Source organism: Scleropages formosus, chromosome 21 (genome assembly GCF_900964775.1).
Source record: "Scleropages formosus chromosome 21, fSclFor1.1, whole genome shotgun sequence".
Lineage (NCBI taxonomy): Eukaryota > Metazoa > Chordata > Actinopteri > Osteoglossiformes > Osteoglossidae > Scleropages > Scleropages formosus.
The window spans coordinates 20,754,112-20,898,290 of NC_041826.1; the positions used below are offsets into that span (position 1 = coordinate 20,754,112).

Consider the following 144,179-nt stretch of genomic DNA (forward strand, 5'->3'; position numbering starts at 1 on the left):
TTACAAAGTGCACTCTGTGTTTTGTGTGGCCAAAGAGAAACGGAATTTCGTTCTCCTAAATGTGCAACTCGCCTATAGAGTGAGTGACAATAAAGTTGACATTTTTGGACTATAAAGTCAAATATAAAGTGCGTCATTCTGAAAACCGACCGGAGCTGCTATTTTACTGCTCGGCTCCTGGACCTGCTCCGTGCAGCAATGGGTACCGCTGGTACGAGTCTAGAAGTAGGGTAGTTCCGGTCGAGTACGAGACACCTGCCGATAAGCGGCGAGGGCATCACGGTGACCACAGTCCAGGCAGCACACGGGTGTTTCCCTGACCGCGGTGTGTGTAGTCCTTAAGGCTCCGCTGCGCTCGCTTACGTTCGACCCCACGTGAAAAGCCACGCGCCGTGAGCGGGGCCGGGGTACCGGTGGGTAGAATGGCCCCACGCCTCAGTTCTCATGGCCAAAATTCTGGCATCAAGCAGCTTTTTGGAAATCGATAAAACATTATCCCTATAAACTGAATGTATCAGGAAGGGGATCTGTTTGAAAAGCGGCGTCCCGGCTGCGAAACGAGAACAATAAATGTGCAGGGATATTTATTCAGCGCAGCTTCCACAAATACCTTTTTTTTCCACCACAATCCTGGCCAGCTGTTTTATGGACTTGCACTTGGTAGCTCCTCCTGCTCCTCACAAACCTTCACCGTTATTTACAGATTACTTGCTCGGAAATGCAACAAACTAATAAGGCAACATGGTTGAGCAGGACGGCGTTCATTGGTGTGCCCACGATTTTCAAAAACGCTGTTTTGGACTTTGACAGATGCTAACATCTCCAGAACCCCAGAGCAGATCAGATGGACGAGGTTTAGCAGCCGGTATGAAACAGCCTCATCGGGCGCTTGTCCCAGCCTTGAGCAGGTGGTTCAACGCGCTGTTGTGTCTGAGCTCCTGGAGGTCGGACACGTCCTCGGCGATCACCGGCACCCCTCTGCACCTCTCGGCCTCCTCCATTTCGCTGTCGCTGTCAGACAGGGCGCAGAGCAGTGCATCGTTCTCGTAAGTGGGGAAATAATATCTAGGAGCGACACAGGAAAAACTGGGTTAGGTGATGAAAGCATTATTATGTCATATCGCCACACATCTTGTGCGTTTAACCAAGGAAGGAAAACAAAGCTCACTGGGGCTGGTCCCACGTAGAAGGTTCTGGTATTTTCATTGCATGGGTGGTGTCCACAATGTGCCGCAGCACTTCCTCCCTGGAGACAAACTTCTCCTGGCATCCATAGCAGCGACACTGGTGGAGCTCTCGCCTGATGTAGTTCACCAGTTTAACTTGCTGATAAAACTTCAGGTCTGTCGACAGATGGACCGGTGGACGGGTTGAAATGTGGTTCAACTGAATTACTTTACATCCAGAATTTAAAATAAACTCATCACCCATCTTAAAAATAAAACACAGTAACCAGAGCTGTACTCACTGAAATCAGCCTTTATCTTATGAAGGTCAAATCCATGGGTTTCCTGAAAAGACCAGTTTCATGCTACGCTTTTAATCAAGTCCAAAAGTCGGCGCAAAATCAAGTTAGTGGAGAATCGCACCTCCATATGAGCGTAGATCTGCTCCATGGTGTCCGACTGGTGCTCGCAGAAGAGACAGACGACGCGCAAGGGGTGGGCCTGCCAGTCTGACCAGTCGCTGGGTAGAAAACAACCGCAGCGTTAGCGCCGCACACCCTGATGTTACTCTCGTGCCAAAGAAAGGCTCAGACAAGTAAGGCCCTCCTTACTCATCTTGGTCTTCGGCCAGCTCACGATCATCCTCCGACTGCACTTCTTCCCACGTCTTTCCCAGTTCCTGTTGAGAAAAAGGACAATTCTAGTCAAGATACAAACACTACAAAGGTATCGAAACCCATTATTTTAATGCAAGACTTCAGAGCCGTAGGAAAGTATCTCCACGTGTCCCGGTCAGCGACTACACTGATTGTTGGGACAATTTAGGAAAGAGAAGTGTAATAAAACGTCACTATAAGACAAGTTTAGGGCTGTTTAGGCACTAAAATGAAAAGCAGCCGCATCTCGGTTTGCTGACAGTGAGCGCACCAGTTGGGTAAGAGCCGCACGGCTACCGCGGTAACGGGCGGCACCTCAATCGCTACGGTGCTGAGCCGTGCATCCAGGAGCATAAATGATGCTTAAAGCCAAATTCAAAGGAGAAAGGAGGTACCCGTGGGACACAATATGTGGGGTGTTCAAGAAACAGAACCGCAGCACAAGAACACAACTGGCTCAGGTCCTCATGACTTAAAGGACACCAGTCAGATGTGAAACTGCTCAGACTTTTTAATTTTCCACACAGTTTTCTTTAAAAAAACCTCGTGGCACAAATTGCTTCCGTAGCCTCAAACGCGACAAGTACCAGGTAGTTGATGACATAGAAGCGGTCGTACTCCTTGTTCTTGGAGCTGATTTTGCGATGCTGCTTCTTCCTCATGTGGTCCTTCAGGGTAGTCTTGTCCCTGAAAACCTTCTCGCAGTACAGACACTGTAAACTAAAGAGGGAACGGAGGAGAACGTTAACCGAGCGGCGGGAGGCGGCGACAGCAGGGGGCGCCGTTGACAAATACTGAGAGAGACGCTGACATGCAGAGCGGCGGGTTCGCTTCACACCGCCGACACATCCAAGAACAGAAGTGATATGAATGTATAAAATGTACTCCCAGCAGTACCAGCTGGAAATTAATTTAATTTCTTCCGAACTGTATTTTATACGATGAGCAGCTCGACGGCAGCGCAGTTACTTTCGATGTGCCGGGGATGGGCAGCTGGTTGCCATCGGTGTGCCGCTCACGTTGAAGAGGAGCTGGAGGGGAAGCACGGGCCGCTCGCTCCATGTGACGGGAATACTGAGGGGGTGCGTTCATTAGACACGAGAAGCTGTTTTGGGCTGTTTTTGCGGGAGAAGTACTGAAGGATCACACTGGGGGGGGGTGTGTGTGAGACGGCTCCCGCAAGCACTCTCACTCACGGGCATGTTTACCGAAAGTCGGGGGCACCTTCACGCTCAGACAGGGATACGAGCAAGCAGCACTCTTCTACCTCCGGGTCGATTCGAGTTTTTACCCTGGAGTAAAAACTATACATGACGTCTATGGGAATAATTGATACATCCACTGTCGTCATGTCCTGTAGTAATTAATCTGCCAGTTATGTCTGTATATGTTATTTCCACGTACTGTCATTACATTTTTTTTCCATTGCCAGTAGGCTCATCTGTCATTTACATTTATTCATTCATCTGATACCTTCCTGCAAAGTGACTTATTTCCCCATTTATACAGCTGGGTAATTTTACTGGAGCAATTTAGGGTAAGTACCTTGCTCAAGGGTACTACAGCTGGAGGTGGGACCGGTATTTACAGACGAGGGGCACCGTACAGACGTCACGTACCTATCGAGCTTCTTCTCCAGCGTGTCCAGGAACTCGTCGCAGTACACGATGTTGTCCGGCAGGCCCACGTTGCAGGCGTGCTCCTTCGCCATGTGGTTCAGCAGTAAGGACCTAGAGAGAGAAATGCACGTCACGTTTTTACCTGAACGGTGCTCTTTGTGATGCGCCACGACATTCAAACTCATAACCTACAGGTAGGGGATCTACAGGATTCGGAGTCGCAGAAATGGCTCCCCGTGGCCCGCTGGTGCTCATAAGCACCATCTACGTACCAGTTGTCCTCCGGAACCCGTCTCCTGTCAACTCCTCCCCAATTTTCAATCGCTGTTAACTTCTCATCTTTTTCCGTGGAAACTTCACCTGTTTCCTCCGAGTTCTTTACCTGTTTCCTTTGAACTCTTCGTTGCAGAACATGCAGGCGCGCTGGAAGGTGATGTCTTCCCTCTCTCGCTGCTGCTGCTCCAGGACCTCCTCCTGCAGACAGATGGAGGGCCGTCACTGGGGACTGACTGCTTTCACACGTAGAGAACTGATAGTCACACATGCATGAACTTGTACAGATCTGAGTTCCATACTGGTAGTCCTCCACTCTCGATCACTTGGACTTACAACGGATTAACCTTATTACACCTGAACATCAGTCAGTCTGTAACTCGGAATTGTTTGTACATCAATTCACTATGTCGCAATTAAAACAAAAAATTTAACAGCACAGCTTAATCCTATAATTTATTCTTGGTTTAGGTACTGTTAAAAAAAATGTGATAAAGCTAAAATGAATTAAAAATCAACTAAATCCATCAACACCTTGTACAGTGCAGGGTCATGATTCTCAACAGTTTTTTCCTTAAATTACTTAACATGAAGCAACATTAAAGCTACATTTCATTTTTAAAAAAAAAAAAAAAAAAAAAATTAATGCATCCTCTCCATAAGCTCCTGTTCAAGGTGCTGTGGTGTGCGAGATGTTCCTTCGTCAGGTGCTGCAGGAGAATCGAACAGTGCAGTAAAAGGAAGGTGACTTGCAGCATAACGGAGGATTATATGCGGAACAGCTATTAAAAAAGCATTTAATTTTAGACACGAATCAAGTGTCTCACGGTCAACTTCACAAAACTGGCCATGCAGAAGTGAGAGATGCATTACGTAAACGTGATTGTCAGCATCTGGTTAAATTGGCTGTCAAAATAACGTAATAACGTATTTTGGTTTATTCGCTGGGTATTTTCCATATTTGGAGATAAATATAGACTGACTGCTCTGGGAAGCTGCCTGTACCTCCTCTCCCCTCCTCAGCTTAACGTTCTAGTCTGTGCATTTTGCTGCCCCTATTGGCAGAAAGTAGAACTGCAGGCAAACAGACCTGCTAAGAATATCCAGTGAAAAATAAAGAAAATTGTAATGTTCATATCTTTAGAAATATGTAAGATAGACGTTTGTAACAGGTACAAATGTGTATTACTTTCGAGTCCTGATGTTTGGCCAAGAGGTTAACGACAACCGCTCCATCTGCTGTATAGCATTGGCTGGCCGTGCTGCCATGCCTGTTACTGTCCGCGTCTCGGTCAGCGTTTAGGTGTCTAGCAGCGATTGTGTTTCATGTACAAAACTGTTTGTTTGTGATTCAAGTTACTTTTTATTCAAAAAGGTGAGCAAGTGAAAAATTCGTGGTCTGGCAGATGTCTGAGTTTTCCGAAGAGAGCCCCAACATAAGCTGAGGACCACTCGAATTCTCTTCTTCCCCAGATTTCGACCACGAAGTTACGTATGTTGGCAACGATGAGTCACTTGCATGCAAAGGAAATGAAGTCGCTACAGGAGCTCTATAGAGAATCTTCAGACACAAGTAATTTCTCAGAAGTGAAACTACGTGCCTCCTATTATTAGACATGCAATTTGTAACTGTGCTTAACAATCACATTTAACCACACACTACCACATGACTAAAGAGCAGCATTCTTTGTGGCTGCTTAAAGAAATGTTTATTTTTTAACTTTTTTCTTTTTTTTTTATTACCTTTGTCGAGAAAGATAAATCTATAGATGAGAAAACCGGGGAGTTTCCAAGACTAATAGCGACGTGAACTTTCTTGCACTTCTCTACTGACACACAATATGTGTCTCTGACTGGCTGTTCAGAATAGATTTGAAAAGGTGTTTTAACCTTTGTTCTCTTAACAGTAAATAGGGAAAGATTTATATATTAAAAAAAAAAAAAAAAAAAAAAAAAAAAAAAAAAAAAAATCAAATATAAATAAAGCCATTTGAAGGTGCCTATATTATGTAATATCTGCTCTGTTAGATTGTAAATGTAGGTTGCCTTTACAAGTTGCCTAGCAACACATTTTGCCTTAAAGATTTTCTTCCAGATATGTCAAATGACGTCAGTCACAGCCAGGATAGTCTGGATGGTCGTGCAATGCACTGAATGTGTTGCAAAATGGCATTTCCCACTTCCTTTTCTCAAGAACATAGTTCTGAAAAACCCACTGCCTTTCTTCACATGAAACTGTACTAGAAATAAACAGTAAAAGACGAATAAGAGAAAATCCAGACGTATCGAATTACACTCTTACAAAACTGATGATAAAATCAGCATTTTGGGCATGAGAGCTGTTGGCAGCTCACATGCACATCATACACAGATTTTTACCTGCTCTATTAGCTTATGTAATCGAGCAAATTGCAAAGGCAGTGTATACACAGCTCGCTTGTCACGTGTGTTTAAACAATGACTGCAAAGGTGATGACCAGGTGAACAGCAGATCCTCTGCTCCCGGTCTCTGTTTTAGGACATGTGCAGCATGATAAGAGACCAGGCTGTGTCTGCACCCTCTGCAGATGCAGTGGTGTGTGTGTGTGTGTGTGTGTGTGTGTGTGTGTGTGTGTGTCTCTCTCAGGAGAAGTGTCTGCTTTACCGAGGTGCATGAGTGATGCAAACTTTCGTACCTGGGCTGCTATCAAATATGTTTCAGCAGATTCAGCGCTCATTTCTCCAGTGAACATCATGCATTTCACGATTGACAACAAAAATCTGATGCTGGTTCAGCATTTTCCCCGCACTTTTCTTCTGCCGTCTCCCCAACTGTAGTTTTGATCCTTTCCGATGCCACATTTTGACACGGCAATAAGTGCCCTCATTTGCGGTCATCAGGTGTGTCCCCTCAGGGTTTCGCTGAGGACATGAGTTCCTCAGTCTCTGCGCTGCCCAAGGCAATGCACGTACACCGTATCTGGGTTTAAACGCACTGAACTTACATTTATTTATTTAGCAGACACCTTTCTCCACAATGAACTCTATGTAGTGTTATCAGCCCACACACCTTATTAACCGCGGTGACTTACACTGCTAGATACACTACTTATACTGGCTCACTCACCCATACATCAGTGGAACACACACACACACACACAATGGGTGAACCTGAACAGCATGTCTTTGGAGTGTGGGAGGAAACCAGAGCACTCGGAGAAAACCCACACAGACACAGGTAGAACATGAAACTCTACACAGACCGAGTGGGGATCGAACCCGTGTCCTCTTGCACCGCCTAGCGCTACTCGCTGTACTGCCCGCGGGAAGGAGATATGAGACAAAAGAAAAGAGCAGGAAGGAGAACAATGACTTTGACCACTGTTTACACAAAGGTGGCAGTCAAACATCTAGCAGCAGCTGAACCTGTACCATGGTGTTCCTGACAGACAATTTACAGATGAACCTAACGGGAACACTGAGCTCTTTGCGGTCAGCCGCGACAAAACGCACATGGGGGGGGGATGCGGCACTTCCTCTTCCAGCCTGCTTCGCCTCCTGACCGGTGCTGTTCCACCAGGTTTTCCGTCCACCAAGAGGTGGAATTGTGAGCACGTGCAGCCGCCACTCCGTCCAGCTTTCGGGCCATTTCTCCTCGTCTCACACGGTAGACGCCGAGAGGTTTGACGAAACAAGCAACCGTCTCTGGACACGTCCCTCGGGGACACGACCGGTCAAGTTCTCGGTCTGCTGAGCGTATCACCTGGTTTCTCACTTGATGGCTTTTAGGAACTGCGAGCGGGGATTAGCAGCAGGGAAATTTCATCACGAGACGGAGGAAAATGTGTCACGCCAGGCCTCGACTTCTCTGCAAAGCTGAAAGACTCCGAAGTATCGAACGTAAAGTTGGTCTTTCGTAGGCGTCGTTGTTCTTCCAGATGTGGACCCAACTCTGGTTATCAATTATGAACCAAAGGACACGCGTGTGTAGGATAAGACTGATCAGAGTACACACTGCCTTACCTTGCCACAAAATTTTTACACCCCACTCGAATGTAAATCTCAGCAAGATTACCGCGCTCCTCCTCTACGCTCGTTTCCGACACTGGCCCCGGTGCGCTGGGATGACCTTCCCCTCTCTCTCAGAACTCTGGTATCCTTCGCACTTTTCAGTGAGTGTTTTAAAGGACATCTGTGTCAACTAGACTTCAGCCCAGATCTTGTGACATCACCAGGCTACTCTACATGTGGTTAAGGAAGTCAGTTTGAGCAGCTACTACACTGGTGACGTCTGTATGGGAATCTTTTTGTCCGTTATCGAATCCATCTTTGAGTCGAGGGAAATTAAAATATCTTTGGAGAAAGTCGAGATGAATAAATCTAGATATAAATCGCACTTTCAGTTATAAACTGGTATTTTTCTCACAAAGGGCTCTTAGGAACCTCAATACAGGAAGCCTCCCCCTCCACCTCCACCAGCCTGTGGCCAGTAATAGACACTAATGAACAAGGAAATGTAGTTCGTCTGCATTTTCAATACTTGTTTACTATTTCAAGACTATTGCTGCTGACAAAAAAAAAAAAAAAAAAAAAATCTGTATGTGGGGTAGAAGTCTTTGTTTCCACCCGGCTGCGGTAGGAAATTAACGCGAAGAATTAGCTCCCCGTCGACGGGCTTTTCTTACGAAACGTCACTGCCTGCTTCCTTGTCTCGTCTATTCTTTTTCGACGTGTAGAGAGTGTCAGAGTGGCCTTCCTGTACCGACGCTGGCTTCGTTTCCTTCGCGTGACTCGCCACACGTTCTGTCCCAATACGCGAATATTCCACTCTGTATTCAGCTCCTTTCCTGCTGATCCCTTCATCTGCGCGGGCATCCTGAAGGACGGCGATGGATGACGGGAAATCGCGATGCAGAAGGTAGCTCTTCGCTGGGATTGACTCGAGCTTCCCTGGGCAGAACATCGAGAATAGCAGTACAGGTCGATTCCAAACGTCCTTCAATTGCCATGGAGTTAAGTTTGTTCAGAAGCAGATGCTCTGCACTTACATCGAGCTCTTTAAAATTGTGTTCCTCTACATGAGCCGTTGGCGTTGATCTGTACAGGAGAGCACATGCAACCAACCCCACTGGGTTCCGCTGGAACTAATTAGATGTTTCTCCTACCAGCGTAAACTTGAGTGCATGAATCTTTACATCCATCCACTGCCTCTCAGCTGGAAGATGACCCAACCAGACATCCATGTCATCTCCGTTTTTAATACGGCAAAGCTCCGAATTTTCCACGCGGAAGGTCACATTTCTGTAAACGTTTGATCGGAGTGCAGACAAATTAAAGGCTCCCTTGTTGTGTTTCTCCAAGCTTGTTGAGAACATTCTAATTCATTCTAGCTCCAGGCAAACAAGCATCCTCAGCTTAGGTGTTGCACGCATTTCCAGATCTATGGTCAATAAAACGACCAAGCGATTTGAAAAGTGATTTTTGGGGTGGCACGGTGAGTAGCTCTTGTCTCACAGCGGCTGGGTGGTACGAGAGGATGTGGTTTCGATCCCCGCTCAGTCTGTGTGGAGTGCATGTTCTCCAGGTGCCCTGGTTTCCTCCCACACTCCAAAGACGTGCTGCTCAGGTTCACCCAGAGTGTGTGTGTTGTACTGATGTATGGATGACTGACCCAGTGTAAGTTACCGTGGTGAATAAGGTGTGTGGGCTAATAACACTACATAGAGTTCATTGGAAGTCGCTTTGGAGGAAAGCGTCTGCTAAATAAATAAATGTAAATGAAAACATCATATGAAACAAGAAAGAAGCAACATTCGTAAGCTGGTTACATGACAACGTTAGAGTAGATTTACACGTAGCCTCTCCAGCAGTTACCTATTTCCACTGGAATCAGAAATACTGTATACCCTGTACAGAAGCACCTTCAGGCCTCTTGAAGCTGCATATGCACCTTGTGTCCGTGACACGACGTGTGCGTGTGTGTGTGTGTGCGAGAACTCACCAGCCTCCTCTGCTGCAGCTGCTCTCTCAGGATCCTGTCCTCAGGCAAAGCGTCACACAGGAGGAAGTACTGCTCCTGTTTCTCTGAAACACCAGTTGTCTCGTCACTATATGTGCATTATGACAGCGAAGGCTGAAAACACGTTCATTCCTCTTTGGTGTATGTGTGTAGTCATTGACCAAATGTGGAACTGATGCCTCTTCAGGTTCATCTCAGCGGCCAGTAAAAACCACAGAAATTCTCGCTTCCATTTAATCGCAAACACCTTCATTCCCTCCCTGCCCTCTTGTTTCTGCGGTGACATCAGACAATAATAAGGCTGCATTTCTCCTCCTGGTGCTTCACACTGCTCGTTCACGTACCCGACGTCCGCTCGGGATCCCGCAGGACACACGGTGCGGATGCTGAACTGTAAAGCTGGACACTTAACCAGAAAGCACCCGGTGACCTTCTCGGAGGAGCCGAAACATCCTATTACAATCAACACCTCCTGGCGCTATTTACCCTCTACTTGGCATTAATGACGGCATAAAAGAATAAGTTTGCACTTATATTTACTCATTTGGCACTCTTTTCTCAAGAGAGACGTACAACTCGGGGTATACAAGTGTACATAAATGTACATGACAACAAAGTTACATTCTCATATTTATCTGACACTTTCCTCCAAAGCAACTTACAGTTATTTACCCACTCACACAGCTGGGAAATTCTACTGGAGCAATTTAGGGTAAGTACTAGAGCTGGGGGTGGGATTCGAACCTGTGACCTTGGGGTCCAAAGACAGCAGCTCTAATCACTACACTACCAGCTATCCCATTATGCTTATTCATAATGAGATGAGTACTTGTGATATGCGGAGTGTAACAGTATTTCTGAGCTCTGCAGACCTTGAAAAATTATATCGATCGGCATATTTGTTAAAATGTTGCTCCCATCAACAAAAGGAAATCGAGACTCGGTAATCAGCATCCGAAGCAGAGAACCGGTCCTGGGCCCCCTGCGAAGGTGTGTCTCTGCTAGACGCTCGGCAAACGCACACGAATATTAACGTCTCCTCTGCCCATCAAAGTCCACATTAAGCAAAACCTGTAAACCACAGACAGAAGTCTGTACTGTCTGATGTGGTCTTACTCATTCTTACTCCTTTTGGCTCGGCGTTTTTCTCCCTACATCAAATCAGGGTAACTTTTATACGCAACCAGTGCTTTACTTCAAAATAAACGGTTGTCGGCGCACACGCATTTATTTCTTATCCATCGTCTCAGAGCCGGTTAATTTTCAGACATCTATGAACACGCTTAAGGGAATTAAGGGGAATACTGGATGGGGCAGCATGGCGGCACAGCGAGTGGGTGGTGCGAGAGGACGCGAGTTCCATTCCCTCTCGGTCTGTGTGGAGTTTGCATGTTCTCCTCGTGTCTGTGTTGGCTTCCTCCGGGTGCTCTGGTTTCCTCCCACACTCCAAAGACATGCTGTTCAGGTTCCCCCATAGTGTGTGCGTTCCACTGATGTATGGATGATCGACCCAGTGTAAGTAGTGTATCTAGCAGTGTAAGTCACCGCGGTGAATAAGGTGTGTGGGCTGATTACACTACGTAGAGTTCATTGGAAGTCACTTTGGAGAAAAGCATTTGCTAAATAAATAAATGGAAATTCAACAGGGACTGCGTCTGTCTCCCTGTTGCTGTCAACCACAGCGGGCAGAAGCGGCCGAGGTGTCGGAGAACGGCGTGCGGCTCGACGGCGATGCAGGCAAAAGCCGAGTTCAACGGAAAGGCGGTAAAGCGCACGACGTGGAGATCAAACATCTCGATGCTACAGGAGCTCTGGACCTGCTGACCGCAGCACTTTGCGCCACCCTTTCAACAACGAACTGCCCGTTTTATCGCCAGGAAAAGGTGCCGCTGTGAAGCGTGAACGCTTTACTTGGCTGAAATCCGACTTACCGACAGGGCCCTCCGAGTTCGTCTGGATCACGCTGCAGAAATCCGTGAGAGGTTGTTCCGCAAATCTCCTTCTCCAGTACATCATGTATCTGTGTCAAAAGTTTAAAAAAGTAGAACCGACTTTCAGACGTTACTCAAAACGTGCGCATGCCCTCCATGTTTGACACCTGGGGGGGGGGAGTGAGCGGAGGCAAAGCAGGCCATCAGCGCTGGGCAAGGAATCGCCCCAAAGGAGCTCCTTAAAGCAGCGCATTGGCCCTCCGTTCTTCAGCCTCAACCCGACACGGGAGCAGCGCCATTCTCCACATGCTCTCTTTGTTTCTTCAACATTTCGCGACCATCAGTCTGCGCGAACGCCTGCGAACTTCAGGTTTTTTTCAGAATAGCGGAGAGATGCTGCAAAACGAGAGTCTTGGGCTAATAATTATTTCCGAAGGAGCGGGTCCGTTCTTTAAGTAGTCAAACTGAGCTGAAACATCTGGACACGCAGCAGCAGGTACCGTCACTGATGCTTGTAGCCTTCTGTCCTCTACCTTCTGCCTCTGTCCCCAAACACTCCACACACACACAAGCAAAGTGGCGATTCTTCCGATGACCACCCTGCACAGATCGTGCAATTAATTTCGAAACGTGTCTTCAAATCAAAAATCAACAGTATGTGGTTATATTTTTTATAATGCGATAATTTTCTTATTAATCATATAGAGAGGAAAAGAAATACCAATGACTGTTACTTTTATGCAAATTGGGCAAGATTCAGCATCATTCCTCAGGTCCTGATTCCCTGCCACAATAATTGGGACAGTAAAGTGGGGTATTCACAGGCGTGGATGTTGTCACGGCGCCCACCCACCCCCTGCTTTGCACCATGTGGCCCAGCTGCGTGACCTTTCTAATAGCAAGACGACTACTCACAATGCTACCGAGCTCACCATTAGTCTGGAAACATCTGGAAAGATCTGCAGCACTAGTTCTATTTCGTCATTTTCTGGAGGGAGGCTGCCTGCCTCACGTATGTATGGAACCATGTTCCTCCAACCACTGGTTTCCCTGCTGTGACCCTCCTCACCCTCCCCCTCCCCCCCCCCCCAACTCAAACTCTTTAATTTTCACCTTAACAATATAACCCGACGATACAACAGCATGACAACATTTCGGAATGCACCAAATTAAAATTAACTTCCATCTTACAAAAAGTAAATGCAAGTCTATGACAAAATATCCCCTTTACTGAGGCTAAGCTGAACTTCAAAGCAGAATCATGTCTTGGGCTGGAGGGCTTTTAAAAGTAGGCCAGTGGACGGCTGGTACACCTCCATTCCTCAGAATGCTGCAGAAGTGAAAATCCCAACTAAGAAGAAGTCCACCGGCCATCCTCTGCGTCGACCGGGAACGAAGGACGGCACGCGGCGTACCTCGGGAAATCGGCCACCAGCCGGACGTCGGCGATGACAAGCTTGTGCTCCAGGAGCAGGTGCTTCAGGAGAGGGTCCTTTTCCCAAAGGGGCTGGAGATCCGGGCAGAGAGCACAGGGCGCAGCCTTGGTGCTGGACAGGGAAGCGCTGCTGCCTGGGTCCTCCGGGAAGGACAGTGGCTCCAGTATGGAGTCCCGGCCAGCTGGGGACAGAAGAACAAGCCGGCAACGAGTACGGTGGTTAGGGTCATAAATCAGGAGGGTATCAATTTAAATCCCAAAAATGGACCTGCTTGAGTCCATATCACACCCTCAGCCGCACCATTACGAACTGACTTTCCGTATATAGTGCCTTATATTTACATGTACTCACTTTTCACCAATGCAAATTACTATAGTAAGATGCCTACAATTACTTACACATTTATAGAGCTGGGTAGTTTTGCTAGAGAAGCTTTTAGGGCAAGTACCTTGCTCGAGGGTACGAAAGCAGCGGGAGATCTTGTCACGGCGCCCACCCACCCCCTGCTTTGCACCATGTGGCCCAGCTGCGTGACCTTTCTAATAGCAAGACGACTACTCACAATGCTACCGAGCTCACCATTAGTCTGGAAACATCTGGAAAGATCTGCAACGTTCAGATCTGCAGGAATCAGCTGTAACCACCATGCCATGAGCTGCCCATAATGCATCTGTGTTTTATTTATTGTCTATTTACTGGGGTTGTATTTTAGCATCACACACACACACACACACACCCGAATGGATGGGCCTTAGCCCGATGACTCATTTCACCAAGGCTGTCACGTCACACATTCGCTACCACAGCCACCGCTGCGAACACATGACCCTTTGAAAGATCTCACGGCTTCTTAGGTGCGGAGCTGCTACTACTTCACAAGCACATCCGACCCCCCGGTTAACCGTTACAGGGAATGCAGCAGCTTTCAATCAACAAGTCAACCTGAAATCCTGTAACCACGGGGAACGAGCCTTCAGGAAATATTTTACAGATGTGTGGAACAGAGGAGTTGAGCAATGAAGGCCTGAGAAATCTGTGGACTTTAGCAAGAAAGAACTAATATTTTTTTTTGGACCATAACAATAACGATGTCTCACAGAGCTTGGGTGGTGCGAGAGGACGTGGGTTCGATCCCCGCTCAGTCTGTGTTGAGCTTGCATGTTCTCCCTGTGTCTGTGTGGGTTTCCTCTGGGTGCTCTGGTTTCCTCCCACACTCCAAAAACACACTGTTCAGGTTGGTGAGTGACACAGAGAGAGTGTGTGTGTTCCACTGATGTATGGATGAGTGACCCAGTGTAAGTAGGGTATCTAGCAGTGTAAGTCACCGCGGTGAATAAGGTGTGTGGGCTCATAACACTACACGAGTTCACTGGAAGTTGCTTTGGAGAAAAGCGTCTGCTAAGTGAGTAAATGTACCTTTACTACTACTAATAATAATAATAATAATGTGTTGCTTAGGTGGAAGTTCTGTGCAAAGCAGCCTATGTAAACCACCACATTCGAACCTTGCTTAACTTAAGTTAAGGAAGTTCTTACTCACTGTATGAGACCTGGAAAAACATAAATGCAAAAATATTCGTGTTCACTATATATATAAAATATTAATTTGACAAAAACACATTAATTAATCGGTCATCTTTTACTTGACACCAAGCTGGTTGGTGCAGTCGAATGGGTAGATTTCTTGTTTGTTCCCAATAGCTAGCAGCCGGTTTGTTGTCACTCGGATTATATATAATTTATGGTCGATACTCACACTGTGCTCGACATTCATTGCATTTAGATACGTTGGAGTAAAGAAGTGTAAATAACTAGCCTAGGTGACCTAAGTTATTCGCTACGAGGCTAACTTGCAGAGGACATCGACATCGTGCTAAACCAGTCAAGACATGATAATAAACTTTCCGTAAGTAAGTTTAAATCGAAGACGAGTCAGTCGATCTCTCGGTTTAGTTAAAATCGTACTCAATAAAAGCGTTCTTCTAGGCTATACAGAAGAACGAACTGTACGCACGTCTTCCGAAATACGCCACAAATGACAAAATGTGAAGAGCAGCCTGGCGAAAAAGCACGCCGGTTCCGTACACACCTGGTACTTCGCCATCGCTGCAGGCCGCCATGCTGTCGCCCCGTCGTCACGTGGTACAATGCCAAGCCGCACTGACCAATCCGAATGCTGCACACATCCGCGGAGCAGCAGAGCTCCTTGGGACTTCGAGTTCTTCCGTCATTTGTTGACGTAATGCTGGTTTGACTACAGGTCCCAGAGTGCAGCGCGGGTTAGTGTGTGGCGATGCGCTGTAGTTCGCCGCTGTTGCCGCCGCCGCTGCTGCTGCTGCATCCAGAACAATGAGTCCGTGGCGGAGACTCGGCAGTCGGTAGAATGCGCTGCACCGCACGCACTTTCTGATGTTACGGTGCTCTTTCTGCCTTTCTTTTCAATGCACAAACCACACAAACCATGAATATGTGGATGCCCACAGAACTTGAGAAATACGGCGTCGGTAAGTCAGTCAGTGTGTTGCGTACGTTTATGGAATTTTATTATTATGGAACGAGTTTCCAAATGGGAGGTAGAATTAAGTAATAATTATGTGTGTGTAATTGCGCCTCATTTGGGTACCTGCTTCCCAAGTGATGTGAAGGGTGAGAAATGTGGTGAAATGTGTGATGAAGCTGTTGAATCAATCCGGGGGCTCAATTGAAGCATCTTTAACTTTTCCGCTGGCGGATCTTTAATAAAATGTCACATTTTGGACTGTTTGTTTTCGCAGCGCTGCTTTGTTTACACCGATTGCAACGTGTCCCCTACTTGTGTCAGAATGATTGGGTTCGAAACCAATGAAAGTGGGCAAACGCACGAAAGACGGTCGAAGCGCGTCGACTCGCTGGAGGAGCGATAGGAGCGACTGGATCATGTGCAACAAGGACACTGATTGAACACATTGTTACTTTTTTCATCCTTTGATCGCATTGCCTTTGTATCCATCCGTGTCAGCGGGACAGCAGCGCTTCACCCTGTTTTGTTGCGGTGAAACGTCTTTCCTTAGGTCCCCAAAAATGGGGACACGTTCATTTATTTAAAAAAAAAAATCCGTCATCACAGCCGTGCGCGTTTTTTTTTTTTTTTTTTTTAATACCGACAGTTTTTTTTTTTTCTTTCTTTCTTTAAAAGACGTGAGGCGAACAATTTAAAGGAGAAAAGGAGTGAGTCGGAAATGTATTCACGTGCGAGGACCGCATCCGCTGAGGTTTGGACCCGCAAAGGTGTAGTGGAGACAGGCTTTTTACCTGGAGCTGCGCTGGATTCTGCCACTGTGTCCAGCTGTGTGCCATATTATTGTCCAACTTTGTCCCATTTTGTCCAGCTGTGTCCCATTCTGTCCGATTGTGTTAGGTGTCTCCAAGTCTGTCCCATTCTGTCCAGCTGTGTGCCATTCTGTCCAACTTTCTCCCATTTTGTCCAGCCGTGTCCTGTCATGTCCCGTTGGGTCCGGTCGTGTCCCATTGTGCGCAGCTGTGTCCCATCCTGTGGCATTGTGTTCTGTCGTGTCCCATTGTGACCACTTGTCTCCAGCTCTGTCCTGTTGTCCTTAGTTGTGTCCTGTTGTTTCCAACTGTGTCCCATTGTGTGTGTCATAGTGGAGTTCAGGAGTTCCTCAACTACACCATGTCCCCGTACACAAGTCTCCGTGTGTCCTTCCACACGTCCTTCCCTGCCTGTTTGCCCTTCCTCACACACCGTCAGACACCCCTTTGTTGACTCTTATTTTGCGGACACCTCTGTCCAAGGCCCCTGAGACGTTAGGTGGACTAACGATGGGGACACGAGGGACACCACGCTGGAGCAGCAAACGTAGAGGACAGCAGGACGACAGAGACGCGTAAGAAAAGAAAGAGAAAGGAAGTGAAAGTAGTGCTGAGAGCTCAGCAACACAGTGACGACTCGCAGCAATGGAGCCCGTTATTTCTCCCCCCCCCCCCCCCCCCCCCCCCCCCAAAGTACCTCGCAATGTTAATGTACCTACAGTTATTTACCCATTTATACAGCTGGGTCATTTCACTGGAGCAATTCTATAGTACACACCTTGCTCAATGGTGAGATTCACACCAGCAACCTTCAGATCCACTATGCTATCAGCCGCCCTGGGAGTGACCTTGTGCAGGGCTCCTGGACCATAAATTACAATGAATCGCCACAGATTTACCCCTCCGCGTAGTAGGGTGTTCTTACTCTTATTAACTCATTAAGTAACTCTTCATAGTACTGCAGCAGGTGGGGATTTGAACCGAGGACCTTCGCGTTGTCAGGCAGCAGGTCTGGACACACCATCGGTGTTCCCACCGTTAAGACGGTGGGGCCACTGTGCGAACGACCGGAATAGAGGTTCTCTCACCGTGTCCAGCTGCCCTCACTCCTCTTGTGGTGTTGAGTTGTTGTTATTTACATTAATTCATTGATCTGACACTTTTCTCCAAAGCGACTTCCAGTGTTACTTTACGGTAAGTACCTTGCTCAAGGGTACTCTAGCTGGAGGTGGGAATCGAACCTGTGACCTTTTGGGTCCAAGGCAGCAGCTGTAACCACTATGGCACCAGCTGTCCCAATAAGGGTTTTAATTTACCATTTAATGAACACAGAGTTGCTTATTTTAGTTACCCTGTTTTTTTGTGTAATTTTTTCTTTAATTAATTACTGGTTAATGTCAGGGTCCTGTGTTGAAGTTTTTTTTTTTTTTTTTTTTTTGAAAACCGGTTGGTTTTTAGTTCCCCGATTTGTTGTCTATGTGCAGGGTGTCGGATGTGCTGTCGCTGAGCGAATAGCCCTGCTGCTCTGTGCCACGTGGGGGGTCTCCCTGCCTCACCGACAGCCCACTTGTTGACTTGTTTGTGTTCTGTTCCACATGAGAATTTGTTTGCAGTTTGCTGCTAGAGTGGGTTTAGGGACGTTGCCGTCAGCTGGAAGCGTAGCGGTTAGAGCTGCTGGCTGTGGACCCAAAGGTCGCAGGTTTGATCCCCGCCTCCAGCTGTAATACCCTTGAGGAAGGTACTTACCCTCTGTTGCTCCAGTAAAATTACCCAGCTGTATAAATGGATGAATAACTGAGTTGCTTTGGAGAAAAGAATCAACTAAATGAATAAATGTTAATAAATCACTTTTCTTCAAAATATCGCCACCTTGATCTTCCTTTTGTTCCCTTTTTTTTTTTTGTTTTGACAGGAATGCCCCCCCCCCCCCCCCCCCCCACTCTGCACTTCCAGTTTATTCACATGCCCTGATGCTGCGAAGCTCTATGAGTCCAGGTTCGTGACTCGGTACCTTTTCTGGGGTAGAAACGGGTAGTTCGGCCCGATCTGTGGTGGTCGGCGAGGAACTGGGGGACGTTCCCAAAACAGTTGGTGGCTCTCGCTCGGTACGGCGCTCGGCGGAATGTTTTCCTGGACTAGACGGAGCAGGGCGGCTCAGCGGGGGCTTTAGGTGACAAAGTGAAAGGTAGCAGGGGGTGGTGGATGTGGATGGGCTCATGGGCTCAGGCGCCGAGGTGTGGGTGTCGGGTGCGAGGTGAGGAGGTGGTGTTTTCGCAGGGACAAGATGAGTCAAACACCAGCAGGCTCTGGTTTTGAATCTCTCCGCTGCAGAGACGGGTTACTTACGCTGGAGAGCGACAACCTGTCAAGCTGGTGAGTGGGGTTAGTCAGAGGGGTCCGGTTGACATGGTAAGGTCCTCGGGGCTCGGGTGAAATTTCACCCTGAATAAGTGTTAACGCGATGTACTCTCCAGGGTGTTGAGAAGACGGCCGGCGTACAAGGGCTTGAACTCCTTAACCCCGAATCTCCAGCCGAGCACTAATTTGCATCCTCACGGCCCATTGCACCTGTGAACGGCTGTGGCCAACTGGAGCGCGTCTTTCTGTGTACCATGTCACGTCTCTTGGTGCAAAACGGTCACCATCAGGCATTTCGGAGTTCGGTGCCGAAGATACCGTGATGTGCGGTGCCTTAAAGTAATCGGAGCGAACGTAGTCACCCGTGCTTATGCTACACCTGACAGACAAGGGAAAGAGTGACTTCCGTACTCTGCTGCTTTTCAAGGAGGAAAGTGATTACTCGCTTTAAGGATTTTCATTATGGTCTATGCTTTCTATGTTGTCATTTTGTTTCGGTTTAGTCGATGTAGTAAAAGAACAGAGGGCTTTGATTTTCAGCTATCCCCCTCTCACTCAGAACTGCTGAATCCCTGTCTACATGTAAAAAGGGTCTTAAAACTCACCTCTTCCAGACTCGCTTTTCCCATGATCTCTTAAGTTCATATAAGGTGTAAGTGTTCATGCTCTATAACTTTGAGATCATAACTGTTAAATAACGGATAAACCTTCACATGGCTGCTTGTGTTATTTTTTTAAAAACACATTGTATATTAGGAATGTGATTAGGAATTGTCGGTTATTGCAATAAACCTTTATGCAGTTACACGTGTGATGAAAACTGGTTCATACGGTGGAAAGACACTAACTGCACTTAAAAATCACACGTCTGCATCTAAGTGTCTCTTCCTGCTAATGTAATGAACACATTGTATTTTCTACGAGATGTACGTCGCTTTGCGGAAAAGCATTTGGCAAATGAATACATGTAAATGTAACTAGTGTTTTGTTTCGGGGCTTATTTTCACTGATGAAATATAATATCATGGCACTTATGGAAGCTGACTTCACATTGGTGATTCACTAATTTGTTGTTCTGTTGCCTTTTATTAGTGTTTTGACTTAACAAACCGGTTAATGTCAATTAGTTTCAAAGTACATTGTGTATTTGCACAATAGACACAAATAAAAAGGCTAAAGGTCAAACTCTCTGTTTTTCTCTTTTTAACAGTGTGATTTTTCCACACTGCCATGAAAGGCTACTGGTAGAGGGATGTCAAGCAGTGTTTGATCCAGAAAAGTTAACTGCTTAGTGACTATTTATTATGTTTGGGACTGAAAAACACTGATTTAATGTTTTTACCAGTTCTTACTGTGTTGCTCTTGTTGTCCAGCACTGATGGTTTGTAGCAACAACTGAAGCATCAAAATCCACTATTTTCATGCACAATCATATGTCTTCAGAGATCCTTGTTGTGAAATTCGGAAGCAGGTATTGGTGGAGAGTTTAACAACTTTATTGAAACTGTAAAAATAGCTTTAAAGGGTTTTTAACCGTGTAATTGTTTGGCTTTGTAAACACCCCATTTTCAGCATATTAGTATACATGTTGAATTTATTTGGTGACATTTAAATGGGCGAATCTGCATACAAAGTGCATGGAGTGAAGGCAGACACGTGAATCTTAATCATTAATGAAATATGGATGGAGCCCAGCTGAGAGTCGGTCTTAACTCTCATTACACAGCCGTTTTGAGCGATTAGTTTGAACCCGAAGCAGGAGGAGGAGAACGATATTTCACATCCACATTACGATATTTAATAATAGGTCCTTCGGCGAGTGGAAGAAGAACTGCTTTGTATGGACCGAGTGTTGCAGTGTAATCGTGTGAATTACCATCATGTAATTGGAGCCAAATTTCCTTCTAGTCACGGCTCACAAAAGGGCCTTTGTTTTCAAAGTAACGATCAATAAATCACGTAACGGGAGCGATGCGATAATATCGAAGGACGGCTGCTTGAACACTCAGATTGGTGAAAGCTGGTTTGGTCCCCTCCGATAACCGCGGTAAATGGCTTTTGGAATGGTCCCTTTCTCAGTGTGCGTTGCCCAGTGGCCAGAGAGTCAGGATTTAAAAGTCATACTCAAATGATGTTTAATATTGATGTGAGCTCTGCCTTTGACGGTACCAAAGTTTTCATTATCGCTGCCGTCCTTCGCAGTGCTGCTGCTGCGTCATTTTCAGATATGATGTGTTGGCGTTTGGGAGAATTTGTGTTGGTCTTTTTTGGGTGACTCTTGAAGGCTGCTGTGCCTTAAGTGAATGAGATAGAGCAGGTGGCGGTTCAGATCTCAACCATGTCGTCTTGTAACCTGGAGGCTGTCAGTTCAAGTCCTACCACCAGTTGTAGTACAGTTGACTGAAGCACTTACCCTGAATTGGTCATGTAATAAAAAAAAAAAAAAAAAAAAAAAACCTTGGGGCAAAATATCTATGGTGCTTAGAATAAAGAACCCAAACATCACACATTAATTTATTTAGTGCTTTTCTTCAAAATATCTTGCAGTGTCATTCTGCTTACGCATGAATATATTATATACCTTCATACAGTTGGGTAATTCTTACTATATCAGTTCTTACTCTATCGAGGTACCTTGCTTAAGATAGTACAGCAGGTGGGATTCAAACCCAGGTCCTTTCGGTATAAGGGGTGACTGTAAGCATTATGCTACCTGAATCACCACTATTATTATAATTATTATTATTATGATGGCTGCAGAGAATGATTTGGTTGTAGTTGGTCAATCGCGGTATGATTTGCACTCATTTTTTTTAGATGTGCCACTTTAATGCAGGATGGAGATGTGAAGATGAATGAGCTGGAAACATGCTGTCACTGCGTTCGGGGAGAGAAGGACTTCACATGATGTGTTGGAAGCTCATTCTCATTGTCACAAGACCGATCGCAACCCGGAAAGGAGCTAAAATAGGGTCAACGATGGATAACCTGCTAGTTATGAAAAAAAAATGCTCTTTCGTAATCCTGGCGAAAACAAGTGTATTGAGCGTGTGTTTCGTTTCCGGCGCGCCGCCCCTCAGCCTCGATGATTAGACAAATACTTGGATGGAAGCCTCATCCTCCCTAATGCGGATATTAGAGAATCGAGCGTGATATTGCCCGACGTAATTAATTGAGCGATAATCCTGTTTGTTTGCTGTGAAGGGGGGGCGGGGGGAGGCCGTCTGTCTGGTAGGTCACTATGACTCACCTGTTTGAGGGAGGGGGACTTCTCTCATTTTACCGTGTATTGTCATTACTCTCATGCGTTCATGTAAGGTAAATGAGTACTTAACACAGCTTCGGGCTGATGGTCGCTGGAGTCCAGCTGTCCTCGCAGTGACGGCCACGGCTCGGTTAGCCTCCGTTTTCAGGATGTAGCTAGATTGTACTTATAGGAAAAAACAGAAAATGTAGTGTATCGTTAGTAACGTTTGGGCCCGCGCATACGGGTCGTTCCCGAGTTCTGATGGTCGGACTTACGATTTTTTTCAATTTTACCGTGGTGAGCTGGCGACAGACATTCAGTAGAAACCTACTTCGAATTTAGAATTTTGATTTTATTCCCGGGAAGGCGATACGCGGTGCGATGCCGTCTCGCGATGCTGGGCGGCGATCCGCATCTCCCGGTCTTTCGTGCCGAGTGTGTATCGTGTGCATTTTCGACAAAATATTTTCGATTTACGATGGGTTTCGCGGAACGTGACCCCATCGTAAGTGAGGGACCACCTGTACATACGTACTGTATATATACAGCCATTCCCAGACCTCACCGACCGGTCGGCTCTCGAAATGAACGTAAGTCGGGCGTATGTTAGCGGGGCACGTAGAAGTCGTATACCTGTACAACATCTTTTTATCCTGCTCGATTTTTATTAACCAGCTTTATTAATTGACATTTTATATGATTCTGTCATTTTTTCCTTTTATTTCAGATTCTTTATTTTATTCTTTGTCATTTTTTATTTTTAGTAAGTTTAGTGGTACACGCTTTCGAATTTGATCTTCCGTCCACAGCATCAACAATTTTTCCATTTCGTCGATGGGCCCTCGTCGTTGCTTCGTTATTATCGTAGACTTCATACTTGCTCAACCTTTCACTGCTTCTCAGTCGCATTTACTTTTTTCCTCCTTCATATCGATTGATTACCTTCGTTTTCAATTCCAAATCGAGCGTCTTCCTCGGCTTCGTTCCGGATCTGTCAGCGGGGAATGGGCTTTTCCTCTTGTTCGTCATCATCTTCGGGGTTTAATACGGTAATGGTTTAATCCACGAAAATTCGTTACATTTACTTGAACAACGCACCCTTACCAAATGGCAACTGAGGGAGATGCTGGATGCGCGCGATGCCGGGATATCGTCTGACGGTCACTATCGTACTCACGCAGCCGTCGGCACTGGCGGACATACGACCAAGAGTAATTTTTCCATATTCATAGATTTTTTTTTTTTTTTTAAAAAATCTACACAATTTTTTCTTCAGTCGTACATACGGATGGTTGTAAGTCACGTAGGTCGTAAGTAGGGGAGAGACTATATATACACACAGGCACAATGCATACATAGACACACGTGTGTATAGTTTACCCAGGTACGTGTGTGTATGTATGTATAAAATGTAATATTTTAACTGGGAATTACTATATTACTGCGTAGTCCATTCTCTGTGCGTTTGGATGTCACCGGGATGTGCTGCTGCTCTTATGGCCTCCACTCGACCCCTGTGCGGATGGAGCTGCAGCCGGGCAACGCGGATGGAGATGGACCCTGCGGTCACTCTGCTTTCCTCCTCACTGACCCGGGCTGCCTAGGCCGGTGCGCGTCGGGCGAGGTGTCCCCCCCCACCCCGACGGAGCGGACGTTTCTCGCCCTTGTTTCAGAAACACGTCTCCGTTGGAGCAGCCCTCTCCGCTCCGTGCCTCCGTGCCTCGGAGCCGGCGGGAGCCTGGATGCGACGGTCTGCTCGTTTTGGGGAACTTATCCAGCCTTCGAAATTTCCCCTTCTCACCACAGGTGTCCTTATGAAATGGCGCTGTGATGTAACTTCGATGATGTGCCGCTTCCTAAACCTAGCTGTTTAGCTGAGTTTGCAGAACGCATTGAGCTATAATTTAAAAAAAGAAGAAAAAAAAAAACGAGAACCGAAATGGGTTTTCAGAGAGAAAACAAAGGCAGCCTTTTGCACCTCGGCGAGGGCCCGAAACGCGGCACGGCTCGTAAACGCCGGAGAACCATAAATAATCCTCGGTCCCGGGTGCTCGACGGGACTGATGAAACGACAGCGCCAGGCAGGGAAGCGCGATGCCCGCGGCTCGAAGCGCTGCTTTTGGAGCTTGTGTTTTCTTTAGTTTTTTTTTTTTTTTTTTTTTTCCCCTTCCTTCCCCTTTCCTGCGGAGTTTAAAATAGTTTTGAGCTGCGAAGACGCAAGCTTCGTCGGCGGCCGTTCGTGGCAGCTGCGGTCGAACGACGGCGCCGGGCCCTTCGGATGGCCCGCGTAGCGTTGCACGTGACTTTGCAGTTAGACGCACTCCGTTGCACGATCATTTAAAGTATTTCGGCACGGAACACCGCTCTCGATTCCAGCAGATTCTCAGCTCGTCTTCCCCTTTGCGCCAAGACGCGTCTCCGCGCCACGGCTCATTCGGGGCCCTTTTAGGTGAGCGTGGAGAGGTGCGAAGAACTGGGGTTTTGCAAAACTGCTCATGGATCACGGTGATCAGAAACACAAGACAGGCTTTGTGCAAAAAATCACCTGTCGACTCTCTGCGCAACAGTTCGTGAAGGCATGGGGACGGATTCGGCCCACTGGGGGCGGAGGTCGGGTTCTGCACGACGACGTGTCTCCCCGGCCTCTGCTTTCTGCTCGCCGCCCAGCCGTGTTGAAGACCTGCTGTTGGTGCCAAGTGCTCGCACCCAGGGTACCACTGCGTTTGCCAGTCTGTGTGTGTGGGCTGCTGCCTCTGTCCTCTCTTCACAGCATCCACTTCTATGGCTTGTTGTTACATTTATCTAGCAGACACTTTTCTCCAAAGCGACTTATAGCGGATACTATGTAGTGTTATCAGCCCACACACCTTATTCACCGCGGTGACTTACACTGCTAGATACACTGCTTACACTGGGTCACTCATCCATACATCAGTGCAACACACACACACTCTCTCTCTCTCTGTCACTCACACTGTGGGGGAACCTGAACAGCATGGATTTGGAGTGTGGGAGGAAACCAGAGCACCCGGAGAAACCCACGCTGACACGGGGAGAACATGCAAACTCCATACAGGCCGAACAGGGATCGAACCCGTTTCCTCTCGCACCACCCAGGCGCTCCGTGCTGTCTGATTTTTGTAGTGATGGTGCAGAAGCGGGCGATTGAGTCGTTGCACCACCTCGCAAGCACAACTGGCGTTGAGTGAAATGATACTCGTGCAGCTGAAGGCCAGATTTCATCATAATTTTTTCCTCTGGGGTAGATTTCTGCGTACTGGGGGGTTGTTCTGTTTGACATCACACATATAATAGGTTTATTTCAGTGCACTTGCTTTGTTCATATCTTTGTTCACATCTTATGAGCTGGTAGCATAGGGGTTAATGCTGCTGCCTTTGGACCCGAAGGTTATAGGTTTAAATCCTACTATTTATTCATTTCTGAGATGCTTTTCTCCGAAGCAACGTACATCTCAGAAAATACTGCGTGTTCATAACATTAGGAGAAAGAGACACTTAGATGCAGACGCGTGATTCTTAAGTGGTTAGTTTGTTTCTCTCCACCATATAAACCAATGTTCATCACATGAGTAGCCGCATAAAACTTTATCAGAATATTGACTATTCCTTCTTAGTAATTAAAAATATATACACACACACACACACACACACACACACACACACACACACAGTCTGTGACTGCTTGTCCCGAGTGTGGATGCGACAAGCCGGAGCCAAACCCGGCAACACAGGGCGTAAGGCTGGCAGAGGAGGAGACGCAATCCAGGACTGGATGCCAGTCTGTTGCAAGGCACCCCAAGCAGGACCCGAACCCCAGACCCACCAGAGAGCAGGACCCTGCCAAACCTACTGCACCATCGCACCCACTAAAAATATATATATATATAAACATTTACGTTACATTACAGGAGTCGCTGTGTAAAGGTTTATCTGGACTTGATCTTAAAGTTATGATGCATGAACATTTACACCTTACATGAACTTAAGAGATGATGGGTGAAGTGAGTCTGGAAAAGGTGAGTTTTAAGACCCTTTTTAATTGTGGACAGAGATTCAGCAGTTCTGAGTGACAGGGGGAGGTCGTTCCCCCACAACGGAGCCAGAACCGAGAACCTTTGCGCTTTACCTTTCGTGCGGGACCACCAAGCGGGCAGATGAGAGTAGGAGTCTACCACCAGTTATAAGTACCCTTGAGTAAGGTCGCTCCCCCAAATTGTTCCAGTAAAATGATCCAACTGTAGAAATGGCCAAATCGTTATGAGTAACGTAACATTGTACGGCACTTTGGAGAAAAGTGCGAGCTAAATGAATAAATGTTATTGTACTGACTCACTTTTTGTTTTAACTGGTCTTTGGGGATGTTTCCGTTTCGGAGTGCACATCTCATCAAGAGCTTTTTGCGGAAATAGCTTGTGTGAAACTTCCTAAAACACTAAATCACTGTCTGAAGACATTTCAAGCTGTTTATCTAAGGAGGTGCCTTCCTTTTCTTATCACGCAGGGAACTGGTTCTTCTGCGGTCAGATGGTCAGGTCAGGGGTTAACCTGTGGTATTCACCATTCCGTATGGAATTTGTTTCTCATTCTTAAAAAGTAGACTCCGGTCTTTGGTTTTACAGAAATATTTATTCTTTTGCTCTGCCTAACTGAGGAAAAAAGCAACATTTACAGAATTAAATTCAATGAATGGCCATATGTTGATGTCTAAGTTGAAGAGCATCTCCATGTATCTGCTATGCTTTTCAGCCCTTCTCACGCAACCGAATGTGGAAGTAGAGCCGCCTCCTTTCTCATCCTTTCTGCGCTTCCCATGTACTGCTTGACATTTTTTGTGTTTTGTGTTGCACCGGGTGTCGGTTTCATGTTTTTTGTCGTCAACGCTGCTCAAGTTTGTTGGGCGATCCTCCTTTTTGAAATGTATAATTAATCGGCAATCTGCACGTGTAGTTGCAGGAGTCCACATGTTCCCGTGCTTCTTGGGGGAGCTCTGCTCTCCAGTCCTGTTTAGACCTTATTTATTAATTTTCCTTCACGCCCTTCTCCAAAGGGACTTAAAAAGTTAGGTTTGTGTGGTTCGAATTTTCGGCCCATTTGTACAACTCTGTAATTTGTGCTGTAGCACTTGTGGTTAAGTACCTTGCTCTAGGGTACTACAGCAGGAGTGGGTAGGAGTGAAGCGGTGAGCTCTTTGCTGACCCACATGCTGCATGTTTATTGAAAGAATGTGCTGTCGTTTTTTTGTCAGCACGTAGCGTGAAGATGGGTGAAGTGTGCTTATTGAGACCATAAGAGACACTTGAGAAAAGACTGAACTTCCAGCTGTATGAATGTGGGCTTCCCTCCTCCTTCAGGCCACATCTCCACAACTCATCCACAGGGAGGTCCACGTGTTCAGCTCGCCAGCATCCAGTGACACTGACACGTTCTCCCCCACCACTCAAGTAGCTGCACCTTTCCCGTATCTTCCTGAATACAGACGGTCCCCGATTTACGATGGGGTTACGTTCCGATAAACCCATCGTAAGTCGAAAATGCACTTAATGCACCTAACCTACTGAACATCGTCGCTTCTTATCCTTAAAGATGGTCGAGATGGTCGATTGCGAAAGTCCAAGTTCACGTGCGATGACCATTAGGGGTTTACTGCCTTCATGCTGGACGATTATCTTGAGTTTCTCCTCAACAGTAATTTCTTCCTCTTCTTCTTCTCACCAGTAGCAGGAGAGACAGATGGCGTTTCGTATACATTATGGATGCACAAAACACAACGTAGATACCGGGGGGTATCCAAAAAACACTGGCAACACAGAACACTGTAGAGTATCGGCTGTATACGCTAGCAACCGTGTGGCAGACTGGGAGATGCCCAGCATCATGAGAAAGTATCGCACTGCAAATTGCTTGCCGGGGGAAAAAAAAAAAAATCAAAATTCAAAGTACAGTTCTACCGAATGCATATCGCTATCGCACCACCAGAAAGTCGAAAAATTGGAAGTCGGACCATCGTAACTCGGACCGTCTGTACTAGCGTTTTTATACAGCTGGTCATTTATTTTGTCTAGTTCTGGCTACAGTAACACAAACCGTTGGACATACCATCAACTTTAACGGATGGCGATGTTTAATATGCTAAAATCTCTGGGGAGCAAACATTAGATGTGCGAGATAATATTTGCATGCAAAGGCAAGGGGAAGTTTTTTTAGGAATTATGCACTCATATAGAAACTGGTATCATGAACGATATGACTGTCCATCATCCCACTTATGGTTCATCATCCCAAACTAAGTAGATTTCGTCTAGAGTGTTTGTTTTGTTTTTTTTTTGCCACTGCGTGAATCCTTGGAGACTGTAGCTACATCCTGCATTAATGTAACAGATATTGATTTGTCCGCTGTGCTTTGTAAACTGGTGTTTTGTTAGGCTGGAATGGCTGTTATTGAATCAATTGGTGCTGAATGTGGAACCTGACCTCTCATTCCCATGTCAGAGAGCATCTCGTGTGTTCGCCTGACCGCGGTGCGGTCGCCCGGTTGGTTCCCCCCTGCTACTGCGTGGCTGTCGAAAGTCGAGGTCATTCAGCGGGGTTTCACATCAATGCCTAAGAAAATGTCAGATCTTTCTCTCGAGAGGTTTCTTCATCTCTTCTCCCCCGTTCCTACATTTCCACATTCTCATTACTAGATTTGAATAATAGGCACCTCTTCAAAAGCACTTCGGTACGACCTGTGGGTGTTTGATCAATGTCTTTTGCATGTGTGCATGTAAATAGAGTTTCACAATGCGTGTACTTTAAAAGAATGGGAAAACACACACAGGGGTTTATAGAAGAAGAGTTAAAAAGGTATGAGTAGAATAGACATGAAGGGTCTTTTTATGCTGTCGGTCAACAGCTCATAGGCACGTGTTGGGTCTGCGAGTCCATCTGCCGAGAGACTCTCATCAAGAAGACGATCTCTCCGTAAATCAGGTCCGATTTGTTCTGCTGCCAGGTGGTTCCTTGTCATTTAGCATGAATGGTGCGGTGCTGTCCACATCTGGAGCCTGATCTTACCTGTATAGCCCAACCAGTGTTTGGGAAGAGCAGCTTAACCCAATGAGCCATTCATGGGCAGCCTAGAGCTCACTGTGCCAAAGCGCCTTTTGTCCCTCTTGAATTACTTGTGAAAATGGTTTTGTATTTTTTCTATGTTAGCCATTGTGTGTCCCTGTTACTGATCTACTGACCATTTGTAATACAGACATGTCGCTTAATGATGGCGATATGTTCTGAGAAATGTGTCATTAGGCGATTTTGCACACCTAGATGGTAGAGCCTCAGTCATAGTGTACTTATACACACCTAGATGGTATAGCCTCGATCAGTGTACTTATACACATCTAGATGGTATAGCCTCGATCAGTGTACTTATACACATCTAGATGGTATAGCCTCGATCATACAGTGTACTTATACACACCTAGACGGTATAGCCTCGATCATAGTGTACTTATACACACCTAGATGGTATAGCCTCGATGTAGTCAAGAGACTCGGTAAACATGAGATTTATGACACTGCTGCCGGCATAACAAGGCATACTGTTTTACAGTAAACTTTTTTATAAGTAGAAAGAGTACACTGTAAAATAACAATTAAAAAGGACAATTTAGTAAATACATAAACCAGTAACAGGAGTTTATTATCATTATCAAGTATTATGTACTGTACATAATTGTAAGTGCTATAGTTTTATACGACTGACAGCGCAGTAGGTTTGTTTACAATAGCACCACCATGAACATGTGGAAAAAAATTCTTATCGACTAACGACGGCTACGATGTCGCCAGTCGATAAGAATTTTCAGATCCATTATCTTATGGGACCACCGTCGTATATGGGGTCGGTCGTTAAGCGAAACGTCATTAAGTGGTGCATGACCATATGTGTACGTGTTTACATTTTGTGTATGCAATTTTGAAGTGAATTTGGAAGCGAACTTCCTTCTCTATCGTAGACACTAGTCTTTGATCCATCGGTCCCCAGCCGGTGACACGTAATTTGTATGGAAGATTACGGAATGCTAATTTTTGCTCCAAGTAAACATAGCTGATGAGTTTCGCAGGCTCTGGATCAGTAAGCCTCGCTGTATGCTTTGCGCAGAACCAACGACGAGAAACAGCTTGATCATTTAAAGAAAGGCTGGCATTATACAGTCAGAGCGACAGTATTTCCCAAAAATTCAAGAACGTAATGAGATGGGGATTATGCAGCTCTTCAGGAACACTCTTGGTTTGCTTTGGTTTACAGTACTTCTTATGCCAGCAGTGCCGTGTGAAGTTAATTTTGATTCCGTTCGAGAAAGAGGTCTTCCGAAACCTCAGCCGTCGCTGATTTCCCGCGGGTCTTTCGTAAGATCCATTAGCTGCTGTCCAAAAACGCAGTTGATCTCCCAAATTCAAGCCATCTGACCTTTCAACATCACACCACACTCCCAAATTAGGATGGAGTAGGTCATCTGAGTCAATGACAGCCAGGGCCGTATCCTTCCGCTACGCAAGGACGCACACATTTCCCATGCCAACATTCATTGCGTTTTAATCTTTTGTCAGCATGAATTCTTTGTGCAGAAGAATACACACCTCTGCTGGGCAGTTTCAGCCCTTTACAATTGTCACTTGAAAGTTTATTTTCACTCTTGTATTCTAAAGAGGACTTGGTGGTTGGACTTACTGTCTGGGCAAAAGTTCAACCCGCCGGAGTGTGAGATGAAGGCCAGGGGAGCCCCCCCTGCAGGATGTCCTTGGTCCAGATAAAATCTCTCCTGTGGTTGAACGAGGATGAAAAGAGACAGTTTAACTCGGGTAAAGCGTCTCGGGTACAAAGAGACACTCAGAGCTGTAAATTCAATTTCACCTAAGGCAGTAAATAGACACCCATCGACTTACGCAAATAGACCCTTCTTCAACCCCTTACGTAAGTTAAAAGTTGCGTATGTCGGATTCCCCCTCCTTGCCCACCGTTCAGCGTAATAACATTAATAATTTTCCATCTCAGTTCTTGCACCTTGATGATTCTTCGTTATTGCTATTTTCATGCTAACTCTTCCTTTCACTGCTCCTTTATATGTTCAGCATCCTTCACTATCGTATTTATAGTCGATACGGCTAAACCTGGTTCCCGTGCCATAGACCGTAATCTTTGTCCGCCTTCATACTTCCTTATTATTTTCAATTTAATCTCCGAATCGATTGCTCTACGCTTCCGAGACGCTCCTTGTTTTCCTTCGAGTGCACGTTTACCACCAGGCATTGTGAATAATCAAAAGGGTAAAAAATATGGGAAAAAGGCGCTACACTAACGAGAGGAGATGCGTTCACATCTCAGAACATGCAAGAACCGGGAAGATGCATCTTCCTGCCTTGTCCAGCTACGCCAACTTGTGCTTAACGTACTTCAGATGTTTTGCGTAAGGTCTGTCCGCTATAATAATGTGTATACCGGGAATTTTTAACGTAAATTCGGATTCGCGTAAGTCGAGTTTACGTAAGTAGAGGGGTGTCTGTATCTGGAAAGGTTGACACTGGCATATTTTCCTACAATTACATTGCTTGGCTGAGAAGACTCTATCATTTACTGCAAGAGGTCAGGTTCGACATATATCGTCCCAGCGGCTGCGTGCGATTCGGCAAGGTGTAACGCTGAGGGTTTTTGTTTTTCTCCAGTAATGCTGCAGCTCATTAAGCCTTGTATTTCCAGTGCCCCCGGGGATCCGAGAAGTTAGAAGTTTCTCCCGTTTGTGTTCCGTTACCTTAATTTCTCCAGATGAAAGGAATGGGAAATGGTAACCAGATTAATCTCACTTAAATCCCCCCTGCATATTTCCTGCCGTATTTAGTGTTTTTCTCAACTGTGGCAAACGACAAACTCTGCACGTATAAACGTTGTGTAGGGTGGGCGATGACCCAGTTTGGGCGAAAGTGGGCCACATGCCGTGCTCTGCTATTGATTTGTCCTGTATGGACTCGGCAGGAGTAAATGAGCCACGTGGTCGCTTCGGTGCGGGAGCACTAATGGGCCACGCTGACATTAGCTTTGCTGTGCAGTTGTGCACTTTTTTGCTGTCACATGAGGCTAGACGGCAGCCACGGGGAGGTAAAGCCCTCCTAATGTGGACCGCAGCCAGCTCGCGAGAATGTCAACTGTATATTCGTTGGAAAACCTCCCAAAGAGTTACGCCGAAGACCCGGATCTCTTGCAATAAATACGATTGCATTTTGCGGCTTTTAGGTGTGTTCGGCAGCGGCCTCGGTTCATGTTTGTGTTTGGGCTGCTTTCTTGGGTGCTGTCAGGAAGACAGCTTGCGACGTTGGCGTTGGAGTCGAGCTGTAATATCCTTAATTTCCTTTTTTAAATTTCTCAGGGCTCTTTGTTCTTTGTTTTTACCACCGATGGGTTGCGTTGGGGTGCGTTTCGCTCGCCGCTTCCCAGAGCGCTCGCGCGCGTACCAAAGCTATCCGATTACGGTTGCGGGGGCTACCGTGGTACTGAGCTGGAGTCGAGCAGCAAGAAAAGTCACGCCGATCTGAAAGATCGGCAGAGTGCGAAGGCCACAGGAAAACACTCATACCGAACGTGGCTTGAAACGAGAAGGTGGTACGCGCATGGTGGACTTTCAGCCCGCTTTGCTGTACGTGGGCTGGTTAAACAAGAAGCACCCTGCACTCTCCTGAAATGGCCTGATACCTCACAGCACTGCCATATTATATAAACCATTATATAAAGTGTTGCTCCTTTTATAAGGTGCATGGGATTTTTTTTTTAGGACCACAAAGTTGCATGTATGTAGGTTGCCTGTTTGCCCCACCAGGAGGTTGTATGCATGGTTGCTCGATCCGGTTTTGAGAAGGACCGTTTTCCGTGCCCTGTCCAGTAGGACCTTTTCTGACGCCGAGTCTGCGAGATATTGCACTGAATCTAATAATAATAATTGTGATCGTACAACTTGCGATTTTTCACTTCGAAACTGATCGTCAGATGCACCGCGCTAAGAGTTTGGGATGGAGAATGTGAGAATATGTTTTGTCCAAACCTGGCCATCCATCAAACACCATTTAACACACTTGTGTGCGCACACTGTCTGGAACTGCATGTCCCAAGCGGGGGTCACAGCGAACCGGAGCCTAACCCGGCAACATAGAGCACAAGGCTGGAGGGGGAGGGGACACACCCAGGATGGGACGCCAATCCATCTCAAGACACTCCAAGCAGGACTCGAACCCCAGACCCACCAGAGAGCAGGACCCGGTCAAACCCGCTGCACCACCGCACCCCCCGACACACTTGCAACCCACTCAAATGTGTTATGTGCACAGCACACTTTGGAAACTAGAGGCTGGCGCTCAGAGGGGAGTGGGTTTCGTCCCCCTTCGCTGCAGACATTAGTTGAGACCTCTCAGTCGTGGCACCAGAAGTTAAATGAACCAAATGGGGCCAGAATGAACACATAATGTACATAACATTTACATGTGAAAGCACAATGGCTCGTAGTGATTTGCACTCGCTCGTCCGTTAGCCTTGTATGTACTTAGGCTATACCATAAAACACTTCATCGTTCCATATTTGCAGGGCAATGCAGAAGTAACAAAGTCATTTTTAAGCTGTTACAAAGCTAAAGTTGCCATATGGTCTCTATGCTCCAAAGTATTTTGGAAGAGGTTGGGTACCGCTCAACATCTGTTATGTCTCATAACATTCCGATTTCCAGCAGTGAGGGTTTCATTTCTGGGGAAAAAAAGCTTCCGGTATCAGTTCACTGAAGACCAGTAATGTGGCTGAATTACAGGATGCCACACACGCATACACACTGCACACCCCGTTTCGGTGTTTACGTCTAGGAGTGGAAGTCACCCGGGGGTCTTTGTGTACAGGAGACCCTGTTGGCTTCCTTGAATTGAGCAGATCCTGCGAATGGAGTCCAGGACTTCGGAAGTGTGTATCGCACCTTGTCGAGACGCTTCTCGCCTCGCCGCCCTCACCTCCGTCACGCACGCAGCTGCTCGCCTGCTGGCCTCCACACGCTCCCCGTTTGTCCCTCGGTGCGCTGAGCGCTCTAGGGCCAGATGTCTGCACTGGAGGTCATCTGCACGCAACCTGTGGCCAGACCAAGAGCTCTGTAGCGTGGAGGAAAACAGGGCGCCGTGCTTCTGAAGCCCACGTGCTGTCGGACGGTCTTCCGTTGGCGCAGGACACGCCAGCCTCTGGCCTTCGGCTAGCTGCCTTTCCTCCTTCCAGACTACGACGAATTCTAAGGCTTCATATCCCAAATTTCCTCGGGGGATATTTGGGATATGAAGCCTTGGAATTCCTCGTAGTCTGGAAGGAAAGGCAGTTCTGTAGAATATGTGGACATCAAATTCCCGCTTTCGGTTCTTGAAGAGCCTTGCAGTCATTAAGCCAGATTTATTTATTTTTTTTTTTACGTTTTAGAGGGATCACTTGAATTTGTTTGACAGATGTTGCACTCGGCAATGTTTAAAAACAGCCTTTGACCGCTTTTTTTGCCTTCTCAAATCTGCCTTCTGTCGGGACAAGTACTGATACTCTCAAGTGGTATTATCTACCGTGTCACCGTAGCCACTTATTCGTCTGGATGTTGCCCCCCCCCGAGGACATGGTAACATGTCTTGATTACCTCGAGTGGAGTTTTTCCCCCCTTCTGTTGGTTTGCTGGAAGACACCATTTGGGTTGGCACGTGCCCCGAGATTTGGACACGGGCTGCGTTTTGCCTCTTCTCATCATCATTTTAGGGTGAAGGGTGAGTTCCGAGGGGGAGCAAAGCGGGCAGTGAGTGGATCCGTCTCTCTGTACCTTTATCATGTAGCGTAAGAAGCGGCTGCTTTGTTTTTTCTCAGGAGAGAATGGTAGGAAATAAGTTCGGGAAACACGAAGCAGGTGGTATGGAGGAACAATGCAGAACCAGGTTCTCAGGGCTTTGTGTTGCCTTGACAGGAAGGAGGTGGGGGGAGAGAGAGCGAGAGAGAGAGAGCGAGAGAGAGAGAGAGAGAGCACAATACAGTCATGCACCTGCCGACGACGTTTCGTTTAGTAACTGACCCCATATACGACGGCAGTCCCATAATATAATGGATGTAATATTATAATCGAGTTGAAAAATTCTTATCGACTAGCGACATTGTCGCTGTTGTAACGTCGTAGCGCAATACGTTACTCATGTTCGTGGTGGTGCTGCGCTACCAGTCGTATAAAAGTACAGATGCTCCTCTACTTATGATGGTTCGACTTACGATTTTTCAAAGTTACAGTGGTACGATAGCAATACGCATTCGGTATTGAGCTTGCAATTTTGAATGTCAATCTGTTTCCGCGCTTGCGATATGCGGTACGATACTTTCTACCGATGCTGGGCGATGGCAGCGATACTTTGTTGAAAGCATTTTTTTGTGTTTTTGCATCCCATCATGTCTACTAAATGCCCATGTGTGTCTCCTGCTTAAATTTGCCCAGCTGTAGACTATGGTAAGTGTTCTGAGCACAGTTAAGGTAGGCTAGTCTAGGCTATGATCTTTGGTAGGTGCGCTACTGTTGTCTTATTCCACTCACGATTTTTCCATTTATGATGGGTTTATTGGAACAAAACTCCATCATTAGTCAAGGTGTATCTGTATAACACATACACTTATCTACAGTACACAATACTTGATAATGATAATAAACACCTATGCTACTGGTTTATGTATTTACTATACTGTACTTTTTATCATTGTTTTACAGTGTACTCTATACTTAGAAAAAATTTTACTGTAAAACAGTATGCTGTGTTACGCCGCAGCACCATCATAAATCTCATGTTTACCGCATCTCTTGACTCCATCGAGGCTATACCATCTAGGTGTGTATAAGTATGCTCTATGATCAAGGCTATACCATCTAGGTGTGTATAAGTACGCTCTATGATCAAGGCTATACCATCTAGGTGGGTATAAGCACACTCTATGATCGAGACTATACCATCTAGATATGTATAAGCACACTGTATGATCGAGGCTATACCATCTAGGTGGGTATAAGTACACTATATGACTGCGCCTAACGAAGCATTTCTCAGAACACATCCCCGTCGTTAAGCAACGCATGTCTGTATTGGTAGTCCCAGCGAGACTTTATTAATCCCAACGAGACTTCTCCCTCAACACGGCAGCATTTGACATTAATGTCTCTACTCGCACTTCATAACTGCTCCACCAGTAGAAAAAATTTTTTTTTTTTTTTTTTGTAATACCCATACTGCTCTTACCCACAATACTTAGGCATTCCTCTTCTGAATCAGCTTAGAGGTACAGTGAACTCTAGGACGTACTGAGATCAGATTTCTCAGTCAGCCCACACATGGCACTTCACTTCACGCCTGGCTGCGTCTCTGAGAACAGCCCATTAGGGGCACTGGCTAATCCGGTCTGACCTATATTCTTCATTAATCAGAGTCATAAATGATCTTTTAGCCTTATTGACAGTTTATCCCTCATTCCTGTTGTAGTTAAGTGTTTAAAACTGAACTCATTTACACTAGATGTACAGTATATGTGCTTCTGATCCTTGCTGTGTTTTGTGCTTGAGTCAATTTACGGGAGAGGATGTCCTAACAACGAATGTGTGAGCCATCAGTAGCTGAGAAGTTGTCATGCATTTTATGTTTTGTCCTAAAATTGAAATGCAGAGCTGACGCTTAAATGGGCGACACGGTGGCCCAGCAAGTAGCACTGGTGTCTCTCAGTGCCTGAGTGGTGCGAGAGGATGTGGGTTCGATCCCCCCTCACTCTGTGTGGAGTTTGCATGTTCTCCCTGTGTGTTTCTGGGTTTCCTCTGGGTGCTCTGGTTTCCTCCCACACTCCAAAGACATGCTGCTCAGGTTGACCCATTGTGTGTGTGTGTGTGTGTGTGTGTGTGTGTGTGTGTGTGTGTGTGTGTGTTCAACTGATGTATGGGTGATTGAGCCAGTGTAAGTAGTGTATCTAGCAGTGTAAGTCACTGCAGTGAATAAGGTGTGTGGGCTCATAACACTACATAGAGTTCATTGGAAGTTGCTTTGGAGGAAAGTGATAAATAAGTGGAAATTGCAAAACCAAAAGGGATAAACTGCCTGGCATGGAGTCCATGCTTGTGATCTGACTGCCTGCTGCGATGCTGACCGAGTGTAGTGGAGATGTTCAGGCTCAACCTGGTCAAGTACAGTACCTGTCCATAGCATCCTGCTCCTGGGAGAGGTAAATACTGAGCTTTCTCCGTCCACCACCCCAAGCCAGGGCCCTCCGAAACAGCCTTCTGTCCACCTGCTGTGACGCAGGACCAACTGTTTAAAGTAGGTGGGCGGTTGGTTGGTTTGAGTCCTCGCACGCAGTCTCTGCAGAAGGACTTGGGAGAGCTTTGGATTCTCTTTGAAGGAAATGAAAAGGAGAGACGAAAGCTTAGTCTGCGCTCAGGATTTGGCCGAAAATACCCAAGCTGATTGCGATGTTCTTTGTCACGGCGTATCGCGAACGTTTGATCGTCCCCGACCTGCCGCGGGAGCCTGCGACCTCATCTTGAGTTCCTCTCACGGATGTAGCCGGGTAAACATCTCGCGATGGTCCCAGCCCATTTTGAAAAGCGAACGTGGCCCGAACACTTATGAAGTGACACTTTGGTGGTCTTACCCTGTTTATTCCTGCGTTGTGTATTTCGCGGCGTGTCGAGGTAAACAGGTTTCAGCCCGTCTCCAAGATGTTTATCAACCGCTGCGGCCTGCGGGATGTATCGTGGCAGGTTTTCCGAGCTGACTTGGTGATGGCATTCCGGGAATCTTTGCCACCAACAGACTCTTAATGGACAGGGAACCAGTCGCCCCACGTGGGGCATTTACACTTGTCCGCAGTGCCGACACGGCAATAAAGCGACCCTCTTACGCTCCATTTAATGCCCCCGTTCCAGCGGAATTAATCCGATAGGTTTGTTCAGGTTGAATTGCACGGTAGGGGACTCGTTGCTTTTTCATGATCGGCATAGTTATTATTTTTAAATGACGCGGGAATATGTGGACTTGAAAAATGCAAATGCGCTCGTCTCCTTATTCGGTCTCCCAATATCCATTTTTTTAAACTATCCACTCCGAGATTATTAGTATAACTTATTAAATTGGTCCGGATTGTCATTTTCCCGCTCCGCAGAGCCCGGTCCAAGCCTGCGACATTTGGTCCGGCACGATACGCTAATTTTGAAATTTCTTCGCATGGCTGTGTGAGAGAGGCTGTGGGATCCATTAAATTTCCTTACTATTCATTTATTTAAATGTGACATATAGCCTTCGTCCTCCTCGGGCCGGTCTGCGCGTGTTATTACTGTAAGTTAACTGTGTGAAATCTCAGAAGAAGTGTGTGCATGTGTGCGAAACACGAGGCAGCAGGTAGTGTAGTGGTTTGTGTTGCTGCCTTCAGATCCGAAGGTTGTTGGTTTGAATCCCACCTGTATCTGTAGTGCCCTTAAGTACTTGCTCCAGTTTAAAAAAAAAAAAAAAAAGAAAAAAAACATCCAGCTGAGTAAATGGGTGAATCATTGTAAGCTGCTTCGGAGGAAAAACATCAAATAAATGTAATTATTTCTTCCAAAAAAAATTATGTAGACTAAAGCCCTCATGAAGGAAAGTTCTACGAATAGCTTACCCTGTAGACCCCCAATTTGTGGTTTATGGGGTATCCTGGCACCAGTATCGGCGGCAGCAGCGAGAGGGGCCGAGAAGAAAAAGAAATATAATACGTATTTAAATTCTGTACTCGTTAACAAAGTAGAAGAAAAAAGTCGAAACATGAAATATAAGGAAATAAAAAGAAAGTTTGTTGTTCTGACCTCTGTTCCAAGTGTAGAATGGTGAGGAAGCTTTGATCCTCATAATTCAGAAAAGCTTTGCAGATGCATTGGAGTAAAAAAAAAAAAAAAAAAAAAAGTTTTTAAATATTATTTTCTTGGAACAAACTGTGTAAAAATCGAAAAAAAAATATATTCACATATTATATTACCTTTTCCTTATGACATCAGGCATCATTTAGGGGTCACCTTGGGGTTGGGCTCGAATGATCTGGAATTTTTGCTTATGAAAATGATGAAATAAGTCGTTTCATCCAGTTTTTCTGGATTTACTTGGTTTTAGTAGGACTAGTTAATGGGGGGGGGGGGGGGGGGGGATGGCTGTATGGTCATTGAGCTAAATTGGTACTAATCTAGATAACTGATGTTTCATGGAGATTTTCCGAAAAAGACCAAGAAGACAAAGAAATGCACGCAGACGGCGAGGTCTGATCGCGTCTGACGTCGGGCTAAAGGCCGGGTCTCGACGCGAGGGTCTGCTCGCTAGCCACTTCCTGCGCGGGGCCCCGCGATTGGCAGCGTTTCCTCGGCAACGGTCAAAACAGTCCCTCGGAGTGGCAGGAAGCGTACAGAAAAAGGCGAGCGAAGGTCTGCCGCTGCCGAGAAACGCGTCTGCGCTTTGACGTGAGCCTTACCAGGACCGTACCTCTCCGAGTCACCTTCGCCGGGGACCGTCGCTGCCCTCAGATGAGCTGTCGAATGTTGTCATTTCCTCCGTCCTCCGCTTAGGGTTTACGTTACTTTTAGCGCACATCTAAGTGGGAAATATTCGATGCCCACGTCTCACCCTCTCCGAGTCCCGGACTTCCCTTCTTTTTTGTGAGGTTCGCTGCGGTAACGGGGCAGAGGATGCAAGTCATCCTTCGTGCGTCAGCTACAGATGGTTGGATGTACCAGCAACCCCCCCCCCCCCCCCGCTATGCATATGCGCGCACACACACACACTGTGAAGACATCAGATGATCAGTGAACATTTCACCCTGCAGTATAACTGTATAACTCTTCCCTTTTTCACATATTACAGTTTTCCCAGCTAAGTTTGTACGTATCTCCGAAAAAAAAATCACTAGGCAGGTGATCAGGAATCGTCGATATTCTGAGTTTTACGCAGCTAGTCGTGTGATGAACGTCGGTTCATATGGTGGAAAGAAACAAAGTAACTGCGCTTATTTTCTACGAGATGATCGTCGCTTTGGAGAAAAGCGTCTCGTAAGCGAATAAGTAGAAATGTAAGTCGAATAGCTGAGCCTAAATCTGTTTGGATGGATGTTGTTTGATATGCAAATGAGGAGGCCCTTTGTGGGTCGAATACTTCCGATATTGCTCACCTGTCATGGGACAAATGGCGTTTCACACACTTTTGTCTCTCATGGGTATCTGATTGGTGGATCTGGTGAAGTTATCTGACTCTTTCTTTTTGCTTGCTGGTTTCAGGAGTGTTTCTTATTTATTTTTCTTTTTGGTCTACATCTCCAAAAGTGGCTCACACTTTCCCAGATAAATAATTCATATTTGTTTTTGGCAGTAGGGTCAGCTATACCGCCCTCTTTGAAATGTGATGAATTTGCATATTAATGATGGCATGAATAATGTATGTTTCTGCCATAAAGTATTATGGGCACAATTGGTTGTCAGAACAAACAGGGGAGCCAAAGGGTGTCTCTTTAAAACAATAGTAAAAGTACTCTTGAGCTTCATTTGCATATTCTAACTTAAACTGCCCATTTGTACTGATTTGAGTTTCTTTCACTGGCATCTATAAAGAAAATCAATTTCACTTAGATTGTCCTCCTGAAACACCCACCTTAATTTATTATTTCTAGACCTTTCCGGGTTTTGCTGTGATACAGCCTTATGATGATTAAACTTTTCATAAAGCGGTTTGGTGGCTCAGAACTGCTCCCTAGGTTAGGTGGACAGACAGTCTACATCGAATCTAAACCTGGAGCGAAGCGCCGTACCTGTCCAAGGTTACTCAGTTTTTTTTCTAGAAAATAACATTTGGGAATGATGAAATGTTATGCATGTTATACGTGAAGGATGAAATGTTATACAGCGAGTAGCACTGCTGTCTCACTGCGCCTGGGTGGTGCGAGAGGACGTGGGTTCCATCTCCGCTCAGGCTGTGTAGAGTCTGCATGGGTTTCTTCCGGGTGCTCTGGTTTCCTCCCACAGTCCAAAGAAGTGTTCGTGATGTGGCGTTGAAGACGACCCGGTGGCACAGCAAGTAGCGCTGCTGTCTCACAGCGCCTGGGTGGTGCGAGAGGACGTGGGTTCGATCTCCACTCGGTCTTTGTGGAGTTTGCAGGTTCTCCCTGTGTCTGTGTGGGTTTCCTCCAGGTGCTCTGGTTTCCTCCCACACTTCAAGGGCATGCTGTTCAGATTCACCCATAATGTGTGAGTGAGTGTGTTCCACTGATGTATGGATGAGTGACCCAGAGTAAGTAGTGTATCTAGCAGTGTAAGTCACCACGGTGAAAAAGGTGTGTGGGCTGATAACACTACATAGAGTTCATTGGAAGTCGCTTTGGAGAAAAAAAGTGTCTGCTAAGTAAATTTAAATGTGAATTTACATGAGCAGATGACTAAGGAATGTACTTTGGCCAAGGAGGATGTCGGCTCTGCTTACTGTTTCAGGTCCGTCAGGATGTTTGCAGGAGTAGCGTACAGGACTTTTGCCCATGTCTTAAATGCTAAACCAAGATCACTTTCCCCATGTGGATTAATCCAGAACACTGTGCTCGCACAGAATCCGGAGACCTGGATCGAGGCTCCGTTTCTCACATTCTCTCTGAGAGAGAGCTGTGCGAGAGTCCCACCAGAGCCATGTCAGAAGAACCTGGCACATGGTGACACATGGTGCCCACAGATCGTTGGGTTTCAGGTCAAAAAACAGCTTCCTGACCGCAGTGGAAGCTAATGCTGTGCGCGCGTGTGTGTGTGTGTGTGTGTGTGTGTGTGTGTGTGTGTGTGTGTGTGTGTGTGTGTGTGTGTGTGTGTGTGAGTGTGAGAGAGTACACTCCTGCAGCCATATTTTGCAGAATCAGGGGGGAGGAATCAGCTTCCTACAGAGCGGACACCTTTCAAGAGCCAAGCACCAGCAGTTTTGGCATAGCAGATGCTGGCTGTACTGTGGATTACCAGGCAGGATCTGAGCACAGTGGGTGGTGCTGGAGGGGAACTGGGGAGGAAATGAATTCCTACCTCTGTTTCTCTATTGCTTTGAGCTCCTGCTTGTTTTTTTCCCCCCTTTCTGCACTCTACTTATAAGCTAGACCAGCGAAACTGTGAGGAGGAAAGCGGTAACTGTGCCCTCGTACACCGTGGAGAAAACGGGTTCTTCTGGATGAGGATCCACCGATGGACACTGCAAGGGGCCGGACAGCTCTTAATTTTATACTTATTACTACTGATGTCTTGCAGCCCTAGGTCTAGATCAGTGTCTTGGAGATGATCATAATACCATATTGAAGGTTGATCGCTGGGCCATAATTTTTGCATTGCGTGGAATCGATAACCTAGCGAGGAATGCGTTGTATCTCTGTCATAACAAAAATATTTACATTTTGTCCAGAGCATCTTACACCGTCAAGGTTACAATCATTTACTCATTTATACAGCTGGGTAATTCTACCAGAGCAATTTAGGGTAAGTACCTTGCTCAAGGGTACTCCAGCGGGAGGTAGGGATCGAACCCGTGACGTTCGGATCCAGAGGCGGCAGCGCTAACCATTACGCTACCAGCTGTCCCCTAAATATTTAATATATATATATTTAATATAATTTGCGCAAAATGATTTGTAATGAATCGATATTTTGTCCAGCAGTCAGACACATGCGCTTGGGACAAGTTATCAGCGGAAGCACAAGTAGATGTCCTGGTGCTTCTCCTATCCCTTCTGGAGCACAGAAGGTGTATATGAGCACACCACGACTTGGAGATCACTGTGAACATGTGAAAGCATGTTGTTACAACCTGCCGGTCATCATCCCAGAGTGATCCCTACGTTCTCCTTGCCTTTTGGCCATTCGGCCACACTTTCGCTTTGCTGCTGGTATTGTGCGGCGTCCCTCTTCGAGAGTTTCGTTTCGAGAGCCTCGGGCCATGCTGACGGATTCAGCAGAGCTTAAGCTAACATCCTGAGTAAGGCTTCCTCAAATTACCCCGCCCCCTCGCCACCCCACGGGCTCACGCCGGTTGAAACGGCTCACGGAAGCGTCGGCCTTCTCCCGATCTCCTTCCGTGAGCCTTGCGGTCAGCGCGCTTCTGAAGGTGCCGAGGGATCTTCTGGAGCTGATGCTCAATGCAGCAGCATGAGCCCCTTGGTCCAGCTGTCACACCAGCTGTTCAGCCTGAGTGCGAAACCAGAGTCACGACACGTGAGAGCACTCTTCAGAACGCAAGGAACTGCCCCTAGAGGTCTTACGCTCTTCTCTGACTGGTCAGGGCCTCATCACCTTCCACCTTTCATCTTCATACATTTCACGTACAGTGCGGTGGCTGAGATTGAATACGTTGCGGGAAGATGCTACCGTTCATGTGCTTTCGCCACGAATCGCTTTCCTAAACAGCCAAAAGCCCCTTTTGTCTTTGTCATCTGGGAGTGCCGTGTTTAATCCCTAAGGGGAACGTGCGAGGAGGAGATGTTCCGGAAGGGTGACGGACACCTCTGTACCTGTTGTGTTTCAGCGCTGGCTAGCTTCCGGGGGACTGTGCCGCATGGATTGCCGCTGGAGATCGGCGACACAGTTCAGATTCTGGAGCGATGTGAAGGTAACTCCTGTTTTTGTGGCCTACATTCAACGTCCGTCCCCCGTCCCCCCACCCCCATGTAGACTCAAAGTTGAGAACAAAGCACGCTGTCGACTACCGGAGCCTCAGCTATGTCATGCAGTTCCTGCATAGTTTCATACCCCCAGCACTGGGGTGCAGGGAAATGCTCAGTTATTGTGTTTTTGACATGGACCACACACACACACACACACACACACACACACACACACACACACAAAATTAGGATCTGCATTCCAGAAGGCACTTGACCTGTGTGCAGATTAACCGTGTCTCTTTCCAGCGCCGTGGAGCCTCACAACAAATTCGGAGCAGGTGTCTGCGGGATGGACCCCCTCCTCCAACTTTGTCATTTGCGTGACGTTTCTCAGCTTATTCTCTTTGAGAATCTTTCATTGATCTCAACTGCGGGGGGGCTTTTAAATAGTGGAAATACAATGGAGCTGCACCCATTTCGGTTTCGGTGGTCGAACTGTCTGAAACGAGCTGAAAGGACACAGACGGGTCATCGCACACGCGCGCACACGCCCGCACACGCAGAGTCTGAACCCGCTTGTCGCGGCGAACCGGAACCTAACCCGGCAACACAGGCCACAAGGCCGGAGGGAGAGGAGACACACCCAGGACAGGACGCCAGTCCATCACAAGGCACCCCAAGTGGGACTCGAACCCCAGACCCGCCACGCAGCAGGACACAGACAGGTTATTGCAGTGTTTGATTCTACTCTCGGGTCACGTCGACACTTCGTGCTGCCGTACACACTAAGACCATTTGGACCGTAGGGCTGTGCTGCGCACTTTGTTCCTTACGCTGTGTTCGATCAGTGGTTCCCAAAGTTTTACCGGAGGGGCCCTTTGTCCTGGCCTGGCAACCCAAACTACTGGTACATGCGGTGTTCATGACCAACCGTGTTGACGTGTTTTGTTTATTCATTTAGTATCTCTGATGTAAATACATAATGATTTTCAGAGAGTTCAACGTTAATTAAAAACAAATCTACATGGAGCTGAGGCTATGATACTGCTTAATTTTGTGGGTAAGCTCCTCTAAGTTTGGTTCAATTACAGCACACACACAAACACACACACACACACACACACACACACACACACACACACACACACAGCCTGTCCCAAGTGGGGTCGCAGCAAACCCGGCAACACAGGGCATAAGGCCGGAGGGGGGAGGGGAAACACCCAGGATGGGACGCCAGCCCATCACAAGGCACCCCAAGCAGGACTCGAACCCCAGACTCGCCAGAGAGCGGGACCCAGCCAAACCCGCTGCGCCACCGCACCCCCCTCAATTACAGCACCATCTATGATATTGCACTCAGATTAGGGTTCTCCTTAATGATGGGTTCCTCGCTTGCCCGCTTGACACGAATATTGGATGTGAATAAACTCAGACATTATCATATTAATTTTAGCACGCATGGATACTGGACTGCACATCTGGTTCACCGTGACCTTGCCAGGATAAGGGGTTATTGAAATTGGAGATGGGTGGTTGGTTTGATAGATGGATAGATCAATGCATGGATGGATGGATCAATGGAATGGACGGCTGGATGGGTGGATAGTTGGTTTGATAGATGGATGGATGGATCAGTGGTTGGTTTGATGGATGGATAGATGGATGGACACTACATTGTCTTCACCTCTCCTGTTCATATTGTTCCAGTAAGGTAATCCCCTTATGACAGTGATATATTCCTATTTTTGCAACTGTGTTGTGACCTTCAGGAACACTGGCTCACAACCATGGGTTGGGAAACAACTGAGTTAGATGGTACAGAGGAGTCAGGACCCCATAGACTGACCTTGTTATAAAAGGATTGAAGCAGCTTCAACACCGTGCTGAAGATTTTGAGTAGAAAAATCGAATTGTCACGTGTTTTAACACCAATTACCCCCCAGCAGAAACAACCACTTCAGCTATTTACCCAACAGATATTGTCTTCCAAAGTGAACACTGTAGGGTCCGGTTTGATTTTGCTGGGACTCGAACCCGCAACCTTTTCCCAAGAAGTACGGTTCTTTGAGCGCCGCTCCACCTGCTGCCGCACTGCACCGCGTTTGTTAGGATTTGAATCTTCGGTTTAAGATTTTTGTATGGCCGCGGCTTCGTAACTGGGTTAATCTGAGCTCCGGATCCAGAATATTCCTCCCATTGTGGGGCGTCTCCCGGCCAAGCGGATCACTTTTAGCAAAACGGTATGATTGTCATTATGGCATCATATTCCCAGGCAAAAAGAGTGCCCCCCACCCCACACCCCCAACCAGCCCCTCCAGTGGCCCTTCTGTTGTTCCTGTTTAGATTCCTGCTGTGTCACAGCACTGGGTGCGAGAGGAAATTAAAGGGTCCCGTCTGAAAGCGAGACGGAGGGAGCCGTGAAGGAACGAAAAGCAACCTTTGAAATGCTAATCTTGTCTTTCCTCAGGTTGGTACAGAGGGTTCGTTCTTAAGAATCCAAATGTCAAGGTGAGTCAACATGTTTTGAATATTTTATTAAGCATCCTTTTCTTTTTTGGGGGCTATTTTTGGAGTTCGCACGGGCGACCTCTTCTCTGCGACTCAGGCCCCGGCAGAGAACCGTTGCGTCGAAGGGTAACAGCCGCGCGCGTTAGGACGCGGGTTCAAATCCGGCTCACCTTCTCGCCGTGTTTGGAGCGTGGGCGGGAACCCACACAAACGTGTGTTGTGGTGAAGTGCGAGAACTAAAATTGCTCAAAGGGCCTGTTCGCGTTGTTTAGTCTGATGCTTTTCTCCAAAGCGACTTACAGTGTTAAGCTTCCAATTATTTACCCATTTATATCAGTGCTGTGGAGTCGGAAGCAATTATTGGGTTACTGGAGTCGGAGGTTTCGAGTACTGACTCCACAGCCCTGATTTGTACAACTAGGTGATTTTACTGGAGCAGGTTTAGGGTAAGTACCTTGCTCGAGGGTACTACAGCTGGAGGTGAGACTCGAACCTGCAACCTTTGGGACCAAAGGCAGCAGCTCTAACTGCTAGTTTACCAGCTGCCCCAGTTATACTGCTCTGCTTTATAGATGGGTTCAGGGTTCAGTGTAGTGTATCCAGCACTGTAAATCACCTTGGGTAAAGGTGTCTACTGAACGCTGGTTAATAATCATTGCAGTTCACTAAGGAGAAAAGCGTCTCAATAAATGTAAATGTAATTATATCTTACGGCCTTTAACGTGCACGCAGGCTACTCTTCGTCCAACCTTTCGTGTGCTTAATGCGTTATGTAAATGTTATGTTTGCACTGCTGAATAACGAAAGAATTGCGTAACAGTTTCCACGCGCTCTATTGTTATAACACTTCTGTGGTGTGTGTGTGTGTGTGTGTGTGTGTAACCAGCTCTTGTGTCTCTTGCTCTCAGGGAATTTTCCCGGCCTGTTACATTCACCTGAAAAATGCCCACATCAAGAATAAAGGGTAAGTAATGAGCGGCACCAAGAGCACTTGCTTATTATGTTCAATTGCAGACACAGTCAGGCAGAGGAAGAGTGAGTGTTGTGAACAGTGGAAAGAGAGTCATCTACCCCCTCCCCCCGTTACATCACTGACGCATAGGAGGTTGTGTCGGGCAGCATACTGGCCCAGCGAGCGACACTGCCGTCTCACAGCACCTGGGTGGTGCGAGAGGATGTGGGTTCGATCCCCGCTCAGTCTGTATGGAGTTTGCATGTTCTCCCCGTGTCTGTGTGGGTTTCCTCCGGGTGCTCTGGTTTCCTCCCACACTCCAAAGACATGCTGTTCAGTTTCCCCCATAGTGTGTGAGTGACAGAGAGAGTTTCACTAATATACTGGGTCACTAACCCATACAAGTAGTGTATCTAGCAGTGGAAGTCACCGCGGTGAAGAAGGTGTGTGGGCTCATAACACCGCATAGAGTTCATTGGAAGTTGCTTTGGAGAAAAGTGTCTGCGCTCGACCCACAGGCAGTTTGAGACAGTTATTCCCACCGAAGACTCGGTCATCACGGAGATGACGTCGACGCTGAGGGAGTGGGGTGCCATGTGGAAGCAGCTCTACGTGGTAAGTGGGGTGAGGCGCGGGGCTGGGGCTCGGTCATTGCAGACACGATGCCCTTGCTGAGCTACTGCATGGGGGATGGGTTTGGGGGTTGCGGGGTTTTTTTTACCTCTAGGCCAGGATAACGGGAGGATTTTCCTATCGGCATCTGTACTGTCTGGTATCAACCAAAGCCAGCAAGCAGCTGAGAGTTAAAGACTGATAGCATACTGAAGTCTTCATACTCATCATCAGCGCAGTCCCTTCACAGTACTGTACACAGCAGTACAGTACAGAGTGTGTTTAACAGTGTTTATCGAATCAGGTGCTATTATGCGAAAGAGATGACGCTGCTTATAATTTGACACTTTGATCGCAACAGGTCGATATTAATGGAAATAAATCAGTGTGGGCAGGTCTGACAGTTGCTTTTCTACGTAATTCATTCTGAGCTTCATTCCCTGAAACTTTAACCACCGTGCCACCCCAATAACCCCCGCCCCCCGGCTCAGTTTCTCGAAGCCCCACATGATGCAGTGCCGTCTCCCCCCCCCCCGTGTCCACAGAAGAACGAGGGAGACCTGTTCCACCGGCTGTGGCACGTGATGAACGAAGTGCTGGATCTTCGCAGGCAGGTGCTGGTGGGTCACCTGACGCAGGACCGCATGCGTGACGTCAAGCAGCACATCACAGCGCGACTCGACTGGGGCAACGAGTGAGTTATGGGGGGGGGGGGCACGGATGCCGACGGCGCCTGGCCAGCGATGTCCTGCAAAACGCAGCAAACGTGAAACTCCGAATCTGAGATGATGTGCTGATCGCTAGACGTGCGCAGAGTGAAATAAGGAGCGGACAGTGACACCGAGCCTCGTGTTCCTCTCCGCAGGCAGCTGGGTCTGGACTTAGTGCCCCGCAAGGAGTTTGCGATGGTCGACCCGGATGAGATCAGCGTCACGGAGCTGTACTCTCTGGTGGGTGGAGATGGCGCTGTCTGTGCTGCACCTCGCCGCTTCCAAACTCGGGGTTTCCATGGTAACTGTGGCTTGGCTGGAGGAGAAGGGTTCTTGCATATCTTGTGTATCATTTTTTCCATCTATGAAACCGAAGCCCTTCATCCTCTTCGGCGAACAAAGGGGTTCAAGTTGGCAGCACAGCGTACCAGATACTGTTAACGTACACAGCAAACCCCAGTCGTTGGAGTTGAGGGGAAAAGTAATCATTTACTATAGTCTACCACAGCTTACAGAACATCACAAGATTTTTGTAGTTAAGGTATTTGATTATGTTAAAGAAAGACCTCAGATAATCTGTAAGCCTAAGTTTTTGTAATATTGCAGGGAAGTTCCAACGAGTAAATCACAGTTGGTAACATCAGTAGTGTAACACTGCTGTTATTGCTGCTGGAAAAACACGGAAGTCAGATGTGAGCTGGACACAATGCTCTGTATGCTTTCAAAAATATATTTTAGGCATGACTATAATATCATTTTTCTAATGTTTGTAGCACAAATGATTTCTAGCTTCTCTTTTAAATTTCCATCCATCCATCTATCCATCCATCCATCCATCCCTACTTCTCCATTGCAGGGTTGTGAAGGCACAGAGTCTATCCAGGAAGCGTAGGGCATGAGGCAGCGTACACCAACATTTCGATAATTTGGCTCACGGATGTTTTTAAAGAAACGACGTCCACAAGAAGAGTCTTTGTAAAGCATATGAACACTGTGTAGTGTTATTAATCAACGTTTCGATTGTGAGTACAGGCTTTATAAAAGTAGTGTTTGAAAAAGGGCCCTGATAGGATCCCTCTAAAGCTGACATGGGGGGGTCCCACCGATCGCTGTCAACTTCCCACTGCCTCTTCACGATATCCCATATCAACTGGCTGCAACAGTCTTTAAATCTCAGTCACAAAATCTAAATCACAGCCTAAATAGTAGATTCTGCTCTTTTATATACAAGTTTAAACATGTTCATATTAATTCAGTTGACTCATGAAAAATCTTTAAAATGTGAATAGTGCTAGCGTTGTGTGGTTTATATACGTATGTTATATTTATCGCTGTCTAGTGCCACTATTAAACATGTATGCCGGTCGTCCTTTTTTCCAGGGTGAAGTAGAGGTGAATACATTCGATTTGGAGGGAAAATGGTCAAATTAACTATTTCCCACCGAAGAGGAAAAAAAATCTTTTGGGTTTAAGGCACCGAGTGTGTATTGTGTGTCCCAGAATGTGACACAAGGGGCAGTGCTGCTGTACACAGTACAATACCTGGCATGGAAGTGTAATGACAGTGTAATGACAGTGTAATGGGCGAAGACGCAGTTGTACCCAATAATACCCTGTTGCATAGAACAGCGGTATGTATTTTCACAAGCCGTTGAGTTGAGCGAGTTTGACTCAACGACGACTCGATGGAATCAGACTGTCTTTGTCCTGGGGAGGTGTGGGGGGCTCTTCAGCTAGAGCATTGCCCCCCCCTCCCCAGTTACTGTAGTCAACTGTAGTTCCTCATCCCTCATGGGAATCATCTCCCTGGGGTTTCTTAGCTGGGATCAGGGTATCGTCCTTGCTGCGGTGCCTCGTAGCGCCCTGCCGACACCAGCGCTCATCCGCCATGCGTCGGTAATCTCACGGAACCACGCAGCGACTGTTAAAGGAAGTCGAATCGATAGGATGTTATAGACCCTCGAGTTAAACGGTAAGACTCGACTCGGCTCACTGCTGTGAAGCCAAGGCTTCTGGAAGATGTGGCCCATTTCTTTGGAAAGATGCGCGCGGTAGTTTTCCCGAAGGCGGGTTTTAGGAGACAGCGGAAGAAGAGGCGTAGTTGTAGCAGCGTACATTTTAACTGCCGCTACCCTGCTTGCCTGTCCTGTTGCCCGCACGCCTTGCCGTCTTAAAAGTGTGTCGGTCGAAGGTCTCCGTGTCCCGCGTTCCGTTTCGGCCGGATCTGAGCGTCTGGCGTGTTCTGACCCGGTTAACAGATGGAACATCGGCACAGGAAGAAGGACGCCCCGGCCCCGGCGAGCACGCATCACCTGTTCGCCCAGGTCAAGAGCCTGATGAGCTCCAATCTGGGAGAGGATCTGGACGTCTTCTTCACCATCTACGACGGCAGGGAGAACCGCCCGCTCAGGTAAGCCGCCGCCGCCGCAAGCGTGAGGCTGGTCATCGCGGCAACTTCCGGAAGATATGTTGGGTTTAAATCTGGAAAAGCTCCTATCGTGGTTTTCACTAATTAAAGAAGGATGGCCGTGTTGTCCGGTACAGACGTCCCCGACTTAAAACGGGGTCACGTTCGGCGAAACCCATCGTCAGTCGAAAATATCGTAAGTTGAAAATTCATTTAATACACCTGACCTACCGAACATCATAGCCTAGCGCACGTGCGATGGCCATTACAGGCTTGCTGCCGCTGCCAGGCATCACAAGAGAGTATTGATCCCCATATCGTTTGCCCAGGGGGGGGGGGGTGGAAATCAAAATTCGAAGTATGGTTTCTACTGAATGTCCATCACCATCACAAAGTTGAAAAATCGTAAGTCGAGGAGCATCTGTATTTGAGACGGGGACTAAAATCACATCTTCGGTGGAGGGCAGACTTGCCAGGACCGTTAAGTCACTGACCCCGCATCCCGTGATGCGAACGCGCGAGTGTGAATGAATCGTCCGACTGCGAGCGACCTGAAGAGCGATGAAATTCAAACGGATGCCGAAACGCGGTACTTTTCGTAGAAACGTCCCGCTCGGCAGCTAACCAGCTTGGTCCTCGCGCGCTGCAGGTAACCACATAGCGTAGAGGGGATGTCTGGTCCTGAGGCCAGTTGCTTAGCAACCCTGCTCAGTGTAGCTAAAGTGGTTTCCTGCACTGGGTTCGCTGCGGTGGACCTTTGTGACTTTGCGTTCTGAGATCGTTCTCGGTTTACATCTCTTTTTGTCCCTGGTGCTTTATACTATCTGGACATACAGTACAACATTTTGTTAGTTATGTGGCTTTTTTTCTTCAAGTATTTTGACCATCACATTGTCACAGCCACTGTGGTTTTTATTTATTTATTTATTTATTTATTTATTTAAATGCTGGAACCTCATCCCTCGGGAATTGTCCCCCCTGGGGTTTCTCAGCCGGGATCAGGGTATTTTTTTTTTTTATGCAGAGGCTCAGGTTCTTGGGGAAACGATGATTTGAGGATGGCACTTCGATTGGGAGGTGGAGGTACAAATGGGTTTGATATGAAAAGGGGCTGAGCCCATTAATCGGAATTTAAGAGTTCATTTCATTCTGATCAGCCTTGTTTATGGACTTGCGGACCTGTTCCTTCCTCTCGCTGAGGTCCGACTTCCAATCGGAGGCACTTCTGTTATACTACGGTAACCCCTAAGTCATAAAAATCCACGAGGGTTCTGTTGAGGTCTTGAAATTTGCTTGAGGAGATTCAGACATCTCTAGATTACAAATCACACACACAGTCTGAAACCCCTTGTCCCAAGCGGGAGTCACGGGGAGCCGGAGCCCAACCCAGCAACACGGGGCGTAAGGCTAGAGGGGGAGGGGACACAACCAGGATGGGATGCCAGTCCATCGCAAGGTACCCCAAGCGGGACTCGAACCCCAGACCCACCACAGGGTAGGACCCGGGCAAACCCACTGCCCCACCGCGCCCCCCTAGATTATAAATGTGAAAGTTGATTTGGCACAGCTGGTAGTGTAGTGGTTACAGCTGCTGCCTTTGGACCCAACGGTTGCCGGTACAACCCCCACCTCTGGCTGTAGTACCTTTGAGCAAGGTACTTACCCTGAATTGCTCTGGTGAAATTACTCAGCTGTGTAAATAGGTAAATAATTGTAAATCGATTGACATTATAAATTGCTTTGGAGAAAAGCGTCAGCCGAATGAGTGTAATTTTGCTCCGAAAAGCTGAGTTCGGGGCTTTTAATCGCCGCCGAATCGGAGCACGGAGCTGTTCGCTGTGAATCCGAATGCAGGAGGCTTCAGAGCTTCATCTCAGCAGGTGTTGTTCCCCAGAGATGTTCGGGCTCCCTGTTTAAGGCCCTTTGTTGCTGACATTGCTCACTCTGCTACTTTTACCGTGCGGTGGAGGAAACGACTCTCGGTGCGTCTGAATGCGCCGCCGTGTCTCGCGCACGCGCGAAGCGGCGCGTCTGCAGTTTTCGTGCGTTTTTCGGGATAACGGCGCCCAAAGCGGACTTTCGTCACCCCGCGATTATGAAAAGCAAGCGTGTCACGCGAAAAGTTGAGGCGTGCGTAAACGCTCTCGCGTGCTTCGGTCCGGACTTTCGCCATTAAATCCCAGATTACCCGCTCGCGATGGAGTCGCCCCGGCTGCCCGGCCAAGGGGCCGTCGTTCAGGGAGCCGTTTGTTCCGGCAAATGTTCGTCGCAGAGTTTTCCTTTCAATCGTCGCCCTCTCTCTGTCCAAATGGCTCTTCGCTGCGGCCTCGGGAAGCTCCTATTGTCTCCCGGCGTTTCGCCGTCGCTCCTCCGATCCGTCCTCCTACCGGGTGTCCGCGGTTCTCATCTGTCATGAAGCTCGACTAATTCAAAGAGCGCGGCACGGTTCCAGCTCGAGCCGTCATCGGCCGTCGGCGGTAAAATCGTCTGAGTGTTTTTACTGTCGGCGTTTAACCGCTTCGCTGACTGCATTGTCATAAAAGTTAAGGCCCCCCCCAGCGGGTGATGGGAGCGAACCAGGCCTGTTGGGTGTGACTGGAGGAGCTTCTCAGTGATTAAGTCCTTGGACTTCTTGTACACGCTGCGGTCCGGTCCTTGGCTGCGGTGTCTCCTTCCCCCCTTGGGACGTCCTCAGAGCGGGGCAATGCGGTCGGCTCCCCGCCGACCGAGCCGTCTGCTGGAGGAGGGCCTCTCCGAGCCCCCGTTCCTCAAGCCCGACAAACGCGTCCAACACACCCGGAAACACCAACGGTGTCTCAGGTCTGTTGAGTTTTCTGGGGGCGGGGGATGAATTAAGAGTTATATAATGAATAATGAGGGACAGTAGTAAAAATGAAGCACGTTTTGGTCGTGTTGTTGGAAAGCCATTTGGTCACGTCATGAGCTGCGTATACTTTTGACACACACACACCCGCGCCGCAATTTTGCCAAGGGTCTGTCTGGTAGAGCCCTTCCTACCAGGTGTGTGATTGGATTCTGCATCACTGACAGTCAGCTGTCTGGGGACAGCAGGGTCTTTCTCTACACGCTGCCTGCTGACAAATCTGTCGTAACTCCCAGGGTCCCGCTCACGTCCTCGTCGCTGCTAGACGCGTCACAGTAGGAGTCATGGAGATCATTGTAGTTCGCTATACCACCGCCGCATCATCCATCACTGCTGTGCCCATGGGTACCGTGCCACCAATCTGTCACCAGGGCACGAGATTGACAAGCAGTAGTGGGGGTACGGGTTGCCCAAGTACGTGTCCCTCCCAAATGAGCCTCTCTGCGTAACCTTGACTCTTTATTCTTGTCCTTTCCTCGTTAACCTCTTGTATAACTGGAAGTTGGTACAACAGGGTTGCAGGTTTACATTTCCATTTATTTATGTAGCAGACGCTTTTTTCCAAAGCAACTTCCAATTAACTCTATGTAGTGTTATGGGCCCACACACCTTACTCACCGCGGTGATTTACACTGCTAGATACACTACTTACGCTGGGTGACTCATCCATACATCAGTGGAACACATACACACTCTCTCTCTGTCACTCACACACTATGGGTGAACCTGAACAGCATGTCTTTGGAATGTGAGAGGAAACCAGAGCACCCGGAAGAAAACCCACACAGACTGAGTGGGGATCAAACCCACGTCCTCTCACACCACCCAGACGCTGTGAAACAGCAGGGCTGCTTGCTGTGCCACTCAAAATGGAACTACATTTATATTTATTCATTTAGCCAATGCTTTTCTCCAAAGTGACTTAGGATTATTCCCCGTTTATTCTGCTGGGTAATTTTACTGGAGCAATTTAAGATAAGTACCTTGCTCAAGTGTACTATAAATAGGGATTTGAACCTGTGACCTTCAGGTCTAAAGGCAGCAGCTTTTATTACTGTGCTACCAGCTGCCCCGTTAGTTGCAGCATAAAGTCAATGTCAACTTTATTGTCATTCCCGCAATATGCTTAGGACATAGATAGGAGTGAAGTAGCATTTCCATTGGACCACGGTGTGAACCTAGAGAACAACATCTACCATTACTACTAATTTACAATATAACTACAAAACTAAAATCACTCTAGGGTGAAGTGCAGTGATACGTTCAGCGTGATAAGTAGAAATATAAAGAGACCGTACAGGAGTGCAAAAAAGTAAGTTTTCTTGTGCAATAATTGTTTATGTAAATGAGCGATAGTGCAACTTAATGTAGGTCGATACAGAATGTATTTAAGAAATACAGAAGCTGTACTTGGCATGGACATCGATTCCAATGAGGTTCCAGCAGAAACGGTCAGTGGCATGAAAAGGACATTGTGTACAGTCTGTATTAAAGTGGGTGGGGTCGGAGTTCAATACAGTTGTACCACTGAGCATTAAAGAGGGACATCCAGCTCCACAATGTACTGTATATAAATGACCGTTTCAAACAACGATGTTTGGAAGCTGTAATCGTGACCCGTGAGTAACACCTTTACTCTTAAGTGTCTCTGAAATGTCATCATGTCTCTAAGGAGCCTCTCCGGGTGAGGAGGAATGAGCGGAGCACGGCTGCGCGTCTTCGGTTTCGTCGGCCGGACCACGACCGATGGTCCAAGTGCTGCGCGCGCGGTCTCTCGTGAATGGAATAGGTCTTCGCTGCAAGCGGGACTTGTTCCGCACCGCCGCACGCTGTCGTAGATCGAGACGAGCAAAGCACCGCGTACGATGAGCGGCGGGGGGTCCGCGGCCTACTTCTGCGACGGGTCATCCTGCGGATGCATGAAGGCCTCTCCATGTTTGATTCTCTTATCTTTTTTCCAGCGAAAGGTTCTTTGTGAGGCTGAATAAACAAGGGGTGCCCAAATCGCCGGAAAAGACCGAGAAACAGTGCACCCTCTTTGTGGTGAGTCTATAGCTCTTATTCAACGTGGGAGAACTTGCCTACGGTGGCCACGCTTAATGAAGTTGAGCTCGATCGTTCGCGTATGTTATGCATTGTGTCGTGAGCGGCGGAGAACCCCGGTGTTTGCGTGACGCGGATGCGAACCTGTGAACTACGAACATTGCAGCTGTTGTCAATAAACCATCCGTCTGCGCTTTTCTTTTGCTCAGGACTTGGGGAGCAGCGACCTAAGGAAGGACGTCTACATTGTGGTTCACATCATACGAATCGGTAAGCCACGCGAGGTACATGACGCGCGGCGTGGTGCTTTTGTGACGGGGCGGAACGCGGTTACCGTTTGCGTGTCTTGGCTGCAGGCCGCATGGGGGCTGGGGAGAAGAAGAACGCGAACAGCACACAGTACCGCCGGCCCTTCGGCTGCGCGCTCGTCAGCGTGGCCGACCTGCTCACCGCCGACCACAAGGACGACCACCTCCTGAAGGTGTACACGTGAGTGGGCGGCTCCTCCTCTCCGTCACCCTCCCCGTTCTGGGCTGCGGTGCAGCTGCACGCCCACGGAATGGTTGGGAACATGAGGATCTGGACTTTAACTCGAACTTTAAATTGTGATTTGATCTCAGATTTGGGGCACGAACTGTGATTTGATCTCGGATTTGGTGTATGAATTGTGATTTGATCTCAGATTTGGTGAATGAATTGTGATTTGATCTCAGATTTGGAACACGAATTGTAATCTGACCTCAGATTTGGGGCACGAATTGTGATTTGATCTCGGTTTGCTGTATGAATTGTGATTTGATCTCAGATTTGGGGCACGAATTGTGATTTGATCTCGGGTTTGGTGTATGAATTGTGATTTGATCTCGGGTTTGGTGTATGAATTGTGATTTGATCTCAGGTTTGGAGCACGAATTGTGATTTGATCTCAGGTTTGGGGCACAGATTGTAATTTGACCTCAGATTTGGGGCACGAATTGTAATCTGACCTCAGATTTGGGGCACGAATTGTGATTTGATCTCAGATTTGGGGCACGAATTGTGATTTGATCTCGGGTTTGGTGTATGAATTGTGATTTGATCTCGGGTTTGGTGTATGAATTGTGATTTGATCTCAGGTTTGGAGCACGAATTGTGATTTGATCTCAGGTTTGGGGCACAGATTGTAATTTGACCTCAGATTTGGGGCACAAATTGTGATTTGATCTCGGGTTTGGTGTATGAATTGTGATTTGATCTCAGGTTTGGTGAATGAATTGTGATTTGATCTCAGATTTGGAACACGAATTGTAATCTGACCTCAGATTTGGGGCACGAATTGTGATTTGATCTCGGTTTGGTGTATGAATTGTGATTTGATCTCAGATTTGGGGCACAGATTGTAATTTGACCTCAGATTTGGGGCACGAATTGTGATTTGATCTCAGGTTTGGTGTATGAATTGTGATTTGATCTCAGATTTGGAGCACGAATTGTAATCTGACCTCAGATTTGGTGTATGAATTGTGATTTGATCTTGGTTTGGTGTATGAATTGTGATTTGATCTCAGATTTGGGGCACAGATTGTAATTTGATCTCGGTTTGGTGTATGAATTGTGATTTGATCTCAGATTTGAGGCACGAATTGTGATTTGATCGCCTGTGTGAATCCATATTTACCCTACAGATGCAACACAGAGAGCGAATGGTATCAAATCCACGAGAACATCATCCGCAAGGTGAACTCCAGATACAACCTCAGCGGCTCTAATGCTGGTAAGAAGTTCTGTACTGAGACATGGTTCTGTTATGGTCGGCCAAAACCAAGGCATAATGGAGTAAACGCAAGGAGGTTGTCCTTGGAATGAAATCAAACACACCAATGGGTCAAGGTTCTGGATATGTGAAACATGAAACTAAAGCTCTTTATATCGCCATTTAGAGAGGTGAAGATTATACTTATGATTTATGATATTGCTGTCATAGCTGGAGTTCTTTCTATGCCGATATTGCTGAAGAGATATTTCTGGCAGCGGTTTGTGAGTGAAATGTCAACATGTCTCCTAGCAACAGGCGCTGCGGTGAATGCACCTCCCTGGGCGTCGCTACCTACGAAAGCGGCGCGAGAAGCTCAAAGTATTAGGAATTAGAACTTGTCAAATCACATTATATAAGCGTGCGTACAGGCGGCTTTCTGCAGGGCCGAGAGCGCGGCTGTTGTGTGTCTTCTCGCTCGGGTTCGACGCTCAGGCTGACTGCGTATTGATAAAGTGTAACTACTGTACTCGAGATAAAGGGATTAGCGCGCTGAGTGGTGTAAGAGGAACCCCGAAGCTGCCAATCTTCTTCAGCACATCGCTGCGCTCCTGCATCGTGCTCGTTTTGGGCTTTTTGTCTCCTGCCTCATCTCGTCGACGGCATGTGCGTCTCAGCAGGGGGGAGGCCGAGCGAAAGGCATGTTCGCGTGTACCTGCTCGTTGTCTTCTGATCGGTCGTTTGCAGTGACCTCAAAGCCATTGTGGGTTTTAATGTAGATTGCTGCATCGGCGGCTTTCTGGGTCCAGTCCAGTGACCTTTTACATTTATTTATCAGACACTTTTCTCCAAAGCAACTTCCAGCGAACTCTATGTAGTGCTATCAGCCCACACACCTTATTCACCGTGGTAACTTACACTGGGTCACTCATCCATACATCAGTGGAACACACACACACTCCCTGTGTCACTCACACACTATGGGGAACCTGGACAGCATGTCTTTGGAGTGTGGGAGGAAACCAGAGCACCCAAAGACATACACTGCTAGATACACTACGTACACTGGGTCACTCATCCAGACATCAGTGGAACACACATACACTCTCTCTGTCACTCACACACTATGGGTGAACCGGAACAGTATGTCTTTGGAGTGTGGGAGGAAACCAGAGCACACAGAGGAAACTCACACAAACTGAGTGGGGGTCGAACTCACATCCTCTTGCACCACCCAGGCGCTGTGAGACAGCAGCGCTACTCACTGTGCTGCCGTTCCACCCGTTTTATTGGTCACGGTGGCAGAATCCAGTGCCGTCTGCTCCAACCACACGGTGACATCCGTTGTGCTGAATTCGGGAAATCTGTTTGGTCGGTCATTTCTGCGCTCAGACACATGACGAGAGATGGGTGTCAGCAATCGCGCATCAGAGTACCACCAGTCCTTTTCAGTGTAGTCACCTTTTTATTTCTTTAGTGTGGTAAAACCCATTCCCTCTTGATTTAGAAGTAATGATACAGCGAATGGACACATTTTTATTTCTGATCAATTTTTGCTTGTAGTTGGTTTTAAATTATGCATTAATTTTTAACTGTGTAGCTTACAAAATGCTCAGAAAATGACAGCTTTTTTTATGCAGGTAACATTACACAATGTAACAAATTTTATTGTAGTTTTTTTTTTTTTTTGCATTTTCCAGTCAATTTTGTTACAATAAACATACTTTTGACATTAGTTCATACTATATTTCAGTTTGTAGAAAAAATATTCCACATTCTTGAAATGAGCAATTTTTGGCAAATTTTGGCACCAAGTTCCACACACCGAGAATTCCAATACCTTTTAGGATCTGATACTTTCTAGAATGTTCTGGTCCCTTCTAGAATCATCCAACGTCTGTAAAGCACCAAACTGAACTGACACTCTAGAAGAACTACTGGTATTTCTGTAATCGGTAAACTTCAAGTAATCGTAATCAACGCAAAAATCGACATAACTAAGAACTTTGAAAAATTTCGTTGCGTTATTATCATCATCATTATTATTATTTACAAATATGGGAATTGAAACCTTGAAACGTCATCCAGATAAACGAAGGAGAAAAAAAAAAAAAATGCTTTCCTTAAAGTTCTCAAAAAATTTGACAGGTTCATTAATTCGGTACCATTCTTGTTCACGTCTTAATTTCATAAAAAGCAAATATACTTTACTTTGTTTCCACGCTTGCCGTCATCACCCAGCTTTGCCCCGGAAAAGAACGGCCTCCCACTACTTTCTCAGCTCGCTGCGGTTAATTTAAGCGACGCGCTGCCTCTGTGACAATGAGATGTTTGTGTAACGGCTCGCATAATTAAGCGGCTGGACTCCAGGCGCTTGTTGTCGGGGGAACAATTAGGATGCGAGGGGCCGTCCGCTTCGGAAGGAGAGGGGAGCGGGCCTCCTTTCAGACCGGCGCGTTCACCTGCCTCTCGCTCCTCCGTAATGAGGAAGAGGAAGGTCGGGGACTCTCGAAGACGCAATGCAGCCGGGATGATGGGACGGCGCTCCTAATTAGGCGCGGAACGAAACATACACACCGTGTTACCGCGCACCCCGCTTAGCAGGTGTGTGTTGTGGCTTCAGAGAGAGAGAGAGAGTGGGAGAGTCGCACCTTTGTTGTCCAAAGACGGGGAAAGAAAAGGGGCCTGTTTGCCTGCTACTGCTTCGGAAGTGTCCGGAATAGCAATGAAGTGCGGCTGGCAGGTTGCGCAGGAGCTCCGAGCTGCGGAGCGGTGTGTGTTTTACCGAATGAAAAGACAAAGCCGCACATTCGCAAGGAGGGAAAGGATTCCCAGGCCCAGCGAGACAGTTTCGCCCTCCAGTCATACAGAATGTTGATCACGTAACGAAAGCGGGAGCGCTCGGGCTGTCGGGGGAGCCGTCGCGCTCGCTGGCGTGATGCCGGGGGGGGGGGAGCTCGTCCTCGGCGCCGCGATCAGAGCGCCACGGTCGTTCCGTGGGGCCCGGCACCGAATCGTGTCGCGAACTGAAACCCAGGGAGTCCCGGGTTGCGGAAAACACACACGCACACACTCACGCTCTGCAGATGCACCCGTACGCCCAGGCGCCACAGCGAGGCGGAAGCGAAGCAGCGGAGAGGAGGTCTCAGAGCGGCACACTTTGGCAGAGCCATCCCTCATTTTCCAGGTCAACAGTCGGTGACACAGAAACACCGTGGTGCCTTTCCGATAACATCCTATTCTTACACTCCATAAATGACAAAATATTCCGTTTTTCCCACACGTTCCTTAATTTCGGAGCAGAGCTCGCTGTGGCGCGAGACCCGTGCTTTGTGATGTAATGTGCCGTTCCGACTGGTTTGGATGCTGCGCCGCGGTTCTGCGGTCCCACCGTCCCTCCCACCGTGGTCCTCTCTGCTGGCAGGCTTGGCGGTTTCCCTGCAGCTGCTCCACGGGGACATCGAGCAGATCCGCCGCGAGTACATGGCGCTCTTCACCCGCGGCATCGCCATCACCAAGAAGCTCGGCTTCTCCGACATCATCATGCCAGGTGAGCCCTCCAAATCCCACGGGGTGTAGGGTTATACCTTCAATGTGTTCGTAGTTGACTGCATGCGGGCGGGATTCCGTCCGTCGGTCCTCACCTAGTGGGGTCTGGAACGCAAGAGTGACCCGGCAACGCACCGGGCCAGACCTCGTGCCGCCCTTTTGCGGGGTGAACGCGCTGAGCCGAAGGACCTGGTCTCACTCCTAACGGACCCTCATAGCCAAGTGATCGCTTTTTACCTGGCTTTCCTTCCAATGTCACACTTTCGCCGTTGGTCTTTCGTCGCTCGCAGGTCGGTATGAACGAGGCATGGGTTCAACGCGGGGCTTTAATGGCACTTGCTGTCGTGGTTCCTCGGGGAGATGGGTGACAAATGGAGGACACCCAAGTGAGCGAGCAACCAGTAGCTTCCTCTTGGCTCTCTTTGCAGGTGAAATGAGAAATGACCTGTACGTCACCTTGGAGAGGGGCGAGTTTGAGAAAGGAGGCAAGAGCGTGGCCAGAAACGTGGAGGTTACCGTGTGCGTGCTGGATGCCGACGGGCTCGTGCTCAAGGTGAAGGCCTCTTCTTTTTCCTGAAACGATGTGGACCCCTCTGTTGATTTGACAGTCGCTTTTCTTTTTGCCTTTTGTGTTATTTAGCCATAAAGGGGAATTAACTGTACGCTTCGTAACCGCAGATCCGTTTTTCTATCGATGTTGAGAACTTTTTTTCCCCCTTTCAGTAAAGTGCTTTATGATTGCTTTTGAAAATGCACTCTTTGGAAATCTATTTTGATTGGCTGATTTACTATTTACTGATACAGTAGTCTCCCCTTATCTAAAGGGGATATGTTCCAAGACCCCCAATGGATGCCTGAAACCGCGGATAGTACTGACCCCTGTATATACTATGTTTTTTCCTATACGTACATAGCTATGATAAAGTTTAATTTATAAATTAAGCACAATAAGTATTTTTTAAATAATTTTTTTTCATTTAGAGTTTGAATTTTTAATTTCTTATTTATTTCTGAAATTTTTCATTTAATATTTTTGGGCTGCAGTTCACCACAGTTCACTGAAACTGCAGAAAGCGAACCCGCGGATAAGGGGGGATTGCTGTATAGTATTACCTTGACACTCTCATGTATTTTCATGCGAAAAAAGTAGTATTTACCAGTCTAGTGCCTGAGGCAATTTGCTTTCTAGGATTTGACACTGCAGCCTTCTGGTCACTGTTCCTCCAGGGCTCTGTGTGGGCTGGATCTGGGGAGTCAGGCGCTGATGAGTACCATTCCATAGTGTTGTATCACAACAACAGTCCGCGCTGGGCAGAGCAGATTAAACTACCCCTCCCCGTGGACAAGTTCAGGGGTTCACATATGCGCTTTGAGTTCCGCCACTGCTCCAGTAAGTGCCATGCCTTCACCTTCCTAATGGGATGTGTGTTGGGGCGGGACGGGGTGGGGATGGGCATTGGGCCGGGGCAGGTGGGGTTGGGCTTCCCTCGGAGATGGGTTTCTGATAACATTTCATTATTCATGGTTTGTGGCCCCGGGGATGTATAAGCCTAATAGAGGCTTAATTTGTGAGCGAGGCACTTCAAAGGTAGAGGTGGGATCTTCCCATTAGCCAGCAGGTGCATATGGCGCTCCAGCCTTGGCAGTTTTGCCTAGGCTCATGAAAGCTTCGCTGTGTCCTTTTAGCCGGAAAAGAGCCTTTTGGTGTGCGAAATGAGGATTAGCGGGGGTGGAGATTGAAAGTGACAGACAGTAACAGCCTCAAGCCCACAAGCAGCAGCATATGTTCGGCTTAGGAAGATGTTGAGAGTTTGGGAAGGCAGGGAACTGAGTACTACAGTGGACATGTGACCTCTAAAACTGGATTGCTGAAGAGTGGAAAAATGCTGACAAATCTTGATTGTCTTTATGACATACAAATCACGGGGTCACAGTTTGATGTGAATCCATGGACCCATCCTGCTTGGAGTCAATGGTGCAGATTTGTGGTGGTGTAATGCTCCGGGGAACTTTTTCTTGGCACACATGGTTTTTACTACCCACAAGATATCATTTGAATGCCACAAAGTACCAAAACTTTGTTGCTGACCATGTGTAGTATTTCTCAAATGCATAATTCCAGCAGGATGTGCCATGGCATATAAAGCACACATCTCAGGATGGTTCTACAAAGTCGGCAGTGCCTTTACTGCAGTGACCTGCACAGTTCTCACTTTTCAAGCCAGAAGGGCTCCTTTGGGTTGAGGTGGAACATGATGTTAGCAGAATGGCTGTGCTGCCAAGAAATCTGAAAAAACTGCATGAGGCTGTCAAGCCAGCATGGATCAGAACCATGGGGAATATCCTTTTTAGTGAATTCATGCTGTTCAGGAGGCAAAATAGGGTCCATCTGGTGCTAGCTTAGGTGTACCTTATAAAGTGGCCGGAGTGTACATACATACAGTACTATTCGAAAATCTGAAACTTGCTGGAAGCTTTTTTATTATTTTAAATTTATATGAAGCATTCAGTCACGTTTCAGCAAAGTGTCGTCCCAGCTCTTCTGCAGCAGTTCGCAGAGATGTGGGGCTCTAGTGTGTTGTTTTGCTTTCGCTCTTCCGTCCAGTTCGTTCCATCCAAGTAATTGCCCAGTTTGACCATATGTACTCAAAATTTTGACTAGTATTATGCATTACAATGCTGTTATGTGTTCGATGTTGTACAGCAAGATGGTTTTTTGGACAGGGAGCTAGGCAGTGCATGTGTATTTTCGGAAGTATGTGGTGAAGAGCGTACTCATACCGCGTGACTTACATCTTCTTCCCAGCAAAAGACAAAGGTGAGAAGAAGCTGTTTGGTTTCTCCTTCGTCCCCCTCATGCAGGAAGATGGGCGGACGCTGCCGGATGGAACTCACGAGCTCATTGTCCACAAAGTAAGCACTGCTGGGCACTCGCAAGCCTGCCAATCAAAGCGAGGCTCACCTGTCACATGATATGCAAATGACCTTAAGTACGAGACGTGATAAAAGCTCTTGGTGAAAACCGGCTCTGTGAGGGTGTTTCTTTTGAAGGACCCTCTTTGGTTTGGTTGGAGCTGCAATTAATGGTCCCATTTATTCAGGTGAGGGGATTTCGTTCAATCACAGCTTTTCACTCAGCGCTGACACTTCAGCTGCTCTTGGAGGAAAAAAATGTTTTAGACCACGTGATCCCGGTCAGCTAGGGACAAGCGCAATTCACCCAATGGCCAGAAAGGTATTTTTTGTAGCAGTCTGTTCCAAGAATAGGTTTGGGAAGACTGCTTTCAAACAAAGAACTAATAGACAAACCATTAGGGTTTATGCCTGTACTTACCTAGGGATCGTTTAAAATAATGATCATAAATTCTAAGTGCCTAATTAGTGTGTCTTGGAATATGTGCAGAAGAGTAAACCCCAACCACACTGACACGGGTGGCGGCACCGTACTCCGTAAACAAGTCCTCAGCTGGCAACAACCCAGTGGCATTCAGTGAATCCAGGCTTTAGTAGCGGTAAAAGCAAAGTAAAATCTGCCCTGGTAATTCATCTCCTGTCGGCTCTGTCGCTTGGCTCATTTCATCATCTGTGGAGCGGGAAGCAAAATAAAGTAGTTTATAGCATTACATTTACTGCTGGGAAAATACTTCACAGGTTTTGAAAGTTAATACGTTATTAACGTTGCTGTCGGTCGTCCACATGCTTGGTGGACAAGCCCAGCACCGGTGTTTGTTTTCCTGTAAATCTCGGCACACTCAGGACTGTCTCCAAACCCTTAATGTCCTGTGAGGGGCGGATGCATCATCTTTTTTTTCTCATTTTTTTTTTTTAAATATTTTTTTTAAAAAAAGCAGATTTAAAGGGATCCACTGAGGAATTAGTGCTTTACAGCACAACAACATTTTAAATTATGTTTGAAGTTCCCAGACATGTATTAAGTGTTTCCTTCTGGGTTTTTGCCTGCTTAAACCTCGAGACTGTTCCTAAGAGGCAGTGACGGTTCAGCAACTTGACATGATGAACATTTTCTTTTAACTCTTGTCAGAATGAATAAAGCGAAAGCAAATGTATGTGTATTTTTCCGGAAGCCGGAAAACATCCGTTTTATGATGATGGGGACCAAAAAAAAAGAAATGACTGAAATTGAAATGACCTGATTGTGCACTTTGATAACGGGGTTGGTTTGCAGAAGGGAAACACTTGTATACCTTGGCGCAAAGGATGTTTTCGCAGGAGCGCTCTGATGTTCCCTCTTAGAATTTCTCACCGCGAGGGGGAAAAAAAAAATGTTTATGGATCCGTTTGGCTCTCCAGCCTCTATTAGACATTTGGAAAACTTTTCATTTTGTGTCCGTTTTGGACAGGGTGAACTTTGTTGGGACTTTTCAAGGACACTTGAAGCCCTGTAGTGTTCAGATGGCTCGCAGAAAGGGTGGGGGTGGGTGAGCGCTTATGCGCCGCAGCTGTTCTCATAAATAATTGTTTGCCGAAATTCTCGGCCTGATGTTGTTTGCCTTCCGCAAGCCGTGCTCGCGTGTAGACGGAGGAAACGTCCGTGATGGAACCGGGACTTGTTGAAGATGCAATAACCTTGCTGTCTCCACCCCCCCCCACCCCCCAGTGCGAGGAGAACACCAGCCTCCAGGACTGCGCTCGGTACCTCAAGCTACCTTTCTCCAAGGGGAACCTTCCTGGGAACAACCAAGCGGCGAAAGGCAGCAAGGAGTCCTTCTGGATCACGTCTTTTCTCTGCTCCACCAAGCTCACGCAGAACGGTACGGTCCCGTCGCGAAGGCCGAAACGCCACGCCTTCCGCTCGGCGTCGCCCCAACGCTGGTTTTCACCGCGACCCCACCGCCACCACATATATGCGAGAAGTAGGTCTCTGTGAAACGAGACCGCAGCCCATGAATGCAGATAGAAACGGTTTGTTTGTTCTGGCCACTGGGAGGGACGTGTTGCTGAGGTACAATTTCAGCCTCGTTCTGTCGATTTCTACATTAGAGAGCAGACTTTGTAGGCAGGAAATACTAACAAATGAGTCCCATCCTGCTGTGTCATGATCACAGAGCTTATTTTTCCTCATCGTGTGCACGCAGGAAGTCGGGATAGAGGCTCTACGGCAGATCGAAGTATCCTCTCGTCGCAAGCGCGGACCTAAATTAATAAACGCGCTGAAGATGAAGAGTGCGGAGGGTTTCAGCTGTTATCACAGTGGCGTCGCTGGGGGGTGCGGGGGGTGCGGAGCGCACCGGGTGACACCAAAATGAGCGTCTATAAAATGTCGTGCAGTGTTTCGGCAGAAATGTATCATTTTTTATAAAAATATCCCTGTAGTTCGATATAAGGACAAAAACATTGTTTGTAATAAAGCCCAGTTTACATGTATCAATAAACCTACAAGGATGAAAATCTGCGCTCGTTGACTTTTTGAACCTTCCAATACGCTCCGCTCACAGCTCTCATTATTACCCAATTACAATTACAATTACAATTACAATTACAGTGACGCTTCCGGTCACGTGGTTTCGTCTCCACGCGCTACGATCACGCGCTCTCGTTTCCGTCGCTGCTGCTGTTTTAATAAATTATAGTCGCACATTTTGTCACATTTTCCGGTGTTTTAGCTACAATATTGTGGTAATTAGTATTTGTGAACCTATATCAATAACGTTAAAATAAACAAAATTTTGATGTACTTCTTAAATGTTTTTACTTCCAGTTCTATTGTTTTCTTACCAAATTTTCACTTTAACCACACGAAACTAAATGTAAATACATTGTGCATACGATATTGTAATTTAAAGGTGTAATTTTAGTTTTGCTATTTGTTTATGTCACTCCTACTGCCGTTACATTCAGTGATATAGGGGAATTACGATTTACGAGTAACGTTAGTACAAAAAACATTACTAAGGTACGGGAGGAGGTCCATGGGGGGGGGGGGGTGACACCATGAGTTACCACACTGAATGACACCAACCCTAGTGTTGCCACTGCGTTATCATTCCATCTTGGCAGATAACTCTCGTCATCTTACGCGTCGAAGATAACAGGATCGTTTTTCCGATCCGAAGATGTGATGCTGAGCGCCGAGATGTAGCTCCTCGCGCACAAAAGCGGGTTTTCCTTTCCGGAACCCGGGCTCAAGGCCTGTGGTGTCAGGGCTGACTCTGACCTTCTCTGTAGGGGACATGCTGGACCTGCTCAAATGGAGAGCCCACCCGGAGAAGATCAGCGACAGCCTCTCCAAGCTGAAGGAGATCGACGGCTCGGAAATAGTCAAGGTATCGTACGTAGGGTCCGCAGAAGCGAACATCTGGCATCGAAGGGCGGCTGGTAGCGCAGTGGTTACAGCTGCAGAGGAGTTGGGTTCAGATCCCACCTATTGCTGTAGTATTCTTGAGCAAAGTACTCATTCTAAATTGCTCAGCTGTTTAAGTGGGTAAATCACAGTAACAGCGTAACTGTGATGCTTGTCATGTGGGCATTATGTGAGGTAGCCGAGTGCTTGCAGGCGAGTGAGGAGATGTTCCATTTTCGGATTTTTCCCATCGATATTTGAAAGAACATCGAGGCCGTGAACTTCAAGGCTTCACAGCTACTTTATGGCGCGGCGCTTCTTACCTCTCCGTACCTCGAAGGGGGTTCTTTCTCACGCCTGTTTGCTTTCTGCAGTTCCTGCAGGACACGCTGGACACCCTCTTTGGCATTTTAGATGAAAGTTCACAGCGATACGGCTTGAAGGTTTTTGACTGCCTGGTAAGCAAGTTTTCTTTCTTTTTTTTTTTTTTTTTTTGGCTGCTTCCCATTCCGACACGCTGTCACGCCTGTCCGTCCGGGGCCCCAAGCGGATCAGCTCTCACTCCTCTCTTTCAGGTCCACATTATAAATTTGCTGCAGGACAGCAAATTCCAGCATTTCAAGCCGGTCATGGACACCTACATCGAGAGTCACTTTGCGGGAGCTCTTTCCTACAGGTGAGTCTCACACACAGACACACACAGACACACACCTGGTGGCTGGCAGCATGGTGGTTAGAGTTTCTGTCTTTAAACCCAGAGGTTGCAAGTTCAAATTCCACCGCCATCTGCAGAACTCTTAAGCAACATATTTACCCTACACCATCCCAGTAAAATAAGGTATCTTAGGTCCTGCTCTTTGGTGGGTCTGGGGTTCGAGTCCCGCTTGGGGTGCCTTGCGACGGACTGGCGTCCCGTCCTCGGTGCGTCCCCTCCCCCTCCGGCCTTATGCCCTGCGTGCCGGGTTAGGCTCCGGTTCACCGTGCCCTGTATGGGACGAGCGGTTCGGACGGAAGGTAGCTTAACGTGGTCAGTTGCTTCGGAGGAAAGCATCAACTGAATGTGTGAGCATCCGCTAACGTGTGTGTGGGCACTGCAATATCAGTATTCATAAAGCACAGTCCCTGGATGGTTATGTAACACTGGCTTCTGTCATGTCACGCAGTTATTTAGTTATTTTCCTTTTGCCAAATCAGTGCCATGTTACTTCACTCTCCCAGGAATCGGCATTTATGCCGGGTGGGGGCTGAATTCATCAGCTGTGAGCGGAGCCATCAGTTGAGAAGGAGAGCGTGGTGATGATGTCGATGATGGATCTGTGACAGGCCCGCCCTCCAGCCCACGCCACAGATTTAGACACGGGCGCAGTGTGCGCCATACCCTCTGTGCCACTCTGCGCTCCTTCTGCTTCCGAAGGGAAACGATGCTCTTCTGCTGCAGCGTTTCGGCACGGAGACGCATTGCATCACACGCAGGGTGGATCTCGCAGGGTTGGTTTAAGCCTGGTTTTCTCCCCACCCTCTCACCTCTCTTTGGAGTGTGGGAGGAAACCAGAGCACCCAGAGGAAACCCGTGGAGGCACGGGGAGAACATGCAAACTCCACACAGACTGAGTGGGAATCGAACCCACGTCCTCTCGCGCCACCAACTCGCTGTGCCGCCGTGCCGCCCCTTTTAATAAGTGCCGTTTGCTGTTGCCCTATTACTATTTTCCTATTACTAATTTAGCAAATGCTTCTTCCTGGAGGTGCGGAGTGTTAGGATGAGATGGTCACAAGGCCGTGGAGAGGCGATTGCAGGGGGCGTTCGCTCGAGTTAGTCCGCGCTGTCGGCTGAACGCGGAAGCAGCGCGTGGAGAGCGGCCGTGCGCTCGGGACGTGTCAGGGCGTCTGGGCGGTTTCATTTCCCATCAGCGGCTCTATTTTGGGAAGCGACGCTGCCAAGGAAAATGTGTCAGTGCTGGACTCGTGCCGGAACAAGTGAGTTTCTGGCCACGATCGATTTTTAGTCAGCGTTCGCTCTCGAGGTGGAGAAGAACTCGGGCGAATCCTTCGTTGTGGGATGTTTTCTGTGGACGGAACCTCGAGAGCAACGTTTGATGGTTGTGTTTTGTAGCGTTGATGTAACTTTGTACAGAAAGCCTCAAACTCGCATGTAGGAACACACACACACACACACACACACACACACACACACACACACACACACACTTCTTACCACTCTGCTTTAACCCTAGAGACCTTATCAAGGTACTCAAGTGGTATGTGGACCGCATCGTCGATGCTGAGCACCAGGACCACATCCAGCAGGTCCTCAAGGTGAGCGTGCCGGCTCTGCCGCTGCCCAACACCCCTCCTGCTCACGGTTTCCGTGACATGTTTCCGGAAACCTAAAATGGGGATGCAAGTTTTTCATCCCTCCGCACCTGCGACGGACCTGATGTCTCTCGTCCCTCCCGTCCAGGCCTCCGAGTACATCTTCAAGTACATCATCCAGTCGCGACGTCTGTACGCCCTGGCCACCGGGGGGCAGAACGAGGACGAGTTCCGCTGCTGCGTACGCGAGCTCTTCATGTCGCTGCGCTTCTTCCTGTCCCAGGAGAGCCGAGTGGGCAGCCCCATCGCCCAGACGCAGGTGAGAAAGGCCTGTTCTCAGTCTTTACGTTTATTTATTTAGCACTTTTCTCCCCAGTGACTTCCAGTGTACTCTATATAGTGTTATGAGCCCACACACCTTATTCACCGCGGTGACTTACACCGCTAGATACACTACTGACGCTGGGTCACTCATCCATACATCAGTGGAACACACACTCTCTCTCTCTCTCTCTCTCATTCACACAACATTGGTGAACCTGAGCAGCATGTCTTTGGAGTGTGGGAGGAAACCAGAGCACCCAAGGACATACACTGCTAGATACACTACTTACACTGGGTCACTCATCTACACATCAGTGGAACACACACACACTCTCGCTCTGTCAGTCACACACTATGGGTGAACCTGAGCAGCATGTCTTTGGAGTGTGGGAGGAAACCAGAGCACCCAGAGGACGCCCACACAGACACGGGGAGGACATGCAAACTCTACACACACTGAGAGGGGATCGAACCCACATCCTCCCACACCACCCAGGCGCTGTGAGACAGCAGCGCTACTCTCCGTGCCACCCTTTCTTCACACTGCTGCGATTCTCCATTTGCGTGTCCGTATTTATACACATGGGTTACACTTTTACAGGTTTGGCCGGTTTTATACAGCTGGAGCTCCAGCAGTTCAGCTTCACCCTCATGCTCGCGGTCAAGAACGCTTAAAGCGGTAGCCTTTCGGTCTCAGGGTCTGTTGTGGTACCACGTCGCCCCCTACTGTTCCGGTCCTACTCGCTCTGGTTTTCTGTCCTTGCTACTCGGCTGGGAGGACAAGGTCCCAGCAGGTACCTTCGTGGTTTGGAGACGCATCCATCGCTTGCTCGGTGGCACCCGGGATTGTTCTTGCAAGGAGATTTCTGCCTCCACCTCAACTCGGGGCCTCGAGGAGGAGACGGGTCAGATGCGGTGATCCCGCTGAGCTCGGACCGCCATCTGCAGGGAAGCAAACTCGCGACGGCCGCGCTCGGGATTCAACCGGGTCTCGTTTCCGCACGCGATTCTTCTGGGCCTGGGAAGCCCTGGAGACACTGGTGTTGCGGGAGTGAATCGGGGTACTTTGTCTGAACGGTGCAACAGGAGATGAGCGGTGCTCGAGGTCCCTGTGAACAATCCGTGTTAGGTGCGTGCGTGCGTGCGTGCGTGCGTGCGTGCGCGCATCTCATCTGCGTCCGTCTGGTTCTGCTGGTGCCGAGGGGCTCGCTCCCAGACTCTCTCCACCCCCTGCCCCCCTCCCGGATCCCGCCAACGGGGCAGCGCCGTCTCTCAGGGCTCCTGCGCGTCTCCCTACATCGTGTAAAACCGGCAGCTTGTTCTCCTTCCTTCGTAGCTGCCATTTATACTTCGTCCCGACTCGGAGACTCGAACCCCCAGAGCCGCCTGCGTTTGATGTGGAGCTTTCGGAATCGTGGGTTTAACGCCCGCGTTTCCCCCAGCGTCCGTCAACCCGACACGAGGCAGCTGGAATAAGGCAACGTGTTTGTTGCAGCCTTCCTTTTATGGGCTTCTTCCGCGTCTTCGTTAATTCCCCGGCCTCCTCGCCGCCGGGACTCGTGCGCCCCGGGCGGATTACCCAGCCTGCCCCTCTTCGCTGTGCAGGTACAGGTGTTTCCCACATACTGCGGCGCCATTTACTGCTTGCGGAGTTATGGCGCGGAGATGGTTCCTTATGATGATCATCGCAACACAAATGTGCACTGAGGCTCGTGGACCTGGCTCTGTCCCTCTTCTCATTTCTCTCGTGTCCCTGCCAATGTCTTTTTTTTTCTCCTCGTCGCTCGCTCCATGAGGCAGGGCGGCTCGCCAAGTGCCGTTGTTCTTTTTCTCTCGATTATGCTGGAACGATCGAGCTCAAGTACATCGAGAGCTTGAGCGTGCGTGCGTGCGTGCGTGCGTTGGGTCATCGACAGTTATCTGTTCGTTCTGGCCGTCTCTGCACGCGTGTGTGGGGATGGGGGGGGAGGGGGCGTGGTCTCGGTAACCGGAGGTGTGTCGGTGTGGTCCCGCAGGTGGTCTTCCTCAGGACGTTCCCGTCCGTGTACAGCGAGCTGCTGAAGATCTTCGCCGTGCGGGAGGTGGCGAGCTTCGTGCGCGAGACCCTGGGCAGCTTGTCGGCGGCCGCGCGGGCCGACTGCCCCTTGGAGCCCGTCAAGCTGCAGTGCATCGCCAGGACCGTGGAGAGCCCGTTGTACACCAACCCAGGTGCGCTGCCGTCACGAGGCGGCGGCTTGCGATGACTGCGCTGCGCATGCACTGCGCACACGCGCTGCAGCCCCCTTTCATAGTGATTGTCAGCATCATTACATGACATCTCCTGTGGACTGTGCATCATATCTTGCAGCACCAGTGAACCGCAGGCCAGAGTAAAAAAAAAAAAAAAAAAAGAAAAAAAATATATATTTTGTGTATATACTGTATTTATATAAATTCTATATATACAAAATGTGATCTTTTATCATGATTTTAAAAAAAAATTCTTATTGTGTATATATAAGAATTTTAAAATTTAATTTATTAAAAATATTTATTATTTAACTAAATAATTTAATTTATTTGTAAAAAAAATTATTTGTGAAATGTGTTCTTATATTATTATTATTTATTACTTTTATTATTTTAAATGTATTCATTTAGTTTATTGCATTAATTTTTAATTTTTGTATATAATTTAAAAAAAAACATGATCAAAGATCACATTTTTGGGGATAGAAATAATATGTAATAAAACAGTTTCTACTGGCGAATGACAGTATTTCAAATGCGTTCTAAAAATGTAACAGTATGTAGGTCTGTAAATCCAAAGCAAAAATGCGTTCTTATGAAATATTTAGAGTCGTGATTATTCTAAAGGGGCAAAATTAGTATTTATTCACAGCGCTTAATGATGTGTTCCCAACACGTAATCGTTTTCCAGCTCGGTCGGCTCGTGTCCTGCGCTCCAGGTGGCCCTCCGTGATTTTTCCACAATGACGCTTCGTAAAAGTCACCTCTTATACCGTGCTTTTTGGAGTTCGCGTGTAGCAGCCGCAGGAAAACTGATCGAATGAACTCGATCCAGGTACCGGCGACAGGAGAGCCATTGTTTAGAACCGCGTTGCTAAGGACCAAATGCGGCATCGTTTTTTTTTTTTTTTTGGCTCCATTTGCATTTCTGGCACTTTGCTAATTTTGCATTCTGTATGTAATTAATATTAACATGACTGATGGCCTGAATTTTAATTATGGTATTTTTTCCTTTTGTGTCTTTCCTCATTAATTTCTTCGCCCGCCGCAGCGAGACAGATGTTTAGTGAGGTGTAATTCGCCTCGGGCACGTGTGTTATTTCTGGCCCTGATTCATCTGTACGATGGGAAGTCTGCAGTGGAGCAAAAGAGAAAAAGGACAAAATACAGAAATTTTCTTTATTTATTTATTTATTTAAACATTTGGAGGACCATATTTGTTTTTTTGCACAGTTTGGCAACCCCGTTATGTGTTTCCCTCACCTTGATGGCAGAGAAGCGGCTGTTGAACTTTATTGCCACAATGTGATTATCAGTGTTGTTATTAATTAAGTATAATTAAGCAATAATTTTCGCACCTCCCCAATGTGCCTGGAAAGAATCCCAAGTGTTCTGTGTTTATAGACAGCTGGTTGTGTACTGGTTGGACCTGCTGCCTTCGAACCTGAAGGTTAGAGGTTCGAATCCCACCTCCCGCTGTAGTTCCGTTGAGCGCAGGTACCACGGTACTTACCCTGGTTTCCCTTGATCGCACCTGGGATGTACAACAAATGACTTCCGTCCTCAGTGCTGTTCTCAGTTGGGTGTTGCAAGCTGCTGTGCCACAGCTGTGCATCCGTGTAACGTGACGTCCCCGTCCCGCTGTGACCCAGAGTCGCGATGTATCCTGCTCCCAGTGGTGCTGCATCTCCTCCAGGCCCACCTACAGGAGCAGAGGGACCTGGTCATGTGCTCCCGCATCCTTTCCAGCATGTTCTCCCTCATCAAGAAGGAGGAGGTGGTGAGTTGGTCTGCCCCATGACCAGAGTATGTGGGTGGGTGGGTGGTCGGGTCCCCAGCCCCTAGTACAGCTGGTATTTATTATTCAAATCCTGTTTGGCCTTTTGTGTGAAGAATGAGGGATAAAACCGTGACAGATGAAACATCTGAAAACTGTATGTACTCTCTGTGTGTGTGTGTCTGTACCCAGGGGTCCCCGGTGAGCGAGGAGGTGGACGTGATTGTGAGGAGTCTGCTGGGGGTGCTCTTGCGGACCATCCTAGAGATCACCAACCGCCCGCAGCCCACGGGGAACGGAAACGCCCCGCGACTGCAGTTCCAGGACGTCACGGTAAGGGTGTCGTCGTCCCCCCCCCCCACCCTTGGGGGCCTGTTTTTTTTTTTCTTGTGTTCTCTGTCTGAGGAACACGGTCGTGGTGGGTATTGTTTAACACGAACGCTAAGGGTCTGGTGTTTTCGTTGCTCTAGGGGGAGTTTGTGGCCTGTCTGCTGGCTCTCCTTCGACAGATGACTGAGAAGCACTATCAGCAGCTCCTGGACAGTCTGTCCAACAAGGAGGACTTGAGGGTAAGAAGTATTCATGGGGGGGGGGCAGCGAACCACGAATCCCCCACTCATGACTGCTGCCCAGTTTCATTTGCATATCAACACTGAAATGGAGAGCATGGACTTCTGGGTGGTTTGGGCTGGAGCACCAGGTTGCCAATGGCAACCACACCATATCATTGGCCAGCTGGTGATGTAGTGGTTAGAACTGCTGCCTTGGGACTTGAAAGTCGGGGGTTCGAGTCTCACCTCTGGCTGTAGTACCCTTGAGCAAGGTACTTACCCTGAATTGCTCCGGTAAATGTTACCCAGCTGTATAAACGGGTGAGTAATTGTTGGTACCTTAACGTTGTAAGTTGCGTTTAAATAAGTAAATGTCCAGCCTCGTCGTAGAGGAGGTAAGTGGCCTCCATCTGTCTGAAGCGTCATTATTCCGGCTCTGTTGACGCTCGCTCGGCCATGGATAACGGGATTGGCTGGTTGGGCGTGGAACCCAACGGAGGGACTCGAAATCTCACTGACCGCTCGTCATTAATGTGACAGATGCACAAACGTACGCGAATACGGCTTAAAGGTTTCGAAAACACCCTCTCTTCATCGTGTCTTTTCTCCGTTTCCCTCTGAAGGACTTCCTTCTGCAGATCTTCACCGTCTTTCGAATTCTTATCCGACCTGAAATGTTCCCCAAGGACTGGACAGTCATGCGGTTGGTCACCAACAAGTACGTTCCCTGGCTTTTCTTATTAAAATCTTTGTAAGGGGTTTCTTGCAATCGCTAGTCGATCGGCACCTGGAGACCGAGAATAGACCGGGTTTGGACCCGATGCACACCGCTGCCAAGTCAGCTGCGCTCTTCTCAGACCACATTTTGTCTATGTAAATTTGGGTACTGGCCAATCGCAGATGTCAAGAGAGCTGAAAACAAGTCCCGACCAACTTAATCACCCCCCGCCCCAAGCCGTCCACCGTTTGTGTTAAACCGCCCGCTTTTGTTCTTCTGTAGCAGAACTCCTGGTCTTAATCAGCTCTCGCAAACCCCTAATCTCCAGGATTATCGTCTAAGAAGTGGTCTTTGTGGCTCTAGGATTTTCATACGGTCATTTAACAACTGGAACGCGTTAAAAATTGAGGGTAATTCTTTTGTTCTTAGGAGGAAAAAAACGGTCACGTTATAACTTGTCGCCTTTTCTTCAGCGTCATCATCACCACGGTCCTATACCTGTCGGACGCCCTGAGGAAGAACTTCCTGAACGAGAAGTTCGATTACAAGGTGAGAGAAGGTGACCGCACCTGCGGCCGAGCGCTGACTTCGAGAACCGGACCGTGACGGACGATGATCGTAAACGTGTTTCAGCCCCACGTTGGCAGCATCGATGATCGGCTCTTTTGGGGTTGCCCCAACGAGTGGTTAAGGGTTACGCTCCAAGTCTTGAGGGATGAGGTCTTATTACGGCTTGAAGATGATCGCCTGAAGGTGGTGATCACAGATGTTCTCCTCTGTCTCTTAGGTGTGGGACTCCTACTTCTACCTCTCTGTGATCTTCATCAACCAGCCCTGCTTGCAGCTGGAGATGTTCTCTCCCTCCAAGAGGAAGAAGATTCTGGAGAAGTGGGTGGTCTCCGTGCACGGAGATGACTAACGCGAATCCAACTCCAAGTTCTCGTTTTACTTAACGGTTTTCAACGATGCCGTTTCACTCTTTTTGTCGTGAAGGTACGGAGACATGAGAGTGATGATGGGCTGCGAGATCTTCAGCATGTGGCAGAATTTAGGTGAGAAAAGGCGGTGGGTCGGACGCCTTAGACAAGTCAAGGGGGTGGCTAACGGGAGCCCTGGCTGAGACGTAACAAGGTGGCGTCAATCCTCCCAGGAGAGCACAAGCTCAACTTCATCCCAGCCATGATCGGCCCCTTCCTGGAGGTGACCCTCGTTCCCCAACCGGACCTCCGCAACGTCATGATCCCCATCTTCCACGACATGATGGACTGGGAGCACAGGAGAAGCGGCAACTTCAAACAGGTGAGGGGACCTTTCGCCTGCTCTGAGCGTAACCCCCCCGGAGAAGGGGCTGAGGTGTTGCACCGTGGAATACCGTGGTCTGCCAACAGCTCCGGTCTCGACTCCAGGCCCTCTGGTTTTTGATTCCAGTGACTGTGCTGTACACTTGTGTGTGTGCGTGTGTGTGTGTGCGTGCGTGCGCTGACCAGCGATCGGCGCCCATCTCTCCAGGTGGAGGCGAAACTCATCGACAAACTGGACAGCCTGATGTCCGAGGGCAAGGGGGACGAGACGTACAGAGAGCTCTTCAACAGCATGTGAGTCACCGTGGCCTTTACCGCGCTCCACACGGCGTGTCCCTTCACTGCCTGGTATATGTGCCTCTTCCACACGGTACCTACAGTACATATTTACATACGAGGTATATATTTCGAGGATTAATGATATCGTGCGCAAGTCAAAAGTTTGAGCGCGCCTGCTCTACGTCTGTTGACTCATGGCTGCCGAGTTCCATTGAGGCGAACGGGTGGCTGCCTTCCGAGATTTAAATACAACTTTTTCAAGTATTTATACAAACATATTTGATGCAAAACAGTGTCGGTTATCGAAGAAGAATTTTTCAGAACGCGTAGCTGTCTTTCGATCGGTGCCTCGTGTACAAGGTGTATGTTCCTGCTCTATGCTGTGTACGTTCCTGCGCTACGCGGTACATTTACCTGCTGCATGTGGTATGTATCTGTTTTCTGTGTGGTTTGTATTCCTGCTATACGGGGTACATATACCTGCTTTTTGTGTATGCGCTCTAAAAAGTCTCAAACGCTCCAGAAATACACCATCTGTATGTGAACACGCATGCATACACGCGCTGCGCTCCTTGAAGGTGCATTACCCCCTTGTGTCCCTTCGTTTTACCACGAAATGGTTATTGAATGAGAATCAGTGTTTCTCATGTGACGTAACAGGTGTGTAAAGACCAATTCCATGTTTCTTTAGAGGAAATCGTGTGTGTGGTAGAAACACACAAGTAGTGCAGGTGTGAAAATAAGTGAACCCTAAGTTGAACTGGTTAAACCAGGTAGGTGAGTAGAATCAAGGGTGTAAATCATAGTCATTTACGAATTTTTTAAGATTGTTTTAGGATTTAAGATTTAGATTTTCTAAGATTATTTTAATATTCTAAAGAAGAATAATGACCATCCCTGTAGGATTCACATACTTTCAAGTAGCACTGTGCGTGTGTGTGTGTGTGTGTGTGTGTGTGTGTGTGTGTGTGTGTGTGTGTGTGTGCGCGTGCGCATATACCTTCTCTGCATGGTCAAAGTATTGTTGCTCAGTGTATTTTATATTTCTGCTCTATGTGGTATACACACCTGCCCTTTAGGGAATATATTTGGCACTGTATCAGACACATATAGCAGCTCGATGTGGTCTATGTGTGTGCAGGGGGTCGCCGCTCACAGCCGTCCTCGCGTGACCCTCTGAGTCTTTGGGTTTCGATGTGTTGCTGGTGTGTGTGGTGTGTGTAATGCTCTATGTGGCACCTTGGGCTCACTCACCTAGCGGTTGGCCGAAGGGGGCTAGTGGCTTATGAGGTTGGCAGTGTGTGTGTGTGTGTGTGTGCGCACGTGGAATGTCCGTGTGCATGTGTGTCCGTATCTTTCTCCTCACTTCTTTCACTGTGCTGCTGGAGCCAGATATGATTCAACACAGGGGCTTCGGGGGGGGCAGGGATTGAACGGCCCTTCATGACTGGTTGGACACACATTCCTAAGTGATGGAAGCTGGAGCGCGCGCGCACACACACACACACACACACACACACACACACACTGCGCATCAGCTTTCAGCCGCTGTACTTGAGGAGTTGTGCCGAGAAGCTGCTTCAGCGCTGCTTCAATGTTCACCATTACACCCCCCCCCGCCCCCCGATGTCAAACCCTGATCGCTTGGGTCTCGACCCGGATGCTGTTCTCCATCACCACGCTCCTCATACATAGGCTCCTATATCTGTGTATCACGCTGCGTCCCCGTCCCCCCGAAAGATCACTCGGCTGTCTGTCCTCTGAGCTCCTCTTGCCCCTCCTCTAACACGGTACTAACACGGTACTAACGTGTGCGAGTGTGTGTCGATATTAACATATTAAAATGAATCTGTTCCACCAATGCTTCCTGGAGTAGAATACCCCTATTTGGGCCGTACCCTAGGTAAGACACCTCCCTGCTTCTTCTCTCACGTCCTCTTGCATGTGTGGGGAGGTGTGGGGCGCTGTTTGGGCCCTCCACCCAACCCACCCACCCATCCAATAATGTTGCAGCTTGCTGAAGAAAATCGAGCGGGAGACGTGGAGGGAGAGCGGCGTGTCCCTCATCGCCACCGTCACACGCCTCATGGAGCGGCTGCTGGACTACAGGTGACCCGCCGTGTCATGACCCCCCCCCCCCCCACGGTGCGCCACACCCCACACAGGTCCATTTCACCCCCCGACGCCTTTCTCCCACACAGGGACTGCATGAAGGCCGTGGAGGTGGACGGCAAGAAGATCGGCTGCACCGTCAGCCTCCTGGTTGGTCCCTCCGACGGCACCGCACTTTACCGTCGCCTTACTGTCACTTTACCGCGCTCGGCGTGTCGCGGCGATCCCGCGATCCCTTGCTCTTTCCGTTGGAGAAGGGCCGTTGGATACGGTTATTTTGACCTTTCGTCGGTCGCGTTTGCTTTGATGACCGTTTCGGGCCACGCGTTGGTGGGTGGAAGCGTTTAAATTTGCACAGCATGGTTGTTATGGATTTAGACTCTTGATTTTTAACAATTTTTTTTTTTTATTTATTCGTTTGTTTATTTAAGAGCAGTAATTACCTCCTCAGTCACGTACTTGTGATTCGGACTCATGCTAAGAGAGCGGGCCCTGTGCCGAGAGTGTTCCGCACCTCTAGTGGTTCTTCGTTCTGCTGCGGAGAGCATTGTGAGCACCAGTGACCGCCCCCCCAACCCCAACCCCCCTGATTTTTTCCAGAACTTCTACAAAACGGAGCTCAACAAGGAGGAGATGTACATCCGCTACATCCACAAGCTGTACGACCTCCACCTGAAAGCCCAGAACTACACAGGTGAACTGTCGCTGATGGGAGTGGAATAGGGGTGCCGGTGTGGGCCGCCAGTCATGGGCGGTGTGTGTGTCTGTGTGCGATCAACGCAGAGGCTGCCTACACGCTGCTGCTGTACGACGAGCTGCTGGAGTGGTCGGACCGGCCGCTTCGCGAGTTCCTCAACTACCCCATGCAGACGGAATGGCAGCGTAAGGAGTACCTGCACCTCACCATCGTGCAGAACTTTGACCGCGGCAAGGTGGGTCACTGCCTGGGTCTCCAGTTCTGGGCGGCTCGTCGGTTTCCGGGATTGATCTAGCGTTCCGTGCGGTAGAGCCGCGGTCGCTTGGCCGTCGTGCACCGCGTGGTCCTTGGAAGCGAGAGCACGGAGGTCCGTTCAGCAGGACCCCCCCCGACCCCATGTAATTGTAGCCGTTTTAAAGGCGCCGTGTGAATTCCCGCGTTCGCGCCGTCCGCCGCCAGCCTGGTCGCAGAGGGCCACCGTGACAGATTACTAGGGTACGAATGGTCCCGGGGATGAGTAATGTACCTGCGTGTGCGGTGGGGGCGCCCTGTGGTTCCCTGCGGAAAACGCGCGATTAAAGGCGATCGTGCGGGAAGCAGCGGGCTGGGAAATCCTGCATTTCATTAGCAGAATGGCAAGGGGCGCTGTGAGCCCTGTGTGTGTGTGTGTGTGTGTGTGTGTGTGTGTGTGTGTGTGTGTGTGTGTGTCTTCACATGTGACTGTCTGCTACTGCCCCCTAGTGTACGGTGGTAGTACTACACTGGTGTGTCCCCCACAAAATCGTGATCGAGCGCATTGATCCCCCAAGAAGCAGCGATTCGGGTTACGAGAAGCGCCACTTAACGCCCTGCTTGCTCTTCATATTTACGAGGAGCCAGTTTTGAGTTTGGTGCCACAGCCGAGCAGCGTGGGACATTTACAGCCATTCTTTGAGCGGATGCTCTGAGTCTGAAAACTTTGCCCGGTGACAGACAGCGCTGGATGGATACGCTGAACTGAAGTCCCTGCGGTCATCTAGACATTTCTGTAGTAGAGCAGTGTAACACACACACACACACACACACACACACACACACACAGGCTTACTTCAGGCAATTTAGAGCCGCCAGTAACACATCATCGTTTTTACTCTGGGAGGAAACAGTGGTGTCACTAGGGTTGGTGTCACCCAGTGCCGTAACTCATGGTGTCACTACCCCCCCCCATGGACCTCATCCCGTACCTTAGTAATGTTTTTTGTACTAACGTTACTCGTGAATCGTAATTCCCCTATATCACTGAATGTAACGGCAGTAGGAGTAACATAAACAACTTGCAAAATTACAATTACACCTTTAAATTACAATATCATATGCACAATGTATTTACATTTAGTTTCGTGTGGTTAAAGTGAAAATTTGGTAAGAAAACAATAGAACTGGAAGTAAAAACATTTAAGAAGTACATCAAAATTTTGTTTATTTTAACGTTATTGATATAGGTTCACAAATACTAATTACCACAATATTGTAGCTAAAACACCGGAAAATGTGACAAAATGTGCGACTATAATTTATTAAAACAGCAGCAGCGACGGAAACGAGAGCGCGTGATCGTAGCGCGTGGAGACGAAACCACGTGACCGGAAGCGTCACTGTAATTGTAATTGTAATTGTAATTGGGTAATAATGAGAGCTGTGAGCGGAGCACATTGGAAGGTTCAAAAAGTCAACGAGCGCAGATTTTTATCCTTGTAGGTTTATTGATACATGTAAACTGGGCTTTATTACGAACAATGTTTTTGTCCTTATATCGAACTACAGGGATATTTTTCTAAAAAATTATACATTTCTGCCGAAACACTGCACAACATTTTATAGACACTCATTTTGGTGTCACCCGGTGCGGCCTGCACCCCCCGCACCCCCCCTGGTGCCGCCACTGGGTGGAAACTGGGTCTCCCGGAGAAAACCCACACAAACCCGAGGAGAAGGTGCGGAGTCCACACACACTGAGCTGGGACTGAACCCGTATCCAGTCACAGTGAGACGACCGCAGTACCTGTACCCGCTGCACCACTGTGCCGCCCGGACCAGAGACTAGACCCGCAGCGCGGTTGTTTTTGCAGTTATAGTTTGGTTTGTGCCCGTTACTTAATGTCATCTGCTATAATGTCGATAATGAGACACCCCCCCCCCCCCCCCCAACAGGCTGTCCAAACATAAACTTATTCAATGCTTATAAAGTAATTTTCATTGTTTTCATAGATTTTTTTTTTTTTGTCTTTACTCTTTGTTTTTTCTTTTTTTTTTTTTTTTTTTTAAAACTAAAGATTGAATAAGTACATAAGCATTGAGTATAATATGCATATATGCATATTTGGTTTGTATTAAGTGTATTAATCACAATTATTCCTCTTTTTTATTAGTATTAGTGTAATTATTAGTATTAACTGTATAATAGGTGCTACAGAGCTGAACAAGCCCAGGTGGACAGACATACAGTGTTATATTACTACCGTGGGGCAGCTGGTAGCACAGCGAATGAATCTTTTCCCTTTGGACCCAAAGGTCATAGGTTTGATCCCTGTAGTTTGAGTAAGGTACTTACCCTAAATTGCTCCAGTAAAGTTACCCAGGTGTATGAATGGGTGAATAACTGTACAGTAGCTTAACGTTATAAGTCACCGGGACAGCTGGTTAGAGCCACTGCCTTCGAACCCAAAGGTCGTATGTTCGATTCCCACCTCCCGCTGTAGTACTCCTGAGCAAAGTATTTACACTGAATTGCTCCAGTAAAATTACCCAGCTGTATCAATGGGTAAATAACAGTGAGTACTTTAACAGCGTAAGTCACTGGAGAAAAGTATCTGATAAATGAAAATACAAAGAGTCATTAATAAAGGGAAACTCACTTGTTATGATTTCTCACATGAATTGCTGATGTAATTTTAGTCATTTTAGTGGGATTTTGTAGTTTTTTTTTTTTTTTTTTTTTTAAACGTGAGTGCGTGTCGTTTTTGGGGCTCGGGAACGCATCAGGAATGTAATTATAATAATAATTGTAATTATAATGTTTAAAGTTATGGCGGTTGACCTCGCGAAGGGTTTTTCAGGAGCGCATGACTTGTGTGCTAAGAGTGTCTCCTTCTGCAGTTTGACACTTTTCCTGATCTTTTCGCATCCTGTCATTTTCAGTGCTGGGAAAACGGCATAATCCTGTGCAGAGAGCTGGCCGACCAGTACGAGGCCTATTACGACTACAGGAACCTGAGTAAAATGCGGGTGAGCTTTACCCCGGAATCGAACGAAACGGCGGAATCTGTCGTCGAGTGCGAAGTAAGTGCGGCACTAACGGCGAGGCTCTTGCAGATGATGGAGGCCTCGTTGTACGACAAAATTATGGACCAGCAGCGACTGGAACCAGAGTTCTTCAGGGTGGGCTTCTATGGCAAGAAGTTCCCCTTCTTTCTTCGGGTAAGTGGGCGGTGCTCCGATGCCTTCCCCTGGGCCCTTTACCGTGTTTCACGTGCGTTTCGTGGGAATCGGCAGCACCGCGGAGGCTCTTCGAGTTCAGCGTTAAGTTTAAATTTAGGGTTATAGTGGGGTTCAGCGGTACGAGATTTTTAAGGTCATTCTTAGATGTATATTTAAGAAATATATTTACAAGGCATTTGGCAGCAAATGCTCTTCTTTCAGATTTACATTTATTTATTTAGCAGATGCTTTTCTCCAAAGCAGCTTCCAATGAACTCTGTACCGTGTTATCAGCCCACACACCTTATTCACCGCGGTCACTTACACTGCTAGATACACTGCTTACACTGGGTCACTCATCCATACATCAGTGGAACACACTCTCTCTGTCACTCACGCACTATGGGGAACCTGAACAGCATGTCTTTGGAGTGTGGGAGGAAACCAGAGCACCTGGAGGAAACCCACGCAGACACGGGGAGAAGATGCAAACTCCACACAGACTGAGCAAGGATCGAACCCACGTCCTCTCATACCACCCTGGCGCTGTGAGACAGCAGCGTTTACTACTACTACTAATAATAATAATAGTAATAAATTATTATTTTATTCGTTTCCCTCTCAAGCGGAGCGTGTGCCGAGTCGGTAGCACAACTGGGAACGGCGGTTCAGCTGTCCACCAGGTGGCAGTCACAGCAAGCGCTCGACCGTTGAAAGACACCAGTGAATGGATCCCTGCACAAAAAAAAGCGATGATATCTGTGGCTGGACTTATTTTGAGCAGCAGGCGATGGACGCGGCTGGCAGGGAGGCCACTTGGAGCGGGGGGGCTGAGGTTGGGGTCTGCTGGTGGGCGCTGAGGTTGGGGCCGTGAAGGCGGGGACGCGCCGAGGTCCCGGGCGGGAGAGGCAGCGAGCCTGAGCCGCCCGCTGAAGCCTGGATCTCTCCTTTCCTTGCGTGCAGAACAAGGAGTTTGTGTGCCGGGGTCACGACTACGAGCGGCTCGAGGCGTTCCAACAGCGCATGCTCAACGAGTTCCCCCACGCCATCGCCATGCAGCACGTGAACCTGCCCGACGACACCATCACCCAGGCCGAGGCCCAGTGTATCCTGCGGTTGAACACACTGATGCTGCGGCGCGGAGCTCGAGCCTTTGCGTGAATTAATTTAGCGAGTGATTCACTCTCGAGAGTGTTAGTAATCATTAATATTCTCCCATTTGCGTAGCAGAGCAATGCCTCCCTCCCCAGATACACACACACACACACACACACACACACACACACACGACAGACAATTTCAAGACATCGGTCCTCTTGAAACATGGGTCGTTGGACTGCGAGAGGAAACCAGAGCACCCAGGAAGCCAACCCGGGCGAACGCGGAAGTTCGGAGCGTGCAGCCACCTCCGAACACACAGCCTGGGTACGGAGAGGCGCCTGAGTCACCGAGGCAGCCGACACACGAGCGCTCGTCGGATTACGAGTGTGTGTGTGTGTTTGTGCAGGTGCGACTGTGCGCCCGCCAGCGCGCTACACAGAAAGCAGCGAGTTCTTTAATGTTTTCCGGATAAAAGGGACTTTAAATGCCAAATCATATTTTGAGACGAGGTGTCCTCTCTGATACGGTAATCGTACTTTGATGCCGTGTCCCGACGGCGAGGGCCGTGTCCTGGGGCACAGACACGGGAGCAGGTAAATCGATACCGGTTTAAATTACCCTGCACATTCCATGATGAGGGCCATTATGATAATGTTGGACAATGGATGGGACAGCTGTTTGGAAGGGCTTCTTTCCCCAGGGTGCAATTAGAGTGGACAGGGCTGGTCAAACCGCATTAGCATATCGCTTTGTTATCCTCCTGCACTATTAATCAAGAGTCTTTGGCCCTGACGGCAGCTATCCGTTCATATTTATATCCGCCGACCCGCGGTCCGGCACTTCTGGGGGGGTCATCTGCCGCCCGGCGCTGGCGGCTCGGAGCGCCCGTCTCGCACCCTCCGCGGCCCGCCGCCTTTCCTCTCGCGCCCGACCTTGACGGGACCCCGCGCAGACCTGCAGATCTACGCGGTCACCCCCATCCCCGAGGCCCAGGATGTGCTGCAGAGGGACGGAGTGCCTGACAGCATCAAGAGCTTCTACAAGGTCAACCACATTTGGAGGTTCCGCTACGACCGGCCTTTCCACAAGGGGACCAAAGACAAGGAGAACGAGTTCAAGGTGAGCCCATTCATTCATTCATTCATTCATTCATTCATCTGTGAACCACCCGTGCAGCAATTCACTCATTAATGACTCATCCATCTAGTCCCATCTTCATCCCCTCATTCATCCAGCCGCACGGCCGTGTCCACGTGGTGCCTTGCTGGAACGCTTGTGCTCGTTTCGTGGCGACCAAGTTCTGCCGATTAAGGCCGTTCCCATCTTGTAATTGATCATATTGTGGAAATAAACCGATCTGTCGGATCATCGTTCCTTTCCTGTATTTTTAACGGAACTGATAATAACGTGGTAAAAACCCGGTTCGTCTGCGGAACGCCTGAGTGCCGAGCCCGTGAGGAACGCATCACGTTAAAAAGTGAGTCTTATAGGGGCGTGGTACAGCACCTCCACCTCTGTCCTTCTGATGTTCCGTGTGTGTGCGTGTGTGTGTGTGTGTGTGTATATAGAGCCTGTGGGTGGAGAGGACCACGCTGACGCTGGTACAGAGTTTGCCTGGGATTTCGCGCTGGTTCGAGGTGGAGAAGCGGGAGCTGGCGAGTACCCTGTCCTACCGTGTTTTACCCAGAGCCTTCGGCGTACTTTACCGTCACCTGGTTACGCATTACCATGGTTACACATTTCTCCCTTGTGTCCGAGGACCAGTTAATCTTTCCTGCAGCCTGTTTTGTATACGTATCGAAAGCGGGGAACTGAGGGCGTTGCGGAGAGGCGCTTCTCTCCAGCGCGCCGCTCAGCCTCTGCCGCCCACGTTGCGTCTCAGATGGAGGTGAGCCCCCTGGAGAACGCCATCGAGGTGCTGGAGAACAAGAACCTGCAGCTGCGCGGCCTCATCGCACAGTGCCAGGCGCGACATCCGCACAGCGTCAGCCCGCTCACCATGTGCCTCAACGGAGTCATCGACGCCGCCGTCAACGGGGGGCTCGCCCGTTACCAAGAGGTACCTCTGCGTGCGCCCTTATCCCCGCCCTCCGCTGCATGTGTCTGCCAGTAGGGCTCCGTGGCGAATGGCCTGGTGTCGGTGCCCCCGGCAGTGCCGTTACATCTCTAGTTTACCCATCGTGCTGAGTCGCTGCTCGGCCATTCTCGGCACGAAAGGCAATTCTACCGTGCTCTTTACTCCGTGTCCCTTGCAGTCTGGGAAAACCGGTACCAGCGTGGTGTGCGTTCTCACAGCCTCGGGGGTCATACGGCTCTGGATGTGGCTCCGCTTTATAAACAGGGCAACATTTATATTTATCCGACATTTTACTCCAAAGTGACCGACAACGTTGAGGCACCTGTTTATACAGCTGGGTAATTTTACTGGAGTAGTTTAGGGTGAGTAGCTTGGGGGCAGCTGATCGTGTTGTGGATAATGCTGCTGCCTTTGACCCTAGAAGTTACAGCTTCGAGTCTCACCACTGGCTCTAGTACCCTTGAGCAAAGTACTCCCCCTAAATTGCTCCAGTAAAAATTACCCAGCTGTATAAATGAGTACAAGTAGCTTTGGCGAAAAGTGTCCGCTAGATTTCAATTTACTTAGCAGACACTATTCTCCAAAGCAACTTCCAATGAACTCTATGTAGTGTCATCAGCCCACACACCTTATTTACCGCGGTGACTTACACTGCTAGATACACTACTTACACTGGGTCACTCATCCATACATCAGTGGAACACACACACACACTCTCTCTCTGTCACTCACTCATACACTATGGGTGAACCTGAACAGCATGTATTTGGATGGTGGGAGGAAACCAGAGCATCACAAGGAAACCCACCCAGAGAACATGCAAACTCCACATAGACCAAGTAGGGATCAAACCCACAGCCTCTCACACCACCCAGGTGCTGTGAGGCAGCAGCACTACCCACTGTGCCACCCACACTGAATAAGTGTAAATGCTCAAGCATACTACAGCTGGAGGTGGGATTCAAACCTGCAACCATTGGGTCCTAAGGCAGCAGCTCTAACCACTACACCACCAGCTGTCCTAGTTCAGCACCTGAAGGAAACACTCATCAAACATGTCTAAGTGGCTGTTGACCGATATAAAATCACAGAGACAAACTTGCAAAGCACTGTAATTAATTAATTAAGTGTAATTAATCAGTTCTGCCCACTCCACTGTACAGAATCAGTGTGTTTCTTTGGAGTGCTCTGGTGCTCCTGGGAAGGAAAGATCTTTGGGGTCAGGGAGAGGAGCAGCACCCCCTGTGAACCTCCACAGGTCTCCTGGGGACCTTGGGGAGAGTCTGCTCATCTCTCGGGGGTCTGAGGGAAGCTGGGTTTGTCTCCGCAGGCCTTCTTCGGGAAGGACTACGCCGCCAGTCACCCGGAAGACGGGGAGAAGATCGGCCGGCTCAGGGAGCTCATGTTTGAGCAGGTGGGTGCGAAGCCGCTCCGTTGGCAGCGCGCGCGAAACCCGACCGGATCTCGTCCGAAGGGGGGGTGACTTTGTGTTTGTTTGTCAGGCGCACATCCTGGAGTACGGCCTGGCGCTGCACGAGAAGGTCGTTCCGCAGGACATGCGGCCCTTGCATAAAAAGCTGGTGGATCAGTTCCACCTGATGAAGTCAAGCTTGGGGATACAGGTGAGCCTTTTCCCGTAGTTTTACTTCGTTTTCACCAGCAAAAAGAGGAAAAAAAAAAAACCCGCAAACCTTCTCTTCCGAGTCGTGACCGCAAGCCGCTTACGGAGCCTTCGGTTCTGCGTTTTACCTCGGTTTACAGCAGTGGTGTACGAGCCTTTTTTAGCCAAGAGCCACAGTCCTTATTGTGAACGGGTCCAAAGGACGTATGTGTTGTAAAAAATCGTAGCAAATGACCAATGGAATCTTAAACGTTGAAAAGCTATTATTATATTTTATGTAGCTGTTGGGTGCGCGTCTAACTATAGTTATGTTATCGTGTGGCGCGGTGGAATTATCGTATTTTTGGTAGGTTTAGTCGGAATTAATAATAATACAGATGTTCTCGTGAGCCGCGTTACGAGTACAGAGTCTTTGGGTCTCACGTTGGACACCCCTGGTGTCGATGCTTTCAGGGATTCGAACCAACGCTGTGTTCACTGTCCCTCCATCACCCCACTCAGGAGCTCCCAGCCTACGTGCACGCGAGCCCGGTGCCCTTCACCAACGGGAGCCCGCGCATTTGCAGGAACTCCCTGTCCAACGTCATCAGCCCGGACGGCGGACGCATAGTGGCGAGACGCAGGTGAGTCCCGCCCCCCACCCCCGGCACCCCCTCTGCAGATGCGCACGCGGTCCGTGTCCTCTAGGTGGCACTCTGCTCCCGACCTGCGTGTTTGGGGACGCCGCGTCAGGGCAGGAAGTCGGAACAACAGCTGCGTCTCTTTGTCCCCGACAGTCCGCTCAGCTACCCAGCTGGCAACCGGTACTCCTCATCCTCGCTGTCGTCGCAGGCCTCCAACGAAGTGAGCAACATCACGGGCCAGTCCGAGAGTTCGGACGAAGTCTTCAACATGCAGGTAGGCGCTCGGCCCGCGGGCCCCTGGAGGAGCCCCCTTCCCGCTCCTTATCGACGAGGACGCGAAACGCGCCGGTATGTCCCCGGTGAGGACGAGACAGGTGTCCCAGGAGACCGTCTGCCAAAGACAATAACCGTCACTTTCAATTAATTTACTGGTTAATAGTTGAATAACTTGTAGAATTTCAGTCGGAAATGAGTGGGGTGTGAACCAGCAACCTTCCGGCGGCCTTCGGGTTGCACGTCCACGTTCTTAATCGCAACGCTACCTGCCATAGGAATCGCGGTAACGTGGGTTCATGTGGGTTGTGTCCCCCTCCAGCCAAGCCCCTCTACCTCAAGCCTGAGCTCGAACCACTCGGCCTCACCGAACGTGACCAGCTCCGCACCCTCCAGCGCCCGAGGTGAGAGCAGTCGTCCTCGGAATCCCCCACGGTGCCCTGCGCTGCGTTACGTGCTTTGAGTCACGGTCGTAAACCGGTCCCCCACCCGCTGCAGGATCCCCGTTGCTGTCCGACAAGCACAAGCATTCCAGGGAGAACTCCTGCCTCTCGCCCAGGGACAGACCCTGCAGCGCCATCTACCCCAACCCTCCGGAACCGCCACAGGTGGGTTTCCTAAGCACAAACCCCACACGCCAACTGGGGACAGGTAGTAGCGTAGTGGTCAGAGCTGCTGCCTTTAAACCCACTGGTTGTTGGTTCAAATCCCACCTCCAGCAGTAGTACCTTTGTGCAAGGTACTTACCTTAAATTGCTCTGGTAAAATTACCCAGCTGTATAAATGGGTAAATAATGGGGAGTTGCTTTGATGAAAAGCATCAATTAAATGAATACAGGTGAGTCTATGCAGCACCTTAATGCTCCTCAACCGTGTGTTTGTGTTTTTTTTTTTTTATGTATTTGCAGAGGATCCTGCCACACCTAATGGGTGAGAGCTCTTTACCTCGGAGCGAGCCCAATCTCTCGGCACCAGACCGAGGTAAGAGTGTTTAGCGGGGTAATCGCAGCGCACAATACACACGTACAGCAGTTATAATGTGTCTCAACAAGAGGTTGTTCTCCTCTTCAATCGCGCTCCGTATTTCACGAGCCCCGGTGGAGAGCGCGCTCGAGTCGTCGAGGCTGCGAGCGGTGGGTGTTTTCGGGGGCGTTCTCGCCCGGTTTGCGACGAAGCACGTAGGTACACGTTGCGGCGCGAGTGTGACCTACCGCGAGGCGCGTGTCCTCGATCACCCGGAACCTGCCGCCTGCTCATCTGAAGAGATGTAAATGTAACTCACAGTTCAGGCCTCGGGAAGCGGAGACGCGTGCCAGTTAGCATCTCGGTGGCCTGGTTTGTTTTCATCTGTGAACAGAGTCCCTGCTGAAGGTTCGAGAGGCGCGGGTGAACGGCAGGTCCTGGGGCCGAGCCCCAAAGGAGGGAAGAGCACGTGACTGTGAAATACCTGTGGACAGGACAGCAAATAGGCAAGAGGAACAGCTAGTAGCGTAGTGGTTAGAGCTGTTGTGTTTGGGCCCGTAGGTTCGAATCTCACCTCTGGCTGTAGTACTCTTGAGCACCGTATTTACCCAAAAATTGCCCAGCTTTATAAATGGGTAAACAATTGTAAATAGATTAACATTATAAGTCGCTTTGGAGAAAAGCATCAGCTAAATATGAGATGGTAATAAATCTCAGCTTTTGCTTTGCCTCTTGGAGGGAATTCAGCCCGAAGTCAAATATTGATACTTATTAATGCCTAAATTCCTGCTTTTTCAAGTTGGCAGGTTTCAGAAATATTCAGCAATGATGTGTTTTAATTTGCGCTCGTGCCAAAGGAGCAGTTTTGGAATCATTTTAAAATGCCCCCCTGTGTAAATGAAAGCGGCAAAGAGATTTGATTACAGCCTTTGAACCGCTGCGGAGGGGGTGGAGAGTCGGTTAAAAAGCAAGCCGCCGGAGCGAGCGTTTCATTAAAACGGGAAGCAGGGAATCGTCGTCTCCGAGCGGCCGTCCGCCGCCACGTCTCGCGGATGCAGATGGACTCGACGTGCCGCGCGAGCACCTTCTCCCCTTCTTTCCGATTTCACAGGCTTTGTGCAACTTAATGAGAATTTGCGAAGCGGCTCTTTAATTACTGTTACGTTCGCGTTGTCTCGCGGAACTCTGTAGAACATTCCTGGTAGTAAGCGTTGGTTTCGGAGGAATGGCGTAGTGGTTAGCTCTGCTCCTCGTGGCGTCAAAGGTTGCAGGTTCAAATCCCACCTCTAGCTGTAGTGCGCTTGAGTGAGGTGTTTACCTAAATGGCAGTAAAAATTACCCAGCTGCGTGAATAATTGAGAGTCCCTTTTGGAGAAAAGCATCAGCCAAATGGGTCAATGTCATGTAGTTATTCAGCTTTGACCTCCCTTCGCCCCAAAAAATATACTGATTAGTATTGCCGCTGAAAGGCTTCGAACCCCACGCTGCACTGCCTTGCACGAGAGCGAGTGTTGTGGTTTCAAAGCCCGTGCAATAACAGACCGGGTGGTTCCGTTGCCACAAGTTGTCAAGGACGGAACACCATGCCTTACCCTGTCAGAAGTGATAGATCGCACCACGCACGCCCGATAACCTATACCTACACCGCTGGATCCCATCTGTCCCCCGATGAGCTTTCACGTCCCCCGAGGCCCGCCGCCAGACCCCAAATTTAGAAGCACCGCCCCAGGGTATTTCACATATAACATCCCGTTGAACTTGACTTCATGAATAAACTGATTATTTATTTTAGGCTGTTTTGAACCAGGAGGAATGACCAGCGATTTTCCCCATCTATCTTTTGCACATTAAAGTCGCAAACCCGACTCTGGGTGGTTGGAGTGTAGACACTGCTAAAGAAGCTAGCGCACAGTGTTCAGACACTGCGGGAACATTGGTATCACCCCCCGTCCCTCCTAGGCCATCGTACGCAGGTAAAGATCAACGGAAGCCACTTCAGCGCCGGCGCCCACATTGCGCACGCCTTCTCACCCGCTCCCATCGATGCTCATCGCATGCTTGTGTACGCCTGGCCAGCCTGCGTTCTCACCCTGCATTCCTCTCCATTTTGTCTGCTCTTGTGCTTGATGCGGACCGGACATCTCTTCCCTGCTGTTTCTGCTACTATGCAGTAGTTGCAGTATAGGCAGTCCCTGGGTTACGAACGTTCGACTTACGAACAACCCGTAGTTACGAACCACCCCCCGTAAAGCCTATTATATTAAAAACTTGAGTTACATACAATGATTCGTAACGACAATCGGATACTGCTTTGGGACTCATATCAAAACATTGAGCGTCTGCAGAGATTTGTTGGCTCGTGAGCCCAAAGTAGGACAAAAACTTCCTTCTTTTCAGTCGGACCGCGTTGCGGTTAAGTGTCTCGTGTCTGTTACTGTATTTGGCTTTAATTTCTTTGTTTATATCCTCCTAACCATGGCGCCAAAGCGTAAATGCGATACAAGTGATGATGATGATGCATCAAAGGAAATGAGAACGATCACAATTGAAAGTGGAAATAATAAACCGGTCGGAAAAAGGTGAAACGCCAACGAACAGTGGAAAAGTGAACATTAAAGTTCCTTTAATCTTTTTATACCTACATACACACACACATTCTCTCTCCTCCCCCTCCCTATCTCTCTATTATAAATACTGTAGTAACTTATCATCTCTGTGTCTTTCTACTATGCTGTAGTTACATTTATTATTATTATAATAATTATCATCATTACATTGCATTGTTATGGTTATTACTGTATTGTTACGTTAAAGATATTTTAGTGTATCCGGAAGTGTTTCTTTAATGTTTTTCATGCATAGAAAGGTACGCAATATACTATATACTCAGACAAACGTTTGACTATAACGTTGGATACGAACCGGAACTTTTCCGATTTACGTACGAATTCGACTTAAAGACAAACTCGGGAACGGAACTCGTTCCTAATCCGGGGACTGCCCGTACAAGCGGAGGCTTTTTTAGAGCTCTTGCGGGAATCATTCCGGCGAGGGGAGGTTTCCTGTGGACAGAACGGGCCTGGATCGTGTCAACGGGTCCCTCCCGAACATGTTGTCTTTAGCTCGCCAGCGATAGCGCGGTGCGCTAACTCCGTGCCTGAGCCAGTCCCGCTTCCGCACGCCTTAATCCACACATTGTTCCATGAGATCGGTGTTCTGCGACCATTTTTTACCCTTTTATCTCTGTGCCACCTCAAGGCTCCATTAAATCCAAGATCAAGGGAAATGTCAAGTGTAAACGGAGACCCATCAGCTTGCCGCCTCCCCGGGGCTTAAACTGTTCGGGGCCGGAATTAAAGCGACTTTTTCTGGGTTTGCGTTCCTTAGAGGATAGGTTTCCTAGTCTGTTTTCCTTTCCCCCCCCCCCCCAGATAACTGGACAGCGTGACAGGGACTCGTGCCGTTTGAGAGGCACCGCTAATATGCTAATATCCCAGGGCTTAGCGCAGGATCAGCATGTTAGCGCACGGCTTCAGGCTTGTTGTCGCACCCTGCTTACTTCGGCGCGTGCTTCCTTTACGAGCGTCGCTCGCCTCGGATCCACGTTTACCGTTCTCTTCCCCGCCGTCAGGCTCCCCTGCGAGGAACCTGAGGTCGCTGTCGCCCGTCCCCATCCCCATCGCCAGATCTCCTCAGAAGGTACGTCAACCCGTGACCCTTCGCGCTCGAGAATAGGCCTACAGCAGCGCTTCTTTACTTTTCCGCGGCGCGTACGGCTCCGCAACCACGGATAATGGCTTTTTCCTGCTTTTTTCGGCCCACCGAGCGCAGCGTTTCAGGTGTGGGTGTCCAGGCCTTGGCGGATCTGCTTTGAATCTGTTTTTCGGGTTCTCGCGCATCCTTTTCTTTGTTTAGCAGCGCGCATTGATTTCTTTTTCCTTTTTTTCTTTTCCCATTGACGCCGTCTGTCCAATAATGCCGCTAATTAGCGATTTACCCTGCCGAACACCGCCCTCCGCGGCGACCGCCTTGGAACACAGGCTGGTAATGAGTGACTTTTTCTCAGCGTTGCGCTTTCCGGTCCCGTGCGCACGTCGAAGCGGGAGATGGAACGACGACACCCGCTCTTTGTCGATGAGCCCTTCTCTCGCGCCGTGCCGCCGGCCAGCCTGAAGCCCGCTGTCTTTGTCTTGCAGAACTGCGTGCCGCCGCTCACCCCCTCCCCGACCGAGTGCCAGCCGGGAGGGCTGGTGTCCAACTCGCCAGCGCTGTCGGGCAGCTACAGCAGCGGCATCTCCTCGCTGAGCCGCTGCAGCGTGTCGGACGCTTCGGGCCTCGAGGCTCCACCCGCCGGCGAGCCCGCTCCGCTCACCAGCTCCGTGTCCAGCGGCTCGGACGAGCTCCTGCGCAGGGAGAACAAGACCCCGCCCCCGTACAGCGTATACGAGCGTACCAACGCTCGCCGGCCCGTGCCCCTCCCCCACAGCCTGTCCATCCCTCCCAGCGCTGCCCCGTTGAGCCTGCCGCCGGCCCTCCCCCCCAAGCCCCACCAGCTCCGACCCGCCAAGCTGGACTCGGATCCCCGCAGGGCCGATCACGTTCCGAGGCCCCGGCCTCTGCCAAGAAAGGTTTCGCAACTATAGCGCCACCCTGCTGGTGGAAAAAGCGTGTTTTGCACTTAGCGGTTCGGTAATCCCACGGCTGTAGACGAGAAGTAGAGGACAGATTTAAGCATTCTCTTTTCAAGGGTTCGACAGACCGCACATCCCTGAACACATTATAGGCGAGCACACATGGAACCATGCACGCGTCAGTGGTCAGCCTGAAAACTAGAGGTAAAAGTTGCACAGGGGTTTTTTTGCCTTAAATACTAAGAGTAGATTGTGGTTATTTTTGAAGTTTTCCAGCAAACCCTGTAAACGCATAGGAAACCGTTTCTACCGTTCTTGGTGGCCAAAAGGTGCTAGAGATGTTTTTTTTTTTTTTTTTTTTTTTCCCCCTAACATGTTTCTGTACGGCCTGGAACCAACTGCTCCTCCTGCGTGAAGACTAGAGATGTTAGATACCACGTGCCGTTTCCACGGGGTTTTCCAAGTATTGTGCCAAAGGAACGTATGTTCTTGCATGTAACCGGAACCGCGGGTTTTAGGAAGCGGAGACGCGCGCTCTCCCGAGCGCGGCTGTAAATGAGGACGGTTCCTTGCTTTTCTACTTTGCGTGCGGTGCAATGGAAGCACAGTTGGCTTTGTGGTCGCACGAGGCCCGTGTGACGCAATACCGGCTTTCTGGTCCAGGTGGCGAAGTTAAAGGGCCTTTCTGCTCGACCCTACTGCTCACGGCTCGGAGGGAGCGGACACTCGACCGCCCGGCATGGGCATTCGCTACATGTGAACGTACCGGTTACGTGTGACGGGATGCAGTACGTTTTTCAAGTCCTCACCAGAGTGAGGCGATACATTCCTTTACCGCGTTAACACCGTTAATACTTTCGGCTTGCCGCGCTTTCATCGACATTTCCACTAAAGCAGGAATTAGCTACGTGATTGTACGGGTGTTCTTTTTTCCGACACTTTTTCCTATACACAGTATATTTTGCTCAACTGGAGAATACTGACTGAATGAACTGTAAATTTCTGTTTTACAGTACTTAGATTATTGTGGGCTGTAGGCCCATCGAAGTATTTTATTGTGTGCAGACATCGTTTTGTAATACGTCAGTGGACAATATTGACTGCTTAACTCAGTGACGTTTTTCAATATTAACGGCCGTATTCTTTGTATGTTTTCCTCTTTTTTTTTTTTTTTTGTATGGTTTCTTTTTTTCTTTTTGCAAATTTGGGATTAAATATTTGCATAAATTTGTTTTTTTGTGAAATTGTAAATTACACACAGAGATTGTTGTAAGTATGCCAAATACCTTGTGTATTGCAATTATTGTACATAATGTGTTTTTAACAAAAAGTAGCCATATTGAATTTACAGCTTTGAATGTTGCATAAACAAATTATGAAATAATTATAAATGTCAAATATTTATGTTTTAGTGAGTGTAGAAAATGGAAGCAATGGCTAATTCCATCTAACACATTCACACGCTTAAAAACATTGTTTAATAAATCCATTTTGAACAATTATGAGCTGTATAAATTAGTACTGAGTTGTGTTCGCATCAAGAAGACATTTCAAAATTTTCAGTTATACACCTAAGGATCATGATTTTATCTATATCTTTATTACTTTGGTTTTAATTGCCTCATGTTTCCATTGGATGCCCTTTCGTTTGTATTGGGTGACTTGACATTTCCACAGTGATATGTCACCAATGTGTTTTTTTTTGTATTCCTGTAACATCATGAACTTTGCTTGATTAGGAATAATTGATTTTAAAGATCAAATAAAATTAACATCTCTAATTAAGATTTATCCTTGAAATTGTGGTGTATTTAACAGTGTGAAACAGAGGAGAGAGAGGCAACAAAATGCAAAATTTTGATCTTAATGCCAGGCCCTGTAGCCCACAGCCAGGAGAAGCTGATAAAACGATGTTAAACAGTCAATGGAAAACACCCTTCCCATCAAAAATACTCTTGTTCCGTACCTGAAATTAACACAATTGTTTTTGTTTCTGTACCTCTTCTTGCAGAAATCAGACACAGAACAGAGTCGTATGTTTCTCCATGACTAAGTTTCGAAGAGGTTGTCAGAACAAGGTGCTGGTGTCACCAGCCTCATATTTTTGAGATGGAATCCACTCAACACTTCAGTATTTCTATGAGCAAAACAGAGCTCAAAGTGTCCACCAGACCTGCATTGCACCAGCTTTTCTGTATCCAACATGAAGTGGTGACCTTTGGCAATCTTTGGCTTCCTTACCAACATTCAGTAACACATGAAGAAAAACCCAAAATCAATCGACAAAACTTTGCTTTGCCATAAAATATTTATGGCGGATCTCTTTTTGAAGTGGTCACCTTTGAAATAGCAGCCCTTCAAGTCGTTGTATAACTGAAGAACTCCTGTACGGTTTCTGCCCAAAAAGGTTCACTCCTTGATTCTATTCTAATCCATCGGACTTCAGCCTTAGTCCTCCTGTTCTCGCTGCCAGACAGTCCAGCGGAGCCTCCGCCAACTTTGACGTCTCTTTCTGCAAACCTCATTAAATTTAATTTCAAGCTCAATGACCTCATAGTGGCAAAGAGGCTTGACCCTTCAACTACACTTGGCAAGTGTTGACCTTGGGGTCTTGATCTTGACTGGAGATTGTCTTCCTCGTTCTTCCGTTGAGCTAATGGGTACCTGGAGTTTGGTGGGGCCTCCGCATTCAGGACAGAAGACTTTCTGTCACTTCAGTGTTCCTGGGTGATTGTGTGTTGCTGGAGAGAGCAGTAGGCCTACTCGTGGATAGCAAAGTCACAGACATGGAGCGTGAGTGAAAGTGTTTAATGTTCTTGTGAAGAGTACTGGGCTACTTGCAGGTCAAAACCACAGGTGACATGACAACAGAATTAAACACAGTGTTCAAGAGTTGGTCAACCACTTGCCTTTAACATCAAGGCCTTGTGAACCACACCTACACTTAATCGTACAGGGCCTCTTCATATACCATAAGCCCCACCCCTAACCCAGGAACACAGGGCACAAAGCCGAAGGGGAAGGGGATACACCCAGGATGGGATGCCAGGCTGTTGCAAGGCACCCCAAGTAGGGCTTGAACCCCAGACACAGTGGGTAAAGAAAGTATATGGAGGCATTAATTGAAGACATATAATATGGCATCAGAACAATGCATATATACATGTTCTGCACCGTAATTGTCAATACATGTTGAACCTCCCAGCCATAATGGTACGTTCCCAGGTAAGGGTGGGCATTTCCCATGAGGCACTACAAATCCGGTTTGAACGGGTTGCCTCAGTTTGGCAGTAAGGAAACAGTAATATCTCAAAGTGGCAGTTTGGAAAGACAGCAGGAGCAAATATAAAGTAAGAAGACCAAACAAAAGGTAAGTACTCTAGTAACCATATATATGTATAGGAAATTATTACCTGCAGGTGTAGAAACATGGTGTAACACTTTGTGAGTCCACCTCCAAACACAGTGTTGTGATGTGGTTGTGATCGCCATGTTGCCGATATCGAGAGGAGCCAGTTGAGGTGGTTCGGGCATCTGGTAAGGATGAGGCCAACTGGGGCGAGACCCTGAGGTCGGCCCAGGACCCGCTGGAGAGATTATATCTCCCAGTTGGCCTGGGAGCGGCTGGGGATCCCCCGGGTTGAGCTGGAGGAAGTCACGAGGGACAGGGATGTCTGGGCTTCTCTGTTCTCTCTATTGCCACCATGACCCTAGAAGGACTAAGCAGCCTAGAAGATGGATGGATGGATGGATGTTTATATTGTGAGAGCTGTTGTGTGTTGCTCTGTATGTATGTAAGTTACCCTGCTGGGGAAACATGGTCTGTCAAACTTTTGACGCAAGAAAATGTGCTTTTAAACCCTGCAGGAACTGTGATGTTCTAAAGACGAGCTGTTAAAGTGCTCACTAAACATGGATATGCCAATGAATGAAATGTTATTTAAATCTGTTGGGAGAGCACTGTAGGTGTAAGGAGAAGTATAGGAAAATGTGCCTCTGAACACTATGGGACGGCGCATTAATTGCTGACAGTTGCGCTGAAGCTGAACTTTTAAGGTTGATTAGCTAAATCAGCTTGGAAATTGCATTTGTTTTTGACATCGCTGCATGATTCTTTCACATGATATGTAACCGATGCTATAAGGAGGGTCGAGAGACTTTTATTGACTTTGAGAGGTGCTGTTGATGCATTACGTGTAGTCGCATATGGCATGTCAAGAAACGTATTTCAGTAATACCCTGGTCGTATGTGTAGCAGTTTACTTTGTCAAAATGCAGCTTATTTTGATAAATGTACTTGGAGTCTAGATTTTTTTACGTACTTTTGAAAATATATTGTTCGTAATTGAAATGGATTGGCAGCAAGTGGACATCCGACTCTAAGAATGGAAGTCATGGATTTCTTTAGCTTGATATAAAGTGGTTCCTTATACTCATGTGACCAGAGTTCACGTAGAGGGCTTCGGCCCATCGTGGTGCAGTTAAACCTGTCGGGCCGTGCACGCCCTCCTGGACCAAACTAGAGACTGGCCGCAGTCACGCTCAAATTGCCCATGAAGCCATGGCATGAAGCTTCATGATCCCACGAAGACACGAGTTTCCCCGCGACCCACTAATAACCGTTGTTTGTCACACACAAGTGACAAAGCCATGGCCACTTTACCGGAGCTGCTGCTCTTTGCCCAGAAAAGAAACCAGGGATGATGCAACTCTTCCTCCCTCTTCCTCTTCCTCCGCTCTCAGAATCCAAGGGCGTTAAAACCCCGGATTTGTTTACTGTGATAATCTTTCGGCGGCACTGACACTAAGACCCTGCTTGATGTTCCGCTTGACAAACAAATCCCATTTGAGGAGATGTGAAGTGCATCGGCATGCAGTGCTCACAGTCGCCGCTGAACCCACCCTGATAACCGGCCTGGTGCTGCCTGACTGACCTTGGGGCAGAGCGCTGTATCACATGCGCTGATGAATAAACATGAGCCCATTAAAAGGTGTGGGAATTATGAACCGTGGGACAGAACGCCATCAAAAAAGTACGGCAGCGATTAGCATGAGGAGCCATTGAAGCGCAGGGTCACCTGAAGGCACTCTTTGAACATAGCAATCATTCAGAACATTCGGTTGAGTTTTAGGGTCTTAATGTCAAATTGTTTGCGCTCTGCCAACATATTTTGAGCTGTTATAATGCTATTATCCGAATAATTTCACGAGGTCTACATTTAAAAGAACTTTCCGTGCGACTGAAGCGCACACCATGAGTAGGTAATGTAGTCGCTAATATGTAGCCGCTAAAGTCGGTGAGTTTCTAAAGGAGTCAGATTTTTTCTTTTTTTTTTTTTTTTCCTTTGAAAGTCAAGAGGATGTTGAGTCTTTTCCCTCAGTTTTGGCGGGAAATTAACTCTCCCCCCATGCTGATGAAGTGATTGAGAGGGTCACCAGGGACTCTCTGTTGGGCTGCGCTGTAGGTGCGAGAAGAGCTTTCAGGAGCATCGTGCACTGCTGCAGGTCTAAAAGCCAACTTAGAGCTGTGGCTTTCTTATGGCGCCAACGTCGATTCTCCGGTGTGCACATCAAATCTTCTCTGCTCAATTAGCTGCCCGGGTTCCAAAGTGTTTTTCTACGCACAGCAGCTGTTCACCGATAGGCCAAAACATTAAAACCACCTACCAAATGTGTAGGTCCTCCTCATGCCGCCAAAACAACTCTGACCCCTTGAGGCGTGGACTGCGCAAGACCTCTGAAGGTGTCCTGTAGTATCTGGCACCAAGATGTTAGCAGTAGATCCTTTAAGTCCCATAAGTTGCGAGGTGGGGCCTCTATGGATTGGAATTGTTTCTCCAGCACATCCCACAGATGCTCGCTCAGATTGAGAGCTGGGGAATTTGGAGGGCAAATCGAGACCTTGAACTCTTTGTCATGTTCCTCAAACCATTCCTGAACAATTTTTGCTGTGTGGTAGGGCCACTGCCATCAGGGAATAGCGTTGCCATGAAGGGCTTGCCCATCTTTCCTGCTTCCAACACATCAAATTCAAGAAGTGACTGGTCACTTGCTGCCTAATATATCCCACCCCTTGACAGGTGCCATTGTAACGAGACAATCGATGTTATTCACTTCGCCTGTCAGTGGCTTTAATGTTTTGGCTGCTCGGTGTACATACCACGTCGTCTAGAGAGCAAGATCTCTCTTTGGAAAGATCGTTCTTCACAGGTGGCAGTAAGGAGAACCTTCAACTTCACATTTTGTGGCCATGTGCAATTCCACAGAAAATGGTCTTCTGAGACAAAGCGTAGCGAACGTCTGTCTCCGTACCTCAGTGTACAGCCAAGTGCGATGGGAATGTTCGTCCAGGTCCATCATCCTTTGACGAGTCTGGTTCGAAGGTATCTACTTAAACTGTGCCACGTGCCTGGAAATGTCTCGTTTCTCTTGCTGCATGTGGCTGCGTCTGCGCAGGTGTGTGTGTGCTGTGTTCGTGTGTGTGTCTTGATGGCATTTTCTGCCAATTTATTCATTGCATTTTGCAGGTGCTGCCAAATAGAGCCTGTTTGGCAGGTTGTAATTTCAAATGGAGCTGCCGAGAAGCTGACTTCCATCAGCTCTGTTTTAATAATCACTCTGCAGGGAAAATCAATACGCATGGGCTGTGCATTTGTTTTCTTCTCAAGAAAACAATACAGGGAAACTGATGTTTTGAAAAAGTACAGCATCATTGTTTTATTATTGTAGTTATTATTAATGCTCTTTTTGTACTGTTGTTAGACTGCGAAAGCGTTGCGGTTGCACAAAGTAAATAATCTGAGGAACTGGAGACATTTTCAAGGGCCGGGATAATGAAAGAAAAAATTACTTGCTGATTTTTTTTTTTTGCCTCCCATCACTGAGGAAATGTCTACTGGGTGCAGTGAGAAGTCCCTAAACCCCGTCCATTTCAGAGGCTGTGGACTGCTTTCCACTGCCTTTGGAGATGCCCTTACATAGTTCACTGTTTTTTAAAAAACTTTTCACCAATTTGTTGATGAAAACAAGGTGTGGAGTTGCTCAAGACAGATGATATGTGGAAATCACTTGGGATTTTCATTTGTGAGCTTTTGGAGAGAAGTGTCTCACAATGCCTGGGTGGTGAGGACATGGGTTCAATCCCTACTCAGTCTATGTGGAGTTTGGATGTTCTCCCCATGTCTCCATGGATTTCTTCTGGGTGCTCTGGTTTCCTCCCACAGTCCAAGGACATGCTGTTCAGGTTTACCTATAGTGTGTGTTCTACTGATGTTTGGATGAGTGACCCAGTGTAAGTCACCTTGGTGAATAAGGTGTGTGGGCTCATAAAACTACATAGAGTTCATTGGAAGTCTCTTTGGAGAACACACACCTACACACCTACAACCACTTGTCCCGAGCGGGGGTCGCAGCGAACCAGGGCCCAACCTGGCAACACAGAGTGCAAGGCTGGAGGGGGAGGGGACAGTCCCAGGACGGGATTCCAGTCCATCGCAAGGCACCCCAAGCAGGACTCGAACCCCAGACCCACCAGAGAGCAGGACCCGGCCAAACCCGCTGCACCACCGCACCCCCCCCACTCTTACATTTTACATTCATATTTTCAGTTAGCAGACGCTTTTCTCCAAAGCGACCTACATCTCGGAGAACAAAGCAAAGAGTGCATTACACCAACAGCAGGAGAGACTTGGATGCAGACACATGATTCTAGAGTACAGTCAATTTGTCACATTCCACCATATGAACCAATGTACATCACACAAGTAGCTTCCCCATTATGAAGGAAAAAAAAAAACTAAACATTTAGATGTTTATGATGCACTTAAGAGATCAGGGGAAAAGTGAGTCCGAAAGATTCTGTTTGCTCTGAGCTCCTTGAGGAGCTTGGGCTTCTTACTCGCCTTGGGGACCCTTGTGCTGTTGGAGCCTCTCTCTCCTCTTTGGTCCCACCGAGACTCAATCCCTTCAGACCTCTCTCTCACTTTAGGCCGACGTTTCTCTCTTTAGGTGCTTCTCTCGCTTTGGGCATCTCATGCCGAAGGCGCCTCTAACTTGCTTCAGGGCCACACCATCTGTCACCATCTGCACAGTGCTCTGCACGAACTCCCAGAAAGCAGCATCCCTTGAGCGCCAGCTGCCTGCCGCCTGGTGCCTGGCGAAGTAAAGCCCCCCCTCCCCAATCTTCTCCGAGTCAAATATTTACTGTTGAGTGGATACCCCACAGCCGTAGCTGTGCCATGCCAGTACACGTTGCTGAGTTCCTCTGCTTCACTTCCACACCTCTTTTTATTTTTTTAATCCCCCTTTGTTATACAGCAAAAAAAAAAATGTGCTGATTTTCTGATCCTGATGCCTTTTTTTTTTTTGTTCTATAATCTTAGTTAGACCTGTTCTGTCACTGAAAGTGAGATCCTTTTTGTCGGGAGTGGAGTCCGCACAGTTCAGTTTACTCTGATTTCTTCTGATAAATAAGAGGAAATGTGTAATACCTCGTCTTCTGTTGCTCCGAGATTAGGTTTCCCGGGTTTTGACACATTTTTGTTCAAGTTTTCTTCCGCTGCGATATTCTGTCACTTCGCAGAGTTTGCTTCAAAACTCAAAAGTTTGCCCCAATCTCCTGCATTGGCTGGAAGCTTTTGTGAAGATCTGAGCAATTTAATGTAAATCTTCCTAAAGCTGCGGAAGCAGAATTTCGGCTGCTTGTTGAAAAGAAGGCCTTTCCCTTGTCTCTGTCCATCACGGCCCCATGTTCTGTGTCATTCTTTGCGTTGCATCAGCTTCAAGGCGACAAACAAAATAAAACTCGGGAGGAAAAAATACCCAAACTGATAAAAGAAGGTATTTCTCATAAAAATCAGTATCAAAGGATATAAAGACATACATAAAATATTTTCTACACTCTATTTAAATAAACATTCCTTGCATGTTAGTATTGGCATCCTTGCTATTATTTGGATGTTTTGGAGGTGCTGTGTTGCATGTAATCGTTACCCAATAATTAATTAACAATAATGGTTAAAGTAATTGTTACATTAAAGGCAGAGGAAAGAATCCGACAGCAGCCAATAAGCTTTACCTCTCCGTTATGAGTGATTTACATTTATTAATTTTGCAGACGCGTTTCTCTAAAGCAGTGTACATCTCACAGACATTTATTTAAATCAGAAGACCTCATTTTGGAGGATATGATAAAACATGTGTGCTGTGTTCCTCTGCAAACTCCCTCTTTATTTACCTGCCTGTCACAATGATTTGTGAAGCCCGTGCCCTGTTTGGGTTGACAGGTGTGATTGATTTTATGGCAAGGCATCGCCACTTGCGATACCTATAAACAAATCCCTCTAATTCAGTTTCAGGTCCCCGTTGTCAGTACCTTCGCCATCCCTGTCTAATTTTCCACTAAGTATGACCGTATGTATTAGATCGCTAAATCATTCTGTCTTCATATGTTGAGATTAACCAGATTACACACGGTCCCATATTTACGATGGGGTTACATTCCGATAAACCCATCGTAAGTCGAAAATATCGTAAGTCGAAATTGCATTTAATACACCTAACCTACCCAACATCATCGATTCTTATCCTTTAAGATGGTCGAAATGGTCAATTGCAAAAGTCCAAGTTCACGTGCGATGGCCATTACGGACTTGCCGCCTTCATGCTGGGCAATTATGTTGAGTTTCCCCTAAGAGTAATTGTCTTCCTCTTCTTCTTCGAGCCAGTAGCAGGAGACACAGATGGGCGTTTCGTATACATGATGGATGTACAAAACACAATGTAGATATGGGGGGGGGGGGGTAACCAAAAAAATGCTGGCAACACGGAACACTGTAGAGCATCGGTTGTATACACTTGCGACCGCGTGGCAGACTGGAAGATGTGGATCGCTGTCACTGCTCAGCATCATGAGAGAATATAGTACCACATATCACTTCTAAAATCTAAATTCGAAGTACTGTTTTTACTGAATCGCTATCGCGGCATCGTAAAGTCCAAAAATCGTAAGCGGGACCATCTTAACTCCGGGACGGTCTGCAATATAATTCTCAATATAATTTTTTAGATTATTGTTTCACAGAGATGTGTGTTTGGCGTTGCTGCTGTGCTTCAGATGCGTATATTAAAGATCCAGCTGTACGAATGAGCAGGAGGAAGCAAAGTGACAGAGGACTCCGCCGTGAGCACTAAATTACACAAGATCAATGACGGCTGGGTAACTTGGTGAGGGTCTGTATTGCGTCATATTTCACATCTGACAACTCGGGCTCATTACTCAAATGGAAGCACATGTTAATCAGTAAACGCGATCCACACCAATCTAGGAAACGTTAAGCGGTGGGTGTAGGGAAGGATGTGCTGCCTTCTGTTGAGCTGTTGCTGATGGATCAAACCTGCAGAGAAATTACACGATGTGCAGCAATTTTCACTGTTCTAATGTGACTAAATAAAATGACAAAATATCTCTACACCCCTCCTCCTGTCCACCCTCTCCTTTTCAGGATCCACTTAATAAATTCAGGGTCATGATGGTCCAGATCCTATACTGGAAACATAGGGCGTAGTTATGGTGTATGTAGGAAACAATGCAGGGAAATCACATATGCATACTTGGGGCAGAATAGATTCACCAGTCCACCTGAAACGCATGGCTTTGGAGTGTGGGAGGAAACCAGAGCATGTGGAGGAAACTCGCACGGATACGGGATCTCGAACATGCAAATCCCACACAGACCGAACCAGATAACGAATCTGAACGAAGATCTCAACCTGCAGCCAAGGGCTATGAGCCATCAGCGCCGCCATGCTGCCCCCAGGTCTGCAAACGAATTTTGAAGAGATTATAAAAGTGGTGTTAATTTTTGATGTTGCTTTTCACGGATGTTTTGCAAATTAAGTTTTCTTGCAACTGAACTTGGCCTTTTCCCGATGCTTCTGAAATTAACAGCATCGTTTCCTCCTTTTTCTGTAGGTATTTTATTTAATGCATTATCGAGTCCCTCATTCTCCTCTTTGCCTTGAATTATAGGCAGGATTTGTGGATTTTCTGAGTCTGATTTATACCAGGGAAGATTCATTTGTTGCCGTTGCCCTTGGTTTTGTCATCGATCACCGCCACCATATTGTACAATATGTGTTGTGTTAATCAAAGCTTGATGGCAATGATGACTGCCAGTGGAATTGATAATTCGTTCATCCGTTCGCCACGTGCCCGCTCTCTGGTGCTTGATCTCATTCTCGGCTTCTGCGACAGGATCCCAGCATTCTGGATTCTTGACTATGGGCTGTAAAGCCTGCATATTCGAGGTACGATGTTGTCCTACACGGCGCGGTCATTTGTCTGCATTGCTGCACAAGGGGCCAGAGTGTGTGTACAGGTGTACTATTGTGCTTCTCAATCAGTGTGTCTCTGGGTGCAGGTGACTGAAATGAAGGGGCTCTCTGTATTTCGGGTGTGTGTGGCCTCGCGCCAGCGCCGCCATACCAGCCTCCCTACTCCCGACTCCATCCTCCAGCCTGCAGACGGGGAATCGCGTATTCACTGGATGTTTTCATCAGCCAGGGGACATACTGCACTTGAGTTGTCACACCAAGAGTAAACCATGGTACATAAAGAAGGTTGCTTCATGACTGATGCTGATGATACTGTTGCATTACCTGGCAGGTCCATAAAGAGAGAAGTTCTGGACTAGAAGAGGGTTGCGTTGTTTGCATGTAATACAAAACGTGCATGGCAAGCAAAACGAAACGCAAATGAAAGTAACAGCCGTGGCAGTCCTTCGACAATGTGAGCAGAGCTCTTTAATCTTCCTTTGCAGTCAGGACAAGTGAGGACTGATCCTATGGTGTGGCACGCACTTGAGTGATGTAAATAATCTGTAGGCAGTATTGTGTAGCGGACAGAAAATGACAGCTGTAGTCGTCCGGCCGGCGAGGAGCAGAAATAACACTTGCAGCCATGAGACGTTCATCTAAGAAACATTAGCCTGGCTTCATCATTTTTGGAGATTTACCTCAGGCACGGTGGGTGGCACAGTGGCACAGCGAGTAGTGCTGCTGTCTCACAGCGCCTGGGTGCGAGAGGACATGGGTTTGATCCCCGCTCAGTGTGTACGGAACTTGCATGTTCTCCCAGTGTCTGTGTGGGTTTCTTCCAGGTGCTCTGGTTTCCTCCCACACTCCAAAGACATGCTGTTGAGGTTCACCCATAGTGTGTGAGTGACACAGAGAGAGAGAGTGTGTGTGTGTGTGTGTTCCACTGATGTATGGATGAGTGACCCAGTGTAAGCAGTGTATCTAGCAGTGTAAGTCACCGCGGTGAATAAGGTGTGTGGGCTGATAACACTACATAGAGTTCATTGGAAGTCGCTTCAGAGAAAAGGGTCTGCTAAATACATAAATGTAAAGGCATTGTGTGTGTGTGTGTGTGTGGAACCAGTTTGATACCCCATAGTGTATTCTGTCATTTGAAGCAGAGCTACTTTTTTTTTTGACACATTTTAATTGATGTTGCACGCTAGCCTGTGGTGGGCTCAAGGAACATGCCTTCCGTTGCACTAGACACTAATGTGTTCTGGCAGGAAAACAGGTCACGTGCCCATGTGCCTTCGCACCTATAAACACCGCTGAGCCCACACGGTCGGCACCTAGCCTTTTAATTAGTTTAATTCCGTCAAGTTGATTAGAGCTCCATGGAAGATCTGGAACAATGACTGACTTAATTGGCGCAGCTGAGCAGGCCTGGGGCAGTTGTGCTATGAGCTGGTTTCCCGGTCACTTCTTGTCTCCAGTTCTTTGCTTCTGGAAAGTCTGCTTCAAAACGATCATTATTACTGTATCATTCGTAACACATAGCGTTATATATTGTAACGACCCGCATCACCAGGAGTTTGGGTGGGGAAAAAGGGTTTATTGTAAATAATTGTATTGTGGGAAAACTGGAATTAAGTGTTCAACCGCGGAGGGGAATTACGGGGAATATAAGGGGGTGGCTGTGTTCGCCAGTAGGAAAGCAGGCTGGGAAGGATTGTTTGAGGGATGGGTCCTTGAGGAACTGTGGTCCTTGGACTGAGAGTATTATTTCCTTGTGTATCAGTGTTACAATATTCATTCGTAATGAACGCTGTCCGTGCGTCTTTCTTTGCCTCATCCAAACCAGGAGCGCAGCACGCCAAAATATATTACATTTACAAGTGATTGGTAAAATTTTACCTTCATTTGGCTGATGCTTTTCTCCAAAGTGACTTACAGTTTATGAGTTATATATGATGAGCATGATAAATGTGTAAATGCTCAATAGTTTCGTGATCAGCACTGATTATAACTGTTGAATGATGGGTAAACCTTTATGCAGCTACTTGTGCAATGTACATTGGTTCATATGGTGGAATGTGACAAATGAGCTGTTTTAGAATCGTACATCTGCATCCAAGTCTCTCTTCCTGCTAATGTAATGAACACATAGTGTTTTCTTTGAGAAGTACATCGCTTTGGAAAAAAGCATCTGCTGAATGAATAAATAGGTGGGTAGTTTTACCGGAGCAGGTTAGGGTAAGTATCTCACTCAAGGGTAGTACAGATGGAGGTGGGATTCAAACCCGCACCCTTTGGGTACTAAAGCAGTAGCTCTAAACCTTACGCTACCAGCTGCTCTCTTAAAAATGTATTTTTGTCTTGATAAAAATTACATTTCATTTTGGCACAAACTTTTTTTTTTTTTTCTGTTCTTCTTACTCGGTGCCCTGTTCTCCTCGCATGCAGAGGACGTCTGGAATTTACAATATAGTTTCGCTGCCGTTGTGCTGAACTCAGAAAATCAATTTCAGTCATTTTCACTTTCAAACCACATTGCTGAATAGGTGAAATTGGAACCACTAGTCTGAAAAACTGTAACATTTTTATTATCATACTGACACAAAATGCAGATGTCTTTGATTGCTTCACTGTTACCTTAAAATTTTCTAAAAAGCTTTGGGCTAACTTTAAATTTTTTTTTTTTCCTCCCAGTTTATGTAAACCACAGGGTTGCTGTATCTATACCCATAGTATTGCTGCCTGAGGGTGGAAAAAGAACGAATGCCAGAAAGTCTTTGTTTCTCATCCCACTTTTAAAGGTCTTTTCCGTTTCTCCCTGGAAACAAATCAACAAAAATGCTATTTGTTTCGAGAAGACTAGCAGCACCGTTGTGCTGACTTCTCTCTCTGCTATATTTGTACAGTGTCTAACTGTGCAGAGCTGTCTGAGAGTCATGGGAATATATTTGATATAGTGTTGCAGAAGAAGACTTTCATTATCCGCAGCCTGACTATAGCGTGAAAGTCAGCCGGAATATTTAGAGTGCCAACTACACACACCAGCCCCTCAACTTAGGATCAGCTGAGACCAGAACTCTGTAATACGTTTTGTTCGTTACTCCAAAGTCCGTTTTAATACGACAGTTACAGGTCACAATCAATGACATGTTAATAACAGAGGTATATTTTTTTTTCTTAGGTTAGGTGGAGTATTAGTATGGGACAGCTGGTACTGTAGTGGTTAGAGCTGGTGCCTTTGGACCCAAAGGTTATAGGTTTGAGTCTCACCTTTAGCTGTACTACCTTTGAGCAAGGTACTTACCCTAAATTGCCCAGCTGAATAAATGAGTAAATAAATTTAAGTAGCTTAACACTGTAAGTCGCTTTGGAGAAAAGTGTCTGCTAAATGAATCAGTGTAGTTTCTGTCAATCTTACGTATGCTTTAGCTGTAATAATTTCTTTTTTTTTTTTTTTTTTTTTTAATTCTGGCAACATTAAAATCCAAATAAAAATACATTGTTCAGACAATCTCATGTACATTGCCAGTTGCTGAAAGATTCATCCCATCAACATGTGCAATGTTTGTAATGTTGTCATTGATCAACAACCAGGCAGAAGCTGTGAACACAATGTGGAGCAAAGCAATATAACAAAGTACTGCATTTTACCGCCAACTATTGGCTGGGTGGGTAAATGTAGGTCACTATGGCTCTTATACATTTTTCAGAGAGCAGAAAAGCAATGAAATAAATCAAAGCAATTGAATAAACAAAGTGGAAAGTGTGTCTTTGAAAATATATCATTCTGCTGTTTATGAAACAAAGAGGCAGTTTACTATACATTTAAGAGAAATGAGAAACACCTTGAGATGGGAATGCAGGAACCTGCAGTCTGTTTTCACATAATGCAAAAGGGATGAAAGGTAAATTATTGCAGTAAATGGTGTACTGGCTGTTCTCTTTTGGGGGCTGATTTGTTCTGGGTGTTTTGTTTATTCTGAGGGTGGCGGGTTGGAGAGAGTGAGCAGTTTCCACAGAGAGATGGCTTTCCGGTTGTCAGCTGCCGTGGTTTCTTCACAGCACGTCTTTGCCAGAATTTCTGACTGGTTGCATCGTCCGGATTCAATTCTCAAATTACCAGTGTGTAAAAAAAGCTACTGTATACCACAACACTTCAGGTTGAAGGCAAGTTCTGAATGTTCGACCGTTGCGGACACATCAAATTCTTGAATTCAATTATTTATTTGCATCTAACATTTGTGTGGCTGGTTTTTTAGCTACAACAGCCAAGGGTAAAGCATACCTCACAAGACCATGGTGTTGTTGTTCCCTGAATATGCAAACCTGCAACGTGCTGAGCTGTGGTACAGTGCAGTTCAGAGATTTCAACAGCCCATACTGGCCAATTCGCAGATACTTCTGTACAATTAAAAAAGAAATACAATTCTGTTGTAGAGGGTCAGGAACCGTTCTAAAAACACATATACCAGACATGCGTCACTTAATGATGGGGATACATTCTGAGAAATGCCTCATTAGGCGATTTCGTCATTGTTCAAACATCAGAGTGTACTTACACAAACCTAGATGGTATAGCCTCGATCATAGAGTGTACTTATACACACCTAGATGGTATAGCCTCGATCGTAGAGTGTACTTATACCCACCTAGATGGTATAGCCTTGATCATAGAGTGTACTTACACAAACATAGATGGTATAGCCTCGGCCATAGAGTGTACTTATACCCACCTAGATGGTATAGTCTCGATCATAGAGTGTATTTATACAAATCTAGATGGTATAGCCTCGATGCAGTCGAGAGACACGGTAAACATGAGATTTATGATACTGCTGCTGGCGTAACACAGCATACTGTTTTATAACAAACTGTTTTTATAAGTAGAAAAGGTTCACTGTAAAATAAGGATTAAAAAGTACGGTATAGTAAATGCATAAACCAGTAACAGCTGAACACTGTCTGGTTTTTTTTTTTTTTTTTTTTTAACCCACCCGAATACACACACACTACATGCAACTACACGCACTTTATAGTCTGTCTTTTTATTTGTCTTTATTGTCTGTCATACTGTCTCACTGGTCTACTGTATTACTTTGTTTAAATTATTTAATTTTCTATTTTTGTACTGAGTGTTTGTGTTTTATATATTACATGGCTGTGTAAAGAACTCGGGGAGTACCGCTGTAATTTCATTGTATTGCACAGCAGTACAGTGACAAAGTCTTCAATTCAATTTGCTGATTATTAAGTATTATGTATTGTAGATAATTGTATGTGCTATACTTTTATATAAGTGGCAACGCAGTAGGTTTGTTTACAGCAGCACCGCCATGAACACATAACAAGTTGCGCTACGACGTTAGAACGTTATTGAAGCCTGTGTCATTGTACTGCTGTGCAATACAACACTACAGCCACAGGTGTGGATCAAAGCTGCAACCTTTGGGTCCAAAGGCAGCAGCTCTAACTACTACACAACCAGCTGACTGACCTCTTCTTTATCTACTCATTGCAGTATTTCGAATAAATACTTGTTTAAGTTTCCAGGAAAGCCAGAATTCCTTGCCAGTTTTTGCACTTCCTACTGGCAGGATTTGGAGATTTAAAAAAACAACCTGCTGGTAGTTAGAAATGAGTGTCTGTGAAAGAGGGAGGGAGTCATTCTCTAGAAAAAGTCATTCTGTTCAGTTTAAAAGCTTGTGGAGCTCTTCACGGATGGGAAGTCATTTGATATTTCCAGAACAATCCGACTTCTTTCATTTCCTTCTCAGAGGTAAACAAAGGGAGGGTAACAGCAAAAGAACATTTTACATAAGTTCACATCCTTGAATTTACGTACAAGCGTTGGGCCTTCAGGCATTGATGCATTTGCTTTCGATAATTTTTGAGTTTGTAAAAAATGAAATTCCGGGAAAGAAGTATTAGACACCCACCTACACACAGCTGTCAGTCACCAACAAGGTATGTGAACACCCACCAACTTTCATGTTTGTGCATGCGTTGCCTTCAGGAACCCGTAGCCATCCAAAAATGCCCCAACCGGGGTGGGAGTGGGGGCTCAACAACCACCCCCCACAGCTGCCATGAGGCCTTCAAAGGACTCACAGCCGAAATTGAACGTTCACCCAAACGCACCATCACGCGCTCATACTTCTAACTCTTGAATTAACAAATCTTTGTGCTGCTGCTTGTATTAGACTCACTATGGAATTCATCAAAGCAGTGGTCACCGAAGTGGTCTTTTACTTTGTCAAAATCTAGGCCTGATCTCCATTAGAAGCAAGAATGACACTGTTGGTCAACCACCGTAGTCTTAGCATTGCATGTCTCTGTGTGTATCCATTGATACATACAGAGAAAGTAAAGCTTAAGGCTCATGACTCTTCATGGGTGAAGTGGCCCGTGGGCCATGTGTACATGGTCCACCACAATGTCTTGTGTGGACATTTGCTCTTTTGGTTTTGCCGAAGTCTAATTTATGCTTGGCTCAGCGTAAGTGAGTGCATGCACTCTCTGTTCACTCTTCCACACCCTGGATTCCTCCTCTCGGCACACTCCCCGAATTCACCCTCAGCATGTCTAAATGTAAGAAGTGATTGAACTCCAAGTCCAAAGCACTGAGAGATTTTGTCTGGAAAAATCTTGACTGGACGAGCTATAAAGCTGACTCCCTTAGGTAAGACTGGTCTTTGAACCTCTGCGATATCATACGCTATATTTTAAAAATTAAAATGTTAATAACAACCCCCGAGAACAAGGATTGTAACATTGTAGTGCTGTAGCCTTTTCTTTTGATGAAAAGTTAAGTGCCGGTACTTCAAGCTGTGTGTCTCCCTGACTTTCGCGACTTCTCAGAATTAATTGCATCGAAACACATCTATTTTGTCCAGCAGAATGAGATGCTCTGAGACTCTGCAAAGTCCTATTGTCTTATATGAATAAAATGCCCAAAGGATAGCTCTAATAAAAGGGGAAGAAATCCCTTTATTGCTGTTTTCTGTGTACTTCCTAAGTAGTGTTGACTACTTTTTGCCCATACATCTAAGAAAAACAAGGCTGCAGGAATCAAAAAGAATACAGGGATTTAGGTCATTCGGGGTCATTCAGGGTTTTCTGACAAATGGCCAGTAAACGGTGAGTTTTCAAATGGTAGACAGATCATTAAAACTGCTTATGAAGAAATCCTGAACTAGATAAACCAGAATTTTTTCCTTCTGAAGGCTGGCTTGAGTTTCCAAGATTTAGGTATTATTGAGTCTCCCCAGTGTGGTGTATATATACTCATTTTGAACTTTTTTGTGCTAAATTAAAGAGATCAAATGCCCAAAGTGGTGTGAAAAAAGCACCTTTGTGTTTTTTGCTCATTGTTGGGGACACACAGTGACTTGCTGTTTGCCTTCTGCCTGTTTATTACATTATGTTGATTATGTTGATTTTTTGCATTATTATGATTTGTTAACATTAACTGATTGCAAAAATACCACAATTCTTCTAGTGTCAGTTTTAATTTGGTACTTTACAGCCACTCTGAGATTCTAGAAGACACCAGAACATTCTAGAAAATACCAAATCATTCGGGAAAGCATCAGATCTTAATTTGCTAATTTCAAGAATGTGGAATATTAAAAACTGAAATATTCAAAAGGTATACTTCAAAAGTATGTTTAATCTAACAAGACTGAATGGGGAAAATGTGAAAACATCAACACATTGAAATTTTTTACATTGGGTGATGAGAGGAGAGACACAAGGGTAGCTGGAGATCCAGGAGTAGATTTGCAAGTTGGGCTGGGAGTACAGAGTGGTGACAGCAGATTTGTGGGAGTGCTGGGAAGTTCATGTATTCGACGTGAGAAAGAGCAGAAGAGTTAAGAGCGCTAATGAAGAGTGAGCAGATTGACGTGGAACTCGCCGCTACCCTGCTGCCAGTGAAGGGAGTCATGGAGAAATACGATAAATAATGTGGGATGTATTTCAAACACATGTCAACCAGGAGAGGAGCAGGAGATAAAAATAAAGATCCACACTTTGACAGATTTTTAAGTACCTTGTACATCACTACAGATACTGAGAAGTACAATTTCTGCAGTGGTCAACCGAGTTTCATGGGGATAGATTCCGGTAGATTCTGGTAGATTCAGGTGGACCTACAGATACCGCAACCCTGCGGATGGAGAGCAATAAGTGACACACCAAGCAGTTAAAGAAAACAAACTGGGGGGAGATGTACAGATGCTCCTTGATTTACGATGGTTGGACTTACGATTTTTCAGCTTTGCGATGGTGAGCTAGAATAGATAGAATACTTCAAATTTACTTCAAATTCACATTTTTCCTGGGCAAACGATATACGGTGTAAGACTCTCTCTTGATTCAGGGCAACGGCAGCAATCCGCATCTCCCAGTCTGCCACACGGTCACTATGGAGATACCCCCTGTATCGACGATGTGTTTTGAGCATCCATAATGCCACAGAAATGCCCATCTGTGTCTCCTGCTACTGGTGGGAAGAAGAAGAGGGGGGCAGTTTCTCTTGAGGAGAAACTCAAGATAATTGCCCAGCATGAAGGCAGCAAGCCCACAATGGCCATCGTACTCATGCTAGGCTGTGATGTTCCGTAGGTTAGGTGTATTAAATGCATTTTCGACTCACAATGGGTTTCGCGGACCGTAACCACATCGTAAGTCAGGGACCACCTGTACAATACCGCAGCTACCAAACATCCTAGCCTACTTTAAATGTGCTCAGAATACTTACCATAGTCTACAGCTGGGCAAATTTAAGCAGGAGACTCACATGGGTGTTTAGTAGACATGATGGGATGCGAAACACAAAATAAAAAAAAACGCTGTCAACGTTGTATTGCCTGTTTACACTCATTGGTGTGATCGCTATCGAGACTGCGAGCGTGGTTGAGGGGATGCTGCGGCTCGCTGCCATCGCCCAGCATCGGGAGAGAGTATCGTACCGCATATCGCAAGCGTGGGAACGGATCGAAATTCAAAATTCCAAGTACGGATTCTACCGAATGCGTATCGCTATCGCACCACCGTAACTTCGAAAATATCGTAAGTCGGACCATCGTGAGTAGAGGAGCATCTGTAATTGGAAGAGGACAGACGCCCAAGGAATTAAAGTAGCGCTTGTGGCAGAAATGGAGTGCAAAAAGGTTGAGAGAGAGAGAGAGAGAGAGTGTGAGTGAGTACAAGGCCAGATATGATGGATATTCAGTGCTTCTAGAAGGACCTGCTCAAAAGAGTCCCTCTGAGGAGAAACGTGTGAGTCACAGGTGGGTGTGGAGTACGAATAACATCAGTGTGTGTGGTCTGCATGGAGGTGTCAAGGAGAGCAGTGGAACTCAGTGTGGTGATATCTGGGAGAACCTGGCTCTGCGTGGAGGTGTCAGAGAGGATGGTAATGTGCGTGGAGTACCCAGTCATATCTGGGTCACAGCACCGCCTTTGTCCTCTACTTCTTCCCAGTGTCTTCTTAATGGGATTTTTACAGTGTATGTATTTTTCAAGCAGCAATTATGGGCGCCAGTAGAAGAGGTTTTATACCGTTGCAGTTGCTATAGCAACAGCCAGGGGAAGCATCCAGCTCTTTAACTTTGAAGGATTCAATCCTTCAAGAGAACTAAAACTATTTTTTTTTTTTTTGAAAGATATAGCAGGCATTTATATCTCTTCAATCAAGATATGTAATACAGCGTGCGTACAAGGGGATGAGCTGTGACAGAACTTGCAAGGGTTCTCGAAGATGGAATTAGATTCTTCGTTTTTTGACTTCATAGTGAGTTTAAAATCTTTGCTGAGATGGCTGTCAATTTCTCCAAAAACATAATATTCTGAAACTATATATAAGGCCAGTCCTTTCCATCGTCAAAGTCCAAGCGATGAGCTCTGCAGTTTTTTGCTATTTCGGCTTAGGCTGAAACTGTAAAACTGAAAATATGATCATGATGTTATTCTCGGAGTGGGTGGTTTATTTCTAGGTAGGTTCTCTGTCACTGTTTAAGACTTTTTCCATTTACAAAAATATATCGGAATCCTTCGGACAGATTAGCGAACAACTCGAATTTCATCTTGCAAAAATAAGGTGATAGAAATGATTAACCTCTAGTTTCAGTGGAAAAACTCCTCAGCCGATGACGCACGGAACAGTGTATTTTGCGGAGACGTTAGCTTTTTGCCAGCTCTGCTAACGCGCACGGGACGGACTGCAAAAAGCTGCTTAATGATTCATTTCATGTCTGCTTTATATCATCTTGGATGAGGAGGGGTCTGTTACACGAGATTTTTTGATTTACGCGTATAAAGCGCCACAGGAGCCTTGAGTTTTTCAATAACTACACCTAAGTATCAAGAGTTGTGCCAAAAATTGCTGTTTTGCAGTGATTGATGCTGGGGTTGCTGCTGCTCCAGCTTTTTCAATTAATAAGATGACGAATTTGCTTTTATAGTATTTTCTTTTTAAAGTACTAGTTTACGGCCTGAGCTGCCCGAATTGAATACCTTTAATTTAACGTGGGCAATGCCGTTTCGCCCAAGGGTTCAAGATACCTTGAGAAATATTTCCAAAAGCACACATACAGTATTGGGTATCCCAGGGTGTACGTATTGGATGTATAGTACGTGTTCAGGAAAACGCACCGTGTCCTGAACGTGGTGCTGGGAATTTTCAGGGAGAACCTGCAACAATGGGAGCCGCCGGGGCTCAATGGGGACACGTGTGGAATACTCGCATTTCTGATGGGGAACCTTGTTCTTCTCCGAAAAAGGACTGACGGGTGGGTTGCTCCCTGGTGGGGCTCGGCTCGGAGCTTAAGGCGAGGATCCTGCTGAGCCGCAGTCTTACCGCAGCGGAGGGAAAAGCGCAGAACCCTCCTCCGAATGAAACCACGCAAGCGGCAGAATTGTTTATGCTTTTTACTTCTGTCACTTAAAGTAGAGTGGGGTAAGGATTCCTCACGCTGAGGCTGGTTTCCCAAGCGCTGTAGAAGCGAAGGTAAAAAGTGTACCTGAGACCACTCATAATATGAGATATCATGTTATTTCTTATTATTTATTATGCATGGCCAGCTGGGGGACAGCTGGTAGTGTAGTGGTTACAGCTGCTGCCCTTGGATCTAAAGGTCACAGGTTTGATTCCCACCTCCAGCTGTAGTACCCTTGAACAAGGTACTTTAAATTATCCAGTGAAATTACCCACCTGTATGAATGGGTAAAAAATTGTAACCTTAACATTGTAAGTCGCTTTGGGAAAACATCTCAGGTTAATGAATATATACTTTAAAAAAAAAAAAACCAAACCTGCACCACGGCAGGAAGCTGTTTTTCTTGCAAAGGGGGGCGGCTCCCTTCTGGAAAGTGCCGGTAAACACCTTCACAATCACCGGGGCTGTCACAGCTATTATGAAAATGTGTCTTGACGCGCTGCTGTTGTCTCGGCTGGAACAACGTGAAATAAATGTTCGCAGGACAAATTGATTGCATTTGTTGTCGCATGGCTTGAAGACATTTTACTATTAACTGCTTTATGTCCCACAGCGAGACGCCTAATTTCGTCAAGAGCGAAAAGAAAAAAAAAAGAAAACATCCAGAGCTGGCCCAAAAAAACAAGATTAGCAGGGCAGCAAATGTTATCATATTCAGAAAAAGGTTCTCGTCAGTTTAATTATGAAGTGTTACTTAACGGGGGGTAGAGATTAGCGTAGAAGAACCGTTCCTAACTAACCCGATCAATGGATAATTGTGCGCATTTTACATTTTGCTTACTCAGTTCTGGGAAGTGATTCAGTTTTAAAAATTGTCTTTGGCTGCAAAATTAATTCCCTCTTTTCTTGACATGTACTCGTTGTATATTAATTGCAATTTGCGGTGAATACTTTCACAAGTAAAGTGGGCCTGAATTCCAGGTCCCAGAGGACCTGCTTGTCGTCCTGGTCTCAAGTCGTGTTTCAGAAGGGTCGCGCCTCCAAGCGTCCCGCAGCCCACGTCATAATCGGGGCACAACGGAAAGTTTCTTCCGCTCTCACATGAATTTGTTTCATGTTTTTTCATTCTTTTTTTGTGCTTTTTTCCCCTGCCTTCTCCAGAAGCTGCAGACAGAGCCCCATCAAACGCTGCTGTGGAAACCGTCCGGATTCCGGATCATTCCACATGGTTATGAAAATCCGCTGCAGCGGCTGAAAGCAGCTCTTGTCTGCTGAGCAAAAATCTTTATTCCTATGAATACAGCATGGCTATACGTATAGAGTGAGGTTCTGCAGTTATGCCCTTGTTTTCCTCTTGCTCTGTCCTGTGACCTTTGCAGGGGTGATGTGGTGTCGCCGCTGTCCCGTCAGCAGGCTGCGGTCGTGAGGCTCCAACAGGAACAACTAGCTCCTCCTCCTCCTGCTCCTCCTCCTCCACCGCTGCTGCCCAGAGATGGCAGTGCCTCCCTGTGGGTGCTCTGTGGGTCAGGGAAACGCTCTCTCGTACCGTGTTTTTCTTCTCGATTCATTGCAGGGGCTACAAGGCAATGCAAAAAAAAAACCCATTCATTTTTGGTGCTGTACAGCAAAGCTCTTCATTAAAAAGTTCCCTGCTTAGCTGAAATATGACGATGATGGCTGTTGATATACAGCATGAACACCAGCAGAGTCAATGATCCCTTACATCGTTCTGTAACATGGTTTTCCATCCATCCATCCATCCATCCATCCATCCATCCATCCACCCATCCAGCTTCAATAACTGCTTTTCCTAAGCAGGGTCGCAGCGATCTGGAGCCTATCCCGGAAGCGTCGGCTGCAAGGCTGAGGGTCGTACACCCTGGAGGAGACACCTGTCCAAAATAGGGCAGTCATTCAGCCCAGGTGCGGTGAGACACACTGTCAGCTTGTTTTTTGACTGTGAATCCATCTGCATTTCTTGTTTCTTGATTGCTTTATTTCATTTGTTTCACACTAAAGTTTGAATTGATACATAAACACCGAGTATCATATCTTCTGTTTGCGGGTGTTTAAGTGCACGGTGTGTAATATCTCGGAAAGAGCTGAATGAGTGCAGCCAGACAGGCATGCAGTATTACAGAGTAATGAAAGAAGGGAAACTGCCTTGTTATGTTGAGTTATGATAACTAATATTAAACTGTTGATTGGTGTCAGTTTTGGGTTGATTTAACAAGGAGGTGAAGCAGAGACATGTCCCCCAGTTTTCAAGCCACCCTGTTGTGTCCCCATTGTATCCGTGCATAACGTCCGGATGGAGAGGAGACACAATATAAGATAATATAATAACACCCATTGAGCAATATTTTGTCCGGCAACCAGCCTCACCAGCTGCTTGACCATGACCACATTCTTAGCACATGTATGAGGACAAGCATGTTGTGTATCTATTACCAAAACACCCTTTCTAACTTTTAAATATTTGCAGTGTGCTTGGTGTTAGCAGGAAATTAATATTTAACATCCTGAAGAAATCATTATAGCAACATATGAAAGGGAGACATATTGACAGCTGGCTTGCAGGGGGATTTCATTAAACTGAAAAGGCTTGTTTCTTGTTTGCTTCTCAGAGAAAGGATCTTATCCTCTATTTACATTTCAAATGTGATGTTTGTGTTCTGCTGGAGAGTTTAATTCCCAAATATAGTTGATATTCATTTTGAAAGCAAATAGTTCAAGGGAATTCAGCCCACAGAATAACATCTCATTTACAGAATATCAGTCATTATCAGGTAGTGGTTGATGCGGGAAATGGTTCTGTCAGTGCTTTTTATGTCTCTGCACAGAAAGCTGTCCATTTTGCACAGGATATTTCTTTACACTTCAAGTGCATGTGTTTCCAAACCTGAATTTAAACTGTTTAGGGCTACCAACACAACCATCTCTTCTGGGCCATCAGAAAATATATTTTTAGCCAAATATCTCTTTTCTGGATGAGCACTGTGTAGTGCATGTTAGAAATAAGAGATTTTGGTCCATTTGCAGAACTAGTATTTGATTTTCCTTGATCGTATAAGCGGTAATGAGATGAGAGCAGGAGGAGCTCATGCTTGAGTTGGACGATGGAATATTGTCCAGTAAGGAGTGACAGAAGTGTCTGAGTAAGTTACGAGTTCATGAGTATCTGACGCGGCCATCATGGCCAAAGCACCGCAAGGCTACTAGCATTGTAGGCTCCTTGTGGTAGCAACTCTGTCTCCTCAGAGTTCTGAAGGACCATCAGGAGATCATTGAGTATGTTGTCCTGCTTTCCAATAAACTACTGTAACAAGGCAGAAAATCTAGGTAATGGTGTGAACCGGCGCATTATTAGCCGGAGCTCTTTTATAACTAGTGTTGAGCTGAGGTGTCAGTCCTTCCGGCTCTATAGGGAAGTTACGTTTTGATCTTTTCAAGGTCCTACTTTGACTCCATCATCTGATACAAGAGTCAGAGTCTCCAACAGGTTAGTTCTCACAAGGCTGAACACCTTGTTCCCCGTTCCTGGTAGTAGATGCGAACCCTTCGTCAGTCAAGGAGATTTCGGGAGATGGATGCTGTATTGAGATATGGTTCTTCTGTTGATCCCTGTCAGGTTCACTCTTGCATCTCTTGGCAAAATTCTCTTGTCTGTCTGAGCTGTCAGTGTCAGTTGAGCATGGTCATCTGGCAAAGTTGCTTTCCTTCTCCGTAGTCCAATCACTTACATTCAACATGAGTGAAAATGTCATGGATTAATAGGTACCTTTTCAACATGAGAATTTGGTGAACTTCCAAAGTGAGTTATTTATCTAAAATGTTCATTTCTGTGAAAAAGCATAAATGTCCTAATATCCTTTCAATTTGAGTTTATTCACCATAGCTTCTAATGACTCAAATCAAAATTAGTTTATGCATAGTGAATGTTTTGTTAAATGTCTTTTTTGTTTATTTACAGTTTCAGTGATGAGTCTGGAATTAAACACCTGACTTGTCTACTGAAGGGTTTCTGGTAATGCTTCATTTTAAATGGGGCTGCTTTTATTCATTCAGCTGAGATTTTTTTCTAAAGTGACTTAAAATGTTAAGCTACCTAATTATAGAGCCAAGTAATTTCAGTGGAGAAATTTACAGTAAGTACCTTGCTTGAGGGTACTATAGCTGGATGGGGTACTTGAACCTGCAAGCTTTAGGTCTAAAGGGAGCAGCTCTAGTCACTATGCTGCCAGCTGCCTCTACTTTGTAATTACAATTATAATTACCATTATCTCCTCTTTAGCTGACACCTTAGCCTGAGTTGACTTGCAATGCTGGACCCTAGATCAGTAGGTCCATCAGCTATTGTTCAGACAGCACCGATTACAACATGCTCTCCATTCATCCCTTCTCCTTGGTTTTTGCCTCTATATTCGGCCTTCCCATCTGACGAGATCGTCTTCCCATGTCCTTGGAGGTCATCCAGGTGGTTCTTTTTGTTCTCTTGGGTACCATTCAGCTAGGAGCGTGCTCCATCGGATGTCCACTATCCGCACTACGCATCCTGCCCGTCTCATCTTATTCCACCTGTATTCTGTCACAACGTCCTTTACTCCGCTGCTTTCCCTCAGCGTTTCATTGGTTACGTGGTCTAGGCATGTCACGCCGACCATTCTGCATTCTGTCGCCCTTTCGGCGACTGACAACCTTTGCTGATCTTTTTTTGTCAATGCCCATGTTTCGCTGCCGTAGAGCATGGCTGGTAAGACCGTGGAATTAAAGAGGTTTGCACGTGTTGCCTTGTCGACACCTGCCGTGAGAACCTCTTTGATGGAGTTGAATGCACGCCACCCGGCTCTAATTCTCCTTCCGAGTTCGCCTCCCAATTCTTGACGCATATTCACTTCCTGTCCCAAATAGACGTAGCGATCCACCTCTTCGACCTCTTCTCCAGCAACCGTTATTCGCAGCTTTCTTGAGGTGTCCGATGACGTGTGCTTCATTTTGGAGCGATTCGGTTTCAACCCGGCCTCTCTGCTTTTCTTTCTTACCTGCTGCCCCACATTCCTGAAATTGCACTGTAGACGAGCAATATGTGGAAGCGAAAAAGTGTTGTGTAAAAGTGCTTTGGTCCATGCTTTGCAAGAACCTATTATTACGAAACTTTACTGGAGTGGAATGGTTGGGATTTGTGACTCAACGGTATGTCAGCTTGTATTTGACAGTATGAACTGCAAATGCCTTTTTTCAAATTAGGGAAGCAGTTTGTGCATATATGGAAATATAACTTTTCCGTTTTACCTCAGTGTGTACCATACCTCTGTGAATTCCAATGCGGTGATGAAGTTACATATGGAGTATTTATTGTGGGTATCCACCAGTTTAACTATTTGAATGCTTCTGTCGAACCATTGCTGTCATGGGTTCGATCCCTACTTGGTCTGTGTGGAGTTTGCATGTTCTCCCTGGGTTTTCTCTGGTTGCTTTGGTTTCTTCCCACAGTCCAAAGACATGCTGTTCAAGTTCTCCCTTAGTGTGTGAGTGATAGAGAGAGAGAGAGAGTGTGTCCCACTGTTGTAATGATGAGTGACCCAGTGTAAGTGTATCTAGCAGTGTAAGTCACCGCAGTGAATAAAGTGTGTGGGCTGCTAACACTACATAGAGTTGAGTGGAAGTTGTTTTTGAGGAAAGTGTCTGCTAAGTGACTAAATGTAAAATAGGGTCTATATGAACTTTAGTCTCTGCCAGTTTCCAGCCTCATAGATCCATCTAAACTGCATATTAAAATAAGAAACCTTTATTTTTTGCTACAATTTCATTCATATTCAAATAGTTTTCAAATAGTTTTCTTTCATTTTTTGCCAAGGCAAATAAATTACCACGAGGGAACAGCAGTGTCACTGATTCTACACTGCGCAGTGATGATAAATGAAATGTTGGCCTTGTGTGAGCACTGCGCTAGGGGTGGTTGGCATGGTCCACGGTGCGCTTCCAGGCAACTGAATCATCTTCAGTCTTTTCCAAGATGCAGTGTGAATGCGGCTGACCTCGCAATGAACCTTTCTGTCTTAGGTAAATACTTGATGATGTGTTCCTCTAGTGGTACCAGAGTGAGGTCTTTCTTAGCAAAGGGTGGTAAATGTGGACTCTGGAAGCTTCTAAGCTGAATTGTGGTTAGGTCTGAAATATTCATCTAGGCTGATACGGGAATATGGAGATTTGATTCAAAAGTAATGTCGGCACAAGGAACGTCCGCTGATCTCCAATATGATTCCAGGCTGAGGTTGGATTGCATCATTTGGATGACCACCTGGATGGTTATTTTTGGATGTACCTGAATGAACCAAACCCCAGAGAGCCGCTTAAAGGGTCTGAATTTTGTGATTAGAAATCTTCCCACTTGTTTTTTGTGTGGTTTGAGGGATGTTTGTTGAGATGTAGATGGTACCACTTGTCACACATTATCCTCTCACACGCTCCAAATGGACTTCTGGGGCACTTCATGCATCTTTACCAGAACAGCTCACCTGCTGCAATAAAGTGTGTCACTCAGGCTATAAATAATTACAGCAAAAGGCAATATGGGGACAGCTGGTAGCGTAGTGGTTAGAGTTGCTGCCTTTGGACCTACAGAGTGCAGATTCAATCCCTACCTTGAGCTGTAGTACCCTTCAGCAAGGTACATTCCCTAAAATTGCTCCAGTAAAATTACCCAGCTGTGAAAATGGGTAACCTATATAATAATTGTAACCTTAACAGTGTGAGTCATGCTGGAGAAAAGTATCAGTTAATGAGTAAATGTGATATACAATATGTTAAACAAGGAAATAGAGCAGATGTGCAAGACTCAGATGCAAAGATCTTTTCAATCCTATTTCTTTTCTTCTCCTGATTTTATGACACTCAATTAACTCTAGTGAGAGTTCTCCGTGCATCTTTGTGTACATGTCTGCTACTAGTAGTGTTGCTGTTGTCTAATTATGTGTAGTATCTTGTTTCAATGCCTCTCAAATGGGAATTGAAATAGCTAAGATAACTCTGGATTTTAAATCCTACATGTCCAAAAAAAAAAAAAAATGCAATATTTTAAAAAGACACCTTAAATTTTTCATTTTATAGAAACAAGGCTGCATCACGATCCACGACATGAAATACTTCTTTGATGCTTAATAACTGCTTTCAAGGCTGTTAAAGTCTGGAAACTGTCCAAAGCAGGAAAGGAGTGATATTCAGAACTAAGGCAAGGACTTATTTTCATCTTCAGATCTTTTTTTTAATGATATATTATAGATAGATATCCTTCTAAACTGATTATTGCTCTTGGCATTTGGCTTACTTGAATTGGACTAGAAATGTAGAATATTTGTGCTTGAATTTACAGTTGGGGGTGCGGTGGTGCAGCAGGTTTGGCCTGTGACTGGTCTCTGGAGGGTTAGGGGTTCAAGTCCTGCTTGGGGTGCCTTGCGATGGACTAGCATCCTGTCCGACGTGTCCAGCCTTGCACATGGGGTTAGGCTCTCTGGTTTGCTGCGACCCCACTTGGGACAAGTGGTTTAGGCTGTATGTGTGTGAATTCACAATTGAATTAAGGCTGACAGTTCCAGGCATTGAAATAAACAATTTCTATTTTGGCGGTGTAGGTGAATTTGATTTGGAAGCATTTCTTCAAATATAACCTTAAAAGAGAGTTCCAAACTGAGCATAAGCCAACAGCTTTGACAACCAACTCCATATCCTGAAATTTATGGGACCTCCCCATCACCATCCCCATCCCACTTCACAATCATGAATATTGTTGGATGTTAGTGCAGGACTGTGATTGAAAATGCAGGAAAGCTCTTCAATGTGAGATGTCTGTTCTTCGAAAGAATCCATTTGAGCTTGAAGTGGCGGCTGTGCAAGGACAAGGGTCGAGTCACAAGACCATGTTGATGTGCCATTAATATGTTGTGGGCCAGTTCTCTCCAGCTTGTGGGCACATGTTTTATTCATGAGATGAGTGCTGCCCAGCCTCACAGATTACAGGCAAATGGGTGGAAAAAAAAATTTAGAGGTTATTATTGGTAGCATTTCACTCCATTGTCTCCCTCACCTTGCCACCCCAGTCTATGGATATTTGGAGGGAAACGGGTCTCTTGGTTTCAGCATCTAGGGGTTGGGAGGGGCAGAGGTCCACAACTGATTTTTGCTAAACCTTTGTCTTTTGGCCACAGTAATTAAATCACCTTGATAAAGGGAAGACCTGTTCATGGGGGGAAAAAAAAATCCTTAATTCTCTTTAACATTTGAGGCATGAGGTGCCTGCACAAGCAGAAAAGCCTTGATCTAATGTGAGAAACGAACAAAGCCCTCCCTCTGAACTGTTCTTTGGTGAACCCACAGTAGCCTCAAGGAGGCACAGGTCCAGAGAAAAGTTGTTTTTTTTTTTTTTTTTTTCCTTCTTCTCTTTTTTTGGCTCTAAGGCAGGCTTCTGCGACAGTGAATTCCCTGCTTCCAGTCGCCGTTCATTCTCTGTTACCAGTGATAAATGGGCATTTCAGCCAGGCTACATTTCCAGTTTAAAGAGTTCCACCCTTGAAGTTCAGCGTTTGTCTCAGAGGCTGATTGGGGTAAAAATTTCATCGCTCAACTCTGTGGCAGCGTCAGCTAAGAAAAATGATGGGGGTTTATTTCACTTCTTTATTGGTAGTATGTGTCAGCATGAGATATGGTTGTGGGAGAAAGGCGGCTTGTGTTGGGAGGAACTCGAAAATTAACCCAACTACAGATCTGGAGGAGCTGAGGATCAATTCTGGGTTTCCGTTGGAGCACTAAATAACCAGTCCCGATTTCCCAGCTTCCCCCAGTCTGCTCACAAGCACACGCTTAAAGCATACAAGGTGGCCTTCTTCATTAACTGAAAAAGTGCTCAGCTGCAAAATAATTGAATAAATGTTGTACTTTTCTTGTCAGATATCCTGTCCTTTATGGAACACCAGTGGAAACATTTATTTATTTAGCAGATGCTTTTCTCCAAAGCAACTTCCAATGAACTATGTAATGTTATCAGCCCACACACTTTATTCAACACGGTGACTTACACTGCTAGATACACTACTTACATGGGGTCACTCATCCATACATCAGTAGAACACACACACACACACACACACACACTCTGTCACTCACACACTATGGGTGACCCTGAACAGCATGCCTTTGGAGTGTGGGAGGAAACCAGAGCACCCAGAAGAAACCCACTCAGACACAGGGAGAACATGCAAACTCCACACAGACTGAGTGGGGACTGAGTGGGGATTGAACCCATGTCCTCTTGCACCACCCAGGTGCTGTGAGACAGCAGCACTACTGCCTGCTACCATCCTGCTGAAAGCAGTGTGCCATTTTTTGATTTTACATTTATCTGATACTTTCCTTCTAAGCAACTTACGATTATTTACCCCTTTATAGAGCTGAGTAATTTTACTGGAGCAATTCGAGCCAAGTACCTTGCATGAAGGGATTGCAGCTGGATGTGGGATTTGAACCTGTGACCTTTGGATCCAAAGGTAGCAGCTCAAAATGCTAAGTGAGCGGCTGTCCCTGTAGGTGCGAGAGCCACATGCTTAACTATAAAAGAAAAAATATAATTCTCACAAATATGTATTCAGTTGGGCTATCTTCAGCGGGACAAAAACAGTACTAATTATTTGAATTTCCTGGATCTTATTTGCATACACAAGTACTGGTTCTGCCTCTTATTCATGTAGTGACTTTTCAAAAACATCAAAGATAACACTTCATATTGCAGACAATACACAACATTCAAAATGGAAACCTTATCGCTCACTGTTTCCATGTTTCTAAATAAAAGAGAAGCTTATCCTCTTGGATGTTCATTTGACGTATTGAGCACATGATGAAGGCAGGAAGTCTGGGTTTTTAGTACCGAAGCTTCCAATGCAATGTAGACTATTACTTAACATATTGATTGAAATGTCCTTCTGGGACAGGAAAGCAATCAAAGAAAGCTGCCATTCAAGGGAGTAAAAAGAGTAAAACAGAATATTCCTATTATTTTGTGTAATCAATACTAGTCCCCCCTAGAGTTGTTGTTACGTGTATTATTTCCTACCCCTTTTTTCCCTTACAGCCATAAAGCCTGATTGACTCCACTCACGAATCATGTGTCTGCATCCGAATATTTCCTTTTGTCGGTGTAATGCACTTTTTGTATTGTTCTCTGAGATGTATGTTGCTTTGGAGAAAAGCTAAACAAATAAATTCAAATGAAAAATTCAAAATGGGAATTTTTCAGGGAGGTCCTAAAGGCCTGTAAACAAAGGGTAAAGTCAGCAGAACTGGGAAAATGTAAAAAAAAAAAAAAAAAAAAGGTTAGGTTCAAGGTAAAAAAGGTTTTAAAAAAGGGAAGGTTCAAGCAATTTGGCCACACGAAATGACAGGAAGGGCAAGACATAGTCAAAGTGACACTTTGCCGGTCTGGCTTCCCGCAGAGGTGCACCATCTCCCCTAACCGTCCCTGCCTTGGGCACCATCGGGGTTCGAGGGAACCTGGTGGACGGAGGGTCTGACAGTTGACCGATGGGATCCTTGGTGATCCTCTCTCTTCATTATTTTGTCATCTGTTCTTGCTGGATGAGGCATCGGGTTACCTAGGCAACGTCACATTCCAGCATGTGAACAGCGCCGCACGGAAGTCAAAGGAAGGTCCGACGTGACTTTCAAGGGCGTTAAACATTACAATCAACATGAATAGGCTACATTTCCCACATGGCTCCCTAAACAGATTTCATTAAGAAGGTGCCATTCCAGGTTTTCTCTGTTACGGTAAATGGCCCGACCTCGCAAATAAGGTGGATGTTTTCCGTCCGCCTTGGTCTGGGGAGGGAAAGCAACCGTGCGCCTGCTGGAGAGCGGCGCCGCTAGAGACCATCTCATCAGCCGCATCTTCTGCGACACGTGCACCGTTACTTCCTTCCTTCCTCAGAGCGACGCATTTACTTATTTAGCAGACGCTTTGGCCGAGGCGACTTCCAACGAACTCTATGTAGCGTTATGAGCCCACACACCTTATTCACCGCGTTGACTTACACTGCTAAATACACTACTTACACTGGGTCACTCAGCCATACATCAGTGGAACACACACACTAGGGCTTAATCTACACAGCATGTCTTTGGAGTGTGGGAGGAAACCAGAGCACCCGGAGGAAACCCACGCGGACACGGGGAGAACATGCAAACTCCACACAGACTGAGCGGGGATCGAACCCACGTCCTCTCGCACCACAAATAAACACAAAGAGCATTGTCGGAATGCAAGCTGAAGTGACGCGAAAGGACAAGCGGCCCCACTCTGTGAGCTCTTCGCCGAGATCGCGTCAGATCGGGAGAGACGCGTTTCTGCAGCGCTCTTCAGCGCCCCCTCTCTGTGTGACGGGGAACTACTGCCATGAGACGCGTCGCATGGCGGCTCCTCGTCCTCGTCCTCGGATTTGTGACTGTGGCAGCAGCACCTGCCATCCCGCTGCTCCCCCTGCTCCCCCTGCCGCTCTCCCTGCCGCTCTCCCTCCTCCCCGAGCTCCCCGGCAGCTGCTGCCCATCGCTTTTCATACTAATGTGTCTCCACCCTCCCGCTCTCTGGTCCCCCGAGGACCTGCGCCATGAAGACAAATAAACGCTGCAGGTAAATGTTCCTGTTCCGGCAATCGCCGCTGACAGCTACAAACCCGGCGAGCCGCAATAAGCGTTTAGCCTCCTTTGGCGGCACAATCCAATATCGGCCGGCGCGCGCGGGCGGGAGGTCGCGCGGGCGCACGTGTGCGCGTGTGCGCGGGCGGGCAGGCGGGCGGCCGCGCGCACCGCGGCGCAGCCGTAACCTATTTCCCGCTTCAGTTCAGGTTCGACAATCTGCCTGCTGTGGCGGAGCAGGAGCGGGTGGAAAATGTGTATTTGGGGCCTTTTTCCCGCCAAAACGGGGGCGATGTTGGCAGAGCTCGGCACTTTAGCGAGCGAGTGAGGGGCTCCTTTGGATTTTATACACTTTTTCTTTTTTTTTTTAATTTTTATTTTATTTAAACCATCATTTGTACCACCGGGGAGGGAGGCGTTCCTGGGCTGCAGTGAAGAATTTAACTGAATCATTAAGCACCTTTTACCTGACGTCTTTGTTCCACACAGTTGACAGTGTTTTCAGCACCTTGCTATGATTTACACTTTTTTTTTATTTACCCAGCGTGCTTTTACTGTTTTTAACGCTTCAGGTTAAGTACCTTGATGAAGCGAAGGGGATGCGAACCTGCGCTCTTCAGGTTGCTGGTTGACCCCTCTGAGCACTGGAGCAAGACAATTTGTTTCCCTTCTATAGGTGTAGAGTAGAAAGATCCATCTTTCCAACAACGACCCAACAAAGAAGGATCCATCTCGCTCTTGCGTTCATTGCTCGAGACAAATTGAGTTTATGAAGGTCTTCGGGATCACGAGGAGGACGTTTTCAACCCCTCGGGGCTCCGGTGCTCTTGCTTCTCTGGGCTGTTTATGGGCTCGGTGGTTTCACCTGGTCTCTCTGACCTCAGCTGTTGTGTGTGATGGATGATTCCTCCTCCGCCGTTTGCTTGAAGGATCTTGTTTCGAGTGGGCTCTCTATGAAGGCTGCTCGCGGGGGAGTGAGCCACCTCCCCGGCTCCGCAGAGCTGAGTCTTGAACTTGACTTGTGTGAAACTCTTCAAGGCAAGAATAAAGCATGTCTGCAATACAGGTTGTCATCCTAATTCCCGTTCCACCCCCAAATAAACCCTGGTTTCTGGAGCAAAATGTGACTAACACTCAGCAGCCTCACATTGTGTGCCCAAGTTTGAAGGGGCCTCAGATATCATTTATTTATTTATTAGCTCACGCTTCTGTCCAAGGCATTTTTTGCTGCTGAATTTCTATAAAACCTGGGTTTTTACAAGGGTGTAGTGGAACAACCATCCGATGAAGGTCTAACATGATATATTGTGCAATTTATTATATAAGATGAACCTAGAACTAGATGCAATTGTTACGATCAATGCAAGAAAATCGATGTATTGTGAAATTAATGTGTTGCCAAGAGCATAGTGAGGTGCTTTGGAAAAAAAAATCTGTGCTACAGAAGACCAGATGCCAGACAGTTTCAAGGTAAGGTGTGAAGGCATGGGTGGCTTTTAAGAGTGGTATTGCCTTTCTAATGTACTTAGCAAAGTTAGCTTTCTGTGCTTTGTCATGGCAGTTACGTTTTTATTAGTTATATAGATTCATATTTGAACTTAAAGGTGTTGTCTTTTTTGGTTAACCTGCTGATTTTCTTAAGTAGGGAAACAATTTACCTGTGTTTTCGCAAAATTCCTTTACATCCTTGAATGAACTCTTGGGCGTTCTGTGCCTTCACATTATTAACACTTAACATTTATTTACTTAGCAGACACTATTCTCCAAAGCAACTTCCAATGAACTCTACGTAGTGTTATCAGCCCACACACTTTATTCACCGCGGTGACTTACACTGCTAGATACACTACTTACACTGGGTCACTCATCCATACATCAGTGGAACACACACACTCTCTCTCTCTCTCTGTCACTCACACACTATGGAGGAACCTGAATAGCATGTCTTTGGAGTGTGGGAGGAAACCAGAGCACCCGGAGGAAACCCACACAGACATGGGGAGAACATGCAAACTCCACACAGGCTGAGCGGGCATCAAACCCATGTCCTCTTGCACCAGCCAGGCACTGTGAGACAGCAGCACTACTCACTGTGCCGCCGTGCAGGTTGCGGTGCCTTAATAATGTCCTCAGAGGTTTGATGAATTATTTAAGCCCTTTCTGATTTAAAGCCTGTTATACAAGTGACAGGGCTTCCTGAAATTTGCAGAGAAACAAGGACCACGATGCAGCATCGGCTGTAAGGAGAGCAGTCCGGGCCGATGCTTTGTTCGATGCTTTTCGGTTTCTTTTCATTTCCTGCCTGACACCCTTCATCCGCCCTTGGATTTACACCAAGAGGCCCCATTTCAGCTGGCTGATGCCCAAGAAGTTGGCATCTCTGTCAGCACCGGGTCGAGGAGGTGGGGTGATGCCATGGCTAAATGCAGGACAAGACCTCTGCCCTGTAATCCAGTGTGCCATCAGAAACAAGCCACTTCATTAAAGTGATGAGAAATGACATGTCATGGTGGGCTGTGCATCTGCCATGGTATCGCTGCGACCGATGTGAACCCCCATGCTCTGACCATGATGAACAGGGCGGTGGGGCCAGTTCCCCTCTGCGGGGCTCTACGTGACGACCTCAGTCTCTGCGTGGGAGGAGGAGGAAGTCGGAATGATCTTCGATTCCCACCAGGATCTGCTTTATTTTGCATCCTGGCTCCTACAGACACCTCATACCTTGAAAACACGTAATTATCGTTCAGAGGTAGAATAAAAATGCCAGTAACTGCAGGCTCTTTTCAGTACAGGGGGTTCCCGATTGATGATGGTTCGACTTCCGATTTTTTCGACTTTACGATGGCGAGCCGGCGATAGACGTTCAGTAGAAACAGTACTTCGAATTTTGATTTTTTTTCCCAGGCAAACGGTATGCGGTGCGATACTGTCTCATGATGCTGGGCAGCGGCAGCGATCCGCATCTCCCGCTCTGTCGCGCAGAGGTGTGTATTAGGAGTATCAAATGCATTTTCAATTCACGATATTTTCGACGTACGTTGGGTTTCGCAGAACGTAGATCTGGGACCACCTGCAATAAACCCTCTAATTTTATATGAGAGTTTATCACATAAGAGTTGTGAATGGCAGTATTCAGTATCATCCCCCTTAAGAAATATGTCTTTTTTTCACCATTAGAAAATTATTTGGCAAGTGCTTTCCTCGCCTATAACTAATTACTGCTTTAGCACATGTAAAGCGTCACAGAGCCTTTCGTGAAGAGTTCATAATTGAGTTGTATCAGTAATTCGCCCTCCCATAAATGTGATAGAGGTCATAGTATCTTCACCTGGTCACTCATTGCTAATGCAACCAAATTCCTTACAGCAAATCCTAGAAATGATCGCCGTTTATGATCCACAGTATAATTAAAACGACCCCTTTCCACACAACCCAACGTGTTAATGTCAAGCACTTCTGTCGGTAAACTGGGAAGCGATAAAATAAAAAAAAAAAATAGTATTGAAGGGGACCAAGTAAGACCAGATACTTTATCCTAAATGGTTTACGCTGCTGGGGTTAAGAGCTGCAGCGTGACTCCTCGCACCCCAGCCGGACTTATCTCCCCACGAGCTGGTGAGCTGTGCAACGGCAACGGGAGCGCAGCGGCCTTGCCGTCTCCCTGGGACAGGCTGAGCAGGTGGAACAGACCTTCCCTGGCAGGTGACCCATGTAGAACAAGCTCCGATAAAGCCGAGGTCGACCCATGAATAAACAGCGGGTGCGTGGAGTTATTCTCCCGCAGCTCCCTCGTCGGCGTCTTCGCTTCTCGACGAACATTTCGGCCACGTCCCCATCTACGCGTTAATCGGTGATCAGCATACTTACGAGGCTTCCTTTCTCACGTAGCTGGACGAATACGTGTTTTATTGCTGCTCTGATTTAATTCAGGTTGTCGTTCCGTCGGAGGTACGACAGCAGGGTTCTTTCTCATGCTGGAAGCTTCGTTGATGGACCTGCTGATAGGCCAGTGACTGGGATCTTTATGCATCGTGTCTTGTGGTCACGCTGGGCTGGAGATGGACATCGTGGCCTGTCGCCTGGAAGCAGTTCCAGCGCAGCACACCACCTTTTTCAGTGTTGCTTGAAGGTGTGCGAACCCCTTGCATCCCTTGGTTTTACCACGAAATGGTTATTTCATTAGAATCAATGTTTCTCATGTGACATAATAGGTGTGTAATGACCGATTCCATATGTTTCTTTAGAGGAACTCATGTGTGTGGTAGAAACATAGTGCAGGTGTGAAAATAAGTGAAGCCCAAGTCGAACTGGTTAGAGTCAGGGGTGTAAATCATAATCATTTATTCATTTTATAAGTTTATTTTAGGATTTAAGATTTGGATTTTATAAGATTATTTTAATATTCTAAACAAGAATAATGACCATCCCTATTGGGTTCACATACTTTTAAGCATACATTACATATGTAATTTTTATTGTACAGCTCAAGTAATGGGGCACAGTGGTGCAGCGGGTTTGGCTGGGTCCTGCGTTCTGATGGGTCAGGGATTCGAGTCCCGCTTGGGGTGCCTTGTGATGGACTGGCGTCCCGTCCTGGGTGTGTCCCCTCCCCCTCCAGCCTTGTGCCCTGTGTTGCCGGGTTAGGCTCCAGCTTGACGCGACCCCGAATGGGACAGGCGGTTCAGACAATGTGTGTGTGTGTGTGTGTGTGTGTGTGTGTGTGTGTGTGTGTGTGTGTGTGTGTGTGTGTGTGTGTGCGCGCGCGCGCGCACGCGCTACTGCCTTTGCCTGTGAAAGTTGCAGGTTTGATCCCCACCTCTGGCTGTAGTACCCTGGAGGACGGTACTTACCCTGAATTGCTCCAGTAAAATTACCCAGCATGCATAAATGGGTAAATAATTGTAACCTTAATGTTATAAGCCACTTTAGAGAAAAGTATCAGCTAAATAAATATAAGCTGTAGGACAATTTGGGTAACCGTACTGTCTAAATCACGTAAACGCTAATGTGCAAGAAGTGCTGCATTAGTCAAATTTGACACATGTGTATGGTTTTTATTCTAACACCACATAATTAGGTTTGAAAAGTTTCAATTATGCCATTGTAAAAAAAAAAAATGTTTTTGTCAGCCCGGAGGGCCGCTTAATGGATTAATTGGCATTTTAGCTTTTAAGGCGCAGATCGACAACCTGCAAACAGAAACCCTCCAGGTTTAGTAATGCATTAAATTCTTTTTCAGGGCGAGATTCACTTTTAGGTGATTGATTTGTGTCGTGCTGCATTTTCCCTCCGTTTCTTTCCGCTGCATACAGTGCAGAGCTGAAGGTCAGTCGGTACGAAACCAAACATCTCCTTCAGTTGGCAGCTGCTGTTATGTGGATTCTAGGTGAAGCTTTCTTTTTCTTTTCTTTTTTTCCCCCAAGAACATTATAGCCTGGGAAATACACAAACCGTGAACCACCTTTTCCAGCGGCAAGACCAGTGCTTCGCAATTCGGTAGTGCAGCAACGATCTGGTGTTGCCTAGGCGGCCTTTTTCTTTTTTTTTTTTTTTTTTTTTTTAAATACAGTTGCTAAGGCAACAAGTTGATAAGTGATGCAGACTGCCGAGGTCCTTATTTATCCACCTATATAGCTGGGTGAAACTGTAGGACTTGCGCCCTTGAAAGTCTTTTAAAACCTTGATTTATGTTCGTTGCAATTTTCATTTTCACTGATACCATGCATATTTTATGTGCGCTGCTAAATCTTTAATTCTAAATTGGTAATATAGACTTGATTGCTAAAGTTGGCACGAGTAAGTGGCTTGCTGGAAATAAAGCCTGTTTTTCTGGAAGCCGCTTCTCTCGCTCGCACGCACACACACACACACACACACACACACGCCGTGAGATTCCAAGGTAAAGAATGTCGAGTAGCCAAACAGCCTCGGAAAAGGCACGGGCATTTTCGGTTCCCTTTCTGCAGAGACGTGATGCCGGCCGTGGCTGCGGGTTCCTGTTTCCTTTGAAAAGCGACATAATTCATTGCCTATTTAATGAGAACACTGGAGCTGTGCCACCGATGTATCGGATCGGCTTTTTAAAAGATTGCAAAGTTGGAAATGCAGGAAGAAGTGGTTTATCCGCACTGTAAGCTTCATATCCAGAGGTTCCCTGTTTGGGGCACGGCTGCAGATCACATCTGTCGCAACCAACCCCATTACAGCATACAGCCCCACCGGAGCTGCTCGCTCGCTTTTACACTATGGACCTTAAGAAGTGTAATTTGTAAGGGTTTATGAGGGGCAAATATAATTAGATGCAGCATTAAAGCCAAGAGAAAAATGATCTGGTAATTAGGGTGGGCAGGAGCCCGTTGTCAAGAAAGGATAAATGATCCTCTGTCGGCAGATGAAGATCGTTCTGCTGTGCAGGGATGTTGGTTGTGTGTGGTATGTAGCGCTATACTGATGCACAGTCGACATGTTGGTGTATTCTGACCAGGTCGCATTTCGCACAAGATTTTGATCATTTAACTGAGACTTTTCTCCAAAGGAACAATTATATTGCAATTATTTGCCCATTTATTCATGTGGGTAATTTTACATTTACATTTACATGTATTCATTCGGCAGATGCTTTTCTCCAAAGCGACGTACATCTCGTAGAAAATACGTTATTATACAAAATTCATTACATTAGGAGGAAGAGACGCTTATATGCAGACGTGTGATTCTTAAGTGCAGTTAGTTTGCTTCTTTCCACCATATGAATCGATGTTCATCACACGAGTAGCTGCATAAAACTTTATCCAGATATCCATGGTTCCAAGTCATCTTCGTAGTAATATACATAAACATTTGCGTTACGTTACAGGAGCAGCTGTGTAGAGGTTTATCCGGCATCATCTTAAAGTTGAGAGCGTCAACATTTACACCTTACATGAACTTAGATGATGGGTGAAGTGAGTCTGGAAGAAGTGAGTTTTAAGACCCTTTTTAAATGTGGGCAGGGATTCAGCAGTTCTGAGTGAAAGGGGGAGGTCGTTCCACCACAACAGAGCCAGAACCAAGATTTTACTGGAGCAACTTAGAGTAAGTACCTAGTTGACGAATACTACAACTGGAGATGGGATGTGAACCTGCAATCTCCGTCTCTAAAGACAACAGCGGAAACCACTACGCTGCCCGCTGTCCCTGAATTCTGAGCGCATCCCTATTTTGCATGAAATTTTCATGATGCCATGGCACACTCTCACTGCAATGTGTTCTCCATGACACCACTTGGGTGTATTAGACAGAAATATATTTCTCACAATACGGTATACGCTGGTTTGCTCTGAAAAGTCCTCATCCTCATGGGTTCCCTCCATGGCGGGTTCATCTCCAGCCACGTGGTAAAACACACGGCTTGGTCTTCGCACGCAGCCTCAGCACTTCCTGTCATTTCGGAGATAATGATTTTCTGTTCACGTGCCATTGATTTGTATTTGCATAGTTTCCGTTGATGGATACGGAGCCGTTGGCTTTCTATTGATCACATTTACTGAGGGTGCAGAGAGTACAAGCGAGCAGTTAAGTAGGCACTGAATCAAATTATACCCAACCAGCAGGGCGAGCATAAATTAGAGGTAGTATTTAAAGCTTTGCAGCCTGTAATTACCACTTGTTTTACACGTACTACAGGAAACATGTCTGTTTTAAAAGGACGGTGACAGGTTCTTAAAATTTTTATACTTTTAACTTTAATAACGTCTAACTAGACATCTTAGCAGTCACCTAGGTGACAGGGTGGTACGGTGAGTAGTGCTGCTGTCTCACAGCACCTGGGTGGTGTAAGAAGGCGTGGGTTTCATTCCCCCTCAGTCTGGGTGGAATTTGCATGTTTTCCCCATCTCTGTGTGGGTATGCTCTGGTTTCCTCCCACACTCCAGAGGCATGTTGTTCAGTTTTACCTATAGTGTGGCTGAGAGAGAGAGAGTGTGTGTTCCACTGATGTATGGATGAGTGACCCAGTGTAAGTAGTGTATCTAGCAGTGTAAATCACCTTGGTGAGTAAGGTGTGTGGGCTGGTAACACTACCTAGAGTTCATTGGAAGTTGCTTTAGAGAAAAGTGCCTCCTAAATAAATGTAAACTATGGCATTCAAAGAGGTTTCAGTGGAGTGGAAAAAAATACATTTACTTCCTACATTTACTCATTTAGCGGACACTTTTCTCCAAAGCAACTTACAGTGTTAAGTTTACAGTCATTACAAGCTTAAAGTTATTAACCCATTTATACAGGAGCCTCATCTTTTTTACTGAAGTAATTACCTTACTCAGGGGTACTGTAGCTAGAGGTGGGGCTCAAACCTACAACCTTTGGAGTCAAAGGCAGCAGCTCAAACCACTATGCTACTTCTTACCAGGGCACTGCAGGTTCAGATTTAAGCAAGTGGATTTAATAAATATAGTTAAATGGGTCAAATTTGTTCCCCTCGATACAAGCATATGCTAAGCAAATAAATAATGTAACAAGAACTGGGCCTGCGACAATGAGGACTGTTCGGCCGAGGGTGTAAATCGGTCACCTAAACGACTGACACGTGGCCCGAAATCGGTGAAACCATCCTCCGTTTTTAATATTCCTTCAACAAAAATCCCGTCCAGGTCATTTATTGCTTTCTGTGTATCACGGTGAAAGGTCTCACCCTGTGGCACCCACAGAGATTGTTCTTTTTTTATTAAGTCACGTTTGCTCTTCCTTTAGCTGCCAACAGCCACAGCTGGACTTGTAGTTGTAGGGCAGCGCTGGGCACGAAGCACACCATCACGCACGAGGCGCATTCGCAAAGCCACACACGAATTGTATCTGTTTCAACGTGTATTTTTTCTCTCATGGATTTTTAAAATTTTTTTTTTATTTTCCATGTTATGTACCTGTGACGCGCAAGGTCATGTCCGGTCCAGTCGGTGATCCCGAGTATGGTGGGACAGGGCGAGCTGGAAGACCTACTAATGCTCCTCCATCATCACCTGTGACTCCCAAACACTGAAAAGTCTTAACGAAAGTGATTGAATAAATAAAAATAGCCTTTCATCTCCGAAGAAAGAAATATGTGTGTATATATATATATGTATACAGTATATATACATATATACTCTCACACAGATAATATGCATAAATGCGTAGAATTGTGGGTATATCTATATACATATATTCCTTTAATTTTTTTTTAATTAAATAAATGAAAATAGCCTTTCGCCTCCAAAATATGAGTATGTATATACACATAATTTGCATAAAATATGTACAATTGTGGGTATATGTATATACATACACATATATACTGCATACATATATGTGTGTGTGTGTGTGTGTAGAGAGAGAGGTGGTGAGAGAGCGCTTGGAATTAATCAGGTAATGTATTTAAAAAAATTGAAATGAATAACGGCCAAATCACAATAAAAACATTTGCTAGAGGCCACCGTCCGCCGAGAAAACGTGCGAGGAAATGAACTGTTAACGCAGGATTTGGCAACAGGGAACCGAAAGCAGATTAATGCAAAAAGTACAATGCCGCGTTGTTTACGTTCATTTATTTCATTTATAATAGCGTGGTGCGACGACTTCCCCCGAAAGGGAAAACACTCGAGCTGATTGGATCGAGTTAAAAAAGAGTGTGTTAATGAGGTGCTACAGAGGAAGCTTTTTTTTGGCAGCTTCAGCAAAAAAAAAAAAAAAACGCTTCGCGTCACAACCGATGGCGGCTGACGCCCGGAGCCGAGCGCGACGATCCGAGGGCGAGGAGTTTCGCTCGGCACCTCGTCCTTGCGCTCGAACGTATGGAACGCCCGGGTACAGTCCGAAGCATCACGAGCCGTTTTACCCTACGTGCGTCATGTGATTTAACCAGCGGTACAGTTTCGCCCGCAGCACGATGTTCACGAGTCATGACAAGTTCATGGGTGAAGAAACTGTCCCGGGCGATGGCAATAGACCGCAGCGCCCACTGGCGTTATTATTACCTTGCGATAACTTTGGAGCAAAGAAAGCGGACGCCGAAATCAAGCTTATGTCGTTTTGCCCACTTATTTGTCAGTGAGGCTAATTTGAAACAGGATGAAGAGTACATGTGACTTTCTGACACGCAGACACATGTGTGTGTCATTCATTGCCTTGCGTGTCATGTCAAACTGCTGGCCGTACCGTGCTCCTTGACAGTACGTGAACCCTATAGGGATGGCTGTTATTCTTATGTAAAATATCAAAAGAAACATATAATATCTAAATGTTAAATGTGTAAAATGAATAAATGATTGATTTACACCCCTGATTATACTCACCTGCTTGGTTTAACGAGTTCAACTTGGGCTTTAAAGTATGTGAAGCAATAGGGATGGTCATTATTCTTGTTTAGAATATTAAAATGATCTCATAACATCTACACACACGGTGTCTGAAACCACTTGTCCCAAGGTGGGGAGGGGGGCGTTGCAGCGATCCGGAGCCTAACCCGGCAACACAGGGCCCAAGGCCGGAGGGGGAGGAGACGCACCCAGGACGGGACCCCGGTCCGTCGCAAGGCACCCGAAGCGGGGCTCAATCCCCAGACCCACCGGAGAGCGAGACCCGGCCAAACCCGCTGCACCACCGTGCCGCCCTGAAATCCAAATCTTAAATCCTAAAATAAACTTATAAAATGAGTAAAGGACTATGATTTACACCCCTGACTCTACTCACCTACCTGCTTTAACCAGTTCAACTTGGGCTTCGCTCATTTTCACACCTGCACGGCTTGTGTGTTTCTACCACACACACGATTTCCTCTAAAGAAACATATGGAATCGGTCTTTACACACCTATTATATCACATGAGAAACACTGATTCCCAATGAATAACCATTTCGTGGTAAAACTAAGGGTCAGAAGGGGTTCATGTACTTTCAAGCAGCACTGTATATGTAATAATAATGTAGCACTACTATATAATGTTTTGTAAGAGATTATGTAAGGAGGGAAAAAAGTGTCCATCACTCTAGCTCCTTAATCTCTTTTTTGTATTTTTGACATTTCAGGCTAATTAAATTTAAGGCTGAGCTCTTCTACTCTGGCAGGCTGACAGGTAACATTATAAACCACAAGTTTCCTATGCTTGCTGTTACTGTTCCGGTGACAGCTTCCCCGCCCTGCCACATTATGCAGCTTTTCAATGATATTAAATTGTTTTCCCCCTTCAGTTGTTGTAGGGAAGCGTGTAGTAGCTGCAAAAGCCAGTTTAAGCAAAAACGAAGCAGTCGAAACTCTCGGTTGATCACATTTACGGTTGTTCGTTCGGCTGACGCTTACCTCCGGTGTGACTTAGAGCTGAAACCGAACTGAACACCATTCCACTGCCTTTGCAGTTTTTTTGTTGCAGTTATGTTTACGTTTTACAAGAATTTTTATTATATTGTAAAATATAGTTTTTATTGTATATATTATAATGTATTGTAATATATCATAATGGGGGGTGCGGTGGGTTGGACCGCAGTCCTGCTGTCCGGTGGGTCTGGGGTTCGAGTCCCGCTTCGTGTGCCTTGCGACGAACTGGCGTCCCGTCCTGGGTGTGTCCCCTTCCCCCTCCGGCCTTACGCCCTGTGTTGCCAGGTTAGGCTCCGGTTCCCCGTGACCCCGTATGGGACAAGCGGTTCTGAAAATGTGTGTGTGTGTGTACATCATAATATATTGTTTTTTATTGTATATATTATAATATGTTGTAATATATTTTTATTGTATATATTGTATTCTAATATAGGGGGTGTAGGGGGCGCGGTGGGTTGGGCTGCAGTCCTGCTCTCTGGTGGGTCTGGGGTTCGAGTCCCGCTTGGGGTGCCTTGCGACGGACTGGCGTCCCGTCCTGGGTGTGTCCCCTTCCCCCTCCGGCCTTACGCCCTGTGTTGCCGGGTTAGGCTCCGGTTCCCCGTGACCCCGTATGGGACAAGCGGTTCTGAAAATGTGTGTGTGTGTGTGTATATTACAATACACACACACACATTTTCAGAACCGCTTGTCCCATGTGGGGTCACGGGGAACCGGAGCCTACCTGGTAACACAGGGCATAAGCTCGGAGGGGACACACCTAGGACGGGACACCAGTCCATCACAAGGCACCCCAAGCAGGACTCGAACCCCAGACCCACCAGAGAGCAGGACTGCGGCCCAACCCACCGCGCCCCCTACACCCCCTATATTAGAATACAATATATACAATAAAAATATATTACAACATATTATAATATATACAATAAAAAACAATATATTATGATGTACACACACACACACACATTTTCAGAACCGCTTGTCCCATACGGGGTCACGGGGAACCGGAGCCTAACCCGGCAACACAGGGCGTAAGGCCGGAGGGGGAAGGGGACACACCCAGGACGGGACGCCAGTCCGTCGCAAGGCACCCCAAGCGGGACTCGAACCCCAGACCCACCGGACAGCAGGACTGCGGTCCAACCCACTGCGCCACCGCACCCCCACTGTATTGTAATATATTGTTTTTTATTGTATATATTATAATATGGGAGGGCGCGGTGGTGCAGTGGGTTGGACCGGGTCCTGCTTTCCAGTGGGTCTGGGGTTCGAGTCCCGCTTCGTGTGCCTTGCGACGAACTGGCGTCCCGTCCTGGGTGTGTCCCCTCCCCCTCTGGCCTTACGCCCTGTGTTGCCGGGTAGGCTCCGGTTCCCCACAGCCCCGTATGGGACTAGTGGTTCCGAAGATGTGTGTGTGTGTGTGTGTGTGTGTGTGTGTGTGTGTTATAATATGTTGTAATATATCGTAATATATTTATATTGTATCGTAATATATTGTTTTTTATTGTATATAATATGCTGTAATATATCTTAATATATCATTGTAATATATCGTAATATATTGTATGTATTGTATTGTAATATATCATAATAGTGGGGGGCACAGGGGCATGGGGGTGCGGTGGCACAGTGGGTTGAACTGGGTCCTACTCTCCGGTGGGTCTGGGGTTCGAGTCCTGCTTGGGGTGCCTTGCAATGGACTGGCGTCCCGTCGTGGGTGTGTCCCTTCCAGCCTTGCGCCCTGTGTTACTGGGTTAGGCTCCGTGACACCGTATGGGGCAAGTGGTTCAGAAAAAATGTGTATATCTTAATATATTTTTATTGTATATATTATACTATATTGTAATATATCGTAATGTATCATTGTACTATATCGTAATATATTGTTTTTTATGTAGCACCATGGTCCTGTTGTTTCCTTTCACTGTATAGTGTACCAGCTGTATATGGTTCAAATGACAATAAAGCCACTTTTTGACTTAACATTCACTCGAAAGACACAATAAACGTCTCGGCCCACTGTTGCTATGTGGTTCTTCCGTTCCGGTGGCAACGCGGCCACAATGCTATTTGCGCCATTTCTTAATGAACACAAAGCAGCGCTGAGATGAACAAAAATAACAAATTAGCCACGCACTTGAGGAGCACTTTCTATAAATATGTTTTTGGTGCAGAAATCCTGCTGTTTTTCTCTCCCAGTGGAAATGCCTCTAATTACCCCTTTTCAGTGTTTTGTTTTTGCCTTTCTCCCTTTTAAATTCAAACGACGCCTCTGATACATTTGTTTGGAATATTAATGAATCCTAATGCTCGTATTGGATTCGTATAGCCTGTAGGACGCTCTGAATATTGTAACTGTAAATGATTTCTGCCACCGGCTAATGTAAAATAAATTACCTTAAATGCAGTTTATAAATAGTAGGCATTCGCTCGACGTTGCACGACAGCAAAATCCTCTCCTCGTAAGTTCTGTTTACTTATTCGTTTGTTTGTTTGTACATGAATTGGCGTTTTAAGGCAAGGCAGAACAAACGTGCCCGGGATGGACGTCAGAGGAGGTAAAAACTGACGGGTTGTTCCGCCCGTTTTCGGCCACGAAGGCCAACCGTGTCTTCTGGCCCGGACTCGTAGGCACGGCATCCCGGTTCCGCCCATGCCTTGCCATACCTGCGCCACACCCATGTCGGCACGGCTGTGTCCGTCCTGCCGGGACCGCAGCTCGCTCGTCAAAACCCCACCGACTCATCCGAACACCTGAGCGTGGATCCGTACCCATGGATGTGCGGCTGTGAGGCCGGAGCTTCTTGCTGAGACTCTGCTTCTTGAGAAGACTGGACATTTGCTGTTTAATAATTATTGATTTTTGCAATATTAAATTCTTCATAGACACCCCTCTGCTTAGGTAAATTTGACTTACGTAAATCCGGATTTACGGAAAAAATTTCCGGTATACACATTATTATAATGGACAACGCTTTTATTTTACGCAAAACATCTGAAATATGTTAAGCGAAAGTCAACGTAGCCACACAAGGCAGGGAGATGCAAATTACATTTACATTTACATTTATAGGGGGTGCGGTGGCGCAGTGGGTTGGACCGCAGTCCTGCTGTCCGGTGGGTTTGGGGTTCGAGTCCCACTTGGGGTGCCTTGCGACGGACTGGCGTCCCGTCCTGGGTGTGTCCCCTCCCCCTCCGGCCTTACGCCCTGTGTTGCCGGGTAGGCTCCGGTTCCCCGTGACCCCGTAAGGGACAAGCGGTTCTGAAAATGTGTGTGTGTGTGTGATTTACATTTATTCATTTAGCAGACACTTTTCTCCAAAGCGATGTACATCTCATAGAAAATACAATGTGTTCTTTACATTAGGAGAAAGACATAGCTGCAGACGTGATTTTTAAGTGCAGTTTGTTTCTTTCCACCATATGAACCGACGTTCATCACACCAGTAGTTGCATAAAACTCAGGATATCGACGATTCCCGATCAGCAATCGTCCCAGTTCCCGCGCGTTTTGAGCCGTGAACGCATCTCCTCTCGTTAGCGTAGTGCTTTTTTCTCCCATATTTTTTACCCTTTTCATTATTCACAATGCCTGGTGGTAAACGTGCACTTGAAAGAAAGCAAGAAGCGTCTCGCAAGCGTAGAGCAATCGATTTGGAGATGAAATTGAAAATAATAAGGAAGTATGAAGGCGGACAAAGACTTCGGTCTATGGCACGGGAACCAGGTTTAGCCGTATCGACTATAAATACGATAGTGAAGGACGCTGAACGTTTAAAGGAGCAGTGAAAGGAAAAGTTAGCGTGAAAACAACAATAATAACGAAGAAATGTCAAGGTGCAATAACTGAGATGGAGAAATTATTAATGTTATTACGCCGAACGGTCGGGAAGGAGGCGGAATCCGACATACGTAACTTTTGACTTACGTAAGGGGTTGAAGAAGGGTCTATTTGCGTAAGTCGAAGGGTGTCTGCGAATGACTAACGTCGTGTCGTTGTTGCAGTCAAACTAATCTCTACGAAATACCAAATGTGAAAGCAGGCCTCGGGAGAGTGCACATACTGCACAAGGACTCTAATGAAAAGCATTTATCTTCGAAGATGACAAATTATGCAAAATTCAGCCTAACATTATTATTAACTTCATAGTCACCTGATGCTTTTATTTGACCCATACCGTTTAGTTCATTTATACAGCTGCATATTTTCCTGTAGTAATTCAGGGTAAGCACCTTGCTCAAGGGTACTGCAGGAGCAGCCGAGGGAAAAGCTTAAATCAGCAACCTTCGGGCTATAACGCCACGTCTTTAACTGCTATATCATCTACTGCCTATCATGAAACCGGGCCAGTATCTAGCCATACGTCCTCTGCCTTATACTTTCTTATAAGTGGATTTTAACACTGCTGTCAGAGTAATTTAATTTGAAGAACACAAGCTCCCCTTCCCATTCTGCTCACTTCTACTGCTTGTGAACATCACACTTGGGGAGCTGC

At 46.9% G+C, this 144,179-nt stretch overlaps 2 protein-coding genes and 1 long non-coding RNA gene across 9 annotated transcripts; 1 reads left to right on the forward strand and 2 right to left on the reverse strand.

The window, feature by feature from the left end:
- Window positions 1-526: 526 nt before the first annotated feature.
- znf277 (zinc finger protein 277) lies at window positions 527-15,221 on the reverse strand. Its single transcript, XM_018729777.2, has 12 exons — window positions 15,169-15,221; window positions 13,059-13,260; window positions 11,644-11,732; window positions 9,695-9,777; window positions 3,824-3,915; window positions 3,442-3,552; window positions 2,410-2,542; window positions 1,778-1,845; window positions 1,590-1,686; window positions 1,469-1,511; window positions 1,169-1,343; window positions 527-1,065 (listed from the first exon to the last, which is right to left on the reverse strand). The coding sequence occupies exons 1-12, from the start codon at window positions 15,197-15,199 to the stop codon at window positions 879-881; spliced, it is 1,311 nt and encodes a 436-aa protein (XP_018585293.1). The 5' UTR covers window positions 15,200-15,221; the 3' UTR covers window positions 527-878.
- Window positions 15,222-15,353: 132 nt separating this feature from the next.
- dock4a (dedicator of cytokinesis 4a) lies at window positions 15,354-94,858 on the forward strand. 7 transcript variants are annotated; one of them, XM_029247145.1, is made up of 53 exons: window positions 15,354-15,583; window positions 43,604-43,687; window positions 46,150-46,190; window positions 47,099-47,154; window positions 47,661-47,757; window positions 48,300-48,448; window positions 48,620-48,704; window positions 50,723-50,874; window positions 55,717-55,798; window positions 56,008-56,068; window positions 56,155-56,287; window positions 57,463-57,551; window positions 60,955-61,080; window positions 61,508-61,632; window positions 62,307-62,469; window positions 63,886-63,992; window positions 65,698-65,851; window positions 67,266-67,363; window positions 67,755-67,838; window positions 67,956-68,056; window positions 69,615-69,696; window positions 69,842-70,012; window positions 72,033-72,225; window positions 73,899-74,026; window positions 74,216-74,356; window positions 74,494-74,592; window positions 75,198-75,292; window positions 75,766-75,841; window positions 76,080-76,180; window positions 76,286-76,344; window positions 76,443-76,591; window positions 76,802-76,887; window positions 78,749-78,775; window positions 78,886-78,981; window positions 79,074-79,134; window positions 79,585-79,678; window positions 79,768-79,916; window positions 82,859-82,945; window positions 83,033-83,137; window positions 84,101-84,242; window positions 85,191-85,357; window positions 85,807-85,893; window positions 86,121-86,297; window positions 87,646-87,729; window positions 87,818-87,937; window positions 88,390-88,559; window positions 88,713-88,833; window positions 89,155-89,236; window positions 89,331-89,440; window positions 89,741-89,813; window positions 91,649-91,768; window positions 93,427-93,494; window positions 93,992-94,858. In XM_029247145.1, exons 1-53 carry the CDS (start codon window positions 15,541-15,543, stop codon window positions 94,436-94,438), a joined length of 5,997 nt encoding a protein of 1,998 aa, XP_029102978.1. In that variant the 5' UTR covers window positions 15,354-15,540; the 3' UTR covers window positions 94,439-94,858. The 7 variants fall into 7 exon arrangements, with proteins under 7 accessions (XP_029102978.1, XP_029102979.1, XP_029102981.1 ...); XM_029247146.1 differs by having other exon boundaries at window positions 76,446-76,591; XM_029247148.1 differs by having other exon boundaries at window positions 88,438-88,559; window positions 93,992-94,438.
- Window positions 34,362-38,742, reverse strand: LOC108920918 (uncharacterized). The gene is made up of 3 exons (XR_001965014.2): window positions 38,712-38,742; window positions 37,252-37,449; window positions 34,362-34,999 (listed from the first exon to the last, which is right to left on the reverse strand). It is a non-coding gene; the product is annotated as an uncharacterized LOC108920918 (long non-coding RNA).
- Window positions 94,859-144,179: the final 49,321 nt, after the last annotated feature.

Excerpts from the sequence above, each read along its gene's own strand:
- znf277 (XM_018729777.2), bottom strand. The coding sequence starts at position 15,199 with ATGGCGGCCTGCAGCGATGGCGAAGTACCAG. Across the intron at positions 9,778-11,643 it reads GAACTCGGAGGGCCCTGTCG|AGAAACAGGAGCAGTACTTC; the intron begins GTAAGTCGGATT and ends CTGGTGTTTCAG. Across the intron at positions 3,553-3,823 it reads GAAGAGTTCAAAGGAAACAG|GTCCTTACTGCTGAACCACA; the intron begins GTAAAGAACTCG and ends TTCTCTCTCTAG.
- dock4a (XM_029247145.1), top strand. The coding sequence starts at position 15,541 with ATGAATATGTGGATGCCCACAGAACTTGAGAAATACGGCGTCG. Across the intron at positions 76,181-76,285 it reads AGGAAGAAGATTCTGGAGAA|GTACGGAGACATGAGAGTGA; the intron begins GTGGGTGGTCTC and ends TTTGTCGTGAAG. Across the intron at positions 76,345-76,442 it reads CAGCATGTGGCAGAATTTAG|GAGAGCACAAGCTCAACTTC; the intron begins GTGAGAAAAGGC and ends CAATCCTCCCAG.